This window comes from Carassius gibelio, chromosome A7 (assembly GCF_023724105.1).
Source record: "Carassius gibelio isolate Cgi1373 ecotype wild population from Czech Republic chromosome A7, carGib1.2-hapl.c, whole genome shotgun sequence".
Lineage (NCBI taxonomy): Eukaryota > Metazoa > Chordata > Actinopteri > Cypriniformes > Cyprinidae > Carassius > Carassius gibelio.
The window spans coordinates 30,881,873-31,003,768 of NC_068377.1; the positions used below are offsets into that span (position 1 = coordinate 30,881,873).

At 38.5% G+C, this 121,896-nt stretch overlaps 3 protein-coding genes across 5 annotated transcripts; all 3 read right to left on the bottom strand.

Moving 5' to 3' along the window:
* Window positions 1-13,803: 13,803 nt before the first annotated feature.
* LOC128017189 (transmembrane protein 88) lies at window positions 13,804-21,273 on the bottom strand. Its single transcript, XM_052602445.1, has 3 exons — window positions 21,059-21,273; window positions 17,526-17,918; window positions 13,804-14,766 (listed from the first exon to the last, which is right to left on the bottom strand). The coding sequence occupies exons 2-3, from the start codon at window positions 17,910-17,912 to the stop codon at window positions 14,485-14,487; spliced, it is 669 nt and encodes a 222-aa protein (XP_052458405.1). The 5' UTR covers window positions 17,913-17,918; window positions 21,059-21,273; the 3' UTR covers window positions 13,804-14,484.
* A 3,570-nt stretch (window positions 21,274-24,843) lies between these two features.
* LOC128017185 (lysine-specific demethylase 6B) lies at window positions 24,844-118,013 on the bottom strand. Of its 3 annotated transcripts, XM_052602442.1 has the most exons (24): window positions 117,451-118,013; window positions 112,999-113,169; window positions 87,223-87,259; window positions 45,873-45,934; window positions 37,515-37,607; window positions 36,889-37,012; window positions 36,595-36,690; window positions 36,326-36,518; window positions 35,855-36,106; window positions 35,564-35,728; window positions 34,936-35,442; window positions 31,576-34,706; window positions 31,327-31,453; window positions 31,078-31,183; window positions 30,747-30,952; window positions 30,476-30,570; window positions 28,778-28,846; window positions 28,449-28,597; window positions 28,222-28,336; window positions 27,954-28,141; window positions 27,515-27,656; window positions 27,288-27,414; window positions 26,872-27,042; window positions 24,844-26,780 (listed from the first exon to the last, which is right to left on the bottom strand). In XM_052602442.1, the coding sequence occupies exons 6-24, from the start codon at window positions 37,005-37,007 to the stop codon at window positions 26,757-26,759; spliced, it is 5,982 nt and encodes a 1,993-aa protein (XP_052458402.1). In that variant the 5' UTR covers window positions 37,008-37,012; window positions 37,515-37,607; window positions 45,873-45,934; window positions 87,223-87,259; window positions 112,999-113,169; window positions 117,451-118,013; the 3' UTR covers window positions 24,844-26,756. The 3 variants fall into 3 exon arrangements, with proteins under 3 accessions (XP_052458402.1, XP_052458403.1, XP_052458401.1); XM_052602443.1 differs by lacking the exons at window positions 87,223-87,259; window positions 112,999-113,169; window positions 117,451-118,013 and adding an exon at window positions 73,689-74,135; XM_052602441.1 differs by lacking the exons at window positions 87,223-87,259; window positions 112,999-113,169; window positions 117,451-118,013 and adding an exon at window positions 46,144-46,545.
* Window positions 60,684-67,231, bottom strand: LOC128017186 (uncharacterized). Its single transcript, XM_052602444.1, has 5 exons — window positions 64,054-67,231; window positions 63,756-63,865; window positions 62,114-63,067; window positions 61,395-61,709; window positions 60,684-61,095 (listed from the first exon to the last, which is right to left on the bottom strand). Exons 1-5 carry the CDS (start codon window positions 64,086-64,088, stop codon window positions 60,989-60,991), a joined length of 1,521 nt encoding a protein of 506 aa, XP_052458404.1. The 5' UTR covers window positions 64,089-67,231; the 3' UTR covers window positions 60,684-60,988.
* Window positions 118,014-121,896: the final 3,883 nt, after the last annotated feature.

The following is a 121,896-nucleotide window of genomic DNA, read 5'->3' on the forward strand; positions in this document are numbered from 1 at the left end:
TTTTGATTGGTTGTTCCGCACACAACTTCATGGTAAACAATGCGTTAGCATCTTTTTGGGGTGAATTATGTCTTATTCCTCTCATCGCGAAGCAAACCGTAAAATAAAAAACTTAAACAGTCTCGCTGCTTTTTCTTCTGTGTGGGCTTATTCAAGCCGCGCGCTTCAGTTTAAATCTGAATAGCGCGTTGAGCGCGGGGGCGTGGTCACAGATATAATGAAGGGAGACATGAAAAACAGACATCGTGTTGTTTTCATATGGATTACTTTATCACAGAATATCTGTTTTCGGCACTTGTTTAGTTTTAAAGAAGACATGTCAAGCTTTCTAAAGATAGTTACAGTTCATTTTAATGACGTGTTTGTAAATGAAGATCAGTGCAAAGGCTTCAGGCAGTACACATACTGATAAGACGCTCGGGAGAAAACAAACACATAACTTAATAATCATACTTCGCGTTGTGATTCGGAGATGCTTGTTGGTCTAAATAAAGTTGGTAATGAACCCTCTTTTATGACCAAACGCTTTGAAAATCCTGCCTTGTACTCACCGAGATTAGAAAAGTCATCAGTGAAATGTTGTGAACACAACAAAAGGGATTTGTTGTACTGCTCTGGTATTGTGGTAAAAAATTATTTTAGCCATTGTTTCTTCTGATCTTCATTCTTTGGCAGTGAAAATAAAACAAACTTGCCTTTACAATTAAAAACACACTGTCTCCTCGACATGATGCTATCACACCAACTGCTAACAAGAGCGTCTGTGTGTGTGTGGGGGGGGGGGGGGGGGCAGGTCAGCGTTCCGTTTCTCTCAAGACTGTAGGCGGAGATTATGCAAAGTGTTCCTAGTGACATACATAGAGATGGGCAAAAGATTTGAAATCTATAACGACTCGTTTCAGCGATTCAGAGTCGACTCCTTATTTTAGAAGCCAATAACTTTATAAATCGTTTACTGGTTTAATTTGCACATTGTTTACACTGGACAGCTACATTATACACTGTAATACAGGTAATTTTTGATTTCCCATCTGTGTGGCTCTTTAACTTCAGATGGTTAAGGTTATTGTTTTCAACAGCCAAAAGCCAGTTTGGCCTATTAAATAACAAATACACATCTTGTTTATGCACACTTTCTTGTTTGTTGCTTAAAGATAATTAAAAGAAAATCGGAAATCTGTATTATCATGAAAAGTTTACAATTAAGTTTTGGAACAACACACCCAAATACAGTAATAGCAATAATGTGCATAGGAGGATTTAAGTCTTGAAGATATAAAGTAAATAAATTAGGTGTCATCAGCGCAGAAACCACGATCCACTTACTATACATAATCCATTGCGATGTATTTGTTATTAAATTAACTTGCGTTTCGCCAGATTGCCCTTCATTTCAATCCTTCGGTTTACTCGCGCTCATAACTTTAGCCCAGAATCAGTTCAGAATCAATCACCAAAAGAATCAGTTTGGTTCAGACACGCTGTGAGTCAGTCTGCTTCACGCTGAATCACACATGTGCTGTATCATCACCTCCTCGGTTCTCGAATCGGACTCATCCGAAAGAAACCGTTTTCGGGTTCAGTGTACTGATGATCCGAAAACCGATGCAACGGGTTCTTGGCTCGAGAACGAGAACCCCTGTAACCGGCACATTCTGCAGTTCAGTATAATCAGCTTCTCTACTCGTGTTCATGTTCTGTTTACTACAAACTCAATTTTTGTATGTGTCATCATTAAATATAAATACAGAACAGATATTTCATAAATCATCCTTTATTCCTATTAAACATAGTCTTTAGAGTCTTAATTGTCCAACTTCCCTGGAAACCCCTTTGGCCTATGCATAATCTACAATACACAGATTAGAAATATTCATCTTTATTAAAAAAAAAATAAAAAAAATAAATAAAAAAACGGTTTTCGGTTCAGTGTACTGGTGATCTGATAACCGATGCAACCGGTTCTTGACTCAAGAATGAGAATCAGCTCATCTGTTCTCAAATCGGACGCGTCCGACAGAAACTGTTCTCAGTTCAGTGTACTGGGGATCCGAAAACCGATGCAACTGGTTCTTGACTGGAGAATGAGAATTGCTCCAGCAGTGGGCGTGTACGTTTGTCATCCGACTCTGCTCGGTGTTCATCTTCAGTTCTGTATTCACAGCAGTTCAGTCAGTGTACTGTTTAAGTAAATGAATTACTCTGGGATATTAGTTTATTCTGACTCAGGGGGAGTGTCAGTCATGTTAAAAAATGGCTCAAGTCATTTGTGAATTAATGTATTTCAATTTTAAACCCTTAACGGTCACCCCATCTCGAATACGGGATGGTTACATTGACTATACTATATTTCAATCTAATCTAATCTTGACAAACTATATATCGTTGGAAAGGTCCAAGACTCCCAAATATATATTTTACCCAGGGCTTGAAAACGAAAAGAAAATTCAATCGGTTCACTCCGAGCAGAATCTATATTTTAGCGTTTCTGTTCCTGCGTTCCTCTGAATTGTTACCGTTCTGAAACCGGTTCGGGTGGAAAAAATGCTGGTTAATAACGTTATTTTTTTAAAACAATATTATGTCTATAATTTGCCTAATAATAATGTAATGCGCGTCATTTCTATATGCAGGCTTTACAGTTCTTAACGTGCGCTAGCTCGTTGACTTTGTTGGAAGGAGGACACCGACAGGGAGTTCGGCAGATCATAACACTTGATTTATTAAACATGAAGAGGTGAACATTAGGAATTAGCCACATCTGATTACACAGTGTGCGTCATCTCTCTCTCTCTCTCTCTATCTACATCTCCTAACTGCGCGTAGACTATTCTCTCTATTAGAATCGCGGGTCTCTGTTCTCGTGATATTACTTCTAGATCTTAAAGTTATAGAACATAAATTTTAACCTTAAACTTCACTCCCTACAATAATAGTAATGTAATAATAATAAAAAGTACAGTGTTTTATTTACTCAAAAAGAAAAAGAAAAAATAGAGATCTAAGGTTAGTCAATAACCCGCTGTGGTTAGTCATCTTTTCTAGATTTAGGCCAAATGTAGGCTACTAAATAAAAAATCTATCAACACTTTAAAGACATAAATTTTTTTTTAAAGATATTTAAAAATATTTGCTGCATTGTAAAAAAACACAGGGATGAAAGATTGCGTTTTGAAAGTGAAAAAAAAACTAAAGTTGCGGAATTGCAATTTATTAGCCTTATTACTTTACCAAATAATCAGTGTTGGACAGTAACGGAGTAGCTTTACTTCGTTACTGTACTCAAGTACAATTTTCAAGTATCCAAGTCCAGGCATTCGGCCCAAGGAAGGTGTCCGGTGCTGGGTGAAGGTTTCCTGCGTGTTCGGTCTTTCAGCGCGTAAAGTTATTCAGTTTAGGTTAAACTCAAATCTGACTCCATTTTATCATTTAATCTGACTCCATTTTCTTATGATCCCGAATTTAGGTTGAAATGCAAATGCCTTTTTAATTAATATTCTCCTGACATTTGATTATTCTAGTTAACTCTATTTTTATATTAACTCGTTCATTCGGGTGCTCATGTTGCTAACAAGGATGCAACATAATCTACTAGTCAATAATTACAGAGCAAGACAGAATAGAATCAAAATGTAACAATTTACTAAAAGTCAGGTAGATATGTATTTTGCCAATTACATATCCAATTGAAACACATCAAATCATATCAATACAAAACATCAAATTCTCAAAGATGAATCTGAAAGTAAAATATGCATACCTGACCTTAGAAAATACATAGTATGAAGTGAAGAGACACACAACACACTACGGGCTTTCTGGCTACAGAAATTGCCCTGATCCTCTTGCTGAAATCGTTTAAATACCTCAGACCAAGAAAACATCCCCCGAGATAAAGACAGGAACTAACAATTGGAATTTGCATTAAAGGAACACCCTATTTTTTGAAATAGGGCTTATTCACATTATTTCCTACATTTAGATAGGTGGGCAAATGCATTTTTGTGTCAGTGCATGCATTGTTTTAGTTTGACTGGGTCGGCGTTAGCTTAGCTTAGCACAATGAATGGAATCCTTTGTTGCCAGCTAACATGGCCTGAGTAAAAGTGATCAAAAAAATAAAAAAAACCCCACCTAATTACTTCTTGTGGCCTGCGTATTCACAACAAGTACAAATAGCGATCCAGATTAACACTAGGCGATTTCCTAGGCAGATATTGACTTGGGACTATATTATGGGGAAGCACAGGCGAAGCACTGCTGCTTAGGCGAAGCACTGCTACTTCGGCGCAGAGAATCACGCAACACATGAAATCTCACGACTTCCGTCAACACACCGGCGTGAATAGTAGCTGCCTGGCTATTTTCCTTACAGTACACGAATGGCGATGAACATGGCTGATTTTGAGAGAGACGAAGAGGGTGACTTCTCAGACAGTCAAGAACCAGAACCATACCTATTTGAACCAGAGTTTACAGAAGATGAGCTGCGTGCTTTGGAAATAGAACGACAGGAGGAGGAGGTTGAGATCGCTCAACAGCCTGAGGACGTGAGGATGAGAGCCAACATGAACTGGTGGTGTGAATGTGGGGGAATATGCCAATCTATGCCGACGGAAATAGAGTGTCTGTGCTGTAGAGAGTGGGACATGTTTTTGCCATTGATGACCAGGCTCAACACGTCAGATCAAGATGAGCGTGCCCGAAGTTGTCACATCTACAGAGGATTTCACGGCGCTGATCCATTCTGCAGTACTCGATTTTTTTTTTCCGGTGTGACAAAGTGAACTGGAAAAAACGCCCCACGCCGAATGGACCAAATGGACAGCTGTCCACAGAGTAAGTGATTATTTTAATCATGACGCATGTATAGATCGACCCATATTATACCTGTATTCACATAGAGTTGATGTTTTCATGTGTTGCGTGATTCTCTGCGCCGAAGTAGCAGTGCTTCGCCTGTGCTTCCCCATAATATAGTCCCAAGTCAATATCTGCCTAGGAAATCGCCTAGTGTTAATCTGGATCGCTATTTGTACTCGTTGTGAATACGCAGGCCACAAGAAGTAATTAGGTGTTTTTTTTTTTATTTTTCGATCACTTTTACTCCGGCCATGCTAGCTGGCAACAAAGGATTCCATTCATTGTGCTAAGCTAAGCTAACGCCGACCCAGTCAAACTAAAACAATGCATGCACTGACACAAAAATGCATTTGCCCACCTATCTAAATGTAGGAAATAATGTGAATAAGCCCTATTTCAAAAAACGGTGGAGTGTTCCTTTAACTCAGGTCCCAAGCCTGGGTGATTTTACAACTCAATGGGAACAGGGGGTAATTAACATGGAAGACCCTGGAAAAAGGGCCCTCCCATTACAGTAATCAAAATATTTCTTGACTCTTAGGATCTGTATTATCTTTTAATCTACTTTTGTAAGATTGAGATCATTGTACCAGTTGCACTGAGACATTTCCAATGATGCTAGACATGAATGTTAGTTCACTTGCGTTGACATTTTCATGCAATCATTTTGAGCAGACTGAGTAGAAGGAAGAATGGGTAAAGGGATTTAAAATGAAACAAATGGCCGGAAGGGGAGGAGGTCTCCTGCTCCTCCACTCTGTGGGGTGTCTCGAAGATGCCCATGTATGTTTGTATTGTCTGTTTCTCAGGAGATCAAAGTATCTCAGGTTCTTTAATCCTTACAACTGGAGTAGTTTTATTTTGAGTAACTTTTACTTTTATTTCACTACATTGCAAAGCATAAGATCGTACTTTTAACTTCACTACATTTCATATCGTTACTCCCTATAATATATTACGTCCTCCAACACGCAGAAGCGGTGTCTGATTCATCATAAACGAACTGAGTCTTTTCAAAATAAACTTTTAAATCAGATCTCAAATCGCACCAAATGATTTGTTTACGAATTGGAATTATCCGATTGCAGCCTACTTTCAATGGATTGCAGCTGTTCTGGAGTCGACTACTCACTGATTCAAATGAATTCAAACCGTTTAGTGTGAGTCTACAGCAGAGATGTATAAAGTACTAGAGACCCATACTTGAGTAAAAGTACAAGTGCTCTATCAAAAAAGTGACTTGAGTAGAAGTTGAAGTGCTCTTTAAGCACCACACTTAAGTAGAAGTACTAAAGTATTCAACATTTTTTGTACTTAAGTATTGCAAGTAGTCTATTTTAAAATGTACTACTCAAGTACTGAAAGTAAAAGTAGAAGTATTGTGTTATGTAGCTATTAAAGAAAGTAGTCAAAAGTTTGAACATATTGTTTTTACTATTTCAAATGATTAACCTAAAGGACAATCATAATTCCTTTGACTGTAACTTCTTGTAAACAAAAAACGTTAAAGTTACTAGGGTTAGTTAGCCCAATTTGCAAAATGATGTCATTAATAACTTACCCTCATGTTGTTTCAAACCCATAAGACATCAGAGGGTCATTTAGAATTTTTTGAAGCATCGAAAATACATTTTGGTCCAAAAATAGCAAAAACTACGAATTTATTCAGCATTGTCTTCTCTTCCGTGTCTGTTGTTAAGACAGTTAAAAACAAAGCAGTTTGTGATATCTGGTTCGCGAACGAATCATTTGATGTAACCGGATCTTTTTGAAACAGTCCACCAAATCGAATTGAATCATTTTAAACAGTTCGCATCTCTAATACGCATTAATCCACAGATGAATTAAGCTGTTAACTTGTTTAATGTGTCTGACACTCCCTCTGAGTTAAAACAAACCAATATCCCGGAGTAATTCATTGACTCAAACAGTACACTGACTGAACTGCTGTGAAGAGAGAACTGAAGATGAACACCGAGCCGAGCCAGATAATGACTCGTTCACGAGTCAAGAACCGTTTCTGTCAGACGCGTCTGATTCGTGAACCGATGAGCTGATGATACTGCGCATGTGTGATTTATCGTGAATCAAACCGACACACAGAGCGTCTGGACCGAACTGATTCTTTTGGTGATTGATTCTGAACTGATTCTGTGTTAATGTTATGAGCCCAGGTGCAGTAAACGCCAATGACGCCATTGCATCGAGCGCAAAAGAATCGGTGAACTGTTTTCTTCAACTGGTTTATTGAATCGAACTGTCAGAAAGAACTAACGTTACTGGTCATCCGAGAACCGATGCAACCGGTTCTTGACTCGTGAACGAGTCATTATCTGGCTCGGCTCGGTGTTCATTTCTCTCTTCACAGCAGTTCAGTCAGCACGCGCAGTCTTCTTAATCGCTTGTTTCGCTCAATGATGAGCCAGCTTCATCAAATCTGCCATCTACAGTTCTGGCAGTGGTTTGTAATGGAATGATTCGTAACATTATTATAATTGTAACGAGTAACGATGCGGCACATGAAAAATATATCGGAGTAAAAGTATTAAACTCAGCGAAAATATGTACCGAAGTAAAAGTGGAAGTAGGAGATAAAAATAATACTCCAGTAAAGTACAGATACCGCCTTTTAGTACTTAAGTACAGTAGTGAAGTAGTTCTACTTCGTTACTATACATCTCTGGTCTACAGAAGTAAGAACCGGGAGATCTTGTGAGCGTGTGTGCGTCTGATGTTGCTAAAAGTAAGTTATGTCGAAATTTAGGATTAATTATTGTAACTGAAAATCATATTTAGGTCAAAATTGTCAGTTGTTTGGGAACTAAATCCGCTGTAAAGAGTGATCTATTTAAGCTCATTGAAATGCTCGATTGCAGACGATGCAGACACATCATTCAGCGTCTCTGTGTTTTAGGTAAAAAAAAAATGTAACCTTTAAACTAACACAGATTCAATGCATGTTCAAATTCCCCACTGCCGTAATATTAACAGTTTTATTAAAATGCTACCATGTCTTATGTGACGTCTGTTTTTATATTATCAACAGTAAAGTTATATTGTTTGGATTAACTAGACGAGTAGACAGACATGAATGTTTATTCATAACCGTACTGAAAAGTTAATAAGTAAATATTGTTAGCTGATGCTAACTGTCTAGATAACAAGCTTGCTGGTGTTAACTTGAGGTAATTTTTATAAATAATGTCCAAATATTTTTATTCAACCACCTATATATATATATATATATAGAGAGAGAGAGAGAGAGAGAGAGAGAGAGAGAGAGATTACATCTGAGGAGAAAAGGATGTGATGTTCAGAACATGGTAACTACAGTAATTATCAAAGTGGGAAGAGATGCACCCCGTTTGGCCAGGGGTGTTTTACACCACAGACAAGGTTTGAGAAGGAAAAAATCATTATGAAAATATAATTGTATTTTTCTTAAAATGTTCTTCCTACCTTCAGGCCTTATTATCATGTCATATATAACGGTGATGTTCTTTAAAACAAACTTTAAAATACTTTTTTCTTACTGGTGAAAATCAGATGGTCAACTCTGCTTTCTCTCAGGTACATCACAGTGTAAGCTTCACAGTGAACATTACTCTCGTCAACGTAGTCCATATCAACAACACAAATATATCTAGACTCAATATATTGGTTATTTTAGAAAAAATCCCAGGTATTTTGAGCAGTAGGATTATAAAAAAAAGTGCTAATATAAAATTAAATTAAGTAGCATATTTAGAAACTGCAAATATCTATCTTTCAGTACTTTTTTTTACTTTAGTACATAAATTGAGTACTTTTGTACTTTCACTTGAGTAAAATTGAAAAAGGAGTACTTTTACTTTTACTGGAGTAATATTTTATATCTGTACTTTTACTCAAGTACTTGATTTATGTACTTCATCCACCACTGCAAATAATGAAGGCTAAAATGCCTGTAGTCTAAAGCAAAATGTTTACAAACATTATAAAAACAGCTAATAGTTTCTCTTGAAAACAAAACAAGTTTAGGCTATGAAAACATCAAACCAAAAACAAATTAATTTAAGCCGAAGCTGATGCCTGCATCTCTCATCCGGCACGAATCCAAATGTTTCCATTTTCCCGACGTATCTGGATGCTACAATATTATTTTTTATATAGTGTTTGTACTTTTATCTACATAAAACATCATCCTTCAAATCGGCTTTATCAGCACAGTGAGGCACAGTCACTCTGAACGTAACATGTTGTACAACAGAGCAGTCTTTTTTATTTCTTTAACTCTATTTTATTTTGTTAATGTACAGGCTTTAATAAAGCAAAATGATGTTGTGTCAGCGCGATGGTCATACCAAAGCTGATTGGTTATATTGAAGCAAGACATTATTCAAAGCTGTCAGCTTTTGCAAAATAAAGAAAACAGCTCTCTGCAGTGTCGTTTTCCTTTCCGAAAACTTTGGAACATGTCACAATGAACCGTAATTTAGCACACCTTTTATTTCGTTTTGTTAATTGGTCAATATGATTTAAGTTAAATATATTTAGTGTATATGCCTATATTCCTTTTTATGTAAGCCTATATGGGTTCTTTTTCAGTTTTCTCCATTCACAGAAGTGCTGCAGGTGTGTGATATGTTGAATTCATCTCACATATCCTCAGATAAACTCTAAGGGCGGTGCATTGCCATTGTGACTTGCGTATGATGAATTCACAGCTGGGCGGACATTTCACTCACTGCTTCAGCATCACATTTGCATATGCCCTACTTCTGGAATTCATGATTCATTGACAGCAATTTTCAAATATTTAATGGAACGATAAAACAACGTTATTAACCGGTTAATGACCATTAAAAATTTTCAATCTTTTCATATTCAATTAAGAAAACAAATTCAGAAAATCAAAAAAGGACTTATTTCCTTATTCGTTTACAAATACAATATTTAAAAAAACAAATAATGAGTGATTTTTTTTTTTTTTTGTATTTTCGATTACATGCTCAAATTGAATGACAAATATGAAAAACGTCTACACCATTAATCTGATTTTGATATTTAGTTATCCAACTTGGTCCGTGTATCTTTTGGTCATTTGATTTTCTATTTAAAAATAAATAAAGATAAATGAGAAACGGTTTGGTTTTAGTTTTTTCGTTTGGTTTAAGAAACTCAAAACGAAAATGTAGCTGGATTTTTCGTATTTTTGTTTGTGGGTAAAAAATGAGATTATGCTTTGATATTTGTTTGAATGTGTGGGCGGCGCTGAAACGCCCCTTTCATCCCTTCTGTACTGCACCGACAAGCGGCAACCGCAAGCTCAGTTCATTTTCACTAGGAGAGAAGCGGCAGACAGCAGAGTTTATTAATCTTGCGAATTCTTTGAGTGACCGGTGGATTGCCGCTGCTGACAGTGCCGTTGTGCAAGGTGGGCGTGGCTTCAAGTAGCTCCCGCCTTTTTGCCCAATTTTTATTGTTCGGGAGAGTCGCGCGGTGACATGCTGCCAAGATGGCGACGGCACGCTCTGCACACTCTAGGCTTCAAAAACACACTTCAGGAGTCTACGGGTGACATCACGGGCACTACGTCCATGTTTTTATACAGTCTATGGTTTCCGCGCATACGCAGTAACGTATATGTATTTACTGTAAATACGCGTGCGCGCCGTACTCACTGACATTAATGTGCATGTCCAGGTTTCATTCACTTCCGGATGTTCGTAAGGTATGGTTGATTTGAGATTCGTTAGCAGTAAAGCCAAAAACATTAATTTTGTTTTCTTAAAAATGTGCGTTTGTGTAAATGGCTTTTAATTGTAAGGATGCTTTGGTCATAATCATAGAGAATTTCATTGCAAATGTGTGCCATTTCAGACATTTAGGACATGTTTTATGATATAGTATTTGAAGTGCAGGTCTTTAAAGGTTCTTTTAAAGTCTTATTTCGCCTAAAATGGGCCTTTAAAGATGCCTTAAAATAGAGCAGAAAGACTTTATTAATATAAGTAATGCCATTGATGGTTGCATGCATTGCAAAAACATCATATCTGTAATCTTTTTCATTAACTTTATCAAAGGTAAATAGATACTGTAACAAATGTATTGTTCATTGTTAGTTCATATTAATACATTAGCTAGTTTTTAACAGTGGATCCTTATTGTAAAGTGTTACTTCTTAAATTTATCTTCATATGACTAAGGACATAATCAGGGAGACGAAATTTAGAGAAAAAGCCCACTACATGTGGCTCGATAGTACTTTAACTCCTTAACATGTCGTGAGTACTGTAAAAAGTAACAGTGTCTGTCTCCTCTCAACTATCTGTTTTTTTTCCTCTGATAGACTGTGTTGCTCTCAACTGTAAAATTTTCAAAAAAAAAAAAAAAATTCAAATTTTCAGGCTATGCTTTCTCAAGCCAAGCCAACCTAATTTTGAATTGACAAACTTTATTAATTTAGTTGATGTTAATGCTGGTTACAAATTAAATCTCTTAGGTACTTTACAGACAAAGCAAATAACACTATTTCTAACATTGTCTTATAAAATATTTAAAATATTTTGCTTGTATGGCTCTTCTGCCTTTCTTCAAAATAATTTAATATTGCTTTAATATTGATTGTTCTTTTATGTAAATTAGGTGACCTAAACTGGAGTGCATTTTCTGCACAATACAGACAGGAGTTCCGGGTGCCATGTTCTCTGACCCAGTGCCTCCGGTGCAGTGAGATAAAGACTGCCCACCTGGGTATGAGGGGTATGACAGGAGGGGGAGTCCTGCATGGGCTTTATTCATTCAAAGAATTTGAGGGCTCCTGCTCTGCTGATTGTTTTATCAGTGATGGAGGGGTAATTTTTATTTTTATTTGTCAGGTCTATAGTCTTGATCTATATTTGTATATACAATTATGTTTTCGGTTTTTTTCTTTGAAATAGAAAATCACCATTATTATCAGGAGGCACCATGCATACATAAAATGGGATGCAGACAATGAAAATATACTGTATGCAGTCAATTGAACTTAAAACTACTTAATTGTCTTAAATATTTCACATGCAGAATTGCCAAAGCAAAAGAACAATTATACTTAAAGGGGGGGGGGGGGGGGGGGTGAAATGCTATTTCATGCATTCAGAGTTTTTTACACTGTTAAAGAGTTGGATTCCCATGCTAAACATGGACAAAGTTTCAAAAATTTAGTTTTCCGGTTTGTCATAAGTTTCGGAAAGTTTTTTCGAGTAAGGCTCTGTGTTGTGTTAGATGGAGCGGAATTTCCTTATATGGGTCCTAAGGGCACTTCTGCCGGAAGAGTGCACGCTCCCGTATAGCAGAGCACAGCAGAGACATTCACTGATCAGAGCGAGAGACCGAAATGTCACCAAAGCACAAAAAAAAAACCAGCATTAAGGGACCAGTGGATGGAGTTTTTTACAGAGCATCAACGGAGTTGTGCAAGTGTTTTTGTTTGTTCCCTGCATTTCGAAGATGTTTTTTTTTTTACAAACAAGGCCCAGTTTGACGCCGGATTTGCACATCGTTTATTTCTTAAGGATAATGCAATCCCAACGAAAAATGGTCACGATCGTGTGTTGGAACCGCAGGCGGTGAGTAAAACTGCTTCAAATATCTCTGTGTTGTTAACTTAGCTATCGGCGCGTAAGCACATCAAGTAAGCAACGTGCGATGTTGGCATCAAACTGCACTTCCCACATGTACACCTTTTAAAGAAGAAGAAAAAAAAAAGATGACAAAGTGGAATTAGTCATTTTCCAAAACCGCTAAGCAAATATATACAGTTTCTATACATACCACATAGAGACGTCCTGCAGTAGTCGTCGTTGCTGCTGCTCTTGTTCAATTTCAGCCTCTGGATCTGATTCTGGATCATAAATATACGCTGAATCTGACTGTTAGCCATGGTTTGTTTTGGATGATGTTTTTTTTCTTCACGGTAATGTCACAACTTCCAGACGCAGACGCTGTCAACGCAAAAGCTTACGCGCGCTCGTGATTCTTTAGCTCGGCCCACACGTCACTCCTCCAGCCGCTCGTGTTTTTCCGGGAAAAAATGGTACAGACTATCTTTCTCTTATAAATATAATAAAACTAAAGACTTTTTGGAGATATGAAGGATGCAGTACTACTCTATAGGTACTCAAGATTAACAGGATATTGAGTGAAAACGAGCATTTCACCCCCCCTTTAATAAATAAACAAACAAGAACCATGGCAGAAGAAAGATTAAAATAAGAAATAAGTGCAAATAGCTATGGATTCTATTTACACTGTTAAAATAGCAGGATTTTTTGCTATTTATACTACTAATTGCAAATAGTGGCAATAATCTGCACCTCAGTATTGTAGTTCATTATAAAACAGTATGCAAAAACCTTAAAAAAAATTTTAATTAACTTTTAATAATTTTAAATTCCAATTATTAAATGGATGCCACCTTGAGACTATAAAGCCCTTCCTCGCAACTTTGATTATTTCCTTCATTTTTATTGAAAATTAATGCTTTTGTGATGTGATTTGAAATTTGTAAAGGGAGAAATAACTCAGTTAAACTTAGTAAAACAGTAAAAGGCAGATTCGAACACGTGTTGATTCCATCAAATTGTGAACACACGGTTTTCCATCTGCACCAGTAGAGCTGACGACTGCACTTTAACTGTTCTAATTTTGACTAGCTCAATAATATTTATAAGGTTTATAAATATATAAGGTGCCCTTAAAGTGTAATATTACAATATGCACAGTGAAGTAAAGTGCAACAGAATGTTAATATATTGTAAAAAAAAATACTACACAGATATTACAGAATAAGCTCTGTATTTCCATGTGATTTTACCTCAGATGAAACATGGTTAAAATAATGGCTATGTGCTGTTTGCTGTATTATATTTTACAGTTTTTTTTCCCATCTTTTTTTTTACACCTTAATGTTCTTTAAAACTTTAACATTTTATTAGAGTATTCTGTTAAGTATGCGCATGAATTTTAATACATGCAAGGTGCGAAAACTTACATCACGCAATGCAAATTACACACACATTTTTGTCTAAATAAATTTTTTACAAAATTAGGAGAGCAGCCCATCAGTTCCTTGAAATTGCAGTAGTTAATGATTTGTATTAAATGTAGCATTTAAAGAAATGGAAAATACACTGTACATGTTATAAGAAAAACATTTAACAAAATATTTTTGACAATGTCTTAAGACAAATGTAGGGCGAATAGTTTTTATACAAATAGGTTTACGTAGACATCATTTATGGATATATGAATTTGATTATTTCATGAATGTTGAGTACTGAAATTGACTAATTTAAATTGATTGTGCTATAACAGTTGTAGGACATTTATGCATGTAGTAGATAATCCAAAGTGACCTACTGTGCATTCAGGCTATACAATTTTATTTTTTTAACAGTATGTGTGTTCACTGGGAATTAATCCACAGGAACACATTAAATATATAGGATCAGACAAAGATGCTGTATATGGCTTTAAAATTTGTAAATCGGTTATTTTGCCTGCCTTTGTCTGTCATAAAGATTTCAGTATTTTTATTTGGGAATTATTATTTTTTTTTTCCATCTCTCCAGTACAACATGAGTATAGTTCTTCTTTCTACACCCACACTTTCCCCTTCCTTTCTCCTTTCCCAGATTGCTGTCCACAGCAGCCCCCTGTCAAGCCTCTGTGCTGGGTAGCTGGAAGGTTCTTGTAGACGGCACGACTGTATGGAATAAAACAGAGACCCAGCTGAAGGTGACGAGCAAGCCGGCAGTATGCAGCCAAGGCCAGAACCAGGAGTGGAGTCACTAGCAAGAATCCCACAACCAGCAGAGCCACACATCCACCATCATTCAGTAGATCCGAGCAGTACAGTGATGACCCCTGTGAACGCACCTGAAAAGAGAAATATATCACTGGTGTGGACCTGTGTGGGGTAAAGGATGAATGGTGGAATGTATGTGGGTGTAGCTGAGGAGGGTCAAAGAGAAATTAAGTGTCCCTGGAGGAATGCATCTCTGAGGTGTGGATAGACAAAAAACGGACACAGTGGAAAAGAATGTCTGCCAACAGCATATTTGCTTGTTTTCTTTAGTTAGTTGATCATTTGTTATTTCTAAGGTAGTTTTTTTTTTTTTATATATATAATTTTTATTATTATTATTATATGACAGAAAACCACTGTTGGCCTGATTCACTTAAAATTCTGAATATAACCATTGCTTTGTAAAAAAACAAATCCTAGCAAAAGTATTGCTAAAATTTGCTAACATTAATATTAGAAGTGCAGTTGACATTGTGACATTTTGAAATATATATTATAGCTTCTAAAGATTCTCTCTTTGAGCTTCTCTGTGCCTGATCGCTAGCAAAATTATGAACCTACAATAATAGTATATGCACAGAGACTTCAAAAATACTTTTTACTTCATTTAAGTTCTTTTAGTTAAATGGCATTGCACAGGACTGAAAGAATTGCAGCATAAAAAAAACACTGCATTCTTAATTTAACCACAATGAGATTAAAGGATGGAGAGCAATAGGCAGGAAAAAACGGTGATCGAGTAAACAGAGGAGTTAGAAAACCGATAAAGCCCATATGCATTTTAAGTTGCTCTTGCACACACAGCTGTTTAAACTATCATTCTGACGACACCTATTCAGCGCAGATGATCCATTGGTGAGCAATTGATGTAATGCTGAATTTCTCCAAATCTTTTAGATAAAGAAACAAGCTTCATATTGGATGGCCTGAGGGTCAATAAATCTTCTCAAAGCTAGAAATCAGCCACTGTTCTTTTTCAGTATGTCTCTAAAGTATGTGGAATTCCAGCTTTCTGTAGAACTGTCATGTGTGCTGATAAGATTAGAGCTAAACAGAGTAGTTTCACCGAACTTGTCTTGATCTTGACCATATCTTTAGAAAGGATCCAACAACTACAGAGAAATGCACACATAACTTCAGTTTTTTAGCACGTGGTTGGAATTCATGTTTATAAATGATCCTATTATGCGACTTGACAGAAACCTGACTAGTTGACTTGAATAAAACAACAAACTCTTTACGCCATGGAATACCATGGTGGTCTGTTGCTCCTTACAGATCTTTAGATTTACCTCTTTCATAGGCTGTCTGGTGTCACATGGTGACTAATTGGTTTGTGTGGCCATTGATCTTGGATCTTAAAGGTCTGGTAATTGGAGAGGTCAGAAGAATTCAGCCTTAATTTACACACACTGACCCTTACTGACCCATGGCTGCTCTGTGAAGATAACTTTTTTGTTTTGCTTCTAGAACGAGATTAAGAGCCTGTAAAAGTAAGATACAGGGTCTGTATCTTGTGGAAACATGTCTGTTAATTCTGTAGTAAAGTTTGAGAGAAAGAGAGAGATTCTTTTGTTGAAAATGAACAGAGCTGGTACAGTGGAGAAGCAGTAGATCTACTGTTGTTTGGGTCAAAGTACAAGAATTTCAAGGCCGGTCACTATACGACATTGAGAAGTTTTTGAAACTCCAGTATTCAACTTCTGTCCTGAAAACACTCATCGTCTGACGTCATCCTCCCAACTCCTGACCTGCCCCTGCTAATACTCCTGCACTCAGACTGCTGAGAAATGCCCAAGATTAAGAGATTATTTGGTGAATCAAAGAGAAACCGAGGCCAAACTCCCATAAATCCCTCGAAGAATATCTCTCAATCATGATTAGTCTTTTTCCCAGATTATAAATGACATTCCTTTAGCAGCTGCACTGTCTCAGGGACCAAATTTGAAATATATTTTGAGCCTCGATGACTGTTTTTAAATTGATTTTATTGTCCCAAAATCTAAACCTAAAAGTTGCATAGCTTTTGCTGTGAAGGCTCCATTATTATTCAATAGTCTTCCCATTGATACAAGATCTGCAAAGTTCTTTTCTCAAAAAAAGAGTTCTTACAAAAATCCTCAACCTGGTTTATGTACTTAAATCATATACAGAATAATAATAATATCTTATACAAAATAATATAATAAAATATAAATTTGTTTGCTTTAAGTCCACCCTTTGACCCCTATTATAAAACAACTTTTATTTTGCTACGTGGACAAAAAATGAATGTCCTCTTCACATTTGAAATTAAAAACTTTGAGCTGTATGTTTACTGTTGTATCCAAACTCATTTGCCTTGCTTACTTCAAAAATAGCCTTTTCATTCATTTTGTGTATTGTATGCTCACAGCGGAAGCCATGGCTTAGTTGTTAGGGAGTTTGACACCTAACTCTAAGGTTGTGGGTTTGAGTCTTGGGCCAGCAATTCCATGACTGAGGTGCCCTTGTGCAAGGCACCGAACCCCCAACTGCTCCCTGGGCGCTGTAGCATAAATGCCATCTCACTGCTGTGTGTGCGTGCAAATGGGTTAGTGTTCCTGTAGCTCAATTGGTAGAGCATTGTTTGATTCCCTGGGAACACATGATAGGCAAAAATTGATTGCCTGAATGCACTTTAAGTCGCTTTGGATAAAAGCGTCTGCTAAATGCATATATATATGTAATTATTATTTTTTTAAATGCTGCGCACAAATTCTGAGTATGGGTCACAATACTTGGCTGTATGTCACTTTCACTTTCATTTTGTATATTGTGACCAGTTCGGTGGACTTCTCCCAGGTCTTACCGTTGAATGACAGATGAAGCCGAACACCACCATGACAATAGCAGGAGTGAGGATGAGCCCGAAAACCAACCCTGCCAGGCAGGCGTTGATGGCTGCGATCACCAGGTTCTGTGCTGTCACAAGTACTGAACACGCCCAGCAGTCCAGAGAGCCCCGGAGCTCCAGCGGAGCTTCACCTCTCCCAGCCTCTGCAGCAGAGTAAGGTGGCGGCACAACCACTCCAGACCCACCTACTGGGGTCCTGGCTTGCACAGTGGAGGCCAAGGAGTTTGTGTGTTTGAGACTGGTGTGATTGTGATGGTGATTATGGCTGTTGGTCGGGAGCTCTTCAGAGAGGTCGAGGGCCTGGTGATGAGCCCCCTTCTCCAGAGTGCCATTCATGCTCATCCTGATCTGAAAGTGATAGAGAATGAAGAACTTTACTAACCACTTCTTATTAAATTGTGAAAGGATATCAGGAACGTTTACTTTTAGGCTTGAAAAATGTTACATGTATTTTATGTTTTTAAATCCTAAATCATACAAGCCTTCTTTTAATGGTGAATTTACTCAAATTTGGAAGTGGCCATAGATGAAGCTTCAATCCCCATCTTTCTCCCCAGCCCGCTTAAAATTTGAGATTAAATTCTACTCTGCTGTCAACACTCTGAAAAAATATGAAACCAGTGTCTGCGCTAAACTGCCTGGGGTTAATTTCACTCTGAATCCTCCTCAGCAGTTGTTAAAAATATATATATATAAAATGTATTACATATTGTCAGCAGAGGATGCAGTGACTTTGACATCTTCTTTGAGCATTTTTCAACTGCTTCACAAAAGTTCAGAGCAAGGTTAAATCACTTATCACCAGGAAACTAGGTTTGTGATCTTTTAATTAGGTCTTTTTATCAGAGACTGATTGTTATCTGAAAGCTATCTGGCCCTTTGGAGTAAATTAATTATGTGAGTGTGTTTGGAACAACATAGGCTTTACGATCAAGTGAGGAAGAGTAAAAGGCCCTCGACATTGCCGTAACCCTCACCTCTTGGAATTTTTACCTCCTCTCTCGCTCTCTCTCTCTCGTTCTATATATATATATATATATATATATATATATATATATATATATATATATAATTTATGTATTTATTAGTGGTGGGCATATATTTATTTATTTTTATCTAGACTAATTTTACTGTAATCTTGGAATTAATCTAGATTAAAATGGCTCATTCGAATTCTGCCGAAGGCATTCAGAAAATGTGTGCTCCCCAAATAAAATAATGACTAAAAGCAAAGTCCTTTTAGGCACGTCGTGCCACTCGGCCGCCATCTTGGCAATGCCTTCGGGCAGCTATTTCAGACTAACAAGACCAGACTCATATCTAAATGAATGGGCAGAGAGTCAGAACTGCACTTTCACTGGTCACCGGGACATAAAAACTGCATGTATGGAAACAGCAGTAAAATATGATAAAAATAGTATCTAGTCCGTGCTGCTTCAGCACCACATATGTGACGCACACGGACTGCATGCAGAGTATGTGTGAAACAGGCATGCGTCTTGACAAGGTTTGCATTGGGAAGCTTCTTTAAAACAATTAAAAAAAAATATGATTTCCCTGAAGCAAACCCGGGGGCATCTTAGCTGCTTCCATGTTGGCACGTCACGTTTGATGTGGTAATTTCACAGTAGGCATACACGCAGGTTTAAAGACTCGTTCTCGACCCCTACAGATTCGGTTAGGTATACATCCACGCTAAAATATCAAGGTGAAAGTCATCATAGCTCGCTTAGTATAGACCCAGCCAGGGGTGCTGCACAAGATCCCGGGCCCTATGCATAGGCAGTCCTAATGCCCCCCCACCCCACCCCCCTGAAAATATATAATCCAGACTTTTCAAGGGCCCTCTCTTCCTTTGGGGCCCTGGTAATCGGTACTGGTTTTGCCCCCAGTCCGACGTCCCTGGACCCAGCTCTCAACCCAACTTTGAGAATAGATTAATAGATTTTTTATATATCTCTTGAATGGGTGAATCTCACAAAGAACATGTCTAGGTGTCACATTACACCCCAAATACATTTTTTTTTTTTTTTAATTATTTTTCTCCCTTTAGTTTTCATAATTGAGCACCCTCCCCCTGCCACTCAATCAGCCCCTAGTCACTCCTCTGATGCTTATGTTGTAAATCCTTTCTGGGCACCTTGACTGGCACCTTGGCTTTTTACTATAAAACTTTTGGATACTTGACCAAATATATCAGTCCAATAATTTTTGGGGGGGATTTATTATTTGTATTTTATTATTTTAAAGTAATTATTATTTTACCTTATTTCATTTTGTTCCTCCTCCTATTTGTGTATGTTTGTTCGGTCTTTAACTTAAAAAGTATTAAAGCACCCTCCCCCAATCATTGTAATGTTCCACTTTTAAATTGGTTAGAAATTTTCATTTAGCATAAATTTTAAAGTTCATTGTAAAACAGTAATGTGAGCTATCCTGTCAGGATGCAGTGATTGTTCGAAAAATATACATGGGATCCCGAAAGCATAAATTAAGGGTGGTGCAACAAATGGTACTATGTATAAATACTTTTATTTATAATTTCTTTTTCTTTTTCTGCTCATCCAGAGCTTCAAGCTAGGTTTTTTGGTTGTCAGTTCCAGATAATTGTGGAGGGATGAAAAGAGCTGCCCTATCCCTCCTCATTGCTTAGACAGTTAGACTGACCATCCAAATAGGACTACAGAACAATAGACCGTGGTCAAACTACATAAATACTTAACACGCCATACAGCTGCGGCCTCAGTGCCACACGAAAAATGTCTAAAAATGGATGCAGGATGGTCCACGACTCTTTCTCTTTCACACACACATGCACACTCACCCTTAAAAAAAAAACTAGATGCTGAATATGACATCAGTGATGCATGATGAGGGAGACATGCACACGTTTCTGCTCTTACTTACCGTTGTGTTGTCTTCCTGCCTTTGTATTCTGTTTTTTAGTGCATATACAGCGGGTGACTCAACATTTAACACCCGCTAACACTTGTTTCCACATTTCTGGCCATCACACAATTAACTTGGACCCAACACTTGAGGCTATAACCTAGATACTACCATTTTTATGCATGTATAAAGCTGAAATTAACTTAATGCATAGGCTACTCTAAATCCATCCATAAAACACTAAAATTGTATTGATTCAAGGTAGAATTGGTTTTATTTTTCTATTTGCATTAGATCTGACTTTTTTTTTTTTTTTAACCAATGTATGGTTTCGCCTGACAAGGTATTATAAATTATGCAGCCATATATTAATTAACTTTGTTAACAGTCTTTCATTAGATGTTACAGATATGCGCCACTCAAGACTAGATTATGCAGAAATACATGTGGTTACTCCTGAGCAAACGGTTATGTAAATGTATGTTATGAGTAATCAGCAGATAGGTGTATCAGTGTAAATTCCAAACATTCTCCTGTTGTAGACTATGATAGCTCAGTCTCACATGCACCTCATTAATCCCTCCGCACCCTCCACTCACCCAATGGTGTGACTCCAATAGGCCTCTTCTTTTCGTAGCTTTTGTCTAACTCAACATGCACTCCTTGTTTTGTTTTTTCAAGTTAGTTTGAAATTCCTTGTTCAAAAAGTTCTAGAAATTCTAAAAATGTTTCTCCTTTTGTGCAAGTCTGATCGCTCCTCTCATTTCTTGTGTTCTCTGAAGTGTAGTTGGTTTTGACTCAGATTTGCTGTATATTGTACTCTCTCTCTCTGTGAAGCAGACTGAGATATAGCAGTTTTAGCAGTGCCTTTCTCTGTGCCTCCAAGCCCCTCCCCTTTTTACTTGGCCCTTTTCGTCTTGCTCTTTCTTCACTCTTTGGTGGGGGAAGGAATGTTTATTTAAAGTGCCAAAGTGAGGACTTTAATTACTCCTGATGGATAGAGAGGACATGAAACCACATCTATCTTCCAAACTTCTTCCCTTCTTTGCTCATTCTGTAAACTGTTCTGACCACATGGTTGCGAGTGTTTGTTTTCCTGTAATCATGTGTTGGTTTGGTTGATATTGCCATATTGGTTGATCATCAATCATAACTCCAAGATTTCGGGCTGTTTTTGAAAGGGTTATGGCTGTCATGTGATGAAACGATGGGTTAGCTGGTATCACAAGCAGTTCTGTCTTTGCAAGGTTGAGTTGAAGGTGATCGTCCTTCATCCAGCAAAAAATGTCTGTTAGACAAGCTGAAATGAGAGCCGGTATCATCGGATCATCAGGATGGAATGAGAAGTAGAATTGAGTGTCATCAGCATAGCAGTGAAATGAAAAGTCATGTTTCTGAATGACAGAACCTAGGGATGCCATGTAGACAGAGAAGAGAAGTGGTCCAAGAACTAAGCCCTGAGGCACACCAGTAGTTAAATGTCGTGACCTTAGCGGTCCAAGATACCTTGAAGGACCTATCTGAGATGTAAGACTCAAACCATATAAATTCTTTAATGGTCAACATAGTTAAAGATAAAAATTGGATGTGACTAAGACTAGTTAAGGGGCTTTTTATTTCGTGGGCCACATACGATGAGAACAGAAAGGATCACAAACAACTGATGGCTAGGACAGATTTGAGAGAGCTGAAAGAACAATTGAGTGGAGCAGCATAGTTTCTCCTAGATGAAAAGAATATATGAAAATACAAACGGAGTGGTTGCACATGGGAGGAATAGAGTAAATGTTTGGTTCCATTACTGATAAGAGCCCATCTGTGCAAGAAATCACAGACAGATCAATTAATGTCCATCAGATATGATTTCCCTCTGCTTTCTAGAGTCAGTGTTTACTGTTTCTCTTCCCCTGAGAAGTGACCCCTGACTTCACTAAAAGGAGACATTTCAAATGAAAAGATAAATCCTGTGCTAATATGCAATATATATGAGCACTTAGTGACATGATTTTTGAAGGAAATTATATCCCAAATATATCTTGTCAAGATTTGCACTGAAACTATTTATTTTTTAATAATGTCTTTGAGTTATTTGCATTCACCAGCCTCTGGTTTGTGGCGAGTGCTATTTTGAGTTCACCACCATAACGCTTGTCTTCAAGCTTTGTACATTTAACAAGGATTTGGCTTTCTGAATGAAGCAAAATTGAGCAGTGTGATAAAGGAAGGGTGAAAAGAGCTTCCTATACTTACAGGAAGTAGGAAATCCGCAAGCCTGTGCAATGTTAAACTTTGAATGAACCTCTAATGCCCTTTTTGAACTCTTTACCTAAGGTCCTGGATAGTTTGTGTTGCTGCTTCTAAATCACTTTCAAGTATCTGCTAACATATTAGGAGTATTATGATGGGAGTACATTTCTGCAATAACTTAGCATGAATTATAATTTGTTGTAAAATAATTTATCAGTTGGACTGAACGCTTGATGTATCTGACCATCATTTTAACTGCTGGAGCTGTTATGTCCCACATGGGCCCACATGGGTGTGTTAATATGGAACACTTAAAAGCTGCATCATGAAGTGACCATGAACTAACTGAGAGCGGATCACAAATATAATCAAGCTCTGGTTTTTCTGAACCTGCGTCAGCAGGGAAGAACAGGAAAGAACTTTGATAGGGATGAATCTGACACGAAAGCATGAGATGAATAAGCTAGGATAAATATTTAACTGTAGATAACATTGTGCCTGGTACGAGTTGAATAAGTCAAGCATAGTTTGGGAAACATTTGAAATAATAAAAATTTTAATAAAAAGTGATTGGTAATACTTTACAATAAGGTTCCATTAGTTAATGTTTATGTATTTAAATGAACAATATATTTTTTTACTTTATTAATTTTTATGTAAATTGAGAAAAACTAATGCACTGAATTCATATGAACACTGAATAAACTGTCACTTTGGTGCATTTCTCAAATCAGAACTGAAATCATCTAGTCATTTATACACATCATAAAACCAGTTTCTCATTCTTTTGAACAAGCTGCGATTGCTTTTGTACATTCATGCAATTGATTACGCACATTTATCTGCGGTTTCCTCAGTTGCTAATTTCATGTCGTTCAAAATGTATTCTATAGCTGTCTGTGCAATAGTCTTACCCCTCAAAACATCTAGTCTGTATTTCATTGCGTTAAGTCATTAAATGCAAAATGGTTAATCTAGTTGTCATAAACTGCCCAGCACATTTTTTATTTTTTATTTTTACACATTATTATTATTATTAGACTTTTGTAAACTTGGCATGAATTGTGCAAGTGAATCTTGACTAATGATGAGAATGTAGATGATAAAGCATTTTCATCAAATCATCTCATGAATCTTCAGTTGGAAAGCTTATACTGTGTAGACCGAGGACAACACAAGAGTTACACATTCTGAAAATGGACTTATTTGACCATATTTGTTTTTCCTTTTCTATATCACAATGACAGTGTAAAGGTTTTTTTTTTTTTTGCAAGACCACTAGTAAAAGTGTAACTGGGAATTCTATTGTCTCTTTCAGTCATTATCCCACATACAGTAATGTTTCAATGTGTACTTTTGAAATGGATGTATGGCATACATAAGCATATGTCATACTGTTCAATACAGTAACTGTCATCCAAAATGTTGCCATAGTTTACATCACAACTTTCCTCCAGAGTACACCGTTATATTGACAACATGACTAAGTGATTTGACTGTCTTATCCATAAACTATGACACAAGGACTTGTCATTCTGATGGCACTGACATGTTCATTGACACAGATATTTATTTTTGAGAGATGAACTAAGGATTTTGAGCAGGAGACTGGCTTTTTCAGGTAATCCATTGTGTTTTGTTATTTGTACGAGTTGTTTTGAGAAATGCACTTACTGTTTTGCAAATCTCAAGAATGATTCGAGAAATGTACCAAAGCAACTGAGAAAAACTGTAATGTTTACGAGCAATTTTTATTTTGAGTAAATGTTGAAATTAACATTAATTAAAATTAATAAATGCTGTAGAAGTTTTTCATTTTTAGTTCATGTTGAGTTTTACCAAAAATGTAAACTTGAAAAAATGTAAGCAACCTGAAGACAAATATCAGACACATTGTTTTAATCACCAAGACTTTGTATTTGGATATCTTGATAATGCCCCTTTAAGAAATGGTTTTGTCTCTTATATAGGTATTATATAAATGTTTTTTTTTTCTTTTTCTGTTACTGCTTTAAATCTCCCTTCTACGGTTTTAAGGACCGGGCTTTGTTTTTGTCATGTTAGAATGTAATAAAATATCATGAAGGCTTTTGTAACCTTATGCTTTGTCTGAATGAATACAGAGACACGGTACAGATCAAAGTTTATCAAAAGCATTTAATATTATTCAGAGTAATCATATCATTGTCACACGAATTCACAAGTGTTTAAGACATGTCTGGCTCAGTTTGCTTCGTGTGAATTCAAAAACAGTGCAGATTTTAAATAACCACAAAAATAAAATAAAAATGAGGAATCGAGGAAAGTTTGTATATTGCAACAGGAAAAAATATTTCTTAAAAAAAACGTAGCTCTAGATGAACTCAGCACCATCTATATCATAATCAAAACCATTTTCCTGATAATACATGAATTATTTCATGCTCACACCTCTAAAGCTGTAAAACATTACAGTATATAAATCAAAAACAATAATGCGTAAAATCCCCTTTCACAATGTTACTCGTTTCAGTAAAATGCAACAATTTACAGCTCAGTCTGATTTTTAGGTGTATGACAACCCACTGCAGCCAGTTACTGTATACTGTGAATACAAAACGTTTATGCCTGCTGAAATTAGCACAGCAAATGTGTCCTCAAAAGAACAGCATTTACAACAGAACAGAAGCACCACTATCTGAGTGTAAGAGTATCAAAAACTGTTTTAGCCCCAATCCAGGAATCACCTGAATTCATGACAAGAGTAGCTGCTAATGTAGGCTCAGAATTACTGACACCAGTCCAAGGAACCATCTTAGTCAAAAACAAAACGAAAGCTTCAGAGAACACGTCTAATTTGAGAACTCGTATGAACATGGCCCATGGATTTAATCTTTCTTTTTCTCTTTTTTTCTTCCTCCCAAAATAAACATTTAAACTGGTGAGGCAGGTGTTCAAATACATAACAGTGATCATAGATGACTTGTGTTAACACATGTGGGGAAACGGTCTTTTTTTTAAACATTTGTGTATAACAGAACTTCTGAATTAAAATCTACCCTCTGTGTCCTACAATCTACATTTACAAGGAGTCAGTTAAGAGAGATTTTTAATATATATAGACAGGAAAGATATTTAAAGGGGCAAGCACCAAAACTCCAAAAGAAAAGAATCAGCACCCTTGAAATCTTACAGAGGATTTAGACTAACAAAAGAACCCCTTAATACATCTCTGATAACCATGTGGAGGCAGGGGAGAATATTTAATATCCAATAAATAGAATTACATTTTAAATAAAAAAAAAATTTACAATTAAAAAAAAAAAGAAAAAGAGATCTGTATAGAGGTGAAAAACAATTCACTGAACAAAACAGCTGAAACCGGACAATTATACTCACAAAATGCAGGGAAAATGATTAAATGAAATCCTAAAATGCTTATATAAACACAATATTCCATATGAAAACTGAAAACATCTTTTAAAACCCGTATGTTTTGAAGCATTCTGATCAACTGAACCTTTTTTTTTTTAATTCTTAATGCTTTAGAAAAATGTCCATAGCTCTATTATTAGTATTATTAATTTATATCTTCACTAAATACAAGTCACAAGGCCAATGTGGTATATAGCTAGGCTGTTCTAGGTTTAAAAACAATAAATTATTGAAAACAGGAAAAAAAAAAGCACCCACAAAAAGTACAAAGAGCATTTACACACACACAAAAAAAGAGCAACATGAAAGAAAACTTAAGAACAAAAACACGTATGGACAGGATCTCGGCAACTCTGTGACAGCACCAAACTGCGTTCCATCTGAAGTCCGGCAGAGCCATTCAGAGGTCGGTACACAAGACCGACAGAAGTAAACTGGAGTCTTATTGGCTGACTGGTTCTGTAAACAATGCTGAATAAACTGGTTCTCGGTTGGCTGTTCAACAAACATTAACAGTAGTCATTTTTTCTTTCCAACGGTAAATGTTTTAATTCTTCATTGGACTAAAATAAAAGATCTCGTCCTGCGAGCAGGAGTTTTGGTTATGGCTGTGTGAGGGAAAGGGATGAGGCGTCCTCATCGGGAGCTGGAACTGGTAGCCTGGGAAAGCACACATACAAATGATGTTGGTTTATTTTTTTAAGCTTTGATTTTGTCTGTTCACATTGATAAAACGTGTGGATGCACTTACCAGGGTGAAAGAGTCGTACATGTTCATGAGCTCCTCCATGCGGTACTGCTCCAGCACTACTACATTGGAGAGGTTTGGGCTGCGTTGTCGTGCACAGTCCTCACAGTGAACCACATACGTCTTCCGACTGCCAGTTTCAGTGGTCACAAACAGCAGGTTAAACACCTCCACCTGCACAAGAACAAAACAAACAAGCTCTTAAAGCCTGGGCCTTGAGTGACACCAAGCAAAACCAATTATACACTGCACCTTTAAAATGGGGTCTGCCATTATTATTTTATAACTTGAGATGACACGGCTGTATGTTCATTCAATTTTTTTTTGTTTTTTTGGAACAGAATTCTGCATGTCTTTGGTGGGTTGTACTATGTTGAACCTGCCAATACTATACAAATAATGAAGCAGAATCAACTCACATCACACTCGTTACAGTAGTAGGCCGGCTCATCCTTCACCCTGCTCTGGTAGGAGATCTTCTTTCCTGTTGCCACCAGCTGGTCCCTCAGAATCTGAATGTGTTTAATAGACTGGAGGAGACAGTGTCTGGAAAGGAGGAAAGGCAGATGTATTAAATGTAGGTCAATGCTACTTAATTATAATGTAACTTCATTAGAACAAGTCCATAATACTACTGCATACTCACTTGATCATCTTGTAAGTGTCTGGGTCAGTGACTTTGATGTTGCGTGCCATGTTCCAGGATACGTGAATCATGGGAACGATGGATTTGACTTTCTTCACTTCGTTCCACTCAAATCTCTCTAAAGCCAACTGGTACTGATAAGCTACAAATGCAGAAAACATTTTTTTTTCCTTTTACATTTCTGTGCACAGGATTTTAGTTGTACACATTTGTTTGCAACTGCTTATGTAATCCTCATGACTGATAGAATGCAGTTTAAAGCAACTAGCTTTTATTATTCATTTAAATATTCTTGCCACGTGTCATACATGCATTATTGTAATGACAATGGGAAAAAAAATCTTAATTTTCAGTTACAGGCACTAAAACAGCAAAAAAGCCAGTACTTTTTTGAATGATAAACAGAAGTTCTTAAAATGTTAATGTGTAAGTTACTCACAGTTGACAGGTCCAACATTCCAAGCAATGTTGTTGCACCAGCCCACGGCCTGAACCCAGTGCACAGTGCCTGCATTGATCCATACCAGATCTCCTGGTCTTTGGATGAACCGGTACACAGGGATGTTAGCGCGGTACAAGTCATCCAGAACCGGCCACCATGATCCTGTCAGGTAGTCGACGCCATGTCTGAGAGAAAATTCATCGTTTGACTATTAGTATCATTTGACAGGGTTTTTGATCAATTTATTCTTTTAACTCATTCTTACTTTTCACAGAAATCACTGATGGCTTCCCAGTAGTTGTCGTGTACAGCAAACCACTCACAGTCTCCAGGCCCAATATTAATATTTACAGAACAGAAGTTATTGTTCTCCTGGTGTCCTGATGATATAAGCATTGAACAAGAAATTTAACACCAATACTTCTACCTGCCAAAGCAGACTATCTATCCTTGATTCTCTACTCAAACTCATAAATCGAGTGAGCATCAAACCTGGTGTGCGGCAGCCTGGGATTTTCATGTAGAGTTGTACTGTATTCATTCCCAAAATGGTGTGGCCAACATGACTCAGCATATTCCCACTGGAGGACACACGCATAAATGCCGGCAATTTCTGCAGTTCCTGCAGCTGAGGCTTCCATCTTAAGAAAAAGACACAACATAATTTAGTTAACAGATTTGCATACATGCTTGCACATCACATGGGGAGACTCCCAGACCCCTTCTGTATCAACAACCAGTTTTTTAAGTTTCACATGTTTAAGTTTTTTTTATATCATCCCAATAAGATAAGGTTTCACATTTATGCACAGTAGTCTTACCTTTTGGCATCGGACAGGTCAATGTTGGTGCCAAATTTTATTATCTTCCCCACAGGTTTCTGCTCTGCACTATAAAGATAAATTAAACCATTTTAAGTAACACCATTTTAGAGAGATCTTTAGACATAGTCTGTGTACCTTCTGGTCATTAGATTTTCTACTTGTTTCAAGAAACAAACTAAAGAAAAACTAAAATGTTGCTGTATTTTTCAAATGGGTAAAAAAAAATTGATTATGTTTCAATATGTATTCTGTATGTGTGGGTGGCCCTGAAACGCCCCTTCCGTCCCCCATCTTCCATATCTACATCACTGTATAGGCAGCAACCGCGAGCTCAGTTTATTTTCAAGCCAGCAGGCAAGCCAAACTTATTCACAAGAATCATCAAATAAATAAATAAAAAATTCTAACATTTTTCATGACTGCTGCATAATTGATTTTTACATAATGACAGTTTGCGTTTCATGGGAAAGAAAACCCAAACCACATAAAAAATAAAAACTATTATTTATAATAAAGCTTTACAAAGGCTTTCACCGTAATATTTATTCTACTGTAATATCTTAAGGCCTAAATATAGGCTATACTTTGGAATTATGAACTGAAGCAAGATCATACTAATGCCGCCATTGTTCCAGACCATTTCAAGTACTGCATCAATTCAGTTTTCCACGTAAGCCCAACTATTGAATGATTACAGAATGAATGATTTCCTCGTCTGAAATGATCTCCACTGTATCAAGCAGTGCATCGCATTGCATTCTTCTTCTGAGGTAAATAAAAGGTTTATTCCTCTGCTTTATGCCTTGACTACTACAGATAATGAGCTCCGATGGGAAACACTGTACTTGTCATTGGTTTCATACAAATTACAAATAATAGATAATTGTTTTCAGTTTGAATTGTTTAAAGGCAGACATTTCCATGAACGTGTTTCTTATGTCTGTGATGCTTTGTTTGGTTCATATTTGTGATGCATTTAAAAAGCACATTCTGTTTGTTTTCTTTTTTTTTTTTTTTACAAGAGGGTTTTGTTGTTATTGTGGGTGTATGACCAAAAATGATTGAGTCTTTTCAATGTTATCTGGACTGTATCAGCACCTCCAACCACATGAAGTGCAGTAGCCTACTTGTTTCACTCTATACGAGGTGTATAGCTTCAATTGCTGTAGTTTGTAACTGTGAATGAAAACATGTTACCTGTGAGGATTTTCTTAAATAGGCCTAGAAGTCAAACGTCGTTTTACTGGTTATGAACAATTTCTGTTTTATCAATAACAATCAGCAGCCGTGAAAATACAGATTTATCTATCTTCTAAGTGTCGCTAGTAGCAGAATTCTTGTGAATAAGTTTGGCTCGCCTGCCACGTCTATCCTGTTGAAAATGAACTAAGCTCGTGTCTGCAGCCTATACAGCGTAGTACAGAGGATGGGCAATGAAAGGGGCATTTCATGGCCGCCCACAAGTACGAAAAAATAAATAAATAAAAATGTACCCATTAACAAATATACGAAATAAGCTAAATTTTCTTTTTCCATTTCTTAAAATTTATTTTTTTAAATCAAACTGTTTCTTATTTCTATTTATGTCTTAAGTAGAAAATCAAATGACCACAGGTCACACAGACCATACATGCATATAGAAAAGTAAAAATAAATAAAATATGCAAATATTTGCACAAATTTTAAAAGACTTACCTGGAGGTGGGAGCTAAGGGGTTATTGGTTGTATTCTCAGAGTTGGTGGCCAATTTCTCATCATCATCCTCCTCGTTGTCACTGCCCTTCTCTTCCTTTAAAGGCAGACAATGGTATAGGTGCATGTTGAGTATATGATGAATAAAATTCAAATGGTATTCATTTCATAGTTTATATCAGACAGAACTGTACAAACAAAATGACAAATCTCTGGACAACAAACACTGTGTCCTCACTTTTGTTGTGTAGGGGTGTATGCTTGCGTTCAAACCTGTAAGCTCTCTTGGAAGCTGGAGGCCTGGTACTGGGCATACTTGGCAATTGTTGTATGCGACCTGCTGCTCTCGCAGGGCCAGGTCTGGCCAGTGCCGCTGGGATCCCAGTTCTCATCAGCTGGCTGCTGAACCTGGGTCCTGACCTCTACTGCATGCTCTGCATTTGCCTCCACCAAAGATTTAGTGGAAAACAGACCAAGATCTATGAAGATGAAGGAATAAAATATGAATACAATTTCGTTTCAACAACTGCAACAGTTAAAAGTTAAAAAAATTATGACTTGAGTATCTGTCCATCAATCCATAATACATTATGCATAAACTTACTTAATCTGAGGGAGCCAGCAAGTCCCCGGATGACAGTAACTGGGTTTTTAGAATCTGTGCAGAACTGCAGCAGTACCGGAGAGAATGCATCTCTTTTACTTTCCAACTGCAGAGAAACAGCAAGATGGAGCCATTAAGACAAACTTTTATACAACTGGACATCAACTGTGGAATTAATTAAGCAGAGGTTATGGTGCATTTAATACACACAAAACCACAGGGGGCAGAAGATGCTACTGCAGTGCTTACGTAGATGCTAGGTGTGGGGGGGTTGAGTTTCTCTTGAGGGATGGGCTGTTCTGTGGTCAAAACTGGTTTAACAGAGAAGGCAGGTAGGAGGTACGATTCCTTAAATTTCCCCTTAACGCGAGCTCCCCTGAAACAAGACATTACATATTAGATAGGGCCTTTCATGGTCCAAGTCACATCAAAATAAATTGCAACTGCAGCCAAGAGATCATTTGTTTTAAAGATTGTCTGCACACAAATATTGCTTACTTGCAGGCTCTGATGATTTCACTAGCTGTGTTTTTAATGGTGATTTCCTCCAAAGGAATCCTTCTGTCCTCTACCTCTGAAGCAATAAATGTCTCCCTGTCCCCACTCTCCACCTTTATGAGGCGTATCTTCAGTTCTTTGGGTGGCCCATCTGTTAGTGCTTTCAGTTTCTGAAAGTCGTCAGAACATAATGCTGCAGAAGCAGATGGGAGATCAGAGGAACGTCCAGAGCTGGTGCCATTGTCTTTGCTCCGTGCCCATTCTTCCCTTTCACACTGGGTTTGGCTGCATTCCTCTTTCCTTCTCTTTTTGTCCCCATCACGCTCTTGTTCCTTCTCCCTAAACTCCTTGCTCTGAAGGTGCAGGTTACCCAGTACCTGCCGGCTCTTTTTTTCCTTGTGTGACTTTCCCTCCCTGTGCCGTCGACTGGAGCTGGAAGATGAGGATGAGGAAAGAGATGCATCCTCGTGTCTTTCTCTGTGCTTTTTCTTTCTCTCTTTCCTGTCCTCATGTTTTTTGCTACTGCCACTGTGTTTGTGTTTTCTCTCTCTTTCTCGGTCTCTTTGTCGGTCCTTTTCTTTATCAGGTTTGCATGTCTCCTGTGACTCTGCCTTTGAGTGGTCTTTATAAAGTTGTATATGTTGGTTTAGTTCATAGCTATGACCAAGCTCCGCTAGTGAAGACTCTGAGATGGTGGTCAGCTTTGGTCGTTTTTCCAACAAGTCTTTCACAGTTCCAGATTCCTTTTGTTGTGTGGGCTCGTCTGAAACCTCTTCTTCATCATCACTGCCCAAAGGATCTGACTGGCTTATGTTATCCCCTCTCTTCCTCTCCGATGCCCAATCTGTAGGTGAGAGGGGATGAGGCTGACCTGAGTTGCTAATGTCAGAGGTTTGTGTTGGACTGCTGAAACCTGTGTGATTGGCTGAACCGGATGTGGGAGAAGTGCTTTGTTGTTGTCTGCAAATGTCAGGCTCCAGTGAAAAAGATGATGAGTACTTCACTCCCATAAAAGCAGAGGGAGGAGGACGACCAAAGGGTCCACCTCGGTAGGTGTACTTTGGACTCTCAAGTACAGATGCAAGGTTTTTAAACATGTTGTTCACACCTGTCTGATGGAGGTGTGGCCGCTGTGGTGGTGAACAGGATGGAGTTTCATCTTCCCGATCCACTTCTTCATCATCCTCAAACTCACTTTTCTCTACCTCTGGAAGACCATACAGCTTGGCCAGGTCACTATGGCGATAGTTGGTTCCTGTTGTGGCAAAACTGCTTTCTTGAAACTTCACGCAAATGGACTTGGCAGGCTTGGGAATGACCTTAAGAGCCTCCTCTTCTTCCTCAAGTGAAGAAGTACGGCTACAAGGAGATGCCAGTGAGCCTTGCCGACTTAACACAGGTGGGCTTGCATGGCCATCTGGCTGATAATCCTCAGTTGGAGATTCCTTAAGGGTAGGCATGAGGTCTGGTGCGCCTAAGTAACCCTTCATAGGTGCCACGTTTGTATAAAATGGAGGTTCTGGTACTGGCCGTTCTCCACTCTGACCAGAATATAGCTCCTCCTCTTTCTTGATGGACTCATCCAGCATCTTCATAATGTTAGCCAATCCATCAGGCAAGAGCTCAGACGTTTCCTCTTCAAATTGGGCACCATCAGAATCACCGCTGCAACTTCTAGCACTGCTACCCAGACTACCAAATCCTGTACTGGGCATATGTTTTTGAAGGCTGCTTGTAGTCGTGCTGATAGGTGTGCATGAAGAACGAATATCCTTGGGGAAGGCCTGGTAAAGTTTGGGTGGCTCACGCAGAGGTGGAGGGTTGGGAATAGTGTCTATATTCTCAGCATTATGAGAGCTTTTCATCATGGTGACATCTATGGATGGATCAGGCTTCAATTGCATGGTGTGGCTGTGGTTTTCAGAGGGACTCATGAGACCTGAATCTGAGGGGTATGTGGGATTCCCAGTGGAATTCTGATTTGGTGCTCCACTCTTCCATTTCTCTCTCTGCCTTTGCTTCTCACGGGCATATTCTGTCTGGGGGGTGAGAGGAGGTGGTTGTGAGCGTTCCACAGCGTTTGCTGGAGTTCCAGAAAGACGTGGGGGCACTCCTCCTCGACTCAACCAGGGATAAGGTAGTGAATTCTGGCTAGGAAGTGAGATGGAGGAGAATACGTTGGCTGTAGACAAACGAGGAGGTGAAGGCTCAGCTGCACTACCTGACACCAAATGCTCTAGACTCTTGAGAGCAGACTCACTGTGTGGCTTTGTCTCCACATCTTGTCGTTCTACATTCCGTTTCCTCTCTTCATTCTGGTTTCTCCTCCTCTCTTCTGCTTGCATGTGGCCTTGCAGCTCTGCATCAAGTTTGTTTAAAGCATCAGTAATGGACTGAGAGCTTGGGGCAACTGGCTGTAAACAGGACCTTGAGTAGACTGAGGCTGGAACAGTAGTAGTTGCCTGAGAAACTGAGGAGGAAGCCTGAATGGGGGATGAGCTGAATGAATAACTAGAAATTGCCTGTAGGGCTGAGTTGACTTTTTTGTGTTCTGGAGGCTGAGAACAATGTAAAGGTGAACTGACTTGAGGAAGAGTGTTATACGTCTTGCTGGTGATGACGCTCTCCCCTGATCTCTGAAGTCCTGAGTTTAGGCTGGAGGGAGAAGAGGACACTGGGGTGTAGTTAAGTCTACCCTGTCCTGTGTGGGGAAGAGTGGACTGAATCTGAGATTGTGCACCTCTATGTTGTTTTGGAAGGGTTCCAACTCCCGTATGGATACCCTGATACCCTGGATGTGTCAGATTTTGACCAATCATGGATACATGGTTTGGATTTGAGACTAGCACTGACGAATCCGTTGCTCTCCAGCTGCTCAGGGTGCTGGGAATGGAGGAGGTGGTAGAGGGTGCTGAGCTCATGGCAGGAATGCTTCCAACATTGGTGTATAGTTTTAGAGAGCAAGGAGTTTCTAGGTTTGGGGTAATGACAGGCTTTCGAGCAGGAGCCTGTGGAGGGCTCACACGCTGGGGGGTCCCTGGACCCTGTTTGGCCCCAGCAAGCCTATTCGGTGCCTGAGAAAAGCGTGCGGCAACCTGAGAATCCCCTCTTGCTGAAAAGTCACGAGATTCCTAAAGGGAAATTAATATTACAGTCAGCATATCATTGGACAAAATATTGTAACAACTAATAACATTCATGGTTTACAAGCATATGTTGTGTAGCGTAATATTCTTTAATATTAAACAGCCACATTTTTAAGCCTGACGCAGGCAGATCTGTTTGTGTATCAAATAGGTTTGGGTTAATGTCAGTTGAATATATGTGATCATCAGCTATTATTCTGTGTGAGTGTATTACCTGATTCCTCCAGGGTTTATGGGGGTTGTGCTGAGGTACTGTGGCCTGGGCCTGGTTGCTGGCTTGTGGGCTGGGAAGGACCAGCCCTGGGTGAGGCTGGAATTGGGGGTGACTGTAAGGCACAGAGGTGTGGTTTGCTGGTGAGGGTGCAGGGTTCTCCCCATCTGCCCGTGGTGATGATGAGGATGTATTTGGTGGTGGAGCCTGGTTATCCAAAGAACTCACTCCAGAACCATGTCCTCTTTGTGGATTAGTGCCACATGGTTCTCCTTGGGTCTGGGCTGAAGGTCTGTTGTTGGGGTAGGGGTATGGAGAATGATGGATAAAAGGGTTCTGTGAAGGTGGTCCCAGAGACTGCGGTGACTGAGCAGGCTTGTGGGACTGTGGTGGAGGACCCCTGCTTTCTTCGTAGCCTCTTGTGGTGGGAATGGTGGGTGAAGACATGGTTGATGGATTCAAGGGAGGCGGTTTATAGGTAAAACTTTCAATTCCTGACTTAGCTGAATCCTGTAAATAGAGAATAGGAATTAGCCAAGTAAGCCAAGCACATCGATTGTAAAACAAAAGGGAAGACTCGACGTCAGACAGATATTATTGAATATTAATATTCAGATCAGTGATGACTGACCTGAAAATTGATGGGTTTGCTTGTGTGTTCATTTGTGTTCCAGGGTGCTCCTCCTTTGTGCAATGGGTTCCAAAAGCCAGGTTTTGTTGGGGGGTAGATGGAGGACGGCTGCTGATTCAAATGTACAGGCTGCCCAGATAAGCGCTGCATGGCTGAAGAAGTCATCTGCCATAATAAAAAGTAAAAAAGGGATTCTTAGAACACTTGTTAGAGGCAAGTTTTATAAAAAATAAAAATAAAAAAACATGCAGAGGTAAGGACATCAAAAGTCGTGATATGCTCTCGACTAACCTGTTCAGACCCACAGCTCTTCTTTCTCTTGCTCACACTGGGGCAGTCCTCCATGGGCCGGTGCAGAGATGGAGCAGGGGTATGCTGAATGACAGAGTGCTCTCCCAGAGGGGGCCCAGGCCGTTTTAACTGTCCAGAATGAGGGTGAGGCCCCCTGGGTTGTTGCTGAGTCTGAGGTTGAGTCCATATATCAGTTAATGGAGGCATGGGCCGTGAGCCATGGGCTGGGAGCTGAGGATGAGGAGCACCGTACTTGTGGATAAAGCGAGAGAAAAAGAAGTTGGCGAAAGTACTCTCAACTATAGAACACTGTGCTATACATTCAATTCAATGCAAAAAAATTGTATAACAACTTCAGTTTAATATAAAGCTAGTCTTTCATAACTTGATATATACAGGAACACAATTCCTTTTTATATAAAAAGAGCACATATAAAAGGTACAGTAAAGAAATACAAGGTCAGTAATCACCTTCAGTAGCTGACTGGCTCGAGCTGTGAGGTGTGCAGAAGGTCCTGCGTTGTAGCCATTGTGCAGTCGGTTGTTGTTATCACCAGGCAATGGCTCATATCCCTGGCCAGTTCTGGTTTGTTCCCAAGGCCTGGGAGGAGCAGGGGGCATCCTTTGCAATGACAGGTCTTGCTTATCTCCTCGATGTAAGGGACTGTAAATACAAAGACACATTAACAAACTTTTGCCAGAAGTATTGTTAAACAACAATAAGCTTTGTAAAAACTCACCCATTGTTTAAAAATTTACTTGAATGATTCAGCCCAGTCATGTGACTGAGTGGCATATGGGGGTGGAACTGGTGCTGATTGACACCTGTTAGGCACCTATCAAGAGAAAAGAAAAAGTTTTGCCTTGATCATTCCTTAATAGCTCAGGAGCGGTTTACACAACGTTTTAACCCAAAAAAGGGAAACTTTTCAGTTTTTGACTACATCATTGTCGTGTAAACGTAACCTCAGTTAACAACTTTATCAGTGAAGTCACCAAAAGCACGATGCGGCCCTGATCATGAGGTATATTACCTGGAGGTAGGTGGCCAGGCGCGGCTGCCCACGGAAGCCCATGGTCCTCGGTTGAGTGCGTCCAGAGGAAAAGGGTCCCGTGTGCTGCACCCGGCAAACTGTTCTGCTGTGTGATGCATCCAGCCTAAACAATAAACACATGTTTAATATCTTAGCCAATACATCTGTCACTGCGGAGATAAACACTTCAATTATTGCATTCTTTCCAACATGTAGTGAAGTGGTTGTGACACTATTTATCTAGTACACCATTAAGCTGCCTTCAATGTCTTGAGAAAGTCAGATGGCAGAGCAGACATCTAATCTCTTCATTTATTAGCTACACTTAATCAGTGTTCCTTTAGTATCATTTATATACTTTTTAGTTGGTATTTGGAATTGGCTGTTACATTTATATTTTAGCTGAAAATCTATCAGTTGTTTTTTATATTTCTATTTAGCTTAGATTTTTCAGTTTTCAATTAGCAATTTTTAAGTTAGTTGCTAGGGCAAGTCACGTTTTTTTCCATTTTCCTATAATAGTTATATATCAGCTTAATCTCATATGCTAATAAGCACCAATTATTCTTACTGATATAAATTATTGTTCAGTACTACACTACCAAGAGAACAGTATGGTTACTTACCACACTAGCTGTGAGAGTGAAGCCCTCCACTGCAAAACAGAGAGGGCCACTCACCAACACGACAGAGAAGCTATTTACTGCTACTCCTGCCAACTGGGGAGAGAAAGAAAAGAGAGATGGGGCATAAGGGGTTGAGGCACGAAAAACTGCCAAATCCATTAAACACATGGGGAAAACACATCCTTTGTAGGCTGTATGAGTGTTTGGCCTGAAGGCAGCTAATAACAAAGGAACCCTCCAGAACTTCAGTGCCACTTGCTGCCTCTAGGGTGCAGTGCTCTTTTGTATTCTAATGGGAGGAAAGCTTGCACAGATGGGCTTGTGGGAGTTCACCTGTAGGGTGAGTACACTGAGGTCATTATAACCCTTCCTAGGGCCTCTTGGCAGAGGGTGAGAGTGATGGGAGGGAGGGGACGAGCAGAGCAAAGCCCTGGAATCAAGCCAGTGGGTTCTGTGTGCATGTGTACATAAAGGAGTGTGTGTACTTGTGTTGTGTTGCTTGAGTTTGATTATTTGCATGTGTATGAGTGTGTGTCTATGACAAGAGAGACACTGAGGTTAATCTCATTAGGCCAGGCGTGATGGAGAGAGGAAAGGATGGAAAGAAATAGAGCAAGGGGTGGAGGGAGAAAAAGAACAGCAGAAGGCTTGAACAGGATGGATGGACGGATTAGGGAAAAAAGACTGGTCTAAAATTAAAGTGTTCTTTAGGGAGACCGCAAAGTGAGAAGACCGGCTGTGCTCCCATGAAACACCCACGCATGCAAACACCGTGAGCTTCCCACGCATTTTAAACACATGGCACACAGAGCGCATGCTGGATGCACAAATATTGGCAAGTGTGCACACACCCGATTGAAATCACTTGGCCCACGTGCATACACATACAGTAAAGGACGCCTAGCGCACAATAATTATGGACTTGGCAAAAGCATTTCAAGTGTGACACACACAGACTTTCTCTTTTGTATAGCACAAAATAAACCCACACACACTTATCAAATAGGCCACAGATGCAAAACGTGTCATCCATAAAATGCTGTATAACCTGATGGGTTATTCCTCAGTTAGAAACTCAACATGCAATGTAACACTTAATGGTTAAATTTACAAGCCATTAATGAGATGCAATTTTGGTGACGAGGCCTAAATTAGTCCCACGATAAATAAGTATGTGGCAGTATTCAGATATTGTTTGGATACAGCATGTGTGAGCTATTCATTGCTCAACAGGTTTAGTCAGACAGTACGTATGGTGTGTATTTTGATCAATGCACATGATCTCACCCACTCCTCTCTGGCGCACTATTTAAAGCCTTCTGCTAATTTCAACAACTCTCGATTTAGCTGTTATAGCGGGGACTGAAATAATCGTGACCGTGCAGTGCATTGCATTCTTAGAACAGTTTCTGCATATTTACAAACAAACACACACACACACAACCTTTCAAATTAAGCATCTAGCTCTACTTCTCAAACGTCTGAAGAATTAGGGTTGATCATCTCAGCTGACTCTGTTAACTAAAGTGTCAGTTGTACCATGAAGAAGAAAAAAAAAAAAGAAAACTAGAGGAAATCTGCCTGCCACACTGGGATCACTTTGGTGGTGAGAAGGACAACAGTGAGAGGAAATCCATGATACAGTCTCTCACATACACAATGGTGAGAGAGTTATTGTGGGGAGGTGTCTGAATAAACAGGACTGGCTCTCATAGAGACATTGGTGTGGAAAGCCAACAAATCACATGTGAGAACTATGGCTCAGGAAAAACAACCCATGAGAAATAAAGGTGGAATTGATGGGTTTATAGAAAAGTAGAAAGTGGTGTTCAAACTTAAAAAAAAATTAAGTTTGTATACAGTAAACCAAGGGTCTTCAGCAGTGAGTCAGCCATATTATTTTGTAATCCTAAACCAGTTTTAGTGAAACAAAAAAGCTAAAACTTTATGCAAAAACTTTTTTTGGCACAAATGTTAAACTGGGGGGTCTTTTGCTTAAAAATGTTTGAAGACTGAGGCAGACAGCTGTGGGTAATGGCTTTCAGTTTACATTCATAGTAAAAAAAACACAAACGCAAACTGAAACTTCTCCATACTACATTTCCACATTTCACATAGAAAGACAAATCATACTGCTACAGCTTTGCTTTTACGAGAATATGTTTTGGATCACTAGTAATATCGATTTCTAGTAATGTGGGAAACAATACAGGACTCTGAAACTGATTCTTATAATTGTACGAGATATATATCGAAACACGCACACATTAGGTCTGATAACAGCTAGCTTTCTGCTGCGTAACTGGGGAACTCCCATGACTCAACCATGGAAAGGGCTTACCCCACAAACCAGACTCTACCCCCTTCTCTCACACACTCTTTACGGTCAGGTGATCTGGGACGCCCACCCTGGTGACAACATAGGGAATTTCTGAAAGTGTGCCGTCATTGATATCTGTCACAGTGCGTTGTTTTAGATGCAAAACATAGGAACTGTAAAATTACAGCGGGGATTTTTAATGTTTCACCAAACCGAGGAATCCGAAACTCATCGACATCGATCAGACTGGAGAAAACAGGTGGCTTGCGGTGCAATTGATTATACGAGTGAACGTGGTTGTGTGGTTATGGGTTTATTGCAAGGCATCGCATCTCTATTCGCTTTCATGCTTTAGCCAACCGTTTTATAGAAATGTCATGTGTATTTACTCATACTTCAAAAAAAAAAAAAAAAAACTCTTTAGAAGTAACTTAAATTTCAAATCCCCTTTAAATCACAAAATGTTACAACGATATCATAATTAAAAAAAAAATCCCCATTCACCCCCACATCACCCCTTAGCTTGATAAAATTACCCATTACCATAAACATCAAACAACTATTCCAGTCACTGGCTTGGTTGTCACACTTCAGATCAATGCTTAAAACACCAAACCAAATGATGGCCACGTATGTGGGCGCTCACAACCAACCCTGTCCAATCAAACGACAACAACAAAAAAACCCTTCAGGAAATCACCATGAGAACTAACCAACCATACAGCTGGACCAGAAGATATGACGGCTGAAGTAATGTTTTCAAAAACTGATTCAGCTTACCATTCACATTTTAAATAAATGGGAACTGATATAAGGAACATGTCAATGTGAAAGCAATTCCATTTTAAAATAGTTCTATGGGTTTTGTGAATGATGTCATCTCCTGGCACCACGACAGTGTCCTCATTCCTGCCAGAAACTACCATGAAGCAAAACAGAGAGCAAAAACAGCTGAGTGAGTGAGTATGTAGAAAAGAACGACATGGAATGGAGTCAAGGAATTAGGCCAGGAGAGGGAAATAGATTGGTGGTAGAACTTTGTACATGAGAAGAGAAGGGGAATTGGGAGAACTGGAATGTTCCTCTGTGAGCCGGCGGAAGGACCTGTGGGTGAGCACTCACGTGTGGCCATTATATAACCCACCTCAGATAGATATCATACTCCGAGGCACAAAGAAGCACAATGTCACAGTAGTCTTGCATCTGTTCCCTTCCCTGTGTGTATGCGTCTGCCTCTGCCAATGATGCAAGGCTGAGTCGTCACAATAGCATCACTGCCTTCCAAGCCCACACTCATAGCCTCCACACAAACATGCGTACATGGAACAGAGTGTGGCCTACATCCTGATCCTGAGAGTGGGTTCAGCTGAGGACACAAGCAGTGCTCACTTCTTGTTTGACTCTCTGGCCAAATCCTCGCACCAAAACCTTTCACCACCCTTCCAAAAATAACATTACAATAAAAACATTCACGACTGGCCCCTATAGACAGACCACAATTGCTTTCCCTGCTCTCGTTTTCTTGTCATCGCCCTTGACCTAGTTCATCTCTCCTGACTTATGGTTGCTAGACAGATGATGAATCCATCTGGATGGAGCATTTGGAGATAAGCACTAACATCACAGTCATCGATATGATATTGACATTAAATGCATGCGTCCATCTGGTATAAACTGTTAATGAATACACATGAACGTTAATATATAAACCAGGACACATCAGTGGTGTATAAAAGTGCCAGATTAAGGTCTTTCTAGACCTAATCTAAATACTGTCATTCCTGACATGACACAAAAAAAAAAATCAGCAATTTTACTAATAATGTGAATCTTGAATATAGGTCTCAGTTGTTTCTTGTTGAGTCGACACAAAGAGAAACATGATGCTTTTCTTAGTAACTAGTGGTCACATCCTGTAAAGAGTAAACAGCCATGCTGTCACTGTGGTGAGCACTGCTGAGAAAACACCCTTTGTCATTACCTTGAATGAGGTGTATTACTGACACTGATATTACTCATAAAAGGAGAAGTCAGCATGAAACGGTTTACAAACCATTTTACTTCTGTAACGTGTCACACTTCGAAATGAGAAAGGATTTTCATTGAAAAACAACAAAATATGTAGCATGGGACGTAATTAATTGGATTGTGAAAAGTGACACCATCTAAAAAGAAAAAAACATTTCAAAGGTGGAGCGAGTTGTTACTTGGATGAAATAACGTGCACAAATAATCTTGGCAATAAGACCAGAAAGGTGCATTAAGAAAGTCTATAGAGTCAATTTTAATCTCATGTTGACTTCAAAGACATAATGAAATGAAAGTGACGACAGATCTTTTCTTCAGGTTTGTGACATACATTCACAGATTATTTGAAAAATAAATGTAGTGTGGGGACTTGGTTCTTTCTATTCATTGGTCAGACCTAATATATATTGATATCTCTAACTGGATAGCCAGAGAAAATTCTGAATATGCCAGCATGCGAGATTAAAGAAAGCAGAACAGATATGATAAGACAGGAAGTTGTCGTCAGAGCAACAGGAAGTGGGCCTCTCAAAAGAGGGGAGGGTGGTGTCTTAAAAGGGACTGAGGGGAATGATGTAACATCCTGTGGAACATATTCTCTGTGTGTACATATTTATGAATGGCGCAAAAAATGAAAGCATGGACTGGTCAGGTGTCTGGTTTCTCATCATGTTAAATCGTCTGAGGCTTGGCAAATGTTTCTGATGTCTTTCTCTCTGGGTTACATCCTCACTGCAGTTGGTCAACTTCTGTAGCAGTTCTTCTGAGAACTAGAGTAAAACTTTTAAGGAACAGAAAGAGTAATTGACGTGCCAGCACATTACCCAACAGACACAACCCAAATGGCTAAATCTGAAAGACGGGTGCCGTGCGTGAATGGCAGTGACTCAGTGTGTGACTGTCTGCTAGACATGAAAGTCTGGAATGTGTCTGCACAGCCATCTGCAAGAAAACTTTTAATGCCACACAGACTGTACAAATGTGTCACCGTGACACTGTGAGATGTCAGGAAACACGAGTTCGCTCTTTCATTCTCTTTTAACATTATGAATACAAAGTACCAGAAATGACCTTTCTCTGTAACCATCAAAACATCTCAGCTTTTCATTACTGTAATAGTCAAACCTAGAACATCTGACTCTGCCTTGTTTGCGTCTTATTAGCTCCCAAAAGTCCCCACCTACGTTCAAACTCCTCACTTCCCAGAAGCAAGTGTATTAGATACCAACAAAACACTTATTAGTTATTAGTAACAAAAAGGATAAATGACAAACAAGCCGGCTCTCGGGTTGCCATAGCATCACTCATGTCAGCCTGACGCTCACAATGTTGGAGAGGGATCCAGCAGAGCGGGATGAAGAGTCACGACTGGCATGTAAAATATTTTCTAACTGAAATATGATAAAAGTTACTGACCATAAATAGATGGAAAATTTGACTTTACTGTGAGATAGAGACAAATGACAAATCAAGATGTTTGTAATTCAGGAAAACAATCCCTCCTCGGTCACATTTCCCCCCACCACGTTATGACGCATGTCAGCGATCTGTGTGTTGCATCCTGGCTGCTCGCTCTATCCAAAAAACATCTGAGTGAGTCACAGAAACATGACTGCTCTTTTTTTGTGTTCCACCACTCTCCCTCCCTTCATTCCTCTCAACCACTCCCACTAGAGTTCCACCGCCTCTCCCTTTCTTATACTCACTTTCCCTTTTCCCCTCACTCTGGTTTTCTGCCAAAATGTGAGATAACAGACCGGCAAAGTGACAAAGGAAAAAATAAACTAGTCAAAGGGGAAAAAATGTGGTGTCACAGTATGAAACCTTTTTCATTCTTGTTGTGTTTAACTGCACCACCCTAGCCCAACTCATCAACCAACTTCATAATCACACGTGTTCACAGACTCGCATACTATCTCTTGTGAAATTCCTCTAACTTGCCTATATCACTTCCTTTTACCAAAAAAGTACAGTCCTAAAAACTCCCCCACACACAACCATTAGAGCTTGGCTGGAATGAACGAGGAGGATTTTACAGCCTACAACTTTCTTTCTTTTTTTCGGACAGCCTTGAAATACGAGTATAACCACACTCACGGAAGCCTGGCTCTCTGTCATCATCACTGTCAAATGGCTACTGTGACGAGCGTACACTGACTAAGCACTCCAGCGAGCCCCTTGACCTACAAGATACATCATCATTCCTTGGTTTCACACGCTCACACATGAAATGTGCAACCCACACAGTTCTCTCTTTACTCCACCTGCTAGGATCAAATACACACCACAAACACACCCTGAATGTTGTATAGTAACTTGAAGTTAGCAAGGGGAAGATCGACTCGATTCTGTGAAACGGTTCATTTCAAAGAACAATTATTTAAAAATTATTTTAGGCCATGGCGTAATTATGATTCAAACCAATGGTTCATGTATCCACAAAATATTGCCCTCATTCAGTCTCATGTGTATATATTCACACCAAGTAGTGTTTATTTTAGTCTGACCTATAGCTTTAAGGGATCACAATAAAGGGGCAGTGACACTGCAGTACGGCGGCTGATTCAAAACATCCGCTTGGTCTGAGGAGGGCCGAGTCTCTGCAGCTGCTGCGCTCTCGAAATTTACAACCCACAACTTTGAAGCGAAAACAAACAGCTGCTCTGTATTCATGTCAGTAGTGTTAATTGATCAGAAGTCTATCTTTAAAGTAATCTTCCTGTCCTTCGTATACTAACGCATTTACTTCCACAGCTGTTTATGATCAAAATGCAGAGCATTCAAACTCTCTCCCCCAGAGATGCTCATACAATCGATGCCAAACTGTTTCACTGTAATTTTACATGTTGTCAACAATCTTTATATAACATCAACACAAATATTCCTCCTAGCGTGTTACAGAGTAATTTCATCTTGCATTTTCCCTTAACCGAGACACCGGAATATGTTCAAACGCACATGTTAACGCTGAGAGAAAAAACACCCCACCCCCAGGCAGGGCTGGAGGCTTGTACTAGAAAACGATGCAAAAGATTTCCTTTCAGACAGACGAATTCAGTTCAGCACGAGCAGGCTGAGGCAATTTATTCAGCTTTATGAGACAGCCCAGCTCGGCTCATCCCGGCAGTGGAGCCCTGCCCTCTCATGTCCAACAAACATAAATGAAGTGAGGTTCTTTTCTGGTTCAGCTTCTTTAAAAAAAAAAATTCATCGCAACATTTATTTTTCTTCCATAGAGCTGAAAATCAAAACCATTCTAATGCATGAAGACAGTAATAAAAGAAACACCAGAAGTTTGGCATTATATTGTTCTATTGATTAAAAAATATGCAAATAAATGACTTTGTTTTAAAATATTATTAGGAAGTCACTATGGCTTAACAAGAAAGCTATTTTGTTGTCTTGTGACAAGAAAAACATATAATAGGACTGGTTTAGACACTTATGACTGTATTAATGTCATCAAGATTTATATTATACTAATATAATATACATATTATACTAATATATATATTAGTACTTTTAAATTCAAAGGTCTTCGTTTGACACAGGTAAGCAGGATTCGTCACTGCGGATGGGCCGGGTCAGTTTACACAGTCAACCCAACCCCCTTACACCGGACACACGTGCGACTGAGACTTAACGACCTCCATCTAAACAATGTCTGCCTGAACAGCCCGCTTACACAATGCAGCGATAAACTACAGCGCCAAACGCCCAACTTAAGAATTAAACACTGCTTTAATTTGTCTTACGAATCTCTCTCTAAAGACAGAAGGCCAGCCATTGTTCAAAGCCACGAGTTGTGGGTAGGAAAGAGTTAATGCGCGTGGGGAATGCGCGCTGGTCTTCCGGTCACCGTTACTACAACGCTTTCATTCACACAGACTGTTGCTACCCTGTAATAAGGAGTGAAAAGTCTTTCAGTCACGGCCAACACTCAACTATAAAGTACTCACGAGTTTACCACGGGGATAACAATGATAAAACAACTGAGAAAACTGACTTACCTTTAGTAGTAAAACTCGTTCAGCTGGCGTCTCCACTAGCGCTCCCCAAACTCAGACGGGATCTGTTGGAGAACAAACGAGGACATCTTTTAGTTTTCCTTACAGATGATTCGAGACACGTCCGATGTAGGACACTGGAATTATTAAATTATGAGTGATCACATATAAAGAAGCTTGAATCACAAGCGCGGGGATAAAATGCAGAAGCGTCGCGTCAAACGCTGCGTGAGAACAAAAAACACGAATGTGCCACTAAAACTCCCGTCGTTACCGGTGAATGTCGCGGGCGCAGTTTATCCGTAACTTCTCCTCGGCGTATAACAGTTATCTGTCCAACACGTCTGAATAACAACAATAGTAATCCGCAAAATCCTTCGGTTTAAATGCCAGAAGTCTGTTGTGTCTCTTCGCAAGGCGCGTGCTGCTGATATTTAATGTTGTTGTTGTTGGGTGAGTCTCCGCTCTCTATAGCGAGCACAGAGCTGTGTCTGTGAGTTAAGGCAGGGATCGAGTTGCGGTGAGCGGAGCTGGTTTTATTTTTTTGAAAGGACTCATAGCTCTGGCTGTACAGACGCGCACGCTCTCTTTCTCTCCTCCTCCTTCTCTCACCGCCCTCAGGCTCCTTTACGTCAGTGCGCGCGCGTCCCCGGAATTCCCTTACAGCGCGGACCGCCGCGCCGCGTCTCCGCCTGCTGTCTTGTTTAAAATACTCCTGACTCGTGACTGTCCTACTCTCACGGTCACCCGGGACAGCGCTTCCGCCTCCTAACTATGAATAAGTCAGGACACGATAATGCTGTATCCAAGACTCACTCTCCTCACTCATTCAAATCGCGTCAAAAACACTTCATACCATATATAGCCTAGGACATGCTGTTCAGTACATAATGGGGCAAATAATAACAATCATCATTATTGATTATGTTTTGTTTATTAGTAGTAGTAGATTTTGTGGTTTGTTGATTTCAATTTTGTCACAAACAATTTTTAGTTATATATTTATATTCATAAAAAAACAACAAAGATGCTAATAATATTAATATATCTTTATTATTTTTACATACAATTAAAAGCAAAAAAAAAAAAAGTAAACGTGCAGATAAACTGAAAAACAATATGGCAGTTTTTGTAGGGTTTACTCAGGACATGAACATTTTGAGGTTGAGAAGAAGTTCAAAAGAATAACTTCCCAGAGAATGATCTGAGAGCGGTGGACAAGCCAGATGAGCACTGTAAATCAAAGAGAAGTGAAAATAGGACAAACATAACAGATGGACCAAGGAGAAGTGCTGAAGAAAAAAAAGACAGGAAACTGTGGATAAGACTTCCAAAATTACACTGGAAGAGCATCTCCTTTTTCTTAAATGGCATCTGCCATGTCAGGATGTTTCTTGACTGTGAGGACAGCATGGTATGTTAATTTAATGGTGAACAGAAGCTGCATGCGTGTGTGTGATCAGCACATTATTTTTAGCAAGGTTACATCAGTGCCAGTGAGACAAAACAGGTTGGCCACACCACGGGAACCAGGCTTCTTGGACAGCAGCGGAAGGACATCACACACATACACAGGACGTAATCTGCTCGGAGCACAACGTCTACCAAAAACAGGCAAACAAATCGACAACAGCAGATGTGCGAATGGCTTCTTTGGGAAGCAGTGAAGAAAAATATGGCTTTTCTTCTTCTATTGTTAGCATTCTATTTATCACTTCTCCTTATAACATTCCGGCTACAGGACGGTCTTCTGTTCAGAGTTGTGTGTGTGTGTGTGTGTGTGTGTGTGTGTGTGTGCGTGCGATGACCACATAATAGGATACACCAGACAGGAAGAAGGAATATGACCACTGTGACCAGGGTGTGACGCCTTGTGATCTCTTCCACTCACACTCACACCCACACTCACCCATGTGCTCATGTACATACTGCCATTACAACAGATTTCAACAGACACGTTTTCTGAGCACTTTATTTCCAGAGGCTGGCTAGTTCCGATTGCTTGGCTCTGGCCTTATAATCAGGGAGGGTTCTCACACGGCAGCTAAGTATAGCAGCGTTCCCACGAGCACAGCAGAATCCAGAACACACACACATACACAAAACTGAAATACACAGAACTTTCAGATGTGCAACGGCAAAAGTGAGTGGTATGTGTGCGTGAGAACTGACAGCAGCCTTTAGATCAAGATTGTGCTCCCACTTTGTGGGCTCCATTGAGTCAGCACTAGGGTGCACTAGTTGTCACAGCTGCCACACATGGATGGATGGCTCATTCAAAGGGTTAACTCCCACCTCTGCCTACACCTACCCCACCTAAAAACACATATGAATTACACACCGAGAGTCCATGCCAACTGATTTAAAGAGTGAATGTCCCACTCAAACTGTAAGGGGACTGTAACCACCCTTTAAGAACACAGGAGGAACAACAATAAGGATTGCAAGTGTGAGCAGCATTGCTAAATCTTACATTCGTTGATCTTGTTGTATATGTGTATTTACTGTCATATTACATAAATAGTTTATTGCAAAGAAAATTTGACATTCAATGAATCATTTTAATATTGTTTTAGACACTTTAACAAGAAGGCTATTTTGTTGTCTTGTGACAAGAAAACACGTTTTCTTGTTTTAGACACAGATTTATACTTGGCTATTCTTTTCTTCTTACACACACTCAACATCTAAACAAACAACTTAGACAAAGGCATCAAAATGAATTGTGTGTGTGATATATATATATATATATATATATATATATATATATATATATATATATATACACATATACATACATATATATAATTTCTCAAAATAAAATGTATAATTATTGTGGTGGAATTGCTGGAAGTCCGTATAAAAAATGAAGAATTTAATTTCCCGACTAGGACAGCAGAAAATATCCTTACTGTAATTTATTTTGGTACTCTTTCATTTTTGACTTTCTCCAAATCTCCACCTTCTCTCTGTTGCTACCTAAAGCTGTAGCATGAGGCTAACATGTAAAAGCCCAACTCAAAACCATTCTCTCTGTAGTATGAAAATTACAGCAGTCTTTGGTCAGATAAAATGGGTTTATATGTTTATTGATGACTATAAAACTGAAGTGGTTAAGCCGCTTGACTTATGACCTTGAAGTCAAAAGGTCACACCCCTGCAGGCAGACAGCTGCTCTGAGTTTTAAAACAGGCCTGCAGCAACAACTGTAAAGTCAACACAAACGTAAAATCCAAAAGCTATGTAACTGCCAAAAGCACTGCTATTACTTAGAAAACAACTGATTAGGATGAAAATAAAACACAAAAGGCCAGTGTATACCTGGCTTTGATATAACCTGAATGATCACTCTCAAAGATGGAGAGACAGAGATGAAAAAAATAAAATTATATCTTAGCTGGAATCAAACCCTGATAGCAAATTTCATAGCTAACATCTAACGCTTAATTTTAAATGTCACTCTGAACCCTGACACACTCCATAAGCTCAAAGGTCACTGTGAGGGGGAGTTTACAGGATTTAGATGAGAAAATAAAAGTATCTATCTCCACTACTAAATGACAGAGGACTAATTTACTCACTGAAGGAGAAGAGACGATTCAGGGGATTCTAAGAGGACACAGACCACAAGGTACAGTGTGACACTCAGACTCAAAGTGTTCTTGACACAGATGAAAGGAGTGGTGCTCAGAGAGTATGAAAGTGAGAGACAGCCTGAGAGTGACAGAGACGGAATGAAAAAACCGTCTCCATACCTGCTGTGAAGTCCAGCTCAAAATGGTAGCTGGTTTCTAGCTGGTCAACCAGACTGAAATGAAATATGTTGTAAATGCATGTTATAGATCTTATAGTTAACAATTAATCACTGAATGTTTCATTTTTACTTTTTTTTTTTTTTTTTTTTTTGCAACATTTATCAAAATATCATTATGGGATCTTCCAGTTCATTTGTTGCTGGTCCAAGATGGGTCACAAGGTTTAGCTGGATTTAATAGCATAGATTTCTCTCCTTCCCCTGCACCAGCTCATCTCGCCCAACACATTATACACTTCCATGACTCAACACAACCTGTCTGTTCTGTACACCTCCAACTTTCAATAATATAGCAGAAATGTGTTAACCTAACACGCAGAGGAGGTGTTGGCCATCAATGAAATTACTGTGATGCTTTAGCATGTACACATCCTGTAACCAGTGTAAAGGTGAAATGGAGACAAGGCAATACAAAACCTTTATTCTCCAGTGACACTCATCTAGAACCAAAGAAAACACACAGGCCCACTACAGACAAACAAGACGACTGTTCTTCCATTGTATTAATGATCTCCAAATGACACCAACCAGAACGGAGTACACAGGATTTTCAAAATCATATCTTCACACAAACCTTTTTACTTTATTTAATACAGACTGTTGGCTGCTTCCCACAATTTTTGGCAATTTCAAGTTTTCTAATCAAGTATTAATTGCTCTTTTGTTGTTTTTGATTGCTTTTTGGATAAAAGCGTCTGCTAAATGACTAAATGTAATCTAATTCTAACCTAGACAATCCGTGTAGAATTCGTTCAGTCATTTTTTGATTTATCAGAAAGGAGCCGTTTTTACATTTTTCTTCTGTCAGTATTCAATCAAAAAACGACTGAATGAACGATACACGGTGTCACAAGCTAAGCTTGGTGGCGAATAAGACATTACATGGACTTGATTTGACTTGTGACCATGTTCTCCACAATGAAAGCACACAACATCGGCCTTGCCAGAACGTGGCATAACAGGTGAAGCTTTAGCGGTACAAGTCTTATTGTGGGTGGGCTTTAACATCTTAGTTTGACTAGTAGTATGAGAGTTTGAACCAACTCCAATCCCCTCAGACTTACCTCTAGCAGGATGTAGGATACCTGCATACAGGTAGTTTCTAGAGCCTTTCTGTGCTGTAGTCTCCATAATACCCTCCTTGCCGCTGCTGTCAAACTTTACCGATTAGCAGAACAGATCCTTGAGGGTGGACATAAAGTTTTCATGGAGTCTCTGAACCTCAGTAGATATGTTTCAGGGTATATTTCAGATTTGGCCAAGATTGCCTCATAATAGTCCTGTGTCACCATAGGGTCCGTTATGACAAAAGCACTTAATAACGGGATAAAGCCCAGTCCTCCTTTAGCCACTTGAAGCCTTTGCCAGTATTTCAAATGTTGTGAGGAAAAGCTAGACGTCAGCGTTATCCTGTGGTCGTAATTCCAGCCCTGGTATGTTCAAAGTCTGGCTGTATCTGGTGGACCTGATTCTGGAGAATTTTGATGTGCTGTCTCTCTCTCTCTTGCCTCTCATCAAGCTCTCGCTGATTCAAACTCTCAAACATATGGGCGAGACTGGTGATGGCCACTTCTGATGATGTTACTCCAGCAGTGGATAAACCTGCAGTTTCACCTTGTCCCTGCTCTTGCTCAAAGCCCTCGTCAGGCTGACTCCTCAGTGGTGGCATCTCTATCAGCAAAAAACCTCCAGCTCATTTATGACCAGGGCTTCTATGACCACTTCTGACACCAACTTGGATGGTGGCCCAGAGGCCATAGGAAATAATTTCAAACAAGCTGGAAAGAGGTTCGGTGCATTCCATAAAGGTGGTTTATTTTAGTGAGAATTTATTTCAACATGGTCAGACAGTGAGAAAAAAACATAGCAAATTCTGCAACAATGTGCAAAAATAAGCTACACCAAGTAAATTTGTCCAATTTGCCACAAAGTTACTTTATAGTAATTAATAATTCAACTGATATTCCCACTATTCACAAGCAATAAAGGTAATTCTCATTAAAATTACACTGAGTTGAGGCATATTTTTAGAGGAATAACTGAAATTAACAAAATGAGAAAACAAGCATAACAGCTAACATATTTGGAACAGGCAAAACAACTACACAACCCCATGCTGATTTATAAGATGCTAAATGCCGGTGTAATCAGGTAGTGATGTGTACATCTGTGTCAAGTTCATTTAATTTCTTATTCGTCACCAAGCTTAGCTTGTGACACAGATTCTACAGATACCCACAATTCAAGTAAAAACAATATTTCCCCTCCACATGCATTCACAATTACCCTAGAGCTGCTAGTCAAAACATTTTAGTAAAACAGTAACTATGTCTGAAAGCTTTCCACCCCTGAGGGCCTCAAACCCAGATTACAATCTGTGACACAGTTTTATCAACCTGTGTGTTATATCACTTTATTTTCCTAACCAAACTCCTTATCAAACCTACACATTGCAACTGACACTCAAGCCGACACCGATCTGCACGCGTGCACTGTTTTCACGGGTGCAACGTGGAAATGGAAGTGTTGTTAAATTCATGTATGAGCTTGTTTTGCGTGAATTAGTCCTGTATTCAGCTGTTCAGAGGGTTAGTCACTATATGACTCAGAGCTGTTCCTTGTGTTGGGACAATAGACCACGAACTCCAATATGTACACAAAACACACACACACATACACACACACACGCGCTACAACATTCATGTGAGCACAGACATGAAAAAGATAGAAAACATATAGGAGAAGATAAAAAAGAAATGTGCCTGTGCAAAAGTCGAAAGGGTGTTTTGGGTGCCTGCAAAGGCATTTCTATGTAGTTGCTAGGCTGTTCAAGGTGGTTACTAAGGCGTAAATTGGTGGTTACAAAGGTATTCTAGGTTCAGGGTTCAAAATTTAAGGGGGTTTGGGCAAATCCCAAATGTACCCACAGACGTCCATTATACACTTTTTTTATACCTTATTGATTTGCTGTATTTGCCTTTCCTCCACAGCCCTGCAATGTGTTAAAATGACAATAAACATGACTTTGACTAACACAGTATGAACATTTGTAATAGCAACTGCCTTGGCAAGCAGTTCTAAATACAGAAAGAATGACACATTGTCACCATCAAGCCTTAAAAATCATTCAAGGTATTCAATATAATTAGTATCTACATTCTATGGAATTCAAACCCACAAACTTTCCATTCTGCTGAACTAGAATGTAAAAGAAAGTCTTGCAGAGACAAGTGATACCAGGTCAAATCATGGTCCTGCTTACGTCTGCAAGTCCATTTCATTTGTTTTGGTCTAGCAGGTTACTGCCCACTAGTCTGCGTTCGTTCGTTTGGTTTTGATCGCGATCAGTCGTGTGTGTGGGTGTGCATCAATGTGGGCGGGTGCAAAAACCACAATGAAGATTTGGTTTAGTGAACTTTTGCCGCACATTGCATGAAAAGGTCAGATTCATCCATGTATGGTTTGCGAAAATTACCCACATGCAAACCTGTACCCACACACACGCTAATGTCTAAACAGTAACCAACTAAGCCTAGCAGGAATCCCTAGCGCTAAACACGGAGCGTCTGTGCGTGTGCATTTGAACTCTCTCATGAATATTTAAAACGTCTTTGAACATCTGTCAGTCATTCATAAGGGTGTGGTGCATTTTCGGTAGGTCTCTTTCAACCACACACACACACACACACACAGCTGACCACATAACAGTAGCCTGAGTTTGAGAAACAGACAGCAGCCCACAACAAAACCTGTTTTTCCCTAACAAAGTTCAATAAAGAATTTCCATCTACAGACAGCCAGACTAGACAAAACTGTCTTTGTTGCACGCACACACACACACACACACACACACACACACACACACACACACACATACACTTGTATTTGTGGTTTACAGGGACTCTCCATAGGCGTAATGGTTTTTATACTGTACAAACTGTATTTTCTATCGCCCTAAACAAACCCTACACCTAAACCTACCCCTCAAGCCGAGTTCAGACTGCACGAATTTCAAAGTAGCCGGGTCACTGTTCTTTTCACACTGCGTGAGTATCTTGGCCAGCATCAGTCCTGTGTTCACACTGCACAATGGATCGGCGAAAGAAGGTTTCACACTGCATGACTTTACAATAGGAAGAATCACCGACAACTCTGTCTGGCATGCAAACTAAGTTTCACAACCAAACACACGCAAGATGTGACAAGGAAACAACGCGATATCACGCGTGCAAGACCGGAGTTCTCAAGTGAGACTGGGATTATTGTTAAAAATGGTAGCCCGCAAGAAGCTTGAAATACGAATTGCCTGTGTGCTGATTTGCAGCGTAAACAAGAAAAAGAAAAGAAGAATATGGAGGATGCCATGCTTGCTGATAATGTGGTCTATAACTCCTCCCTGAACTCCCTGCTGCTCTGTATCTTGCTCTCTCATTGGCTGGGGCTAAAATCATGCAGCCTGAACTCTGCTTTACAGAAAACTACTGCCTGTTTCATAAAACACAATTTTGTATGTTTTTTTAAGCCTTTCATTTACGGGGACACAGGAAGTGTCCTCATAAACCATGTTTATGTTGTAGTGCCCATGTCATTATACACATTAATGAACCAAATATACCAGTACACACACACACACACACACACACACAAACGCAGAGCCAGCAACAAGAATATCCGTCAGTCAGGTAAAACCATGCTGAGGTGATCAACAAACAGGCTCACACATGTTTCTGCACCTTCCCCATCACAAACACACACAAATAAATCCTAAACCCTTAGGGACCAACTCACAGATCTGAAGTGAACAAGAGTTTTGGGCAAGCATTTCTTTACTGACTCCAGTTCCTGCAGAGCATGGACAGTGCAGATGACTAGCACAGACAGACAGTGCAGACTGTCATTATACGCCACACCAAACATGGCAAATATAGTCTTCAGAGTTTAATGGCACTAGTGTTTCTACCGTCAAAATCATTGGAGATGCATGTGCATCTGTAACCAGTAAAAGCTGTTTTACCATGTCTCAAAGAGTCATGCATAGGCAGAAATAAAGTCTGTTTTATAACCCGTATAGCCCATAGGCTATGTTTTATAGACTGTAAGTCGATGTCTGTTTATTTTTAACAAAAACTTTTTTTTTGTCAAATAGCTACATAATTATGCCTTGACTGGAGAGTTCGCCCAAAAATTAAAATTTGTCAACTTTTACTCATGTCATTACTTAATGTTGTTATAAATCTGTGTAACTTTCTTTCTTCTGCAGAGTAGAAATTAAGATATTTTCAAAGTCAGCGAGGTCCAAATAACATTGGACCCCAATAACTTTCATTGTTTGGAGCGCGTAAAAAGTGAAGTGTATCGGAATACATGGAACTATTCACTCTGAGTGTGCACCTAATATTTGTTGGGCTGAACGAAAAGGAAATGCACTCTATTATTATCCACTTTATTTTTTAACACAAGAGGCAAGGCAATATTACCTTGAATGTGCAGGGCTTTCAGTGGCAGCTGTTTCTGGCTGCTTGAGCTGTACAAAACCAGTTTGTTACACTGCTTGATATTGTAGACTGGCATTTGTTAACACAATAATTTAATTTATTATTATAATTATAAACGCACTGTTTTGTTGTGCAAATTCTTGTAGTTATTAACCTATTGGCTAATTCGAAGGAAATAGCAGATGGAAAGGTAGGACAACACAACTTTGGCTGGCCTGCCACCCATAATAAACTGTAAAGGGGAAAAAGAAAGCCAAACAATACTAACTAGTTACAAAGAGCTGTTGAACAAAAGACAGAGTACAGAATTTAAACGTTATCTGATGGTTTGCAAACTGACCTAAAAGAAAACACCATGTCCATATTTAATTGATGCTCTGAATTCGTCCTCATTTCAGCAAAATAGTTTTTTATACATTAGTGCCACAAATGTGCTGGAGTAACCAAGAGGTCAAGGTCTGGCTGGTTAGCGTGATCTCTAGGTAATGCAATGCGAAGACTTGACACATTATGTCAATTGGATTCTTGGTCAATATGATAACATTTAGATTTTACATATGCAAAATAACAAAATACACAATTTGTTTAACGTGTCTGCATGCATGTACCCGTACTGCATGCATGTTAGATGAATGTCGTATTCTTCAGTAAATCCATCTGTTTGTACTAAAATTCACATTAAAAGGGGTCATATGATGCAATTTCAATTGATCCTTTCTCTTTAGAGTTTTACAAGCTCTTGGTGCATAAAGAAGATGCGTAAAGTTGCAAAAACTAAAGTCTCAAATCCAAAGAGATATTGTTTAATCAAAGTTAAGACTCGTGACACGCCCCCCTAAAATTGCTCATTCATACTTGCCCCCACATGTCTATGTCACACTAGCCCCTTTCACACTGTGATTCCGGCAAATACACGGGTAAAGTGTTCCGGCAATTGTTCCCGGGTCGCTAGATTTTGCACTTTCACACTGTCAGTGATTACCCGGGATATGTGTGTGCTTTCACACACAACCTGTAAAGATCCCGTAATGACACGTGACATCAGGACGTGACATGTAATGTACAGGCGAAAACATTAGGCACGTTATACCTTCACTGAAGCTAGCGAGCGATCTCGGCGCCAGCGCGGAATGTGAGGAACTAACTGATCTCTGCTTCATTACAGTTTGCAATTTTTTTTTTTTTGTCGCGAACGTTGATCTTCCTTCAAAACAGCCGGTAAAAGAGTTTTGCGATAATGTACGGCTTCACTATGACACGGTATTAGATCTGCCTTTTGTTCACACAGCAACTCGTCCCGGGTTGAACCCGGCAATGTTACTAGGTCCCCGACCTGGGTTCAATGCCGGAATCTATCCCGGGACGTGTTTGCTTTCACACAGAAGGCGAGCCGGCAATGTTCCGGCAATTTGCCGGGTCCGACGTGTAGTGTGAAAGGGGCTTATGTGGAAATTTTTGCATAATGGCACCCAAATGTTAACGCAAAGAAAGAAGGCATGGTTTCAGTAACTGAAGTTAGTGTTGAAGCAGTCATGTCAGAGAGATGCTGTGTGTTTCTAGGCGAAAGCAAAAGCACTTTATTTGGCCTTCAGAAAGTAGATGCATTTAGGAATCTTTACGATTATTTACAACAGAACAGCATGCATTTTATGGATGAACGTTTCGTGAACCTAGGAGAGGAGGTAATTCTGACTTTGCTATGACAATCTGGAGCTTTTGAATCAGCTACTGGAAGTATGTTTTGTTATTAGTTTAAGTATTTGCTATTGAATGTTCAAATGCAGAGTTCTGCGCATCGTGTGTGTGTGTGTGTGTGAGATCACTTTGTCACACCACTCTGTTCACCTTTTGTGCTTGAACTGATGGTAAAACTAAGGACATTATTAAGTGTCTTTACATTTATTTTGAAAGATGAAGCTTGTGATTATGGAAAGGGGCGATACATTTCCAACAAGTGCTTGCGGTGTTTGGCCAATCACAATGCAATGGGTCAGCTGTCCAATCAGAGCAGACTGCGCTGCTGTGGTGTGTTTGTGAGCGTGTAGGTGTGTGTATGTGTCTGTACAGTGTCGATGAAGCAGAACTCAGTCCGTTCCACACCTGTCCATCTCTCCCTGGGGGAGAAGCCTGAGGCTGCACAAACGCACGACCACACACACACACACACACACATTAACACACAAAAGCCTTTTGTGTTGACTGTCTTGCTGTCCACACATGCACACGTATAGACAAAAATATGTGCTGCATGTGTGCGCATGTGTGTGATCAGGACTGATGACACAGAAAAAGACAAAATAATGTATTTAACAAATGCATGTTTGACAGATGCTGTCATTTCAAAAGAAGTGTGTATATACATAGTAAGTGCAAATATATAGGGAAAGATGATGATGTATAGAGAGCGAGTGAGAGAAAAAGCGAGTGTTTAGTGTGAAGGAGGGGGAGGTGGGTTACTCTGGGACGGCAGAACCCTGTGACATGACACAGATGCACTGATGCTGAAGAGAGAGAGAGAGAGAGAGAGAGAGAGAGAGAGAAAGGGGGGATGGGAGGAGAAGGAGGAGGGGTGTGAAATCACACTGCTGTTCTATTTATTCTCAACCAGAGCACACGAATGCTCACACACACACACACACACACACACACACAGCAGGGGAAGGCACTATAGCTGCAGGCAAATGGCTCCACATAAACATTCAATAAAAGCAATGTCCACATTTGCCTGTGATACTTCTGCTAAAAACAAATGGGATCAACTTTACACACTCCTTGTATCTCACACCTGCCGCACTGAAGGTGGTAACACATCCACGCCAGCTAGCAAGCACACCGAATGATTCAGACAGTATTCAGCAAATAAACCTCAAAACCCGCCTCTCTTTCTTTATCTCTTATTCATGCTGCTACCTCACAGCTAAAAGCTTAAAGTGTCCATATAAACAGACTGGTATGATGATCTTAAAACAAAGAAATACATTACAACACCAGTTTATGACAAAAAAACAAAACAGAGCCTTGCTTCCAAAACATGGGTACATTCAGGCACTGATCAGGGCTCAGCTATAAAGATAGACCAATGGTGCTGCATTATTTGCCAATTACTATTATTATTTAATATTACAGGGCTCCAGACTAACATCTGAGAGCAGTGGCACCAGCGACACTATGTTCTACAGATGGTGGTGCCAGAAGCAGATTTACCAATAATATTACACCTTCATTTCTTGTTTATACACATCTGACAGCAAAGCACTGACCTTAAGTTGGGAAGCATACAAAATGGACTTTTATTAACTATAATGTGCAAAATGTAATTTCTAAACAGAAAGCTTACTATAGAATAATAATGATAAGAGTAGAATATATGAAACTAACTGACAACTTCAGTGATTATTGAAAGGAATGCTCTATACATGAGATTCAGTTGTAAATTGAAGAAAAGTAGCACAACATTTCTTACTTCATGTTTATACACAAAAAAAGTACAGAACTGTCAAAATAAACATTTGGAACGGAATTCAGTTAAAATACATTTAAAACTAAATTAAAAGAGACTAAATGTTTACATACGAAACATGTTGCACAAGTATCTTCAGCCGGCCCGCATGTTGGCAATGCATAAAGTTTCATGCAGGTGAAATGCAAACTAAGGCCAAGAGATAAAGACAAATTACCAATGTATTATAAGGCACAAAGACAAATTCAGCGTAATCTACAAAACCAATAGTCATTTATAAAACACATTCATAATGCACACACCCACATTAAGCCATCAGAATTAGTGCTCCAGACATCTCACACTACAGAAACAAGAGCGGTGAGAAATCTATAACAACATCAACGATGACTTTGACTGCAACATGGCTCACATACATACACAGACACACATGGGGGTCGTCTACAGAGGCTCCCACATCTCCAGGAAACGGATCAGGTTACTGGAGTGTGAAACACAGCAGAGGCAGAGCAAACACACACACACACACACAGATCTCAGTTCAGAGAAAGGCACTAAATCTTGTACAGATCTGCAGAGAATCTCACTGTTGTGCAACCTGAGCGGCTCCAGTTCTTATCGTACACCTCACACATACACTAATGTGGAGTCTTTACACAACACACACACACACACAAACCTTAACATAGATACCTTACACAACAGGTCAGAGTACAGCTAAAATCTCTCTGACACACACATACTGTACACACCTCACTCAAGAGGTCAAAGCTCACTAGAGAACTGGAGTTGGAAAGGCGGCTTGTTCTAAATGGCATTACAGAGGACTGAAAGAGAGAAAAGAGGGATGAAAAAGTGTGATGACAGAATAATGAAGAAATGGGGCTCAAGCACACACACTTTTGACCCTGATATGACCTTTCTCTCTTTCCATATCACTACGATCTTTTCATCGATTGGCCGAGTGCCATTTCACCAATTGATGGCGTAACTCTATCGCTCAGTCACATGACTCCATTTAAGTAATGTGAAATGGCCATCGATCACATCCAGGGGTCACAGAAGGGTCATGCCCCATAATGCACTTTGCAGAAAGATACATTTTGGGGTGTTTGATCATTTCATCTGGCAAAACATCATGCAGTTTCCTCTGAAACAGGTGTGTGATGTTGCATAAACATATCAAAAGCTCATGGCTGACGGGAAGCGTGTGTACTGTAGAGAAGACTGACACACACAAGCACAAATCAGTTCAAGTTTAACAAGAAAGTGTTTTGGGTTGTCAGCAGACAAATACAGAGCAGAGGAGGAGAGAGAACGAAAAGAACAACAGAGGATATGAACGGAAAATTAAAGATGACAGAAAACACACAAACACACACAAAACCACAGTCTGTGTTTGTGTTTATGAATGTTTGTAAAGCTGATTTTGTCAAATCTCCCTATTTTGGGCTTTTTTTTTTACTCTCTATGGGCAGCCCCAGAGGAAAATTTTACTGCTCAAAGCTTGCTTTTCTATAGCTCAGGAGACAAATTTGAGATTCTCATCTAAGCCTTATTTTAATCTATATTTTGTCTAAAATGTTTCTCATATATTTCTCCTAAAATTCACTAGGAGCAATAGGTGAGACAGAATAATCAGAGGGAGTCATACCTGAGACTAAAAGGAGATGCCTTGCTAATCTCAATTCTGTGTTTTTAATGACTCCTTTATTTCTCCTTTGAAAAAGAAAATGAGCAATACTGGAGCTACTATGGAGCAATATCCGAGTCTCTCGCTCACTCTCCCTCCCTCTCATGCACACAAACACGCACATGAATTACTAATTCAATCATATGACCTTTTCCTCCTAAAAGACTAGATTCACCATTCTAAACAACACAGATCATCCACTTCAGAACATCTTGATGGACCAAAGAAAAAACGGACGGGAATGCTACTCTCTCTTCACTGCAGGACAGACAGAAGATCTATCCACAACCATCAGGCTTTAAAAATCTTTAGCAAATGGCAGATTAGCTGATGTAATAAAGAAATAAAGAAATTTGAATTTGAATCTTTATTTATATCAAAATAACCTTAACAAATTTAAAGACATTTTGAAGACAGCAAAAACTGTTTAAACATGGTCATTACAAAATATGAACTAAAGTGCTTTTTTTTTTTTTTTTAATTCTGTTTTTAAAACAGCAACAATTTTAACAATGTTATGAGCAGTGGCAGGCCAGGTTTACAACAATTCACAACAATAAACTTGAGTCTCTGACGCCAATATACATAATTTGAAAACAAGTACTTTTTGTGAACATTGTCATTTCAACAAATGTCTCTGTGTGCCCCATCCAATATTTACAGTGTTGTGGCCCTGATGCGGCATTTGTTTATGAAGGCTTTCTTGACCTTACTTTTTTCAACCGGTGTCCAACCATCCAGTGTACTACAGCGCATGACATAAGCTGCAAGAATAAAAGAAAAAGCACAAATTACAGATTGCATTGAGTAACCGCAGTTACCACAACAGTATTAACAACTTTTTTCATCCTGATACGACAAAATTCACATTTTAATATCTCTATTGATCACACATAAAGAAATGCAGCAAAACTGTGAGGACAGTGAAACAATCATAACATTTAACGTAGTTATTTGATATATGGGTCCAACACCTCTTATTGGGTTCCCACACATTTTTTACCAATGAATTTTCATAACTTTTTCCACAAATTGTTAACAACCACATGAGCAACATACTTACTTAGAATTGCATTGACTTTGAACTTATCCAGGACTCTCTTCCCATCTGGCACCTTTCCATGTTTCCCAAATGCCACAGCATTCTGGCACTCCTCTGCAGTAAAGAATTCATCAAAAAGAAGATGGAACAAGCGAAGGCAGTCCTTCTTTGCGGTTGCATGGATTGCAGCCAGGTGAGTCGAGGACAAGAAGAGGCCACTTCCTGGATATAGCTCCTGCTGCCGAGATCTGCCTTTTGGAGCCCAAACACCAGCCTGAGGTTGGATCTGTTCCACTTTGTCCAGGAAACTTCTGAATGCCTCGAGGTGCTCACCACCTGTGACACAAAAGATGTATATTACCTTACAGGGACACAGTAGCATGCATAAAGTAAAAAAAAAAAAAAAAAAAAAAAGACAAGTTTTTAAAAAGTCCAAAAGATTTCATGATTGGATAAGAGTTTTACCAAATTGTTAAAAGCTTTTAAGATTTAGCTTAAGCATCAAATAACTCCCAATGTCCAAAGTAAGACAATGTAGTAGAACTTTAAACATATACCAATATAAAAACATAATTACAATTTTATGTTGCACAATTTAATACACTAGATTATTACCCACGTTTTTTTTACACAACTCTTCTGAATAGATATTAGGTGTGTTAGAAAAACTTTGAGAGAAAAAAAAGAAGTGTTAAAAGAACAAGTAATTGCTTTGCAACAGAGAGACAAAACATACTTACTTATACCACACAGCACATCATGCAGTTTGGCCTTTTCCTCCACTAATTTTTCCACCTCTGTCTTGCATGCTTCGCATGGCTTCCATGATCTGTCTTCTGCTGACTCAGGCGAAATGAAACATGGTTCTCTTTCTGGAATTGGATCACGCTCGATGATTAAAGCATCTGCAGATGAGCTTGAAGTCTCATGTTCAGAGGTGCTTGTCTGGCTCTGGTCCCCAAGAACAGCAGGTTTTTGATGTGTATTAGGACTGTACAACATTTTGAGGAAGCTTTCTTTGGCTGTAGGAGCTGGTGGCTGTCTTCGCTGATCCAAATCTGCCAAAACAGGCTGCTGTTGTGTTTGGTCTGAAGGTGTGGGTAGTGCTGTGTGAGGCTGGTGATGCTTGGAATACTGCGAAAGGCTGGAATTGTGTGGAATTGCAGACAGAGTAGTTCGATACTGGTTGAGCGACTGGAATGTTGAATGCTGGTAATGTTGTGGCGTATTTGGTGATGATTGGGAAACTGGAAGTTGGTACTGTGGCCAGGCAGTTGCATGCTGGTGCTGTGGCTGGACAGGTAGAAATGACCCTGTAGGTGGAGGCTGGTACACTGGCCAGGTTGTTGGAGGCTGAATGACATTTTGGTCCACAGTATTTAGGTGATCCTGTGCAGAGGTGGACTGGCCTGCTTGAGGTAGGGATGGAAGGTTGTAGAATCTTTGTGCAGCTGCATCTCTTTTTTTCATGTCCTTCTTTGTCGCCTTCTTGGTATCCACCGTTTTGTCAGCTGTTCCAGTGAAGTCTACTGTAGCTTTGTAGAACTTATTGTCAGACCATCTTGCAAGTACTTCTTCTCCTGGTGTCAGATCTCTAAAGCAAGCGATGGGTTTATCATCTTTGTTTAGTATATCACAGAGATTAAAAATCTTTGCTGTGTATCCATCTTCAAAGGTCAAAAATACAAAAAGTCCTGAAAATGAACACAAAGTAAACAAAAAGGAGATTGTGAGTAAATCAGTGCAGGCTAAAATCAATCTTACTTAAACATGCTACTATATCTTTATTGTCTTATTTCTAACCCTCTTAGCAAAGCAACAAAATTACCTCTTCACTGTAGCCTTCAACTAATATTAACTTTATTCTTTTAGCACTTTCAAATTTATTCGCTCCTGCAACTCTTTGATTTATTTGATCTATTCTATTTTTTCAATGTTTTTAATCCCTTTCATTATTTAATTATCACACATCCCTTTCATTATTTAATTATCACACATTTATTTGTTTATTTATTTATTTTACACATTGTCTATGAAGAGTATGGTGCAGGGATACTTTTTTGTAAAGAACTTTGAGCTGCAATTCCTATACAAATTATTTTATCTCTAAATTTTTTAGATGATTTGCAAAATTCAGTCACTAAAATGTACAAATAAGTTTCACTCCTTTTTCATGACATTCCATTAAAAACTCCTGTAGGCTATAATCAATATGTGTGCCTCAAGCTACCAATATACAGTATTTATAAAAATTCCAGTAGTAAGAGACCATATACTGATGAATATTTTGGTTAGTAAAGTACGTTAAAAATAACCACTTAAACCAGTTTTAATACTTAACTAAATTAGCTAAGCCGTAGTATAGTAAAATAACTCAATTACCATCTTGGTTATCTCTGGGGGAGCTGGGGTCTGGTTCATACAAACTCATCTTTTTCGGAGGGTTTCGCGCTCTTCTGGGCAGTTTTGTATTAGTTCCTTCTGCACTCATTCTGTAAAATAAACAAAAGTACAACACATTTTATTATTGGGGTCTCACTGCACGAGATCAAATTTTTTCAATCACACAATTTCTGTAACTTCAAGAATGTATAGCTACAAAACACGACCAGTTTCTTCAGAGAGTATCAGAACCCGCATACACTCGCCATTTTAAATGCCCAAAAAACATGTTGCTTACCTTCTTTTGAGTCCTGCAACTGTTTTTTCCTCCATGCCCGCAACTCCATACGTTAACTAACGCGCGCCTTGCCGCCTTAACCTCGTTGATTCAGCAGCGCCCCTCCAATGTGAATTAACCAATGACGATGCAGCATTTGTGACTGATGGCGCTCTCTTCTAATGCTGACGTTGGGGCTGCATCATCTACAAGGTTCAAGGTTCACAGTGTTTTTGCGCCAACTGAAGCTCAAAAAAAAAAAAAAAAAAGTGCCGGTGCAGCATCTATAAGCGGTGAGTGGATACAGCGACTTTTTAATAATATAATAAACTTACTTGTGTTTTCTTTGTAATTAAGCTTTGTAAATGTACAAGACATTATCTTTTAGGATTTGATTTTTTGTTTTTACATTTTAAAAAATCAAGTTTTATTTTTATTTCAGTTAACTGAAATAGTTCTTACACATTATTTCAGTGTCATATAATTTTGTTTTCATTTACTACAATAACCTTACGAAACCCTAATAATGAAATGGTTAGTAAAATTAATAAGTGATTGTCACATGCCAAGAGTTTTCACTTGTGCATTCTGTACCAGCTAATGAATGTTACAACTGCGATCATTTTCATTATGATCATAATTTAGTTAACTTTATGTTAATCAATTTCTATTTAATAGGAAAGGTTGCACGAGTGTATAATTATTCATTTAATGTGACCCTTTTCAGTCTGAATAAATTTCATATATTTTGTGCCCTTTTATGAACTATCTGTACCTTTTTTTCTGTCAACCACAGGTTATTTTCCCTGCAGCCCCCGACACCAGTCAATATTGCTCATCCATTACTGATATATTTGATAGTAGGGGGGGTAAGTGTAACACTATTTAACACTGTGTATTAGTCTGCACTGTCTATACCGCCATCATCAAAGAAGAGCATCTTCTATATTTGTGTGTGTGTGTGTGTGTCTGTGTATGATACAGTTGGAGCTACATATATTTAAAAAAAATAGAATGGCGCAGAAGTACAACTCACGCTGGAGGAGAAAGGTGAAGAGCCAGCAAAATACTTGCAAAAGATACAGAAGAAAGGTTGGGAAATTTACATTTTATTGTTTTTATATTGTCATCTGCAGTGATTGATTATAAGCACATTTACCCAAGTTCTGTATTTACGTACCATTTGAGGTGTTGGTACTTAACTTGCCACTTGATATTTCCACTCCACTACATTTTAGGGAAAAATAATATTTTAATGTTTACTACACTACATTTATCTGATAACTACCGGTATAGTTTCCATTTGCTTTACAGATTACATTAAACTTCAGAGTCAAAACAGCACATTTTTAGATTAATTTACATGAATGACTTAACTGATTCAGGTCAATAACAAAGCTGATAATTGGCAAGGACATGATCAACCAACCCATACATTTAAATATTATGTAATTTACTTACACTTTTGAAACTGAAGTACATTTACTGTGATTTACTGTATACTTTAATACTTCTACTAAAGTCTTTTTCATGTGGATAACTAGCTTTTACCAAAGTCATATTTTAACAACTTCCCTTTTACTGAAGTGTGTCTTTCAGGTAATTTATATATATATAAAAATAAAAAATAAAACATTTAGCTGCTATGTTCTTTACTCAGCTACATTTCATCAGCTCCATTGGTTCTGACAATGTTCCTCAATAATTTTATATAACAATAAAATATTTGTTTGAAATGACAGTTTGTTAAGATCACCTTTATATGTGGAATTAGCAAAATATTAAGAACATGTCTGACCTATGTAGTAGTGTTCAACAGCACTACAAAGTACAGTTTTCAAAATGTCCATCCAAGTAAATAATCACCTCTTTTAAACAGATCCAATAAAATTGTAATATTTTAATCCCCAAGAGGGGAGAATTTATAGCAGGATTTCCTACAGTATATACTGCATTGTTGTAACCTAGGTATGCCATATAAATCTGCATGTGAGTGTTAAATATGCTTAATGTATTATCATTCTCGGTTTTCTGCAGGACACACAAGGACAGGAAAATAGAGGTAAAACATGTGCAAAAATGTAAAACAACTAACTCAATTTCCTTCAGTCTCCAAGATGGCATGTAGTTTATATATTCTGTGGAAATCGCATGTTGCAAAGCTTTAAATTTTGATCGACTGGAGCGTTAATTCAAATAAAAGTTAATGTGTCCAATAAAACACTGTTACTGAAGTGAGACCTTCTAACCTCACTTGGGTTGTCAAGGGTTTACTGACAGCTCAGGTGATTTATTATAACACTTTAATAGTCTAGTAATTAGTAATGTGTTTAGCATAAGTAAAATGAAAAATAAACCTGTTGAGACTAATAAGCCATAAATTCACCAATCAAGTAAAAGCAAATTAATCAATTGATTTTTTTTTTCTAGAAGCAACAAACTGGAGGTCAGATGATTGCAGCACAGAGCAAGTGACCAGATCTGCTAATTTGGAAGATTCTTCAAACACAAATGTGTGTAACATCCATTACGCCAACCATTCATCCCAGTGCTATGGACACACAAGTGAGATGCATCACTCTGGTCTTAATGCTGAATCAGAGCCTGAACAGCCTATTTACATGGATAAATTTCCTGAGCACCTACCTGAATTTGTTGAAAAAGGGACTTTAGATGACAATGTGTTATTTGATGAAGACTTTTCAATTGATGATGACCTATCATTTGAAGACAGTTTTGAGCTTAACCAAGAGGAGGGAACAGAACTTGAAAGCTCTACAAACACTGTAGATCATCCACTGTACAGAAATGCACAAATTTCTGTTGCAGAGAGTCTTCTCCTCATAATGACTTTTGCAAACAGACACAAAATAACAGGAAAAGCTCTCAGTGATTTGCTTACATTAATATCTCTGCATTGCCCCTCTGATACACAGACTGAGTGTCTTAAAAATTTACACAAATTTAAACAGTTTTTTGATGATCCCTCCTCTCTGCTTTTGCACACATATTGTAGCTCATGCTTCATGATTGTTGAGAGTACAGACACCCAGTGTAAAACCTGTGAAGCCAATGTGTTGGTGGAGGGGTCAACCTCCTATTTCATTGAGGTTCCCATTGAAGCACAACTGAAGAGATTGTTTGCTCAGGAAGGTTTTGAAGAAAAACTTAAATTCAGGTTTAATAGACATAAAAAGTATCAAGACAGTATTGAAGAAATATATGACGGAAAAACCTATCAGAAATTAACTACTTGCAATGGGCCTCTCAGTGATTCCAGAAACATTTCGTTAATGTGGAACACAGACGGTATACCTATTTTTAAGTCTTCAAAGTTTTCTGTTTGGCCTTTTTATTGTGTCATAAACGAGTTAAATTTTGTTGAACGCACGAAACGAGAAAACATGATATTTGCAGGTGTTTGGTTTGGGGATTCAAAGCCATCAATGTTGACATTCCTTGAACCACTGTGTGGCACTCTGAACAAAATTGAAAGAGAAGGAATTTCTCTTCAGTTTGCAGGAGCTCCAGAACCTTTCATATGCAAAGCCTTTACCATTGCAGGAACCTGCGATTTGCCTGCAAAAGCTTTGGTACTTAATACTGTTCAATTCAATGGACATTTTGGGTGTCTAAAGTGTGAACAGCCAGGTCAAACAGTGAAGACTGGAGAGAGAGGTCATGTCCATGCCTTTCCTTTCCAGAAGACAGATCCAAAAGGCCCGCCTCGTACTCACGAGGGGTTTGTAGATTATGCTAAGATGGCCTATGATTCCAACAGCATTGTTCGTGGGGTGAAGGGACCTACGTTTCTCAGCAGACTAACAAGCTATGATTTGGTCTTGGGCACAGGTATAGACTATATGCATTCTGTTCTACTAGGAGTGATGCGTCTATTGATGTTTTTGTGGTTTTCCACAGAGTTCTCTCGATGTGCATTCAGTATGGTCAGATCAATCAAAGAAGTTGACAAACGTCTGGAAGAAATAAGGCCACCATGTATGATTCGATTCCCTCGTTCTGTGTCTTCTCACAGGATGTTCTTTAAAGCATCTGAGTATCGGTCCATTTTGCTGTTTTTCGGGCCAGTTGTATTCCGGGGCATTCTTGCAGGACTGTACTACAACCATTTCCTGCTCCTTAGTGAAGCAATCTTTATTCTTCTGATGGAGTCAATAACCCCTGCTCAAATAGATCATGCTGAGAAACTACTCTGGAATTTCTGTTCTCAAATGAGTGGACTCTATGGTGAGCGATACATGACAGCCAATTTGCACTTACTTGTCCATTTAGCTGATAGTGTGAGAGCTCTTGGACCTCTGTGGACACACTCTTGCTTTCACTTTGAAGACAAAAATGGGTACTTGCTCCGTCTTATACATGGAACCCAGAATATACCTGCCCAAATGGTAAATGCTGTAAAGACTATACAATCTCTCCCTAGCATCACACAAAACATAAAGCTGAATATAGTAACTACTGAGTTTTTGGCCAGAATGACAAATAGCAATAGTTATCAACCAAGTAATGTTGTCAATATTGTGTCCATGTTAGGGGCATCATTCAATAGATGTCTTGAAACTGATGATATTTTTCTTCTGGAACAGTTTCTTGGTCAGGCTTTACATAGTAATGTCGTCAAGGCATATAACAGAGCTCAAATAGGGAAAATAATTTACACTTCCCAGCAGTATGTCAAAACCAAAAGACGAAACAATTACACAGTGTTATTTTGTGATGGTGCGCAGATCAAATATGGAGAGATTAAATTATTGTGTTCCTACAAAGAACCCAATAAAGGTCAGAATGAGATAAAACTTGCATTTTTGAATGAATTTGCAGTTGCAAGCATAAATCTTCTACAAGATACTTTGACAGGTGGAACGTGTTTCCATATTGTTAGCCTACTGGAAGTTCCTGTGAGAAAGACAGTGGTAGGACTTGAAAGTATTTTGGCCAAGTTGATGTGCATTGATTTGTCCTCGATGCCTGGTATTGTGTTTGCTGCACATTTCCCTAACAAACTTGAAAGGGACTAAAGATATTATAAAGTCAAAGATATGATCTTATTTTGAACCGAAGAGCCCATGATTTTTCCAACTAGTTGAAAATCCTTACTGAAAATGTAAAATATGTTGATGGACAAATAGTTTATAGTGATGCCATCTCAACTGTTTTATATGGGCAAATCGATTGTCATACAAAAAGGTCACTTTGGGGCTAACATGAGAAGATGCATACATCTGAATATACAACATTAAAATTATTAATGATATGATTTTTGGCAGTTAAACTGATACATCTGAAATGTTGAAATTGTAATTTCTTTGCTCTCGAGTGACCAATAAATTACTGTTTTTATTTTGCAATGTGTTTTGTGTGGTTAATAAAATTATTTTACTGAATTACATGCAGTGAAATATTTCAAATCATTTATAGAAAAGAATATAAAAGAAGAGGGTCTTTGCAGCCTAAAATAAAAGATTTACAATTATTTTATTCATACAGTAATACATTATATTTAAAAAAAATCATGTGGATTAAGATATCATATATGATATGAAACAACCAAGACAGTGATCCAAGTCTGAGAATTCAATGAGCACTTGTGGAAATCTCTTCCTTTGCTCTATCTGAGTTAAGCATGAGATGCATGAATTGAAGCTGGGATGAGAGTATATTGAGTTCATGGAGAGAACTCTCTGATTTCTCTGTCTGAGATCACAAAGAGACACAGAAGTTGAGAAACTCTGAGCATTATATTAGAGCTTGTTGAGATCTCTTCTGAAACTTAAAAGGAGACTAAATTGAGATTTAGTGCATCTTATTGCTCCAGAGAAAAGCCTGAGAAACATGAGAAATAAACCTTTGTCTCAGTTTGGTGTCATATGGATCTCAAAGTTGTCTAGGAGAAATAAATGAAACATGTTGGAGATCTCTTTTCAGATTTTCTTTTCCTCTGGGGCTTTACTTTCTACCAAAGGAAAAATTTTCATATAAAATTTTTTGATGGAATTTGGAATGTCTTGGGAGAAACGCAACCAATAAAAGCAAAATAAAAAGCACAGCGTGGACACTGAATAAGCTATAAAATATAAGGTATGTATCCTTAGATTTTCACTAAAGTGCACTGAGACTGTGAGATTTCACTAAGTCTGCATGTGTTTAGCTATATATATATATGTGTGTGTGTGTGTGTGACTTAAATGTGGTTGTCATGGTGCTTCTCTTATAAACACTCCATGCACACTAAATAATATTATAAAATAAATCTGTCAGAATCTCTGCAGTGTATTTTATTAAAAAAAGCACTGTAGCATCCATGCTAGAGGACAATGACACCATTAAATGTAAATAACCTCGATATTCAGAGAAAAACAGCTTTGTGTGTTTACTCAAGAGAATGTGTGCATGTGTGTGTCAGTACCACCTCGTTCCCAGGAGACTAAAGCGAGACAAAAGAGGCGCAGGGAACACAGGTTTGTGCTTGGAGTGATCGAGTTGCACGCTAACGATAATAAGGAATTTATGAGAGTGTATGTGAGACAGAAAACGCCTGACTCTGAGAAAATAGAGAGACATACTGTTCACATCTATCCTCCCATTTCTTTTTACACTTTTTACAAACTTTACCAATCCAAAACAAATCAAACATGATCTCACCATAGAGCCATGTGCACTGTCAGCACTTCCATCCTAACACAATTCATAGAAGCAGCAATTGCCATGATAAAAAAAAAGTGTCAAAGTTTGCCAAAGTTTTATTAAAAGCATACATACAACAGTAGTGCCAATTTTAGGCTTAATTCTATTCTAGAGATTAGACTGATTGATAGAATGATGGATAGAATGAGTGATATATAGATAGAACTATAGAAAGATAGACAGACATTCTATAAAAAGTTACTTTAAAAGGTTTCAGTATTCTAACTAGTATTAACTCTTTCCCCAACAACATTTTTGAAAAAAGTTGCAGCCACAGCCAGCGATTTTCACTAATATTTGATGGCCGCCAGTATAATTTGCTTTATGAATATTTGAATATAGGTAGGTTTAATAAAAATGTATAGTTTTGAGTTAAAAAGGTGATAAAATCTAAATTTTATCAATAACTACATCTGGATAATATTCAGTACGATTATCAAAGCATAAATCCAGTAAATCGCTTCCATCAACACTTTCAAAGCTTGCACAGACATATACCACTTCCTGGATCAACACTTTACTCCGTAACATTATACAGTTTTCATTTATATGCTATCTATTGCTGATGATCGCATTATTTTAATATGCATCTGTTTACATAAGAGATCGCTTGTTTCTCTGTCCTGTTCATGTGTGTTGTTGTTCGGAAGGTTTTGTACTAGTTCAGAAGATGTGAAATAGTGCCCCCGAGTGTATAACAGTGGAAACACGAAAAGCCGTAAAAACTCGGCTTTGGCTGGGAAGTATGGTCTACTAAAAGACAAGATAACGCGAGAGATACAAATCATTGCAAAGCAACTTTACAAAAAGTTATGTTTCTACAATATATTTAGAAATTGCTTATCAGTGGTGACTGTCAGTTAATGTTCTAATGGCAGAAATGTATGGAAAAATTAATTAAAGACGTAATCAAACAATTACTATATGTTGCAATCATAATGTGGAAGTTCTGTATGTTGTTTCAGTCTCATTTAAGCACATATGACCCTGTTCTCCAGCAAGCCGTACATTCTCTTGTCCTGTGATGTTTGCACATCTTTCCTTCTAAAAACCAACCAGCTGGGTGTCTTTACCTACCCACCTCCCCCTCTTCTCCTTCAACCAAAGAGCATATCACCAGCCAAGCAACATTTCCCCTCCCCCATCCCCCCCTCTCTCGTCTCCTTTTCTTCTCTAGGCAGCCCACTCAATCATTCCTGCCTCCCTCCCTTCTCTCTCTCTCTCCCTCCATTCCAATGAATGCACAATCCCCCGTTCAGCCAGGCCTGTCCTGGGGGGTGGGGTTCAGGGGACACCCACACCCACACCACATCTGCAGAAGAACAAACGCCCATCACAGGGAGTGATAAAGAGAAAGCTTACAATGGAGACTGAGTCAAAGCCAACGTGATAGGGACAGAAAGCTGAAAAAGCATACTTAAACCAGCCTAAAACGATTTGGTGGTCTTAGTTGGCTTCAGAGCCGGTTTCGACACTCCGGCTGGACAGGCTAGGAAGTCTCAGCTAAATTAGCTAAACACAAGCTGGGCCAGCATAAGAAACCAGATTAAGACAACCAACCACCTTAGGCTGGTTTTTCAGAAAGGTACTAAAAACAACAGCATAGTTTATGCCAAAACACCGTAGCAATTACTTAGTCACTACTGTTAACAACAACAATAAAAAAACTGAAATCAGGTAAGAACTTTCAGAAAAACTGTTATTATTGTCTTAATTTTGTTTTCCTCTTTAATTTTGATGACAGTGCTGGCAAACGCCATGTTAGCTAGGACTAACAATGGTATCTGGACATAAACGACTACACAAAACTTCAGAAAACTTCAGAAATACACAACCAGCCCAGTCGTTACCAGTGCTGACAATTAGATTAGCAGCTAATGAATAGATTAGCACACTGCTAATCACCATTGCATTGTGGGTAATAATAACCCTCACGCTACTAATGCTAACAGAGTTGGACTGCGTTCGGCTTAAACAGCAGCCAGAGGAGCTCAAACAGGAATGTGGGCTAAAAGCAAAAGCGGTATTAGGACGACATGCACACGCTCTGATGAAAACAGGCACCGGCAAATTCATTTCAGAGCAGATAGTCACAATTTGCACTTTTGCCGATGGACGGGATAAGGAAGAAGATTTTTCGGTGGAGAACTATTGAGGAATAGAGAAACTGAATACTAACAGATTAAGACGTGCAGATGTTATACACATCTCCTGATGATAATGATGAAGTGTGCTCTTCCGGCAATGTTTTGTGTTTCTTTATCTTAGTGGGGAGCTTTAATAAGGGGAGGAGCCAACTCATATACGCCCAGCAACACACACTCACACACATATCCACACAATGACTGTTGATTGATTGAAACACTCCAGGATGCCGGTAATGGATGTGGGTTGTGTGAGACGGACACACGGCCAGGAGGAAGTAGAGGTTCACACACTTACACTGCTGGGGTTTTACTCTAGTTCTCAACTAACACAGTCCACAATCACCACTTCCTATAACCCATGGACAGCACACATACGCCTGCAAAACAATTACACAAACTCACCCCACTTAACAAAGAGTCACTAACAGAACAGGAATCTTGTCAGGAACAATCATGTATACATCCTGCTTTTCCATATGGATGTGTGGGAAGTAGACACCGGAAAACTGTCTAGCATTTCTGTTTTATCTTTCCCTTTTTTTTGCAGTAGAGTGAGTGTGTGTGACAGTCAGAAAATAAACAGAGCGAGCTGGACTGACTGCATACAACAAGCTTTCTTTGTGCAGCATTCCAACTGGAAAAAGCAGAGCAACTTTCTCTCGCTTTCCGCCTAGTGTGTGTTTTTATTCTGCTGAGCTGTCCAAACGCAGCCCGGATACTTTCACGGTTTCAGTTTAAATGCCCTGCTGGAAGCACAAAGAAACAGAGCGGCAGTGGTGGATAGAGGGAGCGTGCGTGTCTTACCGTGTTTCCCAGTGTTATTTCCTGTGTTTCTGAGGCAATTCCACACTGTGAGCTGCTCGTTCAGTCTGTTCGGTAAAATCTCGGCTCTTATTTTCCCTTTAACCAGCTGCAGGCTTGACTACCTGCCCCCCTCACACACAAACACAGCATGCAAACACACACACACACACACACACACACGCACACACACACCGGCAGCAGGGCTTGCAAACAAAAACACCATGCAAAAGCTGACACAGTCAAGAGGATGCAGGATTCCAGCTCCAAACAAAACAGAATTCCTTATTTTGTAGCCAAAGAAAAAAAAAGAGTGTCTCCTTCGTTCTCCTTCTCTCTATGCTTTCCTCCCTCAATCCTTATCCTCTCTCTCTATCACTCTATCATTCACTCACTCACTCACACACACTCTTTCTCTCTGCTTTTTTCCACTCAGCAGTCAAACAAAGAGAGGAAAGGAGCTGGTCTCACACACACACACACACACAGCGCTTAAGCCCAACCCCCGCTATAGGCCAGCCTGCCTCTCTTCATTTTTTTTTTTTTTTACATCTCTCGCTCTAAACATCCCCTCCCCCATCCCCTGTCACCTCTCTCGCTCTCTTAGCCTCGCTCTTACCCTCCCTCCACTGTTGCCAACTTCTTTCAGTGGAAAGTAGCTAAAGCCTGCTTGAAAAGTCGCTAGACGACGTCATATGCTAATTAGCACATTCACAACGTCATTGCGTCATATTTATATTAACATGTTTGGCTCTCTGTGCCGACATACTGTATTTAAGTGCAGCCAAATTCTCAATCAAACTTTTTCCATTGAGATATTTTTTTTCTTTTTTCGTCAGACAATGCGGCCCATTAAGAATACATAACCAGCGCTACCTTTTAAGTTGTTAATCCGCATAAAAATCCAGATTTTTAATTGAGCCGTTGTCTGGTGAGATCAAATACACATAAGATAAAGATGAGAATGGCTGTGCTGTAAATGTGGCTATATTTGCAGTAAAATTAAAGTTAGAAGCAACACAATATCTATTTTAACTGAAAGCGCTGCTCGCTGAACAGAGCAGTCACAGAGAGGTGTGAGCACTGGGATAGCAAGACCTTGTGCGGATGTACCACCGAGTCTCAGAAAGTAAATAAGGTTAATCTAAGTCACTAAAGGGGTCTGAAAAGTAGCTAAAATTAGCATAAAAAAATCGCTAAATTGGTACCACTGCCTCCCTCCCTCACAGAATCCAAGTGCATCGTGAACCGTCATTCTCAAAGTTATACACTCTCCTTCCATGTTCGTTTATGAACTATTTTAAGTATGCAACATTTCTATTGTTTCTGCCAAAACCATTGAAAAAATGCAGGAAAAGTCTGCAGGTTTTGTCTGAGCCTGATCATAAATCTGAAGACTGAACAAACTACATATCAAGGAGGTCAGTAGGTCAGTCACTACTGGAAAGTTGAAATGATTGACTTCCGCAGTTATTTCTCTCATTTGGCTCATTAGCATTGCAAACTTTGGACAATGAATTCTGGATCATATTTTGTACACAGACTGATCAGATTATTTTTCTTTTGTTATTATTATGTGTTTCACAACTTATGTACTGTATATATGACCAAATTACAAAAGTGACTACAGCGGAGCCAGGAAGAGCTAGTCATATCTAAAAGTTAAATCTTAGCTTGATTACATTGTCCAGATAATATTTGAGTAGAGATTATGCTAAATAAATATTAATTTATTTTAGCCAGCGCAATTTTATATTTACTATCATGAAAATGTATCACAGATACTCTGTTTAAAAAGTTTGGGGGCCATAAGACGTAGGGCCCTATCTTGCACCCAGCGCAATTGACTTTGTACACCGACGCATATGTCATTCCTATTTTGCACCCGCGCAAAGCGCGCTTTTCCCTCCACAGAAGCACGTCGCTAAACTAGTGAATGAACTTGCGCTCCCTGGGCGGTTCAGCGCAAAAAAGGAGGCGTGTTCCGGTGTTCCGCATACACTTTGCTCATGTAATCTACACAGATGCAACAGTTATTTTTGCAAATCATAAATTGTTACACTAGTGAAGTGACATTCAGCCAAGTATGGTGACCCATACTCAGAATTTGTGCTCTGCATTTAACCCATCCGAAATGCACACACACAGAGCAGTGAACACACACACACTGTGAGCACACACCCGGAGCAGTGGGCAGCCATTTATGCTGCGGCGCCCGGGGAGCAGTTGGGGGTTCGATGCCTTGCTCAAGGGCACCTAAGTCATGGTATTGAAGGTGGAGAGAGAGCTGTACATGCACTACCCCCACCCACAATTCCATCCGGCCTGAGACTAGAACTCACAACCCTTCGATTGGGAGTCCTACCCTCTAACCATTAGGCCACGACTTCCCCTGAATATTACCCACTAAAAAATATTAACAAGTGAGATGACGGAAATCATTGTGGTGTGCCACGAAGATGTGAAAAAATAGGCATAAATCTAGCTTACAAATTATTCAGGCTAATTGTAGTAATTAAGGATCAGACCTGTTGGCCAAATAGTGGCAAGACATATGTGTATATAAGGACATCTGACAAATTGTGGCTATTTCCTCCCACGCCTGTTTAACCGATGCTATTTTGGGTGGGTTTCTCCCATCCCCATACAACACAACTTCTCTGTCTTTCACTGCTCTTACAAGAACATCAGTCTCCTCGGCTGTGAACTGCTCCTGGCGTGCGCCTGGTAAATACGCCATAATAACAGCAATCCATAATGGAACTTGCGCACCTGCTTTTAAAGGGAATGTTGGATGAAGTTCTGATTGGTTTATTTTACGTTCCGCCCAAACCACACCTATGAATAATGAAGCTACTTCAGACCAACCCATTTTAGATTTGCGCCGGGCGCAAGAGCCATTTATCCCGCCAGGAAAATAGCAACAGCGCCGAGACCCGCCCACAAAGTTACTTGCGCTTCGCGCATTAACACTTGCGTTTCAGATCGTTAAAATAGGGCCCTTAATGTTTTTAATGTTGAAAACAGTCGTGCTTACTTACTGACCCCAACCTCTGAATAGCAGTGTGCACTGGCATTATATTTCCCATCATGTTCTCTAGATAAATGCATCAAACACTGAAAACCCCACATAAGCTATCAGCTGTGAGAATGTTAGTGCTAATTTGAAACCAATACAGATCAGAATTTATGTGATTCAATAACTAAAATCCAACTGAAAGCTAAGGGAGTTTATGTATGATTTTGTCTGGATACATCACCAGTGAAATTTGTGTGAGATACGCATCTATGTGAGAAAAGAGAATAAAGAAACAGCTGTTTTGTGCAGTGACTTTTGTTTTTCTACCGTGTCACCACAAATCAGTCTCAAGCACACACACTCGCATCCCAGAATGGGCACAGCAGATGACGATATCCATTTCCAGCTGAAAACATTGCACGGCAAAAACCAAAAAAGCAGGCTGGATGGAAAACCTGCTGACTTGGTGTCATGCTTAAATTGTTTAGTAATAAAGTCAAATGCACACACACACAAAAGTCATCCCCTTATACACTGATGCCTTGTAAAGCTATTTTTAGTGTTGTTTCATGAATTCCATTCCCATCATTCAACAAAGAAGAAAGTTATTCGAAAAAATCTCTCTGAAAAAGGAAGAGAGGGAAAATTCAGAAGCCAAATAAAGCCAAATTCACTATCGTCCACATTGTCTTCGGCCAAAGCGTTACATCATTTCCATTGTATTGATTTATTAGTGCAGAGATATGGCCGTGTGCCAACAAGAAGTGAAATATTTGACTCTTGGCCAAAAGAGAAGACAGTATAAGTAAATGTGTGTCAGGGAATACTGGTGTTATCACAGTCCTTTGAGGAGTTATGTAACTTTACAAATAAATAAAAAAATGACTAAGTGACACAAGACAAATAACCATGCGTCAGCATGACAGACCTAGTGCCTGCATTACATTAAGCACGCTTACTTGCACTGTAAAAGTTTGATTTCTAAAATGCCATGTGAACCTCTAAAGTCTGAAAGAAAACGTTACCTTTTGATTTTTCTTTTTCAGAATAACCGATCTATATCATGTGAATGTAACTTGGCTTCATCCATTATATATACACATGCAATATATACAAAAAGATAAAACGTACAAAAACATATTTTTTCTCTCTTTTGTCTACTGTTCTTTCTTTACTAGCATAAGATGTTAAAGACGGAGCAGAGAGAGCAAGTGTTGACAAAGAGAAAGGAAACTGTGATGGGAGGAAAGGAAAGTAAGAATCACGCTCTTCTGCTCATGCCACACATCATTTTCTCTTTTCAACATTTCCCACTTCTTATTCCATTTCTTTATTTCCCTTTAAAACACATGAGGCACTGCTGATTAATTGGCAATTAACGTCTAATGAGCTACAGCTGTGTGCAATTACCAATCAGCACACCACTTTTGTCTTTTGACATAGCTTTAAATGAAGTTAACTTTTTTCAAGAAAACTGTCAATCAAATCATATAAACAAGGTTAACCCATTAGGAATCATTACAAGCTGATTAGTAACAACAGTATGGCCATGAATACACTGCAAAGTTTTAGTAGTAAAAACTACATTTACTTTCAAGAATGAGAACAGAAAGTAGCTCCTACTCTTAACACACACACACACACACACACACACACACCCACACACGGCTATCTAAATAGGGACATTACATAGATATCTGTTGTTTTTATATACAGATAGTTATACACTTTTTCTTTACCTAAACCCAGCCCTACCCCCCACAGAAAAACTTAGTTTACTTTATTTTTATACCAGTTGCACAAACGAGGACGTCCCCAAATTTAGTTGTTGGGCGATTTTGTCAGGTTTTGCTCACAAATTTGTCCCCATGGTTAAGTAGGCACACACGCAAAGTATTGTGTCTTGAAAGAAATTTATATTTCTATTGAGCAAGTATACATTAAAATGATCAAAACATGTACATTATTTTAAAAAAGCTACTCAAAATAAATATTGTTCTTTTAAGATTTCTTTTCATCAAAGATACCTAATAAAAGAATTTCCACAAAAAAATATAAAGCAGCACAACTGTTTTCAACAATAATAAGAGTAATATATTTTTCTCGAGTAGCACACCATTGTATTAGAATAATTTAACAAAGTAATAAATGCTAAAAATTCAACTTTGGAAACACAGGAAGTAAAATGTAATTTTAATATTTTAATTTAATTCATTTGAATATTTATATATTCATTTAAAACTGTAACACTATTTCACCATTTTTGATCAAATAAATGCCTCTTTGGTGAGTGATTTCATTCAAAATTGTACAATTTCAACTTTTGAATGATAGGTTAGTATAAATACATAAAGACTGATTTCACTAAAGCTTAAACAATAATTTGTCTTTTTAAAATGTCATGTAAACACCAGTCTGACTGAAACAGTCCCAGCCAAATTTGTCCGGAATGAATACGTATCAGTGTAACGACTATAATCCAGGTGTTTTGAGCTTTATCTGAAAAACAAAAGTTAATAAGAAATTATTCCATTATTCAGTAACACGCAACAATCATTTCTTTTCAAAAGATTTAACCATCTATTCTATTCCAAAATGGGTGTCTGTATGTGAGCTCCACAAAGATCTGAAATGCCTGTATGTGTGTGAGAGACAGTCATGTGACTCACACTCCCTTTTTCATTAAAAACTGATACCTCAACCCATCTGTTCAAAATGAAGACTAGGGAGAGACAGATAGAGTGAGAGAGAAAAGGGTGTTATAGAGAAAACTCTATTATCACTTCCTGTCATCCATTCTTGCTTTTGTCTAATTCTGTCTCTCTCCTACATGAGAAATCGTTTCCTCTGAGGATGTAAATTAGTATTTGTGTTTTCTGTCTGGCATCATCATGAAACTACAGGTCCATTTCCACCTCCATCTGACTGTCAACCATCTCAAGAGTGCAACAATAATCTATTAAACGCATGCCAGCAAAATGCACACACACACACACACACACACATATTCCCACTGTGAATGTGAGGTGAAGGTTAAGTGCTATTCAGTGTGCTAGACTGCCAGTCAGCTGGTCCTGGTGAACACACACACACACACACACACACCTTTAACACTGATGCTGCATGTGCTTCAGTGCACACTTTACTTATACACATAATAACAAAAACACATTACTTTCTCCCTGCACTCACTCTGTTCACATCTAACATAAACCTCCATCTCAGGTGGATCCAAACACAAATGGTCAATTGAGACAGGTTGTTATTAACATGCAGATTTCAGATTTGAGATTATGTATATAACTTAGGTTACCGGTAGTTTGTCAGTTGTTCTGTTAATTAAATGTTTTATGGATCTTTCCAAATGTTTTGATCAAATGGTTGCTTTCTTCAAAAAAAAGGGTCTCTGAAAAAGTGTCAAACTTTTGATCTTGTGCAATGATTGCATGTTAAGCAAATAGCAACAGTTCTTAGATTTTTCCAAATGTGGTTTGTATGATCAAATCTCCATTTAAACTATCGTATAAGTTTGGGGCCAGTTTTGGAATAAATTAATACTTTTAATTACAGCAAAGGATGCATTAAAGACATTAATGTTTACAAAATATAACTATTTCAAACTAATTAGAAAATGTAAACTTTCTATTCATCAAATAATCTTGAAAGAATGTATTATGGTTTCCACAATAGTTTTGATAATATTAAGAAATGATCTTGCACACTAAAGCAGTATTGTAGTTTTACTAGAAAGGATCAGGTGACACTGAAGGTTGGAGTTTTACATTTTTAAAATACATTAAAATAGAAAATAAATGATAATATTTCATAATAAAAATTATCATTAATATATATGTTTTTGCATAGCTAAACTCACAGCTAAACATGACGTCTACATCTACAACACACAAAAACGCTAACACCTACAACAACTATATGATTATACAGTCAAACTTAACTCTTCAGTTGTTGTATGACTGAACTCTGGCTACTAGAAAGTGATTTTTTCCAATCTCTATTAGAGAAGTAATGAGAGTGAAAATAAAGAGCATGAAACATACAGTTTATTTGTAACCCTGCAAAAACAGGAGCCAAAGTGCTTCCTGTTTAGACTAGTGGGAGTAGAAGGGGGGCGGGGCTGACATCATGTTATTATGACATCAGATCCCAACATTACAGCATTAAAGGGGCCATGAACTACATTTTTAAAAAATGATTGTTTTATAATATTCTCTGAGGTTCACTTACAATGTTAGTGTGATTTTACATAATAATAAGAACATCATAATTTAGAAGTAATAGGCTGTCACATATCCTGTTTTTGAGCCTCCATCTTTTTTTTTTTTTTTTTGATAGGCGGGGCACATTTAAGAGTTGCAAGTAAACGCCTACCGATATGATTGGCTAACAGTTTTGCTGTTATACTTAACTTTTTGGTAAACAAAGGGGATTTACTATTAAAAATAAAACATGGAAGAAATGTTGTGTGATTAAACCTTAAAAAAAATGTTAGATTTTTTTCTTTAGTAGTAGCCAATGTACATTTTGCTGAACAATAGTCTTTAACTGGACTTTTATTTTTGACGGGTTGACGTACCTTTACAGTTCTGTGTGTGTGATGTGACGATAGTTTTACTCAAATCAAATGGTCAAATGCTCATGAAGTGACTGTCAGATCAGTTCTGGAGATGTTGTTTGTGTTCACGTCCTTATTCAGTGAGACCGCAGATGCTGAAATCACCGTGAGCGACACGCGCGCTTCAGTGTGTGTGATAAAGGAAGATGCGCTTCTGGTCCATTCATTAACAGAGACACACAGAGCATGCAGGACTCATATTTAAAGACTGTTCCGGCTCAATATTTACAGATATTAGTCCATATTGTGATTTGATGTAAGTGCAATGACCTATTTTTGATTAATTCATTCAAAATTTGGCAAATTCCGTGCCATTCTGCGTTAAACTGTAAATTCCGTTTTTATGACTGGATTCGGCGATTCCCTCCACGTTTTCTGCATCACGGAAATCATAGGGCCCTAGTTGTGGTATGCCAGCTCTATCTTGCAATGGACACATGCCATGACGTTTTCTTTACGTTTGCCAGCGCCCTAAAAAAAACACTGCTGACTCCTTGCAGTATGCGATTTCGGAAGCAGTGCTTGTGTCTCCTTCTGCTTTGTGGGTGACGCAAACGCGTTGTGTCATATTAAAAAAAATAATTGTGAAAGAACCTGATGTGAGATTTCAAATAAATTAAAAGAGGCTTCGATCATTTTTCGATCTTTGCCTAGATCATTTTTTTCATCGAGTTACCTGAGTTACTCGAGGAATCGTTTCAGCCCTGTAACTGATGGATGCTGCTGTAACATACTCTGAAAACAACATGGATTGTTTAGGTTAAAAACGTATAGATACTCAGTATATATGAAATGGTCTGGAACAGACAATACAATAGTGGTAAAAGCACATTTATTCACACTTATGTTTTGCAACATTACTATTAGATCCACTCTAGTCAGACTCAGTAGTAGTTCATTATCATTTACTTTTAGTCCCTCTGAAAAGCCAGCATCATACTGTCCTTGTTTCAAATGAATCTGTAACAAAGTAAAGCAAGCAAACAAACAGTTTCACTGACGCAATCTGGAGCTCTTTGGTAATTTTTTTCACAACTTACACTACACAGTGTCTTGTCTGTTGATGGAGTAATCCTGTGTTTGCCACTCTCTATAGTGTTTCCTCTCCTCCTCCTACAAGCATGTGTCAGTGGGCGGGGCTAAAAAGACAGTGATGTAGAGGCATGTGCAGGCGGTGCTTAGCCACACTATTACATCATAATGTGGCACATTCCAAAACGAGGTGTTTTCTGAGCTTGGTTTCAATAAAAGCGGGTTTCAAACTAATGAGAAAGTTTTAAGTTTTGAAACGTACAGGATGTTTTTATAGTACAATGACCTGTTATATGTAAAAAAAAAAAAAGGATCAATGGAAATTTGATTTCTCAGTACACGACCCCTTTAAAAATACAGAACAACAATCTGCAGAATAAATGAGCCAATGTCTCAACTCAAACTAACTTCTGCTTATAAAAGAAACAGATGGATAGAAAGAAACAGAAAAACAGAGAGCCACGTGAGTTTAGTTGGAATTGCAGTTTAGTCCTGGACATGTTCAGAGGGAGAACTGGAATTTGGAATTCGCCTGCTCTGTTTTCCAACCCCCCTCCGCCTCGAGCTTAAAGAATGCACCTCCACACAGCTGGCCAAACACACACTATCATACGGGAAGAACAACACGTGCATGGAAACACACCTCATCCATACATGACAATCAAACACATACTGGGAGACGACTTGCATGCATACTTAAATATGCACTATGGCTGCACACTGTTCGCAAGTGTGTTGCAAACTCAAACTTTTGCTAAAGTGTGTACATGTAACAAAATATGAAAAAAAAACAATTTGCATATTGTAGGGCAAAAAGGGCTGATTTTGAATAATCAATTGGTTCTGCAGGGTGATGGTTTGCTCTGCCATGTGGAATGTGCAGCAGGAGCAGCATGCATTTCATGACAGGGTGGAGTGATCCACAGCGGGGGGAGGTTATCCAGCAGGGGTTACAGGAGGAGGTCAGCGGGTTTATGGGATATTTTTAGTAATACCACTTCTGCTGGTAACACAGACATGAATGTAATACTATAAGCTGTGGTAGGAATCTCATAGACTCTATGCACACGCTAGTTCACGTGGACCATGAGATAAACAGACTCAGGAATAAACATTAGCAGGAACTTCAGCAGACCAGCAGAAACCATGACGACACCTCACTGATCCACACGCATACAGCTGTAGCGTGCAAGACTGGCTTGCAGACAAGTTTAAAAAGTTTTAGAAAATTCAATCTTACTCACCACTTACCCCTTACATTTCACTGCTGGTCATATGCTCTCCATATAACTATGTATGTGAAGAATAAAATCTTGAATCTCTCAATCTCCCCAAAACTTTGAAAGGTTGTGTAATATGTAATTCAAATTATATCTTGTATCAACATATTAGGCTAATGTTTGACAGTCCTGTGAACTTCAGATTAACAGGAATATTTAAAAAATAATTCCATTTACTGGGGTCGGATTTCAGGATGAATCAACACATAGCAGGCAATTTAAGACTGCTTTTGAAAACTCCACGTTATGGTCAATTTTAGAATAAGTTTATTTGTGTTTGAAATTAAGCATTAAGATCGATTTGATTTCAATGTCTCAATCAAACTCTACAGTTAAGTACGTAAACACAAATGTTGTGACATTAGCATATTCATTTTCTTTCTCATGCTAAATATCATTATGTTGGAATACATTTTACTAAGAAAGTTAAAGTTAGTTAAAATATCAACATGTTTATAGCTAGCAACCTGAATAACAACACAACTGGAACAGGATGCAAATGAATATATCCAGCATTGTCCCTACTGAATGAATCTGTAAGTATGTCTACATATGTGCCTCCGTCCCCACACTTCCCTGTTTTGCCATTGCAAAGATCACACACACACACAGATTTATTCTGACCTAACATGGACGGAAATGCAAAAAAAAAAAAAAAAAAAGTCCTTGGAAAATCTGCTCCACATTTCCACCACATCTCAACCCACTGGGATCCTGAACATCAAAGTCTGTGTGTGCGGTTGAGCTCGGGCTCGTCCAACCAAATACATATTTACTCAGCAAACACTTTGGATCGGTTGCTAGGACACCTGCTTAGGACACGTGCTGAAGTATGACAGGGCTAGATGAACTTTGACCTCTATGAAGGTGACCTTTTCGACCCTGCAGTAGCATGGCTTTTCATGTGGTCAACTCTCTGATCTGATCTTTCAACTTTCCCCTTTGGCCCTAATCCACAGCTTACAGAAATAGTTTAAAAGTGTTAATGGGATGGAGAAAGTTTGTGTGAAGGTGCAAGTTATTTGAGAATGTAAAGGAATGTAAAAATATTACTAAAAGTTCACATGCGAACAGGTGTGCATGTGGTCTTTAAACACACACACACACACACACACACACACACACACACACACACACACACACACACACACAAATATGCAATTAATGTTATTTCACATTCAATAATTTCAGTCTTGAACACTTCTGCCCTTATTTTCTATGTACTGTGTATGTAAGATATAATAGACGTTGACACATTCACACTCATTTATTGCTTGTACAGTGTGCGTGTATGACCTTGGACTGCTTACACCTGACATTAACATCCGTCTCATGTGATCCGGTCACAAGCGGTAAACGGAGACACATTGTGGTTTATACAAGGTAGTAAAATGCATCTAAAATGCATCTCCTGTGACCAACTTTCACAGTTCTTGAGCAGGAGGATCTCTGATTTCTTGATTGCAGGTGTAACTCAGCATATCAGTTAAGGTTAATGCAATAAGGCACAGTGTATTAAACCCAGTTTACACCGGGGTTTAACACTGAGCACTTGTGATTGACTCAAACCACAAGAATACTAGGTTTAAACAGAGGATTTAAGCAGGTGGATTAATAAATATTGAGTGTGTGAAGACAGACAGATGCCATACTTCTTTGTTTCTACATACAGTACACTATCCTTCAGAAGTATGTGTGTAGGAAGATGTTTTTGAAAGAAGTCTCTTTTTCAAGGGTACATTTCTTTGATCAAAAATACAGTGAGAACAGTAATATTTAAAAGAAGTCTTACAATTTAAAAGAATTGTAAGATATAAATTGTATTTATTCCTGTGATGGCAAAGCACAATTTTTAGCAGCCATTATTCCAGTCAGAATTCATTCTAATATAGCCGATTTGTTGTTCAAGAAACATTACTTCTTATTTTTGATGCTGAAAACAGTTGTGTTGCTTAAAGGGATACTCCACCCCAAAATAAACATTTTGTCATTAATCACTTCTTCCGAACACATTTTAAGATATTTTGGATGAAAACCGGAAGGCTTTTTACTGTCCCATAGACTGCAAAGTAAGTTACGCTATAACTTATAATAAGTCCAGAATGGTATGGAAGACATCGTCAGATGCCATCAGTGGTTCAACCGTAACATACTTTTTGTACACAAAGAAAAAAATTACGACTTTATTCAACAATTCCTCTCCTCTATTTCTCTCCACATCACTTTTGCGCCATTTTGTAAAAATTAGGAGCCGAACGCAGGCAGCGTACGCTCTTCTGAGTTAGCCGCACCACAAGAGTGCGCTGTTTTCATTCAAATCAAACCGTAAACGTGTTAAAAATGTATCCTTTTAGCGCCTCTGCTACAGAACAGTGTATGCTGCCTATGATCAGCTCATAATAAGGCGAGAAAATAATAATACCTCAATAAAGGTATTTTTGTTTTAAAAAACAAACATTAATTCCTTATTTTTATGTTTTGTTCCATGACAGGTCCACTACAAAGCAACCACACAAATTGCTCATCACACATATTGTTCAATTAAAGAGTCTTGAGTCTGAAAGTAGGGTCTGATTATGTGGCCAGAAAAACTGCTGTTGGATCAGTCCTACAGACCATATTTAGTGCTCACAATCAGCTGAGTCAGCTACAGAGAGCACACGCTTAGACAAAACACACACACACAAGGTGAACAGGCACGTGCATCTGGATTCTCTTAGCTCACATACAAAAGAGTTAGTATGTAAACTGCTCTGAATGTGCCATTTGTGTGTGTGTTGGGATGTTCGGTCAGTGCTTTGATAGCTGCTGGATGTTAGAAATGGAAAGGCATCCAGTCCAAAACAAATGAAGGACAGGGAAAGAGAGAGAGGAAAAGAAAAAGGGTCCAACACACAAACACAAACCACATGCAGCTGGTCTGTACACGCCTCGGCACGTGAATCTTGCACACTTTCCTTACGGGTTCAGGAGTTTTTGTGTGCAGAGATGCATCTATATATATATATATATATAGCTGCTGTTTACAAATGTGTGCAAGGTTGTGTGTTCAACTGCCTCGCTTCTGTCTTCACCACACACACACTGGTTTTGGCCCACAGAAAGAGAGTGAGTCACTTTTTTGGGTTCAAAGTAAAAATATAAAAATAGAGTGGAAGAGACACACACACAAACACACTAACAAGAAACAGAGTCACTTTAAACTAAAATACATCAAAGTACTGAAAAACACTGGTTTCTTTCTTGCAGCCCACCTATTGGACAGAGACATATGTGTCCCTCCCACTGTGGGCACCTATGGTTGAGGGGGCGTCGACCTGTCTAATACCCACCCCCATCCTGCTCCTGTCTGACTCCATGGAGAATGTGAGGGAGAGACAGACAGGCTCTCAAGTTTTGGAAGTTTCTCTTTCCTTGGCTTTTATCTTGGATTTCAAATCCCCTTTATGTTATTTCGGTCCCACACATACACACACACATACGTTTGCTGCTGTTAAATTGGTCACAGTGGACAAAACACTACTAAAAGGTATAGCTCATCCAAAAAAGAAAACAGTATCATTATTTACTCACCCTCATGTCATTCCAAAGCCGAATGCCTTTCTTTCTTCTGTGGAACACAAAAAGGGAAAACTACATGAATACTCATTAGAATGGATTCGTTACAATAGCAGCACATCATGACTCACTTTAACATTGATGAAGTAACCAAAAGAGCCAATGCAGCATTTTCCAAATGCACAGATCAGTAAGACTGTGGTGGCTGCCAGTATTCCGTGAATCTTAACAGATAAAGATGAAGACTACATTTACATTTATGCATTTGACAGATGATTTTATTTAAAGAAAATTGCATTCAAGGTATACACCTTCGTGTATTAGAACCCATGGCTTTGGTGTTTTTGACGTTTTTGTCGTATGTGATGTTGTGTTGAATGCAGATGGGGTTTCACTGCCATGGGGGAAGGGAAAACGTCTGGACGCAGAGGTCATGAGGGTTCAGGGTGTCTTAAAAGTTTTTGTGTGCAGACAGACAGACACGCACACACAACTTCACACTCACTCAGACGTCTAAGGTCATGTTACTGCCCCGATTTCGCTACGCATATAAACGCCTTTACTACAGTTCAGCTGGCTTATTCAGTGTGACGACATCAAACTATCACATAAATTAGGTTTTCTTGCATTGTTGGGTTTTTATAATGAGCTGATTTTTGATAGCTAACAGCTGTACATGTAAACACTGATTCCAAATGACAGAATGAGTCCAAATTCACACTTGCATACACTACTGTTCAAAAGTAAAAGTTTGGTTCGAATATTTAAATGTTTTTTAAAGAATTTGATCATAAACAGTGAAACTGTGAAATATTTTAACAATCTGAAATAACTTTTTTCTATATGAATATATATTTTAAAATGTGATTTAATTCTGTTATGGCAAAGCTGAATTTTCAGCAGTCAGTACTCCAGTCTTAAGTGTCACATGACCCTTTAAAAATCATTCTAATATATAGATTTTGTGCTTAAACATTTATTATTATTATTATTATTATTATTAATGAAATCAGTTGTGCTGCTGAAAATCTTTGTGATAAATTTTTTGATGAATAGAAAGATAAAAAATAAGTTTAATAAAAAATAATTTATTTGAAACCGAAATATTTTGTAACATTATAAATTTCTTTACAGACACTCAAGATAAATGTAATGCATCATTGCAAAATAAAAGTATTACTTTTCTTTAAAAAAATAAAATAAAATTACTGACTCCAAACTCTTGAAAAGTACTGTATATGGTGACAAAGAGAACTAAACTGTTGGTGCATTTCTTGCGATGAGACTCCATAAAGATGTCTTTTTGTAAAGCGTATGTGTGTGTTCATTACAATTGTGTATGTGTGTTTCTGAGGTTTGGACTCATTATAGCTAATGATCCATCTGAGTGAGAAGAACCTAATTAAAACACTATGGAGGACCACACATGACCAGAACCACCCTAAGCTCCCCAGACGCCTCTCTCTCTCTCTCTCTCTCTCTCTCAGGGGCTCGCTGTGGGTGGTGCACGGGGTGGTACTGCAGCTTAGATGCTGGTACCACTCAGACGGGCATACAGTAAGGGCGAAGAATTCATTAACCAAAATACTTACGAGTTTGATGTGAGGCCACACACAGCGCGAGACACACACACACTCACTGCCACACAGCGGCCACTGCAGCTGCAGTGTGTGTGGAGGGTTGTGCGAGCTGGAGATTGAGCAGGACATCTAAGTGAAATGATATCAGATTGAGAGCGAGAGACACAGATAAAGCTCGTGCAGTGCCAGCGTTTGGGGGTTAAGAGAGCTGGATGGAGACCAGCTTTGTCCATTCAGGCCCGGGGGACTCTGGAACAGGCAGAGCAGGCTGCAGCTCTGGCCCAAGGCCAGGACACACACAGGGGGCGTGCGCGCAGGAAACCCCCCGGCTAATAGGGGATCACCAGGCCACGCAAGACATGCTGCCCTGCAGAACTACCACAATACAACTGCTTATATTTTTTCCCATTTTCAGCCAATAGTGATATTGAATATTTTAATCAATCTTGATTTTTTTTGTATTTGGAATGAATTGGCTTAAAATATATATAGATATTTTTTTCAATCAGAATAATACAAATTTCAACTAAACCATCACGGTAGCCAATTAGATTCAAAATGTTAATGGCAAGAAGTAAAATAAAGGTAATAAAGGTTATAAAATTTTACAAATGTTAATATATGGGTCACCTCATGGCTGTTGATATGCAGAGCTCACAGAGATCACGAACACTGCACACTGTGTCTCAAAAACCAATCTGAAACATGTTCAAATAAAATGTACATTAAGACATTCACAATGTTGCCATGTTTTATACCAGCAGCAAAACTACTACAAATAAAATATCACCAATAAACACACACACACACACACACACACACACACACACACACACACACACACACACACACACACACAAAGACATCTGCTCGCTAAGAGCTGGCAATGAATTAATCCTGAGGACGACTGCTCACTATCCGAGCCCAAGCTCAAGTGGCCTCTTACTTTAATTGTGATCTCAAACCACTGCAGAAAAGCACAGTGGTTGGCCATGGTACAGTCAGTGATGGTAAAACCATGGTGATTACCATGTGATTGCCATGTGCACAAAGGCATTTACATGCTACTCTAAAACTATTAAAATAATTAATTTAGGCATGTAAATGTCCAAAAGAATTTTTATTACTATACTGGCACTTTTTTGGTTTGTGAAGAGTTATCATTCATTACCTAGAAAATTCACAAAGGCCATATAATTAGAACAAAAATGGTAGTAAGTGTAAAACCTAAAATGATTAAGACATCTGTGAGCTACTGCAGAGACTTGTAGCTCAGCCTGTAGCTCTTCTTTGTTTACATGTAACCAAGGAAACACTGTATCATTGCTGTTCATAAGCGCCACCTGCTGTCTGAGAGTGGATCTGCTCGTCAGCTGTTTCATTGTTTTATGTATAGTTAAAAAAAAAATAAAGCCAGATCATTCTGTTTTTGCTTAAAATGTAAAAATGATACGGTCTAAATTTAGATTAAAACTACTGGTGGTGCATGTATGCTGCATCTTTGTTTGGATCATGATTAATATCCAGTGGTTGCCTCTAATTCAAAATCTTGAATCGAATCAAATCTTGAGTTGAGTGTATCGTTACATCCCTACTTGATGGCACTATATTTCACTCCAGATAAACATTTCTACCGAATGCAGAAATGTACAATAAATAAATAAATGTAAGATTAAATGTAATACAAAACAATAATCCAAAAATGACCTAAAGCAAACCAAACTTTTTTCTCTGGAGGCCGCATTATCGTTCCTGACTGTGATGGGGGGCCAGGCTGGGCCAGCTATAAAACATAGATTTGCATGACCCAGACCAAAGTGACCACCAGCAGGCCTCATTGTGTAGTAGAGATTACTAGCCTGGCACAGCCATCCCCACTACTATATCTACACATCTATATCAACACTTGATTCCTGGCACATATTTGTTTATCTTTACTAGTGGTTTGCATAAGTAGTTATTGAGTCTTTACATTTTGTGTAAATTTGAAAAACCACAGATATTCCATTTATTTATTTTCTGATAAAAATAATATCAAAGCTGTCAAGGTAAGAAACATCTGCCTAGTTGAGGTGATTGACACTGGCAAAGGTGAGTGAAAAATGATAAATTATAGGTAGGCCTGTTGATAATAATAATAATAATAATAATAATAATAATAATAATTGTGTGCAGCACTTAATAAAGGAAATAAAAAAAATAAAAATAAAAATATTGAAATTATACATGAGTAATAGAACAACTAGCCAGCTCTTATGCCTATCCAGGTGAGCATGTTAGCATGCTCTTATGCCTATCCAAGTCGGGGTGGGGTTTAGAGGGGCTGGGGGGCCGGTCAAATGGGGTGGCGGGCCTGAGTCGGCCCGCGGGCCTTAATTTGGTGACTCATGACCTAAAGCAAAAATTTCCAATTGTGAAACTGCAGGGTGTTTACGAGAGTACTGTCATTGTTAACTAAAACTAAAAAAAAAAAAAATCATAATAATAATTTACTGACAAAGCTGAAATGAAATCATAGAATAAAAAGTAAAAGTTAAATTAAAAACTTGTCTTGACTTGAAATAATTAGTTGAAGTATAAAAATGACTACAACTAAAACTTAAATAAAAATAAAGCTAAATAGAAATAGATATTAAACCAAAATGTTATACAAATGACAACTGCACAAAAAAAATTACTAAAACTAAAATTAATATGGTAACTGAAAATCTACAAATAAAAAGTAATTAAAAATATTAATAAGTACTATAAGATTATATTTAAAAATATTAAAATAACATTGGTGGTTAGTTAATAAAAAGATAATAATTAATAAAATCATACAAACATAAAATAAAATAAAAATATTTTCCAAATTAAAGCACACACTAAAACACTATTTTATTTGTTTACCTACGTGTCATGTGACCATTAACTATCATCAGAGAACCATGAAATGCAAATGTGTGTTTAATTTATTGAAAATATTAACTTTAAATCTCAGGGCTACTTCATGTTTATATTTTAGGTCAAATGGGTTCGGCTTACAAAAAGTTTGGGAATCGCTAGTCTCACGCTATGATGTTCACACAAAAGCACCAAAAAGACCAAAATACAACTTATAATTTAACATATAACTATAAATAATGGCCAGTATGTCATTCTTGAAGCGGAAGTCAAAACCATAAGTTGACGGTTACTTCAGTGCCTAAAGACAAATTCCATGATTTCAATTGAAACATTGTTTGTCTGTGTGTCCCTCTATCTCTCTTCCTCACTTCACACTCACACCCTTCCTTTTTCTCTTTGTCTCTTGTCTACAATATCTTTGAGCCGGAGGGTGTAACGGCCAGTAAACCATTTTTTCCTTTGACAGATGCCGCCCATAATTCCATAAGCACCATTTTCATGATGGCAGTGCCAATATAGTCCGTGTACTGTTGCTTGGAATTACATCATCACATTGCATGTTACTGCTCTGGGATTTTAGGACAAATGAGTGTTTATGAGTCCGTGTGTGTGTGTGCGTGTGTGTGTGTGTGTGTGTGTAAGGATTAATGCTTTGTGCCTGGGCAAGTGACCTCTGTATTGAATAGACAAACCAAAGGGATCAAGTTTCCCCATTTCCCCCCTTTTCGCCTGCTCTGTCTCTCCATCTCTGTCGGGTGTAGGGTTTCTCCAGGCTCCAGACAGAGGCACTAATAGGGCCCTTACCCCCAGAAACCAACAACACAAGGGATTGAGAGACAGAGAGAGCAAGACGGTGGGGCGTGTGCGTGAGATGGAAGGAACGTGTGTAATTGATGGCACACCTGCATGTTATCAGTAAAAACGAGAGCCACGATTGTGTGATAAAAGAGGAGAAACAGGAGACTGAGACATGCGTGTGTGTGTGTGTGCACACCTGTGTTCTAGGAACTTGTGTATTGTGCAAAACATTGAACATCTTGAAAGCACCAATGCATGTGCAATGTGAATGTTCGCATTTCTTTTACTACAAAAATACATTTGCTACTGCAAATACAAACTGACAACAGATCTACTTCCTTACAAATATTTTAGTCGCTCCTACAGCTGCCTTTACAAGATGTTCTATATCTCATGGGGCGCCCCTCATCTGTACCCCACCCCCAAATCCCTCATGACCCCTTAAGAGTCCCTGACAAAGCAAACTCCTCCCTCATGACCCCTAAAACCCAACATGCAGCCAAAGTTATTATTAATGACATCAGCGTGGCAAGGAACTAAACTAAAACAACAATCAACATAACACACAGTAAATCAAATGAAACAGTAAAGGTAGTAACTATACAACAAGATGAAATATACATAAAAATATTTCTTAAAGGCAGTGTAGGTGATTTGGTTCAAAAACTTTTTTGTTATACTGTTTAAAAGTATCTTATCATCCCCACAGCAATCATTAAGTTAAGTAGTCTAAAAGTAGCTATTTATATGTATTGATGTCATCTATGGAAGGTGTAGGACCATAAAATGTTCGTCCAATCATATCCTTCGGTCTGAGGACTATGATAGGCTGTCCTACCTGCCCATCAATGTATGTATTTGCATACCTCCTCCAACCCTGTTCGCACAGACATGATACATTATCAGTGCATTCCATTATGCGATTGCAGACCAAGCAAGAATGGAAGGCGTTATTATTGTAATATTATGTGAGTTGTACTGTTCTGAGTGATCAGATTGTGATCAAATGTGTCTTATAACATTTACACTAGCATGCATTAGCCAAGTATAAATACACACTTATATAGAGCATCACAGTCCCGCCCACAGCCCAAGAGAGCTTTGGTGCTGGAAATAAATTTCCCATTCATTTCTCCCATTGACTTTCGGAAAAATCCATATCTAAAGAGTTTTAGAGCATGTGTGAGGATAACCAGCTACGGCTGAACTAATAAGCATATAACAACATTTTGAGTGAAAAAATTTACAGAAAATCAAAAAAAAGTCAAAGGTACAAGACTGTGTACATATTTTCATTTTGAGCAAAGGAACTACTCATCCCATAAACCACCGCGCCTCATTGAAGTCGACTGAAGCCACAACCGCGAACGAGCCTTTTGAGCGACTTCCAAATCTGATGACGGCCACCCGCGCAAACTTTTCCTCCAGTGAATTTTATTTTATAGAGTGAATGTGCAGTAATAGCAGTTTTTCAGTATTAATCGTATAGATAAATAGTGTTTTATATAGGTATTGTGTATTGATTTTTATAATTATTATCATGTATTTTCTATATTGTGTGCTTGTGTGAAAGCGGTTAACGATAACGTCAGCAACATGGTGCAGTGCTTTGTACCTGACTGCAATCACCGCTCAGTCATCAACACGTCGTTGCCATTACACAAATGTTCAGTAAATGCACAAAACGGTATGCCTAGGCTAAATATTTTTTTGACAGTGGCATTATAAAATGCTTGATATGACTCATACCATATGAAGGCTACAGTAGCCTAGCTAAAGTGGACGATAATGCTAGCTAACGTTACCAACCTCCCTGCAAAACTCACCAAAACTTTGTAGGTTTTTTACCTCATGCTGGCCCTTACAAAACCCACAAGCTGACCCTCGGACACGCTACACTCAAGTAACGTTACATTACCCTATCTGAAGTGGTTTTCATCCCTTTGAACACTTTTGTTTTCCTCCTTGAAAAAAAGCCATCATGGCAGTCAAGGAGATCATGATAAGTCTACCGTGCAAAAACGGTAGGTTTTTATTTTATTTTATTTGTTTATTAATGATCTTCAGTCTTTACAGACCTTCGCGAGGTTTAACAAGACGGTTACACGAGTTCCACCAATCAGATGCATCACTGTGGGATTGTGGGATTGTTCAGGATTGTGGGTAATGAAGTACTTAGCCAAGACATCGAGAATAAAAGGCATTTATCTCAAAACAAGGTTAGTGCCCCATGAACCTTTGGCGTTTATATGAGCATATACTATCGCTTAGTACAGCCGTAGCTGGTTTTAAGTCTACCATGTATGGTTACGTTTTTATGGCTTATACCCTAACTGTCGATGCAGAAATTGTATTGAATTTTTACTTCCTGCACTGGCTGTGGGTGGGACTGTGATGCTCTATACCAGTGATCCTCAAATCTGGCTCGCGAGATCCAGTTTCCTGCAGAGTTTAGCTCCGAATCTAATTAAACACACCTGCCTTTGATTTTCTAATGATCCTGAAGACACTGATTAGCAAACTCATGCGTGTTTGATTAGGGTTAGAGCTAAACTTCGCAGGAAAGTGGATCTCGCGAGCCAGATTTGAGGATCGCTGCTCTACATATAACCATTATAAAAAACCTAGCTACCAAAATAGTACAAGCACCCAAACACACAGCAAATGTAAACGCCACAGAGGCTAGAAGTGAGAAGTTCACAGAACATGCTGTTGGTTATATTGTGCCTGGTTGCAGAATTCAAAGCTTTGTGGCATTCAGCTACTTATACTTCTATATGTCTCTCTATATCTGCTGGGCAAACAGACTGTGCACATATGCACACAAAATCACACGGGAGAAACACCCACATGCACTGAAGAAGCGCAGAGAGAAGGGGCTCCACATAAGGAGGTGTGTAGGTTAACATGTCTAGATAAAACAGTTACAAAAGACTAAAACAGGTTCCAGGCAGAGTTTGTGTTTGTGATTAATGGTAACAGTATCCCAGGTAGTGTGTGGGAGTGTTTGAGACCTCTATATGTGCCGAGGTCAGCAGCTGCAGCAAAACATCACAAACTAAACAGAGACACACTGAGAGATACTTCTGTGTTTACATGTGAGAGTGAAGTAATCTGGTGACAGTTTGAAAGGAAGGAAAAGAAAGTGCTTTTTTCATGCACATTATATATTTTAAGCAACGAGCCCCTCTGGCTTTTTAAACCACACACACACACACACACACCACTCTTCCCCCGCTGGGACTAGCAGACAGAGGCAGTACGTTGACACTAAACCACACATGCAAACACTTGCATAAATATACGCCATTCACTCACCTGGAAAAAACTGGCAGGTGTTCCCATACCAACACACACACATTATTGCTCTTGGCTAATTTAAAACTCTTTCTGCATTTCGGTTAATTTATGTCTAACAGAGGTGTAAAGGAACCACAACATCTTTTTGAATTCCATAACCAATTCCAGAGAGTAGGACTTGTAATTCAAAGGTTGCAGGTTCGAGTCTCACTACTAGCAGGGATTTCTCGATGGGGGGAATGAATGAACGTTGCTCTCTTCTACCCTCAATAACATGACTGAGGTGAAACCCTTGAGCAAGGCACTGAATCCCCAACTGCTCCCCGTGCACCACAGCACATGGCTGTGTGTTCACAGTGTGTGTGTGTGTGTGTGTGTGTGTGTACTTGGATGGGTTAAATGCAGAGAACAAATTCCAAGTATGGGACACAATACTTGGCCACACGCCATTTCAAAATAGTGATTTTAAATCCAAATAATTTCACAATATTACGATCTGTACTCTATTCTTGATCCTAAAAAATGCTTACTTGGTGAATATTAGAGACTTCTTTCAAAAACATACAAAAATCATACTGACCTAAAAACCTGAAAGCTAATGTACACTGTTGTCCTGTGATCCAAAATTAATCTGTAGCATCAGAATGTTCTATATTGTGTGTTTATGAGTATAATGTCATGTCCAACCTGCATTTGAGAGAGAAATCCAACATTTCTGAACTCAATGACTCGAATGAGCTCTTTACACAAGAGATGGCGTCCTCCACAACCAACTAGGGAGAATATCTGCCATTCATGCATACTTATACAGAATGTGCCATTCAAATGAGAAAAATGAAGACGGAACGTTTTCTCCACACTTCTATATTTCAGCTACTACTGAACAAAGAACCAGACAAAGAGAGGCAGTATAAATCTCAGTTTTAAGGGGAAAAATGTAGTGGGAGTGTGTTTGTGTTGGGGGGGTGTAACCAGTCACCTGAGAAAAATAGGGAATGTGAGAGTAGACAGATTAAAGAAGACATAGGCTGTCTTCTGTAATTCACATGCCTCAATTTGCCCTCGACTGCAGGGACCCCGTCCTTCACAGATCTTTATTACACACAGGCACCAAAACACACAAAAACACTTTTCTCCATTCCATTTTTCCCCTTTCCAGCTTTAGACGTGAGATGCAATAAGATGAGCAGAGAAGTCAAATAATGGACTGTCACATCAGTTAGTGCACAAACACTCAAACACAAAAACATTACTGGTAATGCACAGAGTGAGATCACATTAAGACTGAGGCACTCTCAGGACACAAAATTAAATGAAGTCCAACAAAATCTAAAAAAAAAAATATATATATATATATATAATATATATATAATTTTTCTCTACCCATCTCTCTTTCCCTACCTGCCTAGCTGTCTACACAATCTATTGCCTGGTTCATATGGACTACTATTCCTGAGTGCTGTCACTGAATGACAACGGCACATGCCATCTGTCAATCAAACTAGATAGAGCGAGAAAAGAAAGATTTATTCTCTTAAACTGTCACTTAGTTTCATCTGCATGCACTGAGACACAGACACACACACCTGCACATCCTTCACTCGCACAATTGATAATTACCATCCTGTCTGTCTCACCTGTGATCCTCTCCTCTCTACTCTTCCTCTTCCTGTCACATTCTCTCCGTCTCTCTCTCCTGCCATCTCCTGCTCTTTCTTTCATGAGCAGTGAGTGAGTCTGGGAGGAGGAGTGGAGACAGAGAGAGAGAGAGAGGGGGCTGAATTATGTGTTTTTGCTCTTCAGGAAAAAAACAAGAAAGAGGAAATATAACAGAGAAAGTATTCACCTGTCTCTCTGTATGTCAAGATACTGTATGCTCGTACAGCCTCTAGACTGCAGGTGTGTGACTTACTTTGACCATAGCGAGCTTCATTTTACAGTACTGGATATTTCTATAGAGAGTGCAGTCAGTCAAAGTCCTTTTGAGTCAAGTCAGTTTATTTGTCGTCCATCTTTATAACAAGCCATTTTCTATGCATGTTAGACATACATGTAATGCTCCTATCTACCTGAATTGCAGGTACAACAGTAGTAAGTGTTGCATCTGTAACTCAAATTATTTTAAAAGCATCTAAAAGCATGTCTTTGCAGAGCTGTTTTACAGCAGAATTTGGATTTGACTTCTATTTGGTAAAGTTGGCATCACTTACTGATATTTCCCTGTATGAAGCTGCTTTGAAACAATCTCTGTTGTATAAAGTGCTTGACTTCAAAAACTGCATATTTTAGTTAATGTGAAAGCATATTCTCTATCAAAACTGTTTTTAGTCATAGTACCTAAAATGTGGGATTTCCATTCCCAAAGCCACAATAGAAAGTGTGACAAATTCTAGTTGGACCATTAACACGAGGATACCTCTGTGTGTGTGTTTGAGAAAAGAGCTGAGTTGTGTCATGTAAACTGCATTGGTGTTACAGAAGAGCTCAATGACCCAGAGTACAGTAATCCACACCTTATCAGCCTGCTGCACATAACTTCACATTAGTGCACATCTCCATTGGTACAAAAGTAGATGTTCCCTTCACACCTATAATAACTAGAGAGGAGGGGACACACAGAGTAATAAGAGCTTACACAGCTGGGTCTGTGCCAGGAGAGATGGAGAGAGGGAGGGAAGGATGGGGTGTGGGGTGGAGTTGAGTGCTTTGATCTAATCTACTGTATCTCATCAGTGCACACTCCACTTCAATCTTTAACAGTCCTCCTAGTGTTACTGTTTTCAGATGGATCAGCATACATGCAGAGTATTATGGTAATGCCTGTGTAAATGTGTACTGTAACAGAGAAACAGGAATCTTACATTAGCAGAAATTGATTCCAAAGGGGAAGCCTCTTTTAGAGCGGCTAATATAGCGAAAGAACTATGAGCAAAGGCTTTTTGGGAAAAAGTGAACAACATAATTGTTTTCCAGTTACTGTGGTCCAAACTAACATAGTTTTAGATAAGTTGAAGTGTGTTATTCTTTATCCTGTAAGTCATAGTCTCATGAACTGTGATCGGAAATCACTTTAGTTCAAGTTCAAGCTCCCAACTTTAGGTCCTTTCACCATTCCTGCCTCACAATTCACAAAAAAATTACCAGAAACTGCTGGTAAAGGGCTCTGGTGTGGGGTCAGTGCATGAAGGGGGTGACTGAGGAGAACTTCGCTCACATGTGCATAGCTCTGTGAGTGTGAACACACACACACACACAACATGGCTACACCATTGTATTCCCATGAGAGACTAAACACAAGCGCACACGTTTACAGAGACACACACAAATGCCAAGCCCAAACAATTCTGCACCTCACACACACTCACACACACACTTATACACAGCATCAGAGCTCTACACACCAAAGAGCAACATGAAATATTCAGTGAATTTTTCAACATGTGCTCTATTCCCCCAGCACGTGTAGAAGTGCAAAAAAAAAAACAGAAAAAGACAGGAAAAAGGAAACAGGAGGGGGAGATGGAGTCAATGAGTGCAATGGGAGAGCAAGAGCGAGAGAGAGAGAAAAACACAGCTGACTCTTTTCCAAGCAACTCCCCCTAGCAACAGCCCTTGCTCAGTTTGTGCCCTATTGGCCGGCTGACAGCCCGCATCACAATCCCACGCAGGACAACCAGCCAATCAGATGTCGTAATGGGCCTGAGCTGTAGAGCAAGCTAAGGTTTTTGGATTCCATGCTCACCATGGCAACAGAAGCCTGGCCCTGACTTAAAGCTACCCTGCAAAAACACACAAACAAACCAAAACACACGGCTCTCAATGAACACAGGGACCGCTGCTCCTTTAAGTCCGCCTGATGTCCACACAAATCAAAGAAAACACAAATAGATACGGTGACAGCCACAAAAAGTATTTGGATACTTAAGATGCTCTTAACTTCATTGCATTGGATTAAAAGAATCAATCTAAGTGGTATCTGCACATGTGACGCTAGAGCCTTTCTCAGAACTTCACTTTTCTATGCCATTTGACTTTATAATGACTTTGCAACAGCTGGTCCCGACATGACGTTTAATAGACGTCTATAATAAGTTCTCTTAAAGTTCACACAGGTGTAGTTCATCACATTAACCGAGAACATGATCAAGAAACATTGGACATAAAAAATACCTTTGTCTTAATTATGAACAACATCAGCTCATTTATTTTTCAATATATAAAATTTGAAAAGGAGAAGTGTGAGCCATTAGCAAGAGAAAGGTGACATTTTCTGCCTTTTTTCCTCCTGGTTTGATATTTCGTATCTTAATTAATGATATATATTTTTATTTTGGTGTATCCCAAAACTTCTCATCATAAATAATAAAAACAAGTATTCCCGCACAGAAGAAACACCCATCAACAAAATAAATATCGAATTATTTCAGCTCCCATAAAACCTTTTTCCTTTAAAAGGGACCAATTATTTTCACAGGGTTCCCAGACCTTTTGACTAATGAATATTCATGACTTTACTTGCTGACTTTTAATTACTGAGTCTAGTAATAAATATATATACACACTTTATAACTTTATAAATATATTTTTTATATATTTATTACATTTTTAATAAATATAAATATTAGAAACAAAAAACTAGCAACTACATAAATTAACACACACATATATATATATATATATATATATATATATATATATATATATATATATATATATATAAAATGTAAAGTGGTCTAGATCAGAATAACAGCTATAGCGGAATGTTTTTTCATCTTTCAGTCTCATAACCGCATGTGAATGCATTACAGCCCATAATGTCATCAGCATGCTGGAATGTTGCATCATAAAGAGTTGAATCATGGCATTCATAACAACAATAACAACAACAATAACCAATCCAGGCTGTCTGATGATCACATCCAATCATGTCCTGAGTTAGCACTGTAGAACACACACAGATGAAACAAACACATGTGAAATCTGTAAGAGCAGGAGGATCTTCACTGAAAAACAAAGACGCTGTGACAATCTCTTTTAAAGGTTTTAAAGAGCATAAGCCTGTTACAGGCTCTTATCAGGAGAAACATGCAGAGGAACAGAAAAAACAGACAGCGAGAGAGAAGAGAACACGCAGTCACACACAAACATGGTGCGATTGCGTCTGTGCTCTTTGTTCTCATCTTGAAGAGTCCGTCTCAATATTTCTCCAGTTCTCTACAGTGAGAACAAAGCTACTGTAGAACAGACATTCACAAAGCAGCGTGAGTGCTAACACTCGCTGAAGTGATCCATCTGTCACTATCCAACACGCTGTTCACACAATGTGGAGAAGCGCACACTTGAGAGTGTGTGTCTGTGTGTTTTAATGGGGAAACGGCCTTCAAAATTAACAACAGGTAATTAAAGTTATATCGTTACCGTCCTGTGAGCTTTGGGCTTCTGGCGGACTCCCATAACAACTGTCTAATTAAACCCAACATTAATTATATCCTTAATGTAGTTACATCATGCACAATCACTTACAGATTTTGTGGGCATTTCAGTCAAATTCACCATGACAAATTAGACCAGATGTTTATAGATATACTGAATGTTACTGTGTTATTTTACACACATACTTTTGAATACAAACACTCATCTTGCATAACATTATGAATGAAGTGTTATTAAATGTGATACAGTGTGTGTGACAGAAATTGATGTAGATGTGTGAGGATTAGATCTCACTATTTAAGACATACTAAATATTAGAGACTATTTTTACATCCCATTTTTACAAGTTTGTTTTACAATAGAATAAAAGAGAGCAGAATATAATTTTAGAGTGTTAACATGAATCATAAATGACTGAATGACTTTCAAACAAACCTCCTATTGCAGATTTTCATTCAAATGAAATCAATTTGAGTCAAATAGCTGGTATGTTGTCATGGATTCTTTTTAAATATGTTTAAGGACATAACGAGATACGACATAAAGAGACTGACATGCTGATCCGGAACAGAACATCAGCGTGACTCTAAGCTCACACCAGAATGAGTCAAGTCACTACTATGATAATGTTAAAGTTGAGTATCAAGAAATCTAATGCTGGCCATGTCGAGTCACAGGTCTTCCAAACTGAGACTTGTGTCTGAATCGAATCCAAGTCATGATTCCTAAGTTCACGCCTTGGACTCCACCCCAACCCCACCCCCCCCCTCGCCACACACACACACACACACACACACATACATACACACATGGCATTAGATGGCTTATTATCACAGTGATGAAGAGTTGACACAAGCACCCTGCTGTTCAGTTATTCAGCTCACTGTCTGAAGAGAGGTTGATGAGTTCTTAGAGAGAGAGAGAGACCGAGACTAGTTTTGTGCCTCAAGTGCAAGCAAAACAAACTCAGAATTGCATTTCCTTACAGACTGCGTTCAATGCAAACAACCCACGCAAAGAATGAAAAGAGATTCATTCCAATTCGTCAATGAGCTGCACTATGTACAACTTTCCTAGCCATTATGTGCACACAAGGAGCACTGTGTACTAGCTATACAGCATGTCTGCATGATATTGTGTGAGGGACAATGGGTCTTTTTCTCTCTCTCTCTCTCAAAAAAAAAAAAAAAAAAAAATCACATTTTCATCCTTTAACATTTTTTTCTTTGTAATGAGATCAGTGTTTGCCTGGTCAGTCCTGATAAAATAAAAAATTATTTTAATGTATAATTTTACATTTACAGTTTTAAACATATGAGTTTTACATGTATTACATTTTAATTTTTTTTTAATATTTATTATACTTTATTTATTATATATATTATTTTGGCACATATTCGGTTGTCAAGTGATGACGTAAGAAGCGCTGTTTCCGGGTCCAAGCCTCAACTCGCTTCACTTGAGAATATGACTGCAGCAGCCATTTATGAGCACCGTTTATTCATATTAATAATAAAAGGTAAATACTTTCAGACTTACGGTATACACTACAGTCTCCGTGCTCACAGCGTCCCAAACACAAATAATTTGTATATATTTTTTTTATATTTATATTTTCATTGTCTGGCTATCTGGGACTTCGGTATGGAGTTAAAGGTTAAGATTATAACTTTTTAGCTAGTATTCTATCACATTTTGAGTTTATATTAACACCTTTTTGTTGTTTTCTCATGGTAACTGATGGAGCGTTTGGACACGGAAGTGCTGCTACGTGACGTCAGACTTAACAAGCGAATAGTTAGAAATATATAGGAACAACAATATATTTTATTCTTTTTAGATGATGGCATTCCATTTAAAGGAAGGAGTTAATAAGAATTTTTAAAAAGAAGAAGAAGAAGAAAAAACTTTTAAGGATGCACCGAAATTTCAGCTGCTGAAAATTGAATTTTTCGGTTTTTGGACGAAAAAAAAAAAAGGCTGAACATATGATCTTTCACAATTCGATTTTCTCACAATTTTTTTTTTTTATTTTTAATAAAAGAAGACATTATACAGGAAATGAAAAGATGTTTTTTTTTTTTATTGCTGCACGTTTCTTTGAGAAATTGAAATATAACAAAACTAAATAGAAATTTGAAACAAAACTTCAAATCAAACAAGTAAGATATACAAGATACACAAATAATATAAATCCAAAATATGACAAACTCAGATAAAGTGGAAGCCATTGTGATGTGAACTGGTGAGTTGTTTCACAGGGTGGAACCACCCACTTCAAAGGCTCTGGTTTTAAAGAGGGTTCTAGGGGCCTGGAGGAGAAATTCACCATCAGATCTTAGTCCCCTCGTCGAAGAGTAGGGGTGGAGTAAGTCAGACAAGTTATTTATAGACAAGTATCAAGATTTTAGCCTTAATTTGATAGTGAACTGGCAACCAGTGCAGTGATCGCAAGAGGGAAGACACATGATCAAACTTTTTACACCTCTTCAAGAATCTGGAAGAAGCTAGAACCTACTACAGCACTATTTTGTTAATCAAATTTTAAGGACTTCTCAAACACCACACCCAGATTACGAACATGGGGAGAGATGAAGGAATTTAAGGTCCCGAGATTGGGTTGAATACTTGTCCTATGTTCTGAGGGACTAAAAACAATAACTTCAGTTTTATCTGGGTTGAAGAACAGAGCGTTTTTAGAAAGCAATTATTTGACATCAGCAAGACAAGCAGTAAGAGCATCAATGGTAAAGTTTAATCTTCTGGACCAGTCCAAGTCACAAATGAATCATTGGGTCATTCTAAAACTTAATGTGAAAGTATGTGTCTTAATGCATTAAAACGGTGTTTTAAAAAGACCAAACAAGGGTAAGCAAATTATTTAAAAAACATTCTATTTACAGACAAGCAGATATGAGCACAGAATACGAATGCAATGCATTTAATTACACGTTAAGCATTTTCCTTTTAGGCCAATGGTTTTTTTATGGGAGGAAAACGCTTAACACGTAATTAATTGCATTGCGTTCTTATTATGGACTCTTCTGCTTGTCTGTGAAAAGAATGCTTTATTATTAATGTGTTTACTGAGTTTGGTCTTTTAAAAACACTGTTTTAATACATTGAGTAACACGTTAAGCGTTGAATGTCCCGAGTCATTCCAGCTGATTGAAAATAATCGGCTCAATAATGGTCACAAAATGGGTCTCGGAGAAGATACCAATTTAATAGATAATAGGCTGTGAAATTTTCGGATCTGGTTCTGTAAGGAATCCTTAACAGGAATGCTATTTTCCTCCTGGTCGGCAGGTGCCGACCCGCACCAGACTCCTGCTGAACACTACCACTCATTATGCCTGATGCCTCACACCTGTGTCTTGCCCTATTTAAGTGTGTTTGTGCCATGCCTTATTGTTCAGTCTTGAGCCTATGTTACCTGTTGCAAGCTAAGTCTGTCAAAGTTTAAGTTTAAGTCTTAGGACCCTTGTGTCTATTTTTCTTTGTACTGTTTTTTGGAAGCACAGCTTCTCTTGTTTTGTTGCACTCTTTATTAGTAAAGTTTTGCCTTGTTGAAGACCCACGACTCCTGGCCATTTGATCATCCCTGCTCTTGGATTCATTTAGTGGGGAGTAGGGATGTCAACGATTAATCGATGATCGATTAATTGTCGATAAGAGATGCAATCGATTAAGGCTATCGATGGTCGGTTAACCGATTCAATGTTGGGCTGCGTGCGGCTCATGCGCACTCAACACGTGCGAGCGGCTGTGAGTGACGGTGACGATATATAAAAGCATCATCATTCATTCACAATGTACAAATTAAGCTTTTAATGTGATTTAAACTTTAAAGTACATTAAAATAGAAACAACATAAAAGTTCTTCAACATTAAATGCAATAGAAATGTAGTTACTAATCATTTCATCAGATAACTGTTTTATATCGTGCGCTTTGCAGGGCTGCGGGACACAGTGACAGGACAGGTAGTCTATTCATTCCTACAACTTGTTAATTCATTCCTACGAATTATTAATGTGGCAATTGTCCATGTTTCATTAATTTTGTTCCCTAAATAACCCATGATTTAAGTGAAATAAGGGAACAAATTAATAAATCGAACGAATTCTTAATTCATGAAATCTTTAATTTCCCTTTCCATGTTTACCACAGTAAGAGATGCGAAAACAGTTATTAAAAGCGAAAGATAATAAAATAAACCTGGGAAATTAGAGGGTTAGACTATGAAGATTTAGGAAAAGAAACAATGCCTAAATATACTGAATTTGTGCAAATTCGTGACCAACCGGCAAACCAGAACAAAGCCGCGTAAATGAAGACTATGGGGTCCAAAAGCATGGTCGCGATCTAACATTTTCCAGTTAACCTATTATTCCTCTAATAAACAAAGCCACATTACCACACTTGTCATAATCAGATCTTATAATTTCTAAATAAATAATTGCTGGATTCAAAACAACGATTAATAGGCGCTGTGACCGACACATTCCTGGAGCATTCACTGCTGTCACTAAACGGTGACGCCGAGCATCGTTCACAAGTTTCTGCATGGACCTGACTAGGGCACAGGTTCTAAGCCCTGGGACAAAATTGGATGCTTTAAGGAAAATGTATAGCCTACTAAGTAATAGGCCCAACATAAAAATAACAATTTGTTTTCATGTTTTTTTTTTTTTTTTTAATTATTTTTTTTTAAATAGGCTATGCGAAATATATCCGACTTAAATAATTAAGATTAACGGATTTAAAACAGAAGTGTGGGCGCTCCATAAGTTCACAAAAAAAAAAAAAAAAAAAAGGATGACAACGCATTCTGTTTGTTTGCTTTATTTTACAAGAGCACAAATCTTCTGTTTGTATTGTGAGTGTGCACAAATGAAAGTAAACACTTTTGCGGAAAATATATATATTTTTTTAATGTCTCAGCTGTTTCGATCGCGCCAGAGCCTGCTGCACACGTATATTCTAGCGATTCAAACTTACATCGCAGTCTGTTCATTATCAAAATAAAATAGTCAACTAAACATTAAAAGGTTACACTGGTCAGTTTAAATAGACCGTAGTATACCGGTCCACTCTGCTGTTATGCCAAGGACGTTTTTGCTCATATGAAGAGGATCATCTTTTCCGTCTATATGCGAATGCGTGTTAAGTACAAGTCTAGTTTACATTATAAATAATAGTTTAACATTCAAATACATTGCGAATATGGAAACATTTCGATTTGTGCCGAATGAGACATGAGCAATAACCTCCAAATAAATCTAGCCAAAGCCGCGCTCGCTCATCCTCGTCTGCACGCATGCACTGTCACGATCTAATGCGCTGTATGCCGGATTTTTAAAAATCTGACATTTTCTAGGACAGAATCCAGCAGGATCAAATTAATGTGAGCAACTGTGTTTTGGTGCAGCAGCGCCGATGTAGTTCACTTAATGTGCAGCGCAGTCACACGCGCTCCACATTTCGGATAATTTTATTTTAAATACAATAATGTCAGTTGAAAACATTGCAATTGTGCTTTAAAATACAACAAGGAGCACCACAAAACCATTTAAAGAGGCGCGTTCAGCGTTCTCCGTGCGGGATTGGAAACTGTCAACAAAGTAAAATGACCTCAAAAGTATGGCGCGCTCTCTTCATTTTATCAAATGATCATAATCGCATCTATTCATTTTATAATCCTGCTACTAGCATTTTATTCAGACTAAAACCTCTTTAATTCAAGTGAGAAAGCGTTTTGTGTGTGTGTGTGTGTGTGTGTGTGTGGCTTTTGCACATCCTGTCATACCGCTGACTGGGTGCCTGCAATAGACGCATTTTGCAGTATTATGGTTAACGATTAATCGATTAATTGATCGTTAATTTAAACGACGATCGATCATGGAAATAATCGAAATTTGACATCCCTAGTGGGGAGTTAGCTCAATCCATTAATTCAGTGACTTCGGACCCAACAGACCCGGGTTCAATCCTCACCTAGAACAGCCCCATTACAGGTTCGAGCTAGGAATAAGTCAAAATGTGATGTATTTTTCAATTTTGGCCAGCCCTGCAACCGGTTATATCAGAAGTTATGCATGGCTTATTCAAGGATATGCATTTATTTCACGGACTGAGTAAAAACATAAATGTGTCTAAAATGTGTGCGCATTACTGATGTCTAAATAGTTCCATTGAATGATATATAAAAGTTTAACTGAACGCTGTTCAAATGTATGAAACCATTTGCTGAAATAACCACAATCATAATAACAGCACTGAGTTGCAGGCTAATGTTTTTTTTTCCTTTTGTGCATTATAATGAAGGCTTTGTAAAACTGAACAGAGTTTTTCGCTTTTTTATTCCTAATCACAAGAACAAATGACTTAAAATATATTAAAATAGAAAACACTTATCTCATATTGCAATAATATATTACTGTTTTACCGTATTTTGTTCACATAAATACAGTCCTGGTGATAATAATAGACTTACTTTTACCAATAATAAATTACATTTTACCAACCTCAAACAATCAACACAAATGTGCTGTTATTTATCATGCCAGAAAATATACTGAGATGTAGAGGGGCGAATAAAAGGCAGACAAGAAAAGAAAGAGACAGAGGTGGAGAAGTGGACAGGCCATGATTGATTTCACTTGGTGCAGCAGCATCTGGGTAATGTCTGTTTGTGTCGGGGTTATGCAGGGGACATGTGTATGTGTGCAGGCTTCGGTTCTTGTGCACAGTCAAATTCTAGCAGTGTCCTTGATAAAGTGCATGGCAGCATGGGGGGAAATTACAGTGGTGTGTTTTAACATGTGATCACAAAGCAGTCAGTCTCTCCTCCGTCTTCTAAGTGCTCTGTCTCTCTCTCTCTCTCTCTCTCTGTCTTTCTCTCCGTTAGGGCCTCTTGAACACAAAGGCCTGGTACACAAAGAGCTGAGAGCAATGACTGCGTGTGGGGTGGGGGTGGGCTTTGATTAGCTCCTTTCCTTCAGAAGAGGTGGAGGGCGAGAAGAAGGTTTTGATTCTTACATCCTCATTTATCACCTTCCCTCAGTGAACATGATGATGAGGTGAACTTATTAAAGGAATAGTTCCCCCAAAAGTGAAAATCATCATCATTAACTCACCCTCAATCTCGAATGACTTTCTGTCTTCAGTGGGACACAAAAGGAGATATTTAGAAGAACATAACTAAATCTTTAACTAAGAGACCATTTCTTTCCATGTTCTGCCGTGCCGAGACAGTGACAGTGTTATTTAACCCCTCTTCTCTCTCTGTCCCTTCACCCCCGCAGGGCCTCCTGCACCTGTGTTCCTCGCCCCTCTCATCCTTCTCATGGTTAGATGGGCCTCAGGCTTACATCACTTCCTATGTACAGGAACATTTACACACAGACCCAGAAGCCCCTCAGGACACAAAGAGCATACACACAGGTAACATTTATGTGTTACCTGTCAGACTGAACACACACACACACACACACACACACACACAAAGATTCCATTCATACAAAAAGTCAAACTTACAAAAAGAATGAAGTGTCCCTCCCTGCCAGTCATCTCTGCAGCTTATTCATGCTTTTCACTCCTTCTCATCGTCAAGTCTCACACACTCTTCCTCTTCAATATCACTGGGTAGTGAGTCTCATCACACACACACACACACACACACCCCTTCAGCAGGTGGGCTGCATGTGTGACATCAGCCCATTCATTCTCCTCAGAGTGACATCATGTTCTTTTCTCCTCACTGTGAGGAGGTGTGCACAGGATATCGACCCACACTACTTCCTACAGCTGACTCAGCTAATATCACTCTTCTTTATTAGTTTCTTTCCCTTTCTTCCATTCTATCTTTCTATCAAGACTATACAATCAAGTCAGCTGTTATTGGGCATGACATGGAAATGAATTTTGCTAAATGAATAGCAAATTAACATCTATCTATCTATCTATCTATCTATCTATCTATCTATCTATCTATCTATCTATCTATATTAATAGTAGTAGATTATATAAACTATCATAATGGTCGAAACTTATAATTTCATAACTAATAAACACTATATACACAAATTGTATAAAATTTCTGGGCTAAATAAATTATACACACACAATAAAACCTAAAATAAAAGGTTACAAATATACAACAGTATATTCAGACATTATTATTATTTTTTTTTTTACAAGGCTAGAAATAAAAGCATGGTAAAATAATGAATGAAGAAGAAAAGAACAACTCTTATGGTGGCTCTGTCTTGCTCCGGCTGATATCCAGCTTTGGGAAGAGTTATATGTCACTCAAGACATCCAAGGAGAGAGGCATGCGTGTCCAAAGGTGACACTGTGAAGACAGCGCAGGGACGGCAGGTGATTGACATTCTCGTCATGGTCATTGATAAAATGTCCCGACAGCAGCATGATACCACACGCTTACCAGAAACACTGCAATAACTCTCACACACAATCTAGTTCACTTCACCCTGCTCTATGACCCAGTTCACATACAACAGCTTCCTATCTAATCCACAGACGACACATTCATCTCTCCGTTCCTGAAGGACACACTCTCTCAGCGCCTCCCATTTCACATATACATCATCACAAACTGGGTTATTGTAACACTACAGTTTTCTCTCCGATAATACACTGGCACAAACATTACACAACAGTCTCTTCCTAACTTAATCCACATTACTACACGGCTCTGTGGAATACTTGATTCTGATTGGTCAGTCGCGACATTCCGAGGTATGTTATCCCTGGATAACAACCTGTAAAAGCTATTATTACACGGCTCTGTGGAATACTTGATTCTGATTGGTCAGTCGCGACATTCCGAGGTATGTTATCCCTGGATAACAACCTGTAACAGCTAATAACTCAGGCTCATCCAGGTAACAGCAGTCGGCGCTGTACTCTTACTTGAACTATTTTTGTTCTTGGTGGAAGCTTTGCGTTTGTTTAGCTAATAAAATATTAAAACTCAATTCAAAATGGTGTACAATTTTTTAATAATGTCATTCTGGTATCGCGGACTCGCTCTTGTTTCATGCCAACGCAGCTGCTTTGAACTTTCTGTACGCTGTAATGGATTATAAAAGAACTAACGAAACTGGTAAGATTTTAAAACATTTTCGTCTTAATTCTTTTATTGCCTTAATTATTTATGCGGTGAAATGTTGTGTAATAAGTGGTTTGACTGCACCATTTCCCTTAAATGCCCGTCTAGTTTGAACATGCCGTTTGCTCGCAACTGCTTTGTTCATGGAAGGTTCAAATATTTCAACTCAAATCAATATTTTGCGTCTAATTATTTACTTATGTGGCAAGTAGTCGCGTCGGGGTCCTGATTCCTCATTCTGTGAGAACAACAGGCTAGATGTACATTATCCCTTACTTAAGCCAAAATTACTGCTGATACTCAAAACATTGGCTTGTGAGGCTAACAGTCTTTACCTGGAGAGAGTGATAAGACAGACCATCCTGTCAAGCAGGTTCAGAACAGAGCGACAGTTTCTGAAAGCTGCTGTTATTCACAAATAATTCCAGATACTATTAGAATAGAAACTGCTAATAAAACATGGTGGCCGTACCAACCCACTTCCAGAACTAGTTTCTACCAAAGAATGTATTTGAGTTCACCGTTTAATGTTAAGAAACCCATTCCAAACCTGTATGACTTTTTACCATGAAACACAAAACAAGAAAATGTATCTATGCTTTTTATATTTTTATTATTATAATTTTTTTTTTGACAAAAACAGTTGAAACATATCTTCACTTGTGTTCCACAGAAGAAAGAAAGTCTTACATGTTTGGTATGAGGGTGAGTGAATGATGAATAAAATAATCACACAAAGTCTGCACGCACACACACACACACACACATACACGCTATCTCTACTCAATCAGAAACAGTAAGTGAGACAAGGAGAGCAGACAGACATCCATGAGAGCTTTCTGCATGGTTTACATCATTAAATAAATCAATCACTGTAATACAAACCCCAGACTGCACTTAGAGACCTCACTGAACACCATCCACTGAGAAGAAACTGTATCAGCTCTCCTCTGATGGCACAAGAGCAGCAGAAATGAAACTTAAAATCTAGTGCCATGAATCCATCACTAACGTATCCATCAACACCATCACAGACAACACTGAACCTCCACAAACACAGAAGAAAACACAGCATGCATGCTGTATGAACCTTATTGATTATGAGTTTTAGTTTTGTTTTTCAATCATAATCAATTTCGGTTTTACCATTTTACCTCTATTGTTGATGTCATTACTTCCTGATACATTTGTACACACCAGGATCATTAATTACTGTTTTAAACAGGTAATATCTAACGTAAACTCTATGAACAGCATCTGTATCCTTCTGTCAATAACCACAGAAAATAATGCTGACCTTTTGAGTTGAGTTTTTTTTATTGATTTATAGCAATGTCTGTTAAATGGAAGCCTAGCAGGCAAGTGTCCATCATATTTGTGTTAAAGGGCTCATGAACTGAGAAAACTAAATTCCGTTGATCTTTTGACATATAAGAGGTCATTGTAATATAAAAATATCCTGTAAGTTTCAGAACTCAAAACTTTCTTGTTAGTCTAAAAACAGCATATATTGAAGCCAATCTGCCGAAACGACAGGTTGTGGAATGTGCCACTTTATGACATAATAGTGTGGCTAAACCCCGCCTCCGCTGAAGATGATCAACGTCTGCTTCTACATCAATGCCTGTTTAGCCCCGCCCACTGAATCACACATGTAATGTAAATAACAAGAGATGCAAATGCAGGTCTATGCAAAAACCAAACGACAAAGATGGCTCAGAAGACAGCAAGACACAATTCAGTGCCAAGTTGTAAAAAAGTTGTCTTTGCATTGCCTTCCTTCTGATCCTAACATTAGGAAAGAGTGGATGAATTTTATTTTTAATGAAGATCCTGATGGTGTCAGTAAAAACTTGGTCCTTTGTTCACTTTACTTTACCGCAGATTGGTTTACAAACAAGACACAATTCGACGCAGGCTTTTCAGAAAGATTGAAACTAAAAGACAATGCAGTTAGACTGTATTGGATCCGACAGTAATATCGCACTACACAAGTGTGAGTAACTTTTTATCACATGGTCACTATTGCTTTGTCTGTTATACAAACCGCCACAGCTCTTGAAACAGAGCATTCCCATGAGGGGCTCAAACCAGGACAGAAAATAGACTGTTACTTCTAAATTATGATGTTTTTTGATGTAAAAGGCAGTTCATGGCCCCTTTAAAGCACACTTAAATTCTTCAGTATATATTTTGGTATTTGAGTTGTAAAGTTGTCATCTATTAAGGTAGGACTCATTTTCAAGGCAGATGAACTGGTTGTGCGTTCCTATGGTGTGGTGCATGTAAACACTGTTAAACGGATCATTACATCACATCAAAGACTGGGAACAAATAGGAACCGGTTTACTTTTCTGGTTAAGATAAAAGTTGAAAGACTGGATATAGTTTGTACATATAAGGAAGTAAGTGACTTCTACCAGTTTCATACTGTAATGCTGGCAAACACTTTACATTAAAGTTACATCAGTTAATGTTAATGTATTCATGTTTGATGTTTGATGTAAGAAATGTATACTTTTGTTCAGTAAGGATTCAATTGTTACAAAAAAAAAATATTTTGAATAAATGCGGTTCTTTTGAACTTTTATTCAGCAAAGAATCCGCTAAAAAACTATCATGGTTCCCACAAAAACAATATTAAGCAACTGACCTCTGTCCTCTCCATCCCCTCTGCCACAGGTAATGTCCAGACACCCGTCTTGACCTCCATCCACTGGTTGACAGGAGGCACTGTGTGTGTCATTGGACCTGTGATTTAGACTCTTCCAGAGACATTGTCATGTTGGCCAACCAAATCTCACCCATGGTGAAACTGCAAACTCTGTAGAATACAAAACAGAGAGGAAAATATATAAACATTTGCAAATACTTAGTGTTTTTCAAACAAGTCGCAATTCAACCACAGAGATTTTGTGTTTCCCCTTTGATAATCTTATTTGATTTGCCATCAAAACTTATTTGCATTAAGCACTGTTTATCCTGCGGTCCACAGCAACATCAGAACAGACCTGGGATTTTATACTTCACTAAGCTGGGAATTATACAAGACAAAAGCAATGTTCCTTGTGTCATTTTAATTGCTGTGCTCACATGATCAACCGTATTTGCATGTTCTGTTTGTCTTCATGTTTGGCATCTGACAAGCCTCTAATTTCTGAGCATGTGCTGCCATCTAGCGGTATGCTACTGTAACAGACAGATCTATTTCCTCGATGATGACACAAAGTAACATGACTATCCAAAATTAAAGTGATGCAGATCAAAATTGTATCAGTAACAGCGATTCAAGGAACAAGTCGAGTCTTGACATTTTTCACAGTACAGTCATGTTTAAAGCAAGAAACAAATTAAGTTTCTCTGTAACTATTTACAGCTGACAATAATGACTTGAGACAACATTCCAGTACAATATAAGATAAACATAAATTTGAAAAAGTGTCTAATAAGAGACACGAGAAAGAAACAGGAGCCCAAACCTGCATGAAGCTATAGTGAAGGTGTTAGAGGGACATGAGAGCAGCTGCACTGAAGGTTTAGGGTGCTTGCTAAGATGTTGTTGTTGGTTTTGGGATGGTTGGAAGGTGAAGTGAGGTTACCAGGATTCAGGTAGCAAGTATGAAAGTGTGGACAGCAATGTAAGACAAAACAATGATGCATTACTTTAATGTTCATAGGGATATAGTGTCCTTTAGATACAATAAGAGATTTGATTTTCAAATGTAGGGTTGCTCACATTTACAAAGTGACCTTGACAGCAGAATTAGTTTTTTTTTCTTTAAAAAATAAAAAATTAATAGTGTAATTGACCTGTGAAGTGACATAAGAAAGCACTCATAAAAAAAGAGAAACACTGACGGTGACATAAGCCTCAAGAGTTTTGTGATGACGATTCTGTCAATGAACCTCAACTGATGGTAAAGTGACCCAAGTCTGTTCTGGTTCAAAAAAGCAAGGGGAAAAATGCTAAAGAATTGCACTTAACTAAACAATAAAAGTAAAACTATAAACATATGTGGAGTTAGGACAACTCATGAAATCTGCATCCTGAAGAAAAATAAGTTGAGAACCACTTCAAGTGGAGTTGAAAATATCTTAATTAGCATTGGCCTGTGGCACGGAGTGAAATGAACAAACAGAGCTGCAGAGTAGGTTTTGAGTTGACAAAACCTGACAAACCCAGCCTGGTTTAGATCAGTATCTGCTGTTGCACAACGCTCAGTTTAAACGTTCTGTCAAATCAGGTTTGTTCCAGAGTTTGTGAGGAGCGTGCACCTGAAAGTGTGATACATGCGGCTAACAGCCAAACACACAGAACATGACACACTGACGTCTCACCAGAGTCAGTGCAATTCACTTCTCTGTCGAAGATGAAGTGACTGTTATGAAAAAATAGCATGAATTAAAACACATTTACAAAGGCAGGAATAAACACTGCTGCAGTGAAAGTTTGAGTACTATAGCAATGCAAGTGAATCAGCTGAGCTTCATTTATATAACAAAGAGCTTAAAAGTTTAAAGCATCAGTTTAAAAAGCTATATAAAAAGATATAATTATAGCCTATTTATTTAAATGCTAAATTTTATATTAATTTTTAACTCATAATTAATTATAGGAATATATTACATGAATTATACATAATTATAATGTACAAAATATAAATATAACAATTAGAAGCAAAAAATAAATTATATATATATATATATATATATATATATATATATATATATATATATATATATATATACACACACACACACACACACACACACACACACACACAATTTTATCACTATAAACTTTAATTTGTAATGGAGGTTTTATTGCATCAAAAACATGTTCATTTTCTCAGAGCTGATTGATCTGTGATCTCTAACTCAGAATAAACCCTGTTCAGGATCAGGGTCGCTGTAAATTAGCATGGGGACGAAACCTGCTCAAAAGCAACCCACCTTCTTAAGCCCAAAAACTTAAGAGATTCATAAACTTACCTGCAGAAAAACTGAAACCAGCTTCATGTTACAGGCCACAGGTCAATTGGGTAATAACCAGAACATGAATGACTGAGCAAAGTCATATTTACAAGCGGGAAACTCAGAATTCTAGATGATGGACGAGTTGCATCTATAATATTGGATCATGTATAATCTTTATATGCTGTATTGCAGTCATTTTAAAGGTGTTACAAAAATACAACTAGTGTAACACATAATCATTTGATTTTCACGGCCTGCTTTATGTAATAATAACATTTCGTTTTGATACCAAGTAGAAATACAATAAGCTGAATTCAGATGTAGTTATTTAGGCTTACTGTTCACAATATAATTTTTTATTTTGTTTAGGCTGCTTCCAAATGATGTTTTTGACTTGTATGCCCTACTCTGAGTTGGTTAGACTGTATAGTAACACCCATATAACGGAATGCATGACATTTTTTTTTTTTTTTTAGTAAAGTTGTTTGTTTTTTATTTTTTTTTACCTCACACATTATTATTACCTTTATTTAACCAGAATAAAACTCACTGAGATTAAAAATCTCTTTTCAAAGAGCGTCCTGGCCAAGACAGGCAGCCGCACAATTAACAAGGTTACAGACATAAAAACATATAACATATAACATCAACATATAACAATTTATACAAGTAATAAATAATTATAAAGTCATAAGAAATCAGAATTTCACATATTATCGCAAGCGATAAACAACAGCAAGGATCGTCCGTCATAACTGAGTCAGTCATTCCATCTACAGCCAGTTTGTGTAGCTTCCATGTTATTTAAAAGTAATTTAAAATCAGCCAATGAAACTGGCTCCTTAAGATTCAGAACATTTTGAAGCTGATTCCAAGTGCAGGGGGCCGCATACTTGAACGCCCCTTTTCCCAGTTCGGTCCGGACTTGAGGGACAGATAATAATAATAAGTCCTCAGAACGAAGACAATATCTTCCTGTATTTTTCTTTTCATTAATGGCTGCTGTTTGATTCATTGCTACTAAACTTTCACACACATTATAACAGCGTGCAGCTGTGACCTTTGTGTGCTCGTGCTAGGCACTAAGAGTGCTATATGAAGTAATAGTAAACATTTTTATTATTAACTGGGGTTGTGAACTGCTCACGTGATGTCAACAAGGTGGAGACCCACTCCATGTAGTAGAATAAAAAGCTTTTTCTATTAGACTAATATCAGTGGAAATGAGCATACATCAATTTAAAGCATATTCCTCAACAAGCACTATTTATACGGTGTAAAACTTTAATTAGGATGGGAAAAAAGACTGAGTGCACCTTTAACTGAAGACTAACAGCCGCCATGACTTCCCAAAAGCGTGGCAGCTCTCAGAATCTAGAGGCTCTGATGGGAGGCGCTTTCCGTGGAGCTGCAGCGCCCCCCTGCGGTCACACACGGGAACACAAGAAAGAAAAAAAGGGGGCGGCGACGTACAGTCAGCAGAAGAGAGGAAGAGAAAAAACATGGCACAGAAAAAATTCAAACGTTCTTCCTGGAAAATCTCCGATCCCGCCACAACTTCGCCACATGACATTTCCGACAGAAAATGCGACACCCTTGAGCGCCCACGGCCAGGCCCGAATCTCATTCAGCGATTTTCTGACATATTTACTCACTTAACTATGTGAAACCCTCACTTACAGCGCGGTTTGAGTTACAAACGTTTATACATCTGCGAGATCTGCACTGATTATAACTAAAATGCACTGTGCTATATTCCCAAGAGTATTTTTATACCAGACGATTGCACAATATTAAACTCCCACAGTCTTCACATTAACTATGATCTCACCCGTATTACTGGTAAAGGGTGGGCAACTTTATCCACCACTCATATGGAAACCCACGCTCACTTTCTGTTTGCAACAGACACAAAATGACTGAATTTCAGCAAGCTGCGATTAAATCAAAAGCGGGAATTAATCACGCTTCAGAAATGAAACCACGCCGCCGGACACGTTTCATTGCATTTCACACCTAGTGACTCATTGCATCGCGAACAGGCTGTTAGAATATAACAGGTTTAATATGCTCGATCCATACGCAGTGTTTACGTGGTGCATAAAGTCCAGAAAGTGTCTGTCTTTACCTGCTAATGCACGGAGTGTCAAACTGGGAGGTGGCTTCTTCTTCATCTTGCATGTCCTCATTGTAAAAACGCAAGCTAAATAAAGCAACTGCGTAGTTTCTTTCACCTCGCGCGGTGAATGGACGGCGCGGCGCGCGATCCGCCTGCACCTTCATCATGTCATACATGAGCATATTTGAATCGCACACTGTAAAATGTCGGCGGAGCTGCGTTATGAAACCGCTGTAAGAGGAGATGATGTGACACAAACATCAGCGCGCAAAATTGTTCCAGAGTCTTCCCCACAAAAAAAAAAAAAAAAAGGCACGCAGGCATCTCACGACTTCTCTGTGGTCTACTAATATGATGGTGCGGTTTCGGCCAGGCGAGGATGGTGCCACGGCGCGAGTCCCTCATGTCCACTTTGAGTTTCATCTGTGGAGGAGATGCGCGTTTGGAAAATGCGCAGTTGTTAATCCGCTGCAAACGCAGGCACTCCCCTCATTCTCTCTCTTCGCTCTCCCGTCTGGTTTCCCTGCACTCTTTCGCTGCTTCCCCTTCTCTCTTGTTCCTCCTCCTCCCTCGCACTCGTTTTCCCCCCTCATGCAGGTTTCTTTTCGGTGGACGAGTCTCTCTTGGACCCGCACCGCCCCGCCTCCGTTACTCCCGGACGCTCAAGACTTCCGAATTCCACCATCACTCACTCCATCCGAGCGGAGACCAGGGCGTCCGTTCCCAGGGCTGCTGCGGGGGATAACGGGGGGCTCTTAGTGACGGGGATGCATCGATTTTGTGTCATTTCTAGTGATTTAACCCTTCTATTGTCTTAAAAGTATTTGATATTCATTCGTTAAAAATTAAGTGCAAGAAACGTTTTATAGTTACTTGACCAGTGTTTGTGACATTGACGAATGTCAGAAAAAAAAAAAAAAAAAAACTGTAATTATACACACACACATCTAAAAAAAAATCTGACTCAGAAATATCTTACATTTTCTAGCTCCTCCGTTCTCCATAAGGATTAAACCTGGGGTTATTTTCTGTCAGAAAAAAAAAAAATAAAGATACATACAGCAGTAGTACAACAAGAAAATGAATGAATGAATTTGTTGCCATGTGCAAAAATAGGGTCAATATTGACTGCTTCTATAAAACTGATCATTTATTTGTGAAATATGAAATGGGTTAAATTCATTATTAAATACATTAGATACTATGAAATGCCTAAAGTAAAAAAAATTACTCAAGAATGTACAATTTATATACAGTTAATATTATTAGTATATATTTATAATTTTTTTTTTTTGTGAATAATGCAGTTTGGGACCAGATACTCTCTTTTCTCATTAATGGTGTCTTTAAACCACTTGGATGGACGAGTTAGCACTTATTTTTGACCAAACTGTATTTTTATTTAATAAATGTATAGCCTTGGTGAACATAAGAATCTTCTGTCAAAATTAATATTAATAATAACATCATATTTATACACAAAATATTGCACAATAAGTTTGGGACCAAACATTTCAATGTTATTTTAAAGGGGTGATATGATGTGGTTTAAATTGTTACTTTCTCTTTGGAGTGTTACAAGCTCTTGGTGCATAAAGAAGATCTGTAAAGTTGCAAAAGTCTCAAATCCAACGAGATATTCTTTACCAAATTTAAGACTCTGCCATGTTCCCCTAAAACAGCTCATTCAAACACGCCCCCACATGTCTGTCACTATGTGGACATTTTTGTATAATGGCACCCAAATGTTAACGCAAAGAAAGAAAGCATGGTTTCAGTAACTGCAGTTAGTGTTGAAGCAGTCATGTCAGAGAGATGCTGTGTGTATCTAGGCAAAAGCACTTTATTTGGCCTTTTGAATGTAGATACATTTAGGATTCTTTAATATTATACATACATTATACATTTATTTAGAAAGATGAAACTTGTGATTATGGAAAGCGGTGTTACATTTCCAACGAGTTTTTGCAGTGTTTGGCCAATCACAATGCACTAGGTCTGTTGTCCAATCAGAGCAGACTGCACTTGGAAGGAGAGACTTTTCTAGAAAACGACGCTTGAGAGAGGCATGGCATAGAGGACCTACAGTACAATAATGTGTTTTTTGAACATTAAAGCATGTCAGCATTCTGTTACACCAAATACACAACATAATGAGCTTTAAAAAGCATCTCATGACCCCTGTAATGTTCAATGAATTTTAATGTTAATATTTTTAACTGAATGTTTTGTGGGTCAAATGTGATTCAAAGATCACAGGTGGGCATTGTTTCAACAGTTGATTCGTTGTGGAGTCGAGGGCCGTGTGTGGGTGGGGGTTTTCAGTGTATTCCTCCTGGAGTGTCTGTGGTCATTGCTTTACAGCCATAATTTAAAACACATTTGATGCAATATTATACAGAGGAAGCGCTAACTCAATTATGTTGGTTCAAATGTAGCAAGACTCAGGACTGGTGTCCCAGAGGGACCCAAATTACTCAAAAGGCAAATCAGATTGTCCACCTGTCCTCAGCTGGCGCTTCCAGATCATTATTAAGTTCTTATCATGGTGTCTGAGAGGACGGTACAGAAATCTGGACAGAACTCGGACCATCCAGGTTTTACATTCATGCTTTTGCATCTCTCCACGAGCTGCCCGGGAGCAACAAGTGTCAGATTCATGCAAAGAAATGCCAGTCGGGAAGAAACCTTCCCATCACATTCTTCTCAATGGATCTGAGGTGGGTGCAATGGGGTGATAAATAAACCCTGGGGACTTCATGCTCAATTTTGTGACTCAAAAGATGTCTTTCTCTCCCTTCTTCTTTATAACGTACATTTTTTTTAAGAAAAAAAAAATCTGAAGTACTCTAAAAGAACACAATGACGCCTTGGAGGCCAATTTGAATGTGAATTAGACATGTTGCTATGAGCACCCCAACAACCAGTTAGAGGTACAGAGACACACAGACCTGTGGCTGAATAAAGAGCTCCTTACAGTCTGAGCAAGTCTGGCTCTTTCAGAAGAGGATGGCAGACTGAATGCAGCCTTACACGGAGGCCACCCTCACGCTTGCTTTCTCTCGCTCTCCTTCCCTCAGAACTATTCTTCTGTTCCAGTTTCTCTGCTCTCTTGTTCTCTTCTTCCAAGAATTTCCTTTAATCTAATGAGTGTCCTGAGAAGATTGCCGCTTCTCGTCCCCCTTCCGGCTCTAAAGAACAAATATAGCCGCATACGTCAATCATCGAGGTCCAAGCTGCCTGGAAAAGTGGAGTGAATGACCACAGTTGTCAGATTTGAAGGAATAATTCCTGTGGATTCAGATGATTTGGCGGTAAATTTTTCAACTAATTGGATCACAGTTGCACAATTTTGAGAATTTTCTGAAATTATAGTGTCCTCTATTTCTAGATATTTGCCGTGTGAACTCTGTTTTTCATCTGTGGACAAGTGAGTTGCTGGATTTGCTGATTTGACACAATCCTGGATTGTTTGGTTGATCTCGAGAGTTGTTGTCAAAGCAACAGGACTGCAAGCACAAACCCACTGGGAAACAGGATTAGATTGTGGCTTCACCTCCTCGTTCTTTCAAAGAGCACCCGTCTCTTTCACACAAAATACCAAAACCTTCCAACGTTTTACTTAATACTATTACTTCATTTATGTTGAAGCCTCTAGTACAAAATTATACACTTTTGAACTTTATATTCATCAAAGAATACTGAAAATATCGTGGTTTCCACAAAAATATTGAACAGCACAACTGTTTTCAGCATTGACCACAATAAGAAAAGCACCAAATCAGCATTTTAGAATAATTTCTGAAGTATTGTCTGTAACAGCTGCTAAAAATTCAGCTTTGCCATCACAGGAAAAATAAACTAATAAATGATTTCAAATTGAAAATAGTTATCAAATAGGAGAGTTCACCCATAAATGCCAATTTGATGTTTATCTGCCATGAACATCAAACTCTAAACATCACATTTTCGTTTTTGGGTGTACCATCCTTTTAAATTAAAAAAAAAAAAAAAAAAAGCTTTTGAATTGCCTTGGTGAGCATTAGAGAATTATATATATAAAAAAAAAAAAGAAACAAACAAAAATCTTACCCAAACCTTTTAACTGAAGTGCAAATATGTTTATATTTTAAGACTAATTTATTACATTGCACTGTCATTCGTTCATGGTTTTGAATATTGCTATACAAGTATGTACCCTTGCCATAAATGCATTAATGCATATCAGTAGCCTACTATGACCAAATAAAACCGCCACGGACATCAGATGCTACACACCAAACTCTATTTGAATTGAACCAAATGGCTTAGAACAAATTAAAAAAAGAGAGAAATTTTGAAATTTAAATGGAAGAAAATTGTCACTGAAAATATGAATGAATAAATGAATAAATAAAACAGCACAATCAAAGATTCAGAAGAAAGAAGAACTTATGTTCTATAAATCTAAGCTAC

What these genes read in the sequence shown, in the direction of transcription:
- LOC128017185 (XM_052602442.1), bottom strand. Translation starts at nt 37,007, where the DNA reads ATGCATCACACAGCAGAACAGTTTGCCGGGTGCAGCACACGGGACCCT. An exon ending in GCCTGGCCACCTACCTCCAG is followed by an intron (nt 36,691 to 36,888) that starts GTAATATACCTC and finishes TTCTCTTGATAG; the next exon opens with GTGCCTAACAGGTGTCAATC. An exon ending in TGCTGGCTCCCTCAGATTAA is followed by an intron (nt 30,953 to 31,077) that starts GTAAGTTTATGC and finishes TCATCTTCATAG; the next exon opens with ATCTTGGTCTGTTTTCCACT.
- LOC128017186 (XM_052602444.1), bottom strand. Translation starts at nt 64,088, where the DNA reads ATGGAGGAAAAAACAGTTGCAGGACTCAAAAGAAG. An exon ending in TGATGTGCTGTGTGGTATAA is followed by an intron (nt 61,710 to 62,113) that starts GTAAGTATGTTT and finishes TTTGTGTCACAG; the next exon opens with GTGGTGAGCACCTCGAGGCA. An exon ending in CAAAGTCAATGCAATTCTAA is followed by an intron (nt 61,096 to 61,394) that starts GTAAGTATGTTG and finishes TTATTCTTGCAG; the next exon opens with CTTATGTCATGCGCTGTAGT.
- LOC128017189 (XM_052602445.1), bottom strand. Translation starts at nt 17,912, where the DNA reads ATGAGCATGAATGGCACTCTGGAGAAGGGGGCTCATCACCAGGCCCTC. An exon ending in GCTTCATCTGTCATTCAACG is followed by an intron (nt 14,767 to 17,525) that starts GTAAGACCTGGG and finishes TTCTCTTTTCAG; the next exon opens with GTGCGTTCACAGGGGTCATC.